At 37.1% G+C, this 123,226-nt stretch overlaps 2 protein-coding genes and 1 long non-coding RNA gene across 3 annotated transcripts; 1 reads left to right on the top strand and 2 right to left on the bottom strand.

Moving 5' to 3' along the window:
* The first annotated feature begins 5,589 nt into the window (after positions 1–5,589).
* Positions 5,590–12,479, top strand: LOC139132635 (uncharacterized). The gene is made up of 3 exons (XR_011552386.1): positions 5,590–5,951; positions 7,052–7,152; positions 12,276–12,479. It is a non-coding gene; the product is annotated as an uncharacterized lncRNA (long non-coding RNA).
* Positions 12,480–16,328: 3,849 nt separating this feature from the next.
* On the bottom strand, positions 16,329–42,554 carry LOC139134074 (tripartite motif-containing protein 3-like). Its single transcript, XM_070700975.1, has 4 exons — positions 42,363–42,554; positions 37,530–37,952; positions 36,279–36,584; positions 16,329–22,259 (listed from the first exon to the last, which is right to left on the bottom strand). The coding sequence occupies exons 1-4, from the start codon at positions 42,373–42,375 to the stop codon at positions 21,454–21,456; spliced, it is 1,548 nt and encodes a 515-aa protein (XP_070557076.1). The 5' UTR covers positions 42,376–42,554; the 3' UTR covers positions 16,329–21,453.
* On the bottom strand, positions 42,533–65,496 carry LOC139134075 (uncharacterized). The gene is made up of 6 exons (XM_070700977.1): positions 65,366–65,496; positions 51,284–52,986; positions 48,513–48,974; positions 45,896–45,975; positions 44,638–44,710; positions 42,533–42,945 (listed from the first exon to the last, which is right to left on the bottom strand). Exons 2-6 carry the CDS (start codon positions 51,369–51,371, stop codon positions 42,533–42,535), a joined length of 1,116 nt encoding a protein of 371 aa, XP_070557078.1. The 5' UTR covers positions 51,372–52,986; positions 65,366–65,496.
* Positions 65,497–123,226: the final 57,730 nt, after the last annotated feature.

Here is a 123,226-nt window from a genome sequence, read left to right as displayed (position 1 = left end):
TGACATGAACAGTCAATGTACTTCAGCACGTAGTCCGCAGATAGCGGATCGAGAAAATAAACGTGTCCCAGTAAATAACGGAATATTTATGTACATTAACTCGATATTAATCAAATTTCCAGCTCATCGCAAAAAATGTATTGCAAAGATTAATTTGTCACTGACAAATACTGCACTGTATGGAAAAAACAGTCTGTAGAATAGTTCAACTTCAAGTGGTATTACCCGAGACAAACACTTGTGTTGTCAATTTTGATTTCATTTCATAAACTTCATACTTCATCGAGTATCGTGTATTTCAGCCTTTGTGAAGCCATTTTATTGATATTTTCAATTTTTGTCTTGGCTTTGTTGTGGAACATGTTGAATCGTCTCCGTGGACATGTAGGCAAAGTGTGACGGGGTCGAAGTGACTTGGGTACCTGGGGCCGACCAAAACCAGTGTGAATTACTGGGGTCAAAGCGGACAGCGGCCGGGATGACGTGTTCCCCAAGCGAGCTACCTTCAGAAGTTTGTTCATCGCAAAAAAACGTCAACTTTTAAAACCCGTCATTTATTTACTGATGTTATTCTCAGCATCACAAACATATACGCCTCTGCTATGTATCACAGCAAATAGTTATATTTGAGCGCCCCGTAAATGGGATCCTCGTTTTTTGCGAACCCGGAAGTGTGTCTTGCTCAATGCATTTCCTACCCATAGGAAACTGCCCGCGTTCCCATGCTCCCATGCACCCTTTTTCAATGCCAGTGCAACGCCATCTGTGCAAAATTGTGGTGGTATGCTCCCGTGTGATGGAAAACCTCTCTTATTCTAACAATGACGTAGTTGACTTTGGACTTCGATTTCGTAATGTGATGTCCATGCAGTGAGTTTGGGTTGGCGCGCTTATAATGCAATCTTCGCCCGCCTGCGGTCCGATATCCCGCATTTATTAGCGATATTTATCTGTTTTGACTTGACCAAAGTTGGCAAAACTTGCTATGTACATTAAAGATACTATGATACAAGATTATTGAAAGTCATTTGACATTTTTTTCAGCCAATTCCCAATATGCATATTTAATGAACCTTCCAAATTAGGGATATATACTGGCATTTACTTGATAAAATTTGGCGAAACATGCTGTGTACATTGATCATTATACCAGGTTATAACAGTATTGAAAGTCATTTTGCATTTTCATGTCAGCTAATTCATAATTTGCATAAATAGCTAACAAGCTTTCACGGTTTGGCATATAGAGCTTGAAGGACTTGACCAAAGGTAATTACACATGCTATATTGTGATACAATGACAGTACTCAAAGAAATTAATTATTTTTATTTCAGCTAATTACATATTTGAATACTTAATGACCTTTAGAATTGATCTGTGGTGAAATTCATTGTGTTGATCATAACACTTTAAATGTAGCAAAGCATGTAGCAAAGGTTCAAACTTGCACATAAATGCAATATATAATGAAACACGTGAGCATTTTCAGTTCATATCTGGTTGGTATATAGGGATAACTTAGCAATACAATTTTTTGACAAAATGCCATGTGACCTCGGTGACCTTTGACCTCAAATATACATATTTGTCCATAACTCAGTAACCACAAGTGCTACAGCCTTCATGTATGGTATGATGGGACACCTTATGACGCCACATATTGTACCTCATTAATTATGCGCATATCTAATTTTGAGCGAGCCAATAGAGCTAGAGGTCTGATTTTTGGTATATAGGGATAACTTAGCAATACAATTTTTTTGACAAAATGTCACGTGACCTTGGTGACCTTTGACCTCAAATATACATATTTGTCCATAACTCAGTAACCACAAGTGCTACAGCCTTCATGTATGGTATGATGGGACACCTTATGACGCCACATATTGTACTTCATTTATTATGCACATATCTAATTTTGAGCGAGCCAAGAGAGCTAGAGGTCTGATTTTTTTTATATAGGGATAACTTAGCAATACAATTTTTTTGACAAAATGTCATGTGACCTCGGTGACCTTTGACCTCAAATATACATATTTGTCCATAACTCAGTAACCACAAGTGCTACAGCCTTCATGTATGGTATGATGGGACACCTTATGATGCCACATATTGTACCTCATTAATTATGCGCATATCTAATTTTGAGCGAGCCAATAGAGCTAGAGGTCTGATTTTTGGTATAAAGGGATAACTTAGCAATACAATTTTTTTTACAAAATGTCACGTGACCTTGGTGACCTTTGACCTCAATATACATATTTGTCCATAACTCAGTAACCACAAGTGCTACAGCCTTCATATTTGGTATGATTGGACACCGTATGACACCACATACTGTACCTCAACAATTATGCACATATCTCATTCTTAGCAAGCCAATAGAGCTGGATGTCTGATTTTTGGTATATAGGGATAACTATAGGAGAGAAATTTTTTGACCAAATGTCATGTGACCTCGATGACCTTTTACCTAAAATATATGTTTATGTCAATAAATAAGTAACCACAAGTGCTATGTCCTTTGTATTTAGTAGGATGGGAGACCTTATGACAACACACGCTTTACCTCATTAATTATGTACACATCTAATTCTGGGCAAGCGAATAGAGCTAGAGATCTGATTTTTGGCATATAGGGATAAATTAGCAATATAATTTTTTTTTTTCAAAATGTCATGTGACCTCGATGACCTTTGACCTTGATTATACATATATATGCATATCTCAGTAACCACAAGTTCTATACCCTCCAATTTTGATAGGATATTAGACCTTAAGATGTCACATCTTGTACGTCATTTATAATGCGCATATGTATTTCTTGGCTGGCCAATACTGCTAGAGGTCTGATCTTTTTCCCGATTTAGAACCATAACTTAGACATGCCTCATGTGTTTCAAATTGGGAACAACGACATAGACCTATGTGCCCATAGATCTCAACATATACACTCCAGTGATACTTCTTAATGACCACATTTTCCTGCCCCATCAAGACTAATACTCCTATTACAAGTGGGGACTATGTCATTGTAAATGACTTGTTGAGTTAATGGTTGTATCACAGTATTCAATATATATAATTCTGTATTTTTTCCATTTTATATTCTGAATAAATACATTAAACATATTTCACTGTCTCCAGTACATTACATTTAAGTATTTTCACTTCATGCACTTTATCCCTTTCACACATGTTCAAATATCTGACCAGAGAACAAACACTAAATAGTCCAGGATGGGAGCTACAGTGTCATTGACGCTATTTTTCACTTTAGTCTACGTACACCCATAGTCGAGCGAATGTTTCTACAGCAGCTGATGAACACATATCAAATAATTTACAGAAATTGGAATCACTTGCCCTGGATGCTCCGAAGTTTGTACTCAGTGACTTCAATCATTGTGACTTTAGTACGAGTGCAAAAAATATCCACCAATATGTTTCGTGTCCTACTGGTTTTGATAAAATACTTGATAGGTGTTTATGGTACAGTTCCTGACGCATACAAATCTTTTGCGTTGCCACCTCTTGGATCTTCAGATCACAATGTTGTAATGCTTGCCCCTATCTATAAACCAGTCATTAAGCGGATTCGTAGAGTAACAAAAACTGTGAAGAACTGGTCAGTAGACAGTATTTCTAGCTTACAGGCGTGTTTCGAATGTACAGACTGGGAGATGTTTTATCATTCTTGTATCGATTTTAATCAACTTGCCGATGTCATTTCTTCCTATATTTCATTTTGTGCGGATTCTGTTATTCCAACGAAAAATGTTAAAATTTTCCCCAATAACAAGCCATGGGCGACCTATTTCTATTCTCAACCAGAAGAAGAGAATCTTTTTTTCGGGGTACATCAGGCGAGAAGCAGTCGATAAGCAAAGAAGTCAAAAGAGCGATTAGGCAGGCAAAGTTAGATTATAAAAATAAAATTCAATCAAAGTTTCTTTCTGGTAACTTTCGATCTACTTGGCAAGGTATCAAGCATATGGCAGCAGTAAATAAGGTTACTCCTTCAGAGTCAAAAGTTACACTAAATAACTTAGACTCAGAGGCGCTGCCAAAGGTCCTGAACACATTCTTCACTCGTTTTGAAACAGAGGATTTTTCATCTCAAATCTCAAATCTAAAACAGTCATTATCTCCTGAGTTAGGGATGTCTATTGAGAGAGAGAAAATAGCTAAAACTTTAAAATCATTAAATGTGAACAAAAGTCCAGGTCCTGATTGTATTTGTGGTCGCACCCTGAAGTTCTGTGCTGATCAGCTTAGTGTAGTCTTACAACACCTTTCCAAGTTTCTCTTGATACAGTTTGTATTCCTGCCATATGGAAATATTCTATAGTAGTACCAGTCCCAAAGAAAGCTAGCGCTAAAGAACTCAATGATTTTCGACCTGTTGCTCTTACATCCCTGGTAATTAAAACATTTGAGAAAATAATTAAGTCCATTATTCTGACAAAGGTTGGCAACAAACTAGACCCCCTGCAATTTGCATATCGACCGGGAAAAGGTGTTGAAGATGCTAAGCTTTTCATTCTCAATACACTGTACAACACTTAGAAAAAACAGGTGCTCATGCAAGAATCCTTTTCGCAGATTTCTCCAGTGCATTAAACACAATCCAACCCCACATCCTTGCAGATAAACTCTTAAAATTTAATTTTAGCAATCAACTTGTTCTGTGGATCATTGACTTTCTTACAAATAGATCACAAAGGGTGTTTGTCAATGGTATTTTGTCAAGTATCATTCAAACAAATACAGGTTCTCCTAAGGGTTGCGTTCTGTCTCCTCTGTTGTACATCCTTTATACTGACGATTGTAGAAGTACACATGAAGGTAGCCATCTTGTTAAGTTTGCTGACGATAGTGCTCTGCTTACACTTCTACAGGGATCAGAATGTCATCATGGTCCCGCTCTTAGTGAGTTTGTTGAGTGGTGTGATAATTCGTATCTAAACTTAAATGTTAAGAAAACTAAGGAAATGATAATTGATTTTAGGAGGCAAGAACGCAACCCTCCTACGTCCATTGTTCACGATCAAGAAGTCGAGATTGGAGATTGTTTCGAAGTATACATACCTTGGTTCAATATTTGACAACAAATTGAAATGGGATCACGATGCTATCTTGAAGAAGGGGCAGCAAAGATTGTACTTTTTAAGGAAACTGCGTTCATTCATGGTTGATAGACAAATTTTATCTTTTTATAAATCTTACATTGAAAGCGTTATTTCATTTTCATTCATTTGTTGGCATCAAAATCTGTCTGTTAAAAACAAAACTTCATTTGATAGAATTGTTTCACTTAGCTCAAAACTAATTGGTATACCCCAGAGAAGTCTTTCTATGTTTCATAATCAGCAAGTACTCAGGAAAGCCCGCTCAATTCTTTTGTCTAGTGATCATATTTTATCAGCATAGTTCGACACACTTCCCTCTGGTCGGCGTTTTAGATAGTATACCCGGCTTGCAGGTCAAACCGGCGCAAGTTGTCATTCATTCCAACCGCTGTGTGGCTTTTAAATGATTTCTACCGGTATTAAGAAGTAAATATTTTATTATCTACTGGTATGTTCATGGTACTTAGCAATATTTCAATGTTTTGAAAGCAGTAACATATTCTCTCACCTCATCAGTCTAAACCCTCTCAAGCGTGAACACTCAGATAAAGGTGATGTTCAGGTGTATTACCGGAAAGTCAATCCTAAAAGGGTTAATTTAATACCAAAGTGTGAACTATCAAAATCAAATGTAGGTCATTATTTCTGTCAAGGCAGTCACAAAATCACATTCTGATATCACATTGTCTGATTTTCTTTCCTCTTAGTGACATCTTGAATTTTTTGCCTGGCAGTGCACACCAACATTCTGTGGATTTGAATCCTTCTTTGGTTAGTACAATGGGAAAGAAGATTACTATGATCACATGACGTTAGAGGTGAGAATTGACCAATCAGGAAGCTTTGATAAGATACCGGTATATGTAACAAATGCAAAAAAACCTGCATAACCCATCTCAAAATTGTACATCATAGTTGCATTTCATTTTCTAGCTTTTAATTTCAATAATTTTTAAATGAAGTGCAAATAATGTGCCATGGAACATGATACGGACTGATCAATGTCACCATGGAAAATGATTTGGATTTATCAATGTTACCATGGAAAATGATGTTGAATCATAAATGTTACCATGGAAAATGATTTGGATTTATCAATGTTACCATGGAAAATGATTTGGATTTATCAATATTACCATGGAAAATGATGTTGAATCATTAATGTTACCATGGAAAATGATTTGGATTTATCAATGTTACCATGGAAAATGATTTGGATTTATCAATATTACCATGGAAAATGAAGTTGAATCATTAATGGTACCATGGAAAATTACTTGGATTTATCAATGTCACCATGGAAAATGATTTGGATTTATCAATGTTACCATCGAAATGATTGATGACTTGTCATTGTTTATATTTGATTATAATCATTTTTGACAAATAAATGTGATTTATATTGGATTAAAGTCACATTACTCTTCTGATTGGAGTTACCACTTGTTTTATTTGTCATTCATGTCAGCTGTAATTGTAAATTTCTGAAATAATCACGTCATGTCACAGTCACTCTGTGAATTTCAAACACATAGAAGCATTTGAAATTATCAGTTTGATACCACGTGTATGAAAGTTCACGACATAATTGAGATCAGGTTATTCTGCTGATGAAGGTTGTAGTGCTGCAACCGAAAATCTCAGTGACTAAAAATCTAGTGTGTTGAGATCAAAAGATCAATTTACAGTTATCAGCTACCAACACAGAAAAATTTCCATGCAAAAAATTTGAAAGTATCGACCGTAATGCTTGAATTTATCCACAAAGTATTGAAATAAAGAACAATAAATTATCTTTTCCTTGCTGTCTCTCTGTCTGTCTCTCTGTCTGTCTCTCTGTCTGTGTCTTTCTGTCATACTCCATCTAACACACTGTCACCTCAATAACATCCTCGTTTTCTATATCAAACTCATTTAGCTGTCCACTGAGTACCAATCCTAGTCAACCACTGGAAGTACCTGATAAATACGTAAAAACATTTTCACACATTTAAGATAACAGCAGGAAAATGTTTGAAGGTAAACAATAGCGCTGATCGCAAATGACGTCACTGTTCTCTCTCATTAATATGCATAAATAAATATTTGTCCGCATTTTCCGCATGAACGACGAAAATAAAACCTGCGAGTGTTAGAATGGCTATTTAGCGTCACACTTATTCGTATGCATTGATGACTGAGACTACAAGCTGCAACAACAGCCGCGCATACAACGACAAAATTTGTCCGAATTTCAGCATATTTGTCCGAAAGTCGCGCGCGTGCAGCTATATTTAGTAACAAACCCGAAATCGCGATCAACGCTATTCATGATTTATCATTCTGGTAGAATGTCTTCCTCTCACTTGTTTTTAACCCTTATGTTTTACTGTACATCATCAGTCAAGTAACTGAACACACTACCAGCACTGTAATTTTACAGCAAGATCTGTAAGAATATTTTCACAAGGGATGTGTTTTCTGTGTTGTGTATTCTTTTCTTCCTGATTGATTCTATTCAGTAATGTTTAATCATCATTTTCTTTCTCTCTGTTCATTTTTATCACAACTGGAAGTTAGCTGTCCACTGAGTACCAATCCTAGTCAACCACTGGAAGTAACTGATAAATATGTAAAAACATTTTCACACATTCAAGATAACAGCAGGAAAATGTTTGCAGGTAAACAATAGCGCTGATCGTAGATGGTGTCATTTTTCTCTCTCACTAATATGCATAAATAAATATTTGTCCGCATTTCCGCATGAACGACGAAAATAAAACCTGCGAGTGTTAGAATGGCTATGTAGCGTCACACTTATTCGTATGCATTGATGACTGAGACTACAAGCTGCAACAACAGCCGCGCATACAACGACAAAATTTGTCCGAATTTCAGCAATTTGTCCGAAAGTCGCGCGCGTGCAGCTATCTTTAGTAGCAAACCCAAAATCGCGATCAACGCTATTCATGATTTATATCATTCTAGTAGAATCTCTTCCTCTCACTTGTTTTCAACCGTTATATTTTTCTGTACATCATCAGTCAAGTAACTGAATACTACCAGCACTGTAATGTTTACAGCAAGATCTGTAAGAATATTTTCACAAGGGATGTGTTTTCTGTGTTGTGTATTCTTTTCTTCCTGATTGATTCTATTCAGTAATGTTTAATCATCATTTTCTTTCTCTCTGTTCATTTTTATCACAACTAGAAGTTGTGATATAGAGGTGGTTTCAACCGGTGTTTGATGTCGTCCATTTCCGTAAATGACAAAAAGTCAAAAACTGCTGAACAGACTGCGTTGATATTTGATACCGATACATAGACTGGTTCCAAGGTTCCAATTCAGAAAAATGGAGCCAAACGGAGCGCCGGTTAGATAGTTTTGGGAAATTTCTAACCCCCTTTTTATCTAATGATTTTAGGGGTCTTTCATATATGTAGTTTTGGAATGTACACCAATCCTGAATTGTGGACTGTTTTATGAGTTGTTGAACAGAAATGAGGTTTTGATGAATGTTAGAAATATGCAGGATGGCTGATTCGAAGTATAAGAGATTTCTATGGTCTTTTGGGCATCAAAAGCATTAAAAAAAACATATTTCATAGTTTAGATTCTCACTTTTGAGATGACCCTAGGCATTTGTTAAGTAAACATCCTTGAGTCAATATACAGACTTTGACATTCCAGAGATTAAGTATCCACAACCTCACATGTTACAGTCTTTCACTACAATGGTATGGCCCAAACCCATATATTGTTATCAATGGAGAGTGTGGACCTGTCTACAGGAAATTGGGGTGAACAGGTTAGACCCTGACGTTACAAGTTGTAGGTTAGTTATCAAGGTAGCACCAGCATAGAGTCCTGAGCATCTGTCCATGTGTTCTCACAGCAAATTACAGGGAAAAAAATTATTTGAGAAGTTTCTCTCCTTTAAATAGAAGTATATTACAATTTAAACCTGTCATGGATAGATTGCTCTCAAATGATCTGAAACACAGTTATTGCCCATTAGCAACAAATCTATAGCAAGATTTATGTAAAGTTCATGAACTTACACAAGGTATTAGACAAAAGATGACCATGACTTTGCTACTTTTCAACATTTATTTCAATCAGATTTCCCCAGCTTAGTGTATAATTTTGTAATCTTAATTACTGTCAACTTAGCTTTACTAACTTACTCTAACCTCATTATTCTTACAACAGTACTAGTGTTATACCTTATAACCACAAAATTTCAAGAGATACATATATGATTGTCACTTAACAAACAATTTACAAATATGTCTTCTGCTTTTTCTCCATAAACATATACATGTCTCTTTTCTCATAAAAATGAGCTTAAAATTGCAATGTGAAAAATAGTCTTCAGCTATATGTTGCTCATTGACTTGTGGTCTGTCTAATTCACAGTGAGTGTGGTTGTTGATAAATGCCAATAATACTAGGCGGTCATTATGTCCAAGCGCCATTGGCGGTATTTTTTAACATAATGACCATAGGTCATTATCACATCTGGAAGTTGTGATATAGGGTTAGCTTCAACCGGTGGTGGACAGTGTCCATTTTCTGTAAACGACAAAAAGTCAAAAACCGCTGAACAGACTGCATTGATATTTGGTAGAGATATTCAGACTAATTCCAAGGTTCCGATTCGGAAAAATGGAGCCAAACGGAGCAGCGGTTAGATAGTTTTGGGAAATTTCTAACCCCCCTTTAACTAATTGATTTTAGGGGTCTTTCATATATGTAGTTTTGGAATGTACACCAATCCTGCATTGTGGACTATTTAATGAGTTGTGGAACAGAAATGAGGTTTTGATGAATGTTACAAATATGCAGGATGGCTGATTCAAAGTATCAGAGATTTTCATGCGCTTTTGGTAATAAATTGATAAAAAACAACATGTTTAATGTTTTAGATTTCTCACATTTGTTATGACCCTTAACATTACAGACTTGATGACATAACTAGCTGCTGGACCTGTTTACTTGCGCATTGATTTAAAGACAAAGATCGTTTTATTTTGTGATAAGGACGTGTGATTTCGTAAAACATAGTCTATTAGCCTGGAAATGTGATTTTTGCGAATATTGCTTACCCCACTAACAAACAGTGTGGTTTGAAAATGGCTGGAATTCGCTACTTCGGGACCTTGTTTTCTGTGTGCATTTACTGACAAACTCCAAACCCGCAGCACCTACCCATTCAGTATTTCATGTACAGACCTGTGCACCCAGAGATAGAGTAGTTTCACAATGTGCCAGTTGTGATCAAGTGCCATTGGTGCTATTTTTTAGCTACTATAGACTATAGTCTATAGAAGCTATTGGGATAGGTATCCGTCCGGCGTCCGTCGTCAGTCTGTATGTATGTATGTATGTATGTATGTATGTATGTATGTCCGTTTGTGAGGCGTCCGTCCACTCAAATATCTCGAGAACTGCAGTACTTACTGATTTGATATTTGTTGTGTAGATGAAAAATATGATTTTGAGAAACTATTTTTTTTAATTTTTTGATATTGTTGAAAATAGGCAAATTAATGCCAAAAAAGGTGTTTTTGGTAAAAAATCTTCTTCTTCATAACCGCTGGTCAGACAGCTTTGTTATTTGGTATACAGGTCCCTGGGGATAACCCAACTTAGATTTGTTCGAATGTGATGAAATATGCAAATGTGTATTTTTAAGGAATTTTTTTGTCATTTTGGTCAAAATTTGACTTACATTGTATGTAATTCTTGTACTGTATAAACCCTATCAATTCACCCAGAAAAAAATAATTAATATGATTTTAAATAATTGATTTAATTAGGAAATCATTTAATTAGGAAATCATCAAAGCCAAAATAATTTTAGTGTGGAATTATCAGAAAGTTCAACTTTTTTTGACAGTTCATAGTGAAATGCTTACCATCTTGGAGGATTAAAACATGTAAAGGCAACTTTCCTGAATCCCAACTTTGATATATTCTGAACCACCATTTATGTTATCTAAAAGAAATTGCTCATAATGGTTTGTCATGATAGGGTGGTCAAATAAATAGAGATAGAGAAAGTTCTAATTTCCATTTATGGTTGACTTGGTAAGGATAAAATAAGATTACTTTTTGAGGAAAAAAATAGAGTGGTCAATTAAAAGAGTGGTCAAAGTGATAGGGTTTTTATGGTAAAGCTTGGCTGTAAGATTCCTCATGTGCTATTTATAGCAATTATGCAATCTGTGTAAACAGTGCAATGAAAGTGTAACATGATTCCTTATAATGCTTTTGATGACCTTGAACTTCTTAAGTCACAAACATTTGTCTCTTCAGTGTGCTTTCTCTGAGTAGGTACAGTCTCAACTTATTCAACAGAACTTACTTACAGTGTTAATTTGAAAGTTAAAATGTGCTTGATTAATAGGATGAAAATACTGATATTGAAAGATAACCAGCTCAAGATTCTTTATAACCTGACAGATATGCTGTTTTTTTATGACGTAAATCTTGATTTAAGCAAGTCTTGTTTACTTTAATTAGAATGTAATTAACTCTCGTTTATTTGCTACTATAGACTAATGTAGTCTGATGAAATATGCAAATCTGTATTTTTACGGAATTTTTCTCCATTTTTGGTCAGGCCATCCTGAAATGAGCTATCAAAGATATCCACCTTCTTCATCAATACATGTGTCACAAAAGGTTATTCTCTACATAACACAGCAGAGCTCTGTCAACTGTTGAGTCACTTGTTTTTTCAAAACCGCTGGTCAGACAGCTTTAATATTTGGTTTACATGTCCCTAGGATGACCTTAGTGGGATAATTTCATACAGTCAGGAAATACTTAATTTTGTATCCATGTCTATAGTAGCTTCAGGGACGTTGGCCCTATGTTCATTTATTATTTGCTTTTGTTTCCTAGAACATTGGTTGATTAATTTACATATTAATGAGTAATCACCACCACCACCACCAAAATCGTCATCAGCATTGTCACTGTCAGTAACATTATCATTATCATTATCATCATCATCATCAAGATACATGCATCATTCCAGAATTGTCATCATAAAGGAACACAATGCACAACATTTGAGAGACTCAAAATTTTTTGTTCACAAAAAATATATTATAATTTCAACATGTGTGATTTTTTTTTTGCAATCACAGCAATGGCATCTGCAGTAGATGACTCCACTGGAAATATCCCTAAGACCCTCAAAGAAACCGGTCAATGCTATCATCGTATTCACCACTGACAATGGAGGACCTGCTGTTGGTTTTGACAGGAATTACACTTCAAACTGGGCTATCCGATGCATCAAAGCTAAACTCTGGGAAGGTGGTGTCAGAGCCACAGGATTTATCCATAAGTTCTCTACTGGAAAAGACTGAAATAATCAGGAAGGAATAATCCATGTTAAACTTTGTGATCGGTTTCCAATGCTGGATCACACAGCAGGTGGTAATATTTCAGAATTACCACAGAATATGGATGGTGTCAATTTATGGGACACATTGTCCATGTAATGTTTCAGAATTACCACAGAATATGGATGGTGTCAATTTATGGGACACATTGTCCATGTAATGTTTCAGAATTACCACAGAATATGAATGGTGTCAATTTATGGGACACATTGTCCATGTAAGCACAGGAACTTAAGAATTAATATTGGTTTTTGACAGACATGTACACCATATATGCCATATCTTTATGTGATATTTAGACAGGCTTGAATGTTTTCATGGATAATTTTAATCTTCAAGTAGGCAGACAGAACTTACAACTTATAAGATTTCCACCATTTGTCAATTTTGCATGGTGACCCTCTGATTTTAATTCTTTATTTTGAAAGGGAATGGTTTAATGACATCATAAATATTTTGATGATGCAATTTGTGATTTATAGCGTGAAATAATTTTTAGCAGAATGAAATACCGGTACAATACTCGAACTGTCATCAGAAAATGATCAGTGTCAAAAGTTAGTGAGACTTTTCTTCAGAAGTTTTGTTCTGAAAACAAGAATGTTTTCTTCTTCTGCCGCTTAAAGAATATCAAAATGTAGCTTTGTCATCACAATGTATCGTGAACATGATGCAACTTTGTGTTTGACAGATGAGTTCTAGTCCTACATAGAATTTAACGTTCATCATCAACATCAGACATTGTAAAATTACAACCCGTGTTGACAATTTGAAAATACAAGTCAGTTCAATATGATTTGGCACTGTCCCTCTATCCACTGCGGATTTGGAGTAGAACAAAGAAACTCTACTTTACAGATATAATGAACATAACGTACCTTTTGTCTTTATGAAGTGATGGGAGATCAGTACATTTTAAAGTGTAACTTTAAATGGAGAGCGTCATCGGAACTCTGTGTGTGACTTTCTTGTTTACATACTATGTATTTCATGCATGAAATCTAGCTGCAACATTTAAATTTTACGATATTCATTGTTAACAAACATGTTTTAACTTTCATGGATCACCAGTTTACCCTATAGATCATAGACCCTCGTCTTTTCTCAAAGGTCTGTGCCTAGATACAGTGTTTATATCGGTCATAGGGGTCCCTGGCAACCTTTGAGGAGAGTTCGATGACACCCTCCCTTTAATCAAAAAAATGATCCATGGGTAATTACCAGTTAGAATTTCTGTATCCATCAGGAAAGTTTGGTAACAAGTGCTTCTGTTCATCTTACCTTTCCTGTTTTCAGATATTTTGAAAGAATTACTATCAAGACTTGATGAGTACAATGTTACAGCTGTGTTGCCATGGTTTCCACCTGATGATCCTAGAGCAGATCCAAAATTGCATGGTGGAGTTTTGTCACATTGGTCAATCTGACAAAATTGTAACTAGACCTGTCACAGAAATCAAAGTCACTCACTGAGGCACACTGTAACTGTGCTTTAAAAGTGTCTGACATGCCATCACAGAAACTGTTTGAATTCAGACCAGATGATGAAAGCAGCACAAACCACCTATCCTGATACAATTTCAATGAGCTACCTAGTCATCTTATGCAACTTACAAACACTGACATTAGATAGATTTCTCATCCATAGGCTGACAGTACAAGACATTGTCCACTTGCATGGACATGGATTTTACATTTCTTTGCTCAAATTTAGTCTTGTGAGAAATATGTCCTCTTTAGATGACTGGCAAATATGGACAATGAAAAACACGGACTTTAGTCATACACTAAGGTGACTTAAAACTTGTTAATATGAATTCCTGTTTCATTTTAATCCATTGTATTATTTCAATGTCGTCTGTCCATCAGTTCAACATATTTTAAGATTCAATCATGGATTTATTCAAGAACTTTTATTTGAAGAAAACTATTTTTATTCTAAAATAATGTATCATTATGTTTTTCCTGTAATTTTAACATGAGAAATAAATATTACAATATTTTAATTCAGTTTCTTATCGTTGTCATTGCATAACTACAGCTCCTTTACACATTAAAATTTGAAAATTTTTGTAGTATTGTTTGTGCAATCAGGTAAATTGTTATAGAATGATCATGTAAGCATATTATTGTATGCATACACATTCTTTAGTACACCACTGAGTCATGTGATTGAACAGTCATATCTCATTGAACCAAATATAACATCAATGTTTCTTATCAATGATGTAGATGCAAACTTAAATCTGATAAGATCTTGATCTAATAGACATTCTTAATCATAAAATTATCACCTTCAAAAGTAAATTCTGCAGAAAATCAAAAAGTACTGTGGCTGCAGGTGCCTATAATCAAAGTGAACGCGTGTGAATTATGGCACTTTGGTCACGATAAATCATTATAAAATTCCTCTGAATTGCTCCGTCTACTTTAGCGAATTTGAAATATTTGTGAAATTTTGGCAAATATATTTCCGATTTGCATATTTCATGAATTTCAGTAATTAAGGAAATATGTCTCGAAATACTGCAGCAAATTTGATGAAACTTGGTACAGATGTTGATCTCAAAGTTTTGTAATTACGAACAAAGACATTCTGCAGTATCTTGTCAATTAATTGCTAATTTTCATATTTAATGAACTTTCTTAATTACCGGTAGTGTGCTGTGTCCAGAAATATTGCACCAAATTTGATGAAACTCGGTACAGATGTTGATCTCAAAGTGTTGTAGTAGCATGCAAAGACATTAATCATATCATGTCAATTAATTGCGTATTTGCATATTTAACGAATTTTCATAATTAGGCTGATACGTCAAGAAGTACTTCATCAGATTTGTTGAAACTTGGTATAGATGTTGAGCTCATATTGCTTTAACTTTGTACAAGGACGTTTATCAGTGTCATGTTAATTAATTTCTAATTTGCATATTTAATGACTTTTCCTAATTAGTGTGATACGTCCAGACATCCTGCATCAAATTTTATGAAACATGGTACAGATGTTGATCTTCCAGTAGTGTAAAAGTAATGAGTGACATCCTGTTGATAAATTATTTATTGACTTATTTTATGACCTTTTGTGATTAGGGTAGCAGATCAGATTGCCTGCACAGGGAAAGAGAGATCTATATTCTGAATGACTGCACTAAATCTGTGATGACACTTGCTGCAGATGTTGATCATACAAAGACATTTCGGTTCATATCTGGCGTTCTGACTTTTTTATATCAACAACCATTACTCAGACATGCCTGGACCTGTTTCGTCCATATTAGTCGAATTTTGACATTTAAAAAGCCAGGGCATGACAGGGCATAATTCTGTCCAACTTGGTAAAAGGACATAACCCTATGCCACTTATACTATTACTGATGTCTACTTGTTTACAATCCAATCCAATATGGACATCAGTCACAGACAGGGCTTTGGTACCCGCATTCCTTTTTTCATGCGCATCATGTCGACTTCAATTTTTAGTGACTTCCAGCGACAAAGTCCCAATTACAAGGGGGGACTATGTCATTGTCAATGACTTGTTTGTTTTTGTTTTCATGTGGAAGCATGTAGAAATGCTCAGACTTTGTTCTGTCATCACTGTCTGTGCATGTAATGCACCTATTATTGTGGACAGTTTGTAAAACGTAAACTCCAAGTCATCCATTAAAATTATCTACCAGAGATTTTGGAAGATTTTGCTGATTCATAAAATAAAAAAAATTGCTTGTCGCCAGTGTAGCTTAATTGCAAGAGAAAATCTGAGGAGCAATAATATTGGGCATTGCACAGAAGTAGCCTGTTGTTCAGGTGCACACATATGTGCACGTTTATTGCTTTTCAAGGCCTCTAGCCCATAAGCAAGGGGGTACAACAAAGTGATACAGGTGAGAAGTATACATACAGTGTTAAGTCATACAAGTACAGTAAATACACAAGTTTCTAATGAAAAAAGAAAAAGAAAATCAGTTCATATTATAGTACTAAAAATATCGTACTGAAAACTAAACTATGACATTTCAGTGTTTTTCAAAACTGATTCTCTGAGTTTGAAAGCTTTATATACAAAGTTACATAGTGATAAGATCATTGATGGATCCTTTTCACTCATAATTCTCAAAAACATTTGGAAATGAGGATGATTAATATCTTCTCGTGGAAAATATTGCTTTCTCAAATTCTCATGTAAAGGACACACAAGTAAAAAATGATACTCATCTTCTACATATTTACCAGAGCATACCTTACAATGCCTTGCTGAAACATCTATGTTCTGATTTATGGTGTAGAACAAGAAACTGATTTACAGACATCACAAAAAAAAATGCAGAAAACAAATCAAATTACAGCTAATGGAGCCTTTAAGGCTCCAGTTCCAGAGAAAATGCTTGAGTCTTGTCAGTGTATTGCATGTATGGTTTAGGATTTGTTTTATCTTATTATGTACAAAACAAACATCAGGCCACGGAGTTTATAATTTTTCAGGTCCCCTACCATTCTAGACTCTACAATCTCTGGTGTTTAATTCATCAGTGTTGTATTCTATATTAGTGGCTGCTCTATGTGGTAGACTCTTGCATAGCCTGGAGTTGCAAAGCACTCACTCAAGATGTTGCAGCACTTTTGTGTGAGGTCAAAAGGACAAAACAGCTCAAACAGATGTTAACTGTCCAGACTTTGTTGTAGAGGTTGGGTTTAGTCCTCAAAGTTGACTATTAGAACAATTTATTGCTTGCTACAAGTCTCGTCCAAAGATTTATGAAAATATACAGCATAAATACATTCATCCTTACTGTAACATTGACATCAATGACTTTTTAATCTCTGCACTGGTCAGGTCATCTCCAATTATAACAAAGCAAGATGAGAAAATATGCCAAATACATCACTTTATTAGAAAATTTAAAAATATTACATGAGTCACTATCAAGTCTGGTCAAAGAGGATGTTTTTCTATTTCTCTGTACAACCCTGATAATATATAAATGTTCTCTGTTGTACATGTACTGAAGTATTAATGAAAATGTAATGCTGGACATAAGAATTAAACAAAGAGTACACTGATAAACCCCTTTACCTGTTGGTGAGTGTTCAAAACATTTCCAATCTAGACCTGAATCACAGAAATGGCTTAAAAAATATTATGCAGATGGTCAAATTTTGAAAGCATATTGATAATAATCACAAAGTTATCGATGATAGCATTGTTAAATCATTATTATAATTTCCTATTTATGTACTTTTACATTCTTTACCTCCTTATTTGTGGTTTTTGTCGAAAAATATGTCTTCGTATCTTAGTGTCATAGCTTTAAACGGAATCAGAAACTCAAGCTCTGACGTTTCAATCGGATTTAGTGTATGAACGAAAGTAGTTGAAAGAATCCAACCATTGGGGGCGCTATATACATCTGAGCCCGAAAGCTCCATCTCCGCCCTTCAAAAGCAATTTAATACGTAAAACTGTCGCCGCTGTGTTTCTGCCACTATTGACAATTTACTGAAGTTTAATACAACGGTGTAAGACTGGAAAAAGGACAGTTGGAACCAAAGAAACGTTGGCACACCAGACTGAGGAATTAAGATCTTCATCTGTCCGTCAACCAGAAGCTTTTGCATATGCGGCTGATTTCGATGCTAATTTATTCAATCGTCGGGGGTTTTTTTGGTCAGAAGTACCCAACCGCCACTAAAACCAAACTGCAGGCAATGAATTCCCCTGCTGCGGGGCATTTCCTTCTAATCACAGTAGAGCTGAGAACGCAAAGCGTTCTCCAGTGCACGAAGCCTGTTACACAAAGACTTGAGATTAAGATAAAATTAGAATGATTTTGATAAATCGTCACGAATGAAAACTATACACCTTCGATACTGACTTCTTTGTCTCAAAAGTAATTTTACATTCTACAGGGAAAATTAAATTTAATACTAAATACAGTAAATGTGTGTACTATGAACACCGGTGCACTCTGAACTACTCTACCCTGAACATTTCGTCACGGGTTAACTTTTACAACTACTGTGTACATTTACAAAATTTTGCCATCCTCTTTTAATCACAAAAAGCAGTCGGGGAAAAATATGAAGTGCAGATCTCGACAGACCCTCTCGGCGTTATGCCGCAGAAAACATTAGTATAAAGTTTGAGTTGACTTTTTACGGTCCCTCTACTGGAGTTTATTATCATGATAAATCATAGACAGTCTTCCCCCTCTACTGTCGATGGATAAATGTAGAAAACACCAAAACGATAAATAATACTGAAAAAATGTTCTTGTTACGATACAAATGTCAACATATGAATTAAACAACCATGAAAAGCTGACATTAAAATCGTCTTCACTGCCCACTAATATCTGTTGAAGAGCTAACCGGTCATTCTCCATGTACGTCCACTCGGTTCTCGTCATATCTCATACAGCTGTGTGATAGCGCCCTCTCCAGAACCACTGTCATAGTTCATCGCGATGGCGGCGGGTCAACATCATGTCTGTAGGGGCATTGGATATAATGACTTATGTCGGCGTAATTTTGGTTCATCGATAGGAAAGCTTGAGACCATACATAACAGACATAACAGAGAATATGCAGGTAATATTTTAAAACATTGTTTCACACACACAACTGTTGATTCGTCATTCTCTACGAGTTGAGATGTGATGGGATCGGTTCTGTAAGGGGAGAACCATTTGATTTCTGGGGGGGGGGTATGGAGGATTTTGAGAAAAAAAAAATTTGTCACCAGGTGAGAGAGAAGAAAAAAAAAATTGATCCTGTCATGGCCTGAGAAAAAAAAATTGTCATAAAAGACAGAAGAGAAAAAAAAATTGTCACAATGCACCAGAAATAAGCAAAATTTGGAAACCTTATTGTCATGTATTCTTTGCCGGCGCGCCGCCATAGGCGGCGCAAATGTTTTACCACAAGCAATTCTTATGTTTCTTTTCCCAGCACTTATGATATAAGCATGCACTACATAGGTCTACTTTACACCTCAGTACACTCAATGTTTTCCTTCCATTTTCTGACCCAAGAAATCATATTTCAGGATTTCTGTTGCAATATCTCAATGGCATAGGCACTATCTAAAGGGGACTATTTGACTTCTGTAAATTGTGAAAATTTAAAACACAAGACAGGAGTCAATAAACTAGTGTTAAAACCAATATATTATTTTCTCAATATAAATTTGTTAGAAAGATGTACCTTGACAATGAAAAATTGAGGAACAACAAATATAATAAAATACAATGTGTGAGCCTTGTTTTTCTGACCACAAACACCGGATCGCAAACATACCATATTCATGCTTTTCATTAGAAGCTGGCAGCTGGAGAAATGACACAAGAAGGTCACAGATTTTCCGTTCCTGTATATTCATTTGTCTTCAGTCTCTGGCAAACAGAACTGTTTTTCACAAATTGTATTGTCATAATGTCATTGTTTGGTTGTTGAATATTGTGACTCAAAAACTGATCATGCAAAAAATGTAAAAAATATCAGTGTTCAATGTCATTTTCAAACAGTTTTACCGAGTGCAAAATAAACTGAAACTCCTCTCAGATTGCACCATTAAACACATCAATTTCTCAAAATTTCCAATACGAGAGGGGGAACCCCCTCTCGTGCTCTCCCCCTTGGGGTATTCTAACAGTTTCACTTAGTAAACAAATTAAAAAAACTCTCAGATTGCACCAGACTGCACCATTGCACACATCAATATCTTAAAAATTTCCATGCGAGATAGGGGGACGCCCCTGTGACACTTTCCCCCTAAGCCTCTCTCATGTTCTCCCCCTGTACTTTCAAATTCTGCCCGGTCAGATATCCTAGTGAAAACCCTGTCATAATATCCATCCAAATTAAACAATATACTATATGATTAGATACTGCGTGATCTTTTATATCTTTATTTTATTGTGACTTTGAATTTCATTTTGATGTGTTCACCTTTTTTGAACCATCATGAGATAACTGATGATAGTCTAGCAGGGTACATCAGGATTTGAAGGGTCTTTACTGTTGCTGTATTTTGTAAATTTTACAATTACATGTATTGGTATTTAACTTTTCTAAGTGGGGAATGGTCAAAATTTCAGAGTTAGAGAGGAAGGTTACTCAAATTCATCATGGTTGGTGAAGGGGGGAGGGTCGCTCGAAATTTCGGAGTTTCAGGCCGTCAATAATGACGGCTCCCTTAAATACAACGCAGTACAAACTTGATGACCAATAAAAAAAAAATTTGCACTGCTACTCCGCTTGGAAAAAAAAAATTGATGCAGGTCTGACAGTAGAAAAAAAAAATTGCTGTCACTCTGACAGGAAAAAAAAATTTGCTCCCATACCCTCTTCCTCCATACCCCCCCAGAAATCAAATGGTTCTCCCCTAATCAGTAAGATTGCATTGCAGAACACACCTCTTTTGACAAAATGACTCAAATATTTCATTACAAATTATCGTAAACAACTCACTTTTGGTATATTTGTATCGAAGACATGAAGTGACAGCTATGTTGAATATTTCAGTACAAAATTCTGTTTGAAAATGCAGAAAATAACCCCCATATTGATTTGTTGACATGACTCATGTGTTGTGATGTTGACAAATCACCGTCGATTGTCACACACTTCTTGTCAAAGTTCCTTGATTTTTTCACTGAAAATGCTTCTGAAATTATTAAATTCCGTCATGTTCAAACTCTAGAGAAGTAGCGACAACAACTTTGAATATTTTGCCCCCAAAATATTGGTTCTAAATGCGAGAAATAACCGATTATTAGTTTGGAGGGTGATGTAAACAGTGCAAGCCGATCGTTTCGTCACGCTTGAGTGACGATTAAAATTAGCGCGTCAAAACTTTTGAACAAATTTCAATATTTGATGAAAGTTAGACATTTACACATCATCTTGGTGTTTCTGTCTACTTAGAAAATACTGTGATTTCATTGCCTGTTGGTCCATCAACAGCAATTCTATCACCGTCGGCAGTCACTGCCATGTAGTAGGGATAGATCCCTTCACGATGGAAAAGATGACAAATCCAAGTCCCATTTTGACGCCAAATCGAAATCCTATCATTGTAATCACAAACATAAACATTGTCAGCGCCATCAACGGCAATGCTGCGTGGGTAGTACAGCTGACTATCGCCGGTACCGTGGTGACCGTATTGGTACAAGTAATTCAAGTCAGTGTCAAAACACTTGATGCAGTGATTGCCCTGGTCAGACACCATGATGACATCCTTACTGTTGACAGCAACAAAGCCAGGCCAGTCAAATTGTGTCTCACGATTACCTCGACGACCAAACTCTGAAATGTACTGTCCAGTCTGGCTGTACTTCAGGACGCGGTGACCTTTGACATCTGTGACAATAACAAATCCCTTCACAAGAGCTATGCACCGGGGATCTGAGTCTGTAGGTAGGGTAATTATTCTGATAACTTTATTATTTTGATCACAAACGACAATTTGCACATGACTGGCATCAAGGATGAAGTAGAGGTTGTCCTGAGAGACAGCAATGGACTGTGGCTGGAATGGCTTGGCCAACTGACCACTGAAACTGCCTAACTCCTTTTCACATGTGTAATCTTGGTTAAGTATGTGTACAATATTGTTGTCTCTGTCACACACCAAAAGTTTATCATTGTGGAATGCCAGACCTCTCACACGTTTGAACTTCTGTCCTTGATGACCCTTCAGAGTTCTTCTTGACCAACGTCCTGAAAGGTCAAAGGTCAAAACAGGATAAGTTGGAACTGAAATAGAAATGCAGTAACAACGAGGCTGCACTAGAGTTGATAGATATATCCTGAAGCTGAAAGCAGATATGAATTCACATTAAACTATATTACCAAGTCAATCATTCACCCTTATTTTTAGTTTATTTATTATCGCCATTTTACTAGTGTTTATATTATTTTACCATGGCAACACAACAAGTTAATGTTCTGTCAAAGATACGGTAAGTCATTTCCAATGACAATCTAATTTGCAGCTTTTAATGTGTAGTTTATTGATCATATTTGATTATTAACATATTATTGTAATGAAGGGGACTTTGTCTGGTCTACTTGATTTGATGACCATCATGCTGCCATAGAAACACTTTTTATAAATTTTGGTTCAAAAATTGTCACTAGATCTTCTGTGTTTTGTCCTGAAAGGTCAAAGGTCAAAGCAAGATAAACAGAACAAGCAACAGATCTGTGTTAACAATTGACTGTACAGTAATTCAAATACCTTAAAACTTTGGACAAATATTGACACAAATTAAATTGCAATATCATGATAATTATACAGAGAAGCTTTTTGATTAACTATTATCATAGTTTTTTAGTTTTAATGTCATTTTACCATGGCAACACAATAATTACAAATTTTTGCCGTAAGTAGAACTTTCCATTGTTTATAACATCCCAGCTTTTAGGTGTGTTGTTGAGTGCACTTGCTATTGTTGTATCACTATATACTACTTTCTGAATATGGTTAATTTAGTGAAAGCCATGTTACCATAGCAACACATTTGTAGAATTTGGTTCAAAAATTCTCATCTTTGTATATCTGCTCTATTTGTTCAGCAACATCAAAAATTCTTTCAAAATTCATTTAAAATAATGCAAGCCCATTGTTCCACAAGCTAAATTATTGATTCTACCAATGATAAATAATGGAAAAATAGTCTTTGGTGAAAAATTATGTTTCTGCTATTATGCCATTGATATTAAAAGTCAATCTCTTTCTCATAATAAATTTAAGAATAATATTACTGGCATTTACCATTATTTTTATGAAATACTTATAACGTTCTCATTTCACTGCAGTTTTTTGCCATTCTGTTATCTTTTTATTTAAGAACATGTTGCCATGGCAATACCTTTTGCAATATTAGTTCATCATACTAGTATATTCTTTTATCAATGCCCTGAAAGGTCAAAGGTCATAGATGAAGGCAGGATAAGTATAAAGAATGAAAACCTGCAGTATTTCCTATACCTTGAAACTGAGAAAAGTTATTGATACAAATTGCATCAAAAAGTAAATCTTGTGACCGAAATGTGTAATGTATTTATGATTGATGTTAGATTAATTCTAATGCCTATCACCATGGTGACTAAACAATTGCCCACTTATAATGGTTCATTCTAAAGATTTCAGTTACACCACAGTTTTTTTGTGCTCTATTAATTTTATTTGTTTATATCATGTCATGGTTTTGAACAGTTGGGGAAATGCTCTGAATTCTTTGATGGAAAAAGGTTTGTTGCCATGGCAGCACGTTTGTAGATATTAGTTCAAAAATTCTTATTTGTTCTTATATCTTCATTGGTTCACTCTGAGTGAAATCTGAGTGAAAGATACACATGTTTATCAGCAAGTACATTGTTTCATCACATCAGGGCCTGAAAAATTTAATTTTTATCCACTTGTCCCCGGACAAGTAGCCTCTATTTTTCTACTTGTCCGTAGCAGAAACTCACTTGCCCTGAAAATTTTCAAAAAAAAAAATGATTCTGCTCTTACCCAGATTGTGGGATCTCTCCTACAATGGTTTGTGACAAATTGGTGGTATTTACAGTTTATAATTGTAAAAAAAGTACATTACCATAATGAAAATTATTTAATATGCTTTCGTTGTTTATGGGAATTCTTTCCAGTTACTGCATTAAGATGTGTTTAACAAAAAATAAATACCAGTAAGATGTTTCATCACACTTATGACTACAAAAGTAGGAGTGATTGAAGACAATAGTCTAATAAAGCAGACATTTAACATGTTTTTTTCACTACTTCTGTAAAGTTCCCTTAATTTTTATAATTGCCCAAATGATTGACACTTTTTCATTGAAATTGCAAAAATAAGATAGGTTGAAAACACTAAATATCTGAGAGGAACTCCTTTCTCTTCATATTAGCAATAACAACTTGCCATACCACGGCTTTGACAAGCTAGGTGGCTTTTTTTAAGGTCCGCTACAATTAAGATAGGGGGTCTTGACCATATAAAGAATGCAGCATGGTGACCTACACAAGCTTGCTGCGTACGATCGAAGAGTGGCATGAGACTCATTCTGGAGAAATTTCTGACTGCAAAATACTACTTTGAAAGACAGGGATATAGTGCTTCATCAAAATTTGGAGTTACTGATATTTTTAGGTAAAGTTGTGAGCTTCCATCACATCACATAGTGCCGTTTGATGCTCCGTGCAGTGTGGCTAAAATTTCATTCTCTGTACACACTGTGTACTACTATAGCTAGCAGGTTAGTTGGGTAGAGACAGAGTAACGTTACCGTATTTGTCAATAAAGTTTGCTTCACTGTTTCACAGTCCAAATTATTTGGTGAAAAGTTAGTTGTTCTATTTAAAATGATCTATGCTTCCGCTTCAAACATCATTGTCTGGTTATTATCTCGTTACATTTTACATGTAAAATAAGTGGAGAAGTACGTGGCCCGGCATTTACACCAGGTCAAGTGGCTAGTGGACGCACATCAACTTGCCTATACCATGAATTGCAAACTGTAACAGAGTAACTGATTGTTCTTCAGTGTTTCCGTTGAGACGAAAAAAATAAGCTCCGATTTGAGTGCGTCCGAGTGACCCATGTCTTGTACTTTGGGGGACATTGTTTCTAATCTTTGCGTCAAAGACGAAAGAACGCACTCTTGACAAACCACTGAGTTGACTCTAAACTTTCTGCCCGCGGGCAAGTGAGGGCTAGCGTTACACTAGTCCGTATTAGAAATAAGTCTGTCCCGGGCATCGGGCAAGCGTAATTTTCAGGCCCTGCATCAGCAAATTGATTGATGGTTACATGTAATAACAAAATACAGTTATGTTTGTTATTAAAAATATATTGCTACAATTATGCAATGCTAGTCTTAAAAACAGAACCTTTAGACTGTATATTCTATCTTTCCAAAAAGTTAGTAATATTGTTTCTATATACCGATATTGTTTACTCATTTCGCACTGTCAGACTATGCGTAATGCCATCAACAAATTTATCCAAATGCTCTTGACCAGTACCATAGAAAAATGTCTTGCATTAATAATACATATTGTTGAACAATAAATAAATTCATATTTCTAGTCTGATTCAAATTCCTTACTTTTGAATGACAGTTGTATTTGCTGTTTTCAACTACAGCAGGAGTAATACCTACTGGTACCAGTGTTGCCAGTTACCTTGAAATGATTTCTTTTAGCAGATAAATGTTGCTTCAAATGTAAATATATTAACTTTTTTATCCCCAATGATTCCTTTTTTCCCTGTTACAGAACAGTTTCAAGTAATATGATGGTGTCAGACTGCGTTTTTGAAGCTGGATATTATATGGAATGGCTGAATTACTTTATGTAAGTAAAATGCAAATTTTATTTTCAACAGACTGACAATATATAGCTTGCAGGAGAAGAACTTCTCATTTTATGCAGTGATGCACTTGAAATCAGTGTCTTCTCAAACTGGAATTGGTCATGTGAACTTATTTCTTGTCAATATTATCTGCTGTTAACAAACATTGATATCCTTTTTATCATATTCTTGTATTCTTGATATAACTTGGATTTTGTCAGTGGTGTGTACCGGTATATCTATAGCTATCAGACCTTATGTTTTGAGGCGAGCGATCGCTCCGCTCACCTACCGCTCGTGCAAATCAAATTCCGCGAGAGCGATTAGCCGCTCGCGCCACGGCTGGGACCCAAGTTTTTGAGACCAAAGGCACACGTTGTATCCAAAATGTAACATACTCTAATCTCCTCCGATCGACACGCGAAGCACAGTGTAGCGAATAAAATTATGCTTTCAATATTCAGTTCACTTCACTTCAGTATGAATTACGTTCTCGGCAAGCAGATTCTAGCAATGGAATGGATCGATTTAGGTGCAACAATGTGATACAGTATTACAATAGTACTCGTCTAGTGATAGCGTATCGGCGGCGGGCCTAACACTTCAATATAGCACCACTAATGGCACTATGGTTTGGAATTTACATGTACACAAATGTACAAAGTACAGCCCTTCACATTCTCAAACCAACTCCGTTTTTTGGCTGCCATATTCTTTCGAAGAGTTCAAAACACAACAGTTATCCTGCCGCAGCAAGATTTCATAGGAAAAATATGCGTGACAAACGAGGATCATATTGCTTACGCTATCGAGATCGAATGTGGAGAAAATGTCTACGACATGATGACTGGGACTACACGTCGCAACTATCGGAAACAAATGCATGATCTCTATTTCAACAGTGTAGCCTGAGCGACTGCTAGGTCTCTTGGTCCTTTGAAAGCTCAAAATAATTAAATTGACTCTGAAAAGTTGGACAGATACCCTATACTTCTGAAAAAAAGATCATATTTTCATTCTACCGTAAAACTTTGAAATACGTAAATTTTTTGCGACATTTTTGCGTACAGCATAGGAGTTCTGTGTGACTGTCGTAAAATGGTACCTGTTGAAACAATTGGCAGCCCTCGGCCCTCTTCGCCTTCGAGTGTACACACCGCGGATCGTGTACCTCGACGTGGCTGTTATGATAAATTCGTTTTGTTTTGTGAAATGTAAACTTGTGATCACTTCTATATATCGCGGTAACAATCGGCCAAGTTAACTTTGGTTGAAGACCAACGAGCATGCAGGATGTTTCAGCGGGTCGCAAACGCAAACAAATGAAACATAACTTGACTGTGGACTGCTGGTAGCACGATTCAGTGTAAAATCTAGTTCTGTACGCGTACTCGGCGTAGTTCAAACTATGGAGGTAAAAAAATACCTCCATGTTCAAAACCAAACATGTTTGATGACAGCACTGTTGTCTTGGTAGGTTTTTGTCTTAATGCCAATATATCTAATTTTTTATAACTTCATCTATTTGTCCATGAATACAACAGAGGCCACATTTCTGCATATTTATTGTTCGAAAAATGTTGAAAGTTAGCCAATATGCTAGGACATTTGGGTGGGAGAACACTGCTTATCCTGTTCCATCTATCAAAATACATAATCCATACACAGTACTACAGATTTCCCATAATACATCATGATTAAACGTAGATTCCCCTGTGAAGTCTACCATGTCTCCCATGTGTAGATAAATTCTTGGACTAGTTGTAAAAATTCTGAGTACTTTTAAAGACATAAAGGAATAAGAAAATTGTGCTTGATTGAGAGAGGAGATAGCATTTTTGTAAATTTTCCACTGATTGTGTCCTCAGCCAAACAGAATAAAGTGATGGAAAGTAGGGAGACTAGTTGCACCTGTTTTATGAAACAAAAGGATATTGAGTTTTTTCCAAATAGAAAAGACGAAAGAAATTTACATGCTAACTTTTTCAGAGAATGACCCGTTCAGTTGGTCATAACTTGCCTTCCAAGTTTGTAGTACCTGCAGAATGTGACTTTTATCGTTATTTAACAGTTTCTTTGAAATTTATACTACAATATTTCAATGTACTTTTAATAAATATAATTAATCAATTATCTTGAGTCTGCATATTATTGCTTTTATGCAGAACTGAAAAAGTTATAAGAAAATTAACGTCGTTGGTACAATCAAACAGGATCGTGGGTAATTTATTGTACTGTGCCGTATTTTCTCCCTTCTCTATTACATAACAATAAGAAAGACAGCTAGTGCATATTGTTTTCGTAATAAATTTTATTCATGCACTCTCCATACTGTTTTCAGGGGACCTGTTCAGTCACTCTTCTAATTTAAGCAGTGCCATAATCAAATCACAAGAGATGACACAATTTTTTGTTTTACTCGCCTGACTATTTTCAGGGGAGCTGCTAAATCACTCGCCTACCACTCGCCTGGATAGTTTCAGGAGAGTGAATTTTAGCTCTCCTGCCATTTTCAAAAAATAAGCCCTGATCTATCTGGTAAAAGTGAAGATGTGTGAATATTACTTCTAATCCAAGGCATTTTGTCACATTTTTACTTGATGCCTTGATAAAGGAGTTTTACACAATTTTGGGGGAAGTACAAAAAACAGACATAAATATCATACGACAACCTCTGCATATGATTAATTCCTATAACAGCTAGATGAGTATTTAAAGGGACAAAGTCGGCCATTTTTCATGAAGTTTGTTTGATACGGGACACTATGTGTAGTGTTTGACATGTAGATGCTAAATGAATGGATGACCATGCATATATTCGATCCCGGTTTTAAACACGATAAATAAAACCATCGCAAGAAATAATAAATGGTCATGACCATCAATTCGGCTGTTCACCGCTATGAGCATCCGCGTGTGAAAAAAACACACAGTGCACATGATGCATATAATTATATGGCTCCAGATCGATAACACAGTGTTCGGGATTCCCCTACCATCGATGCTGTAAGCTGAATTAAGTTACATCAATTTGACAGTCAGCTTTGCATGTACAGAACTTGACAACCAATCCTGTTCTTCAATATACTGTTCTTTGCTGCAAAAGAGAACATTTTTCAAAAAGGCATTTCAAATGCCTGCAAGCTGCAACGACAGTACCTATTCTCAGTCTCTCTCACTGTGACCTATTGCCTAGGAATTGTTTTCATTTCATTTGTACATGTACCTCCATGCAGGTTTGCCCATGGACTGCGGGTATACAGAGTAAAATGAAAGTCTAGAATAAACTTCACCAGACTGTCCCGGTGATCGTATGATTGAATCAATATACTTTGGCGACTGATGCGTACATCTTGGAGTGAACGCCAGTATACTGCATGCTGTCTATGCCCGGTTCTCTAATCATGAGTGCTTGAATACGCAGTACGATACTGTTTCAATATGGCAAGACATACCGGTACATGCATGTACTTCTACTATTTTCCTATCACATCTAAATGAAACCGGTGAGAAAAAGAGCTTTGCCCACAAGAAATCTGATTCACTCCCGGGTATATGTTTCAACCTGGGCTTCGTCCATACAAAATTGTTTTGCAGTAGTTACTAAGCTCTGCATGGCAGGGCTGTGTATTACTAGCTGTGGGTCCATAGCTGTGGTGTTTTCAGACGGGATTCCTGCCTTTTACGGGCTGGTTTTGACTTTTACGATTTAACCCCGCCACCACAGCTATGGGATATTGAATAGACTAGCGTCCATGTTCCGCCGCAAGCACCCTTTGCGCAAGTTTGTTCGACGATATTTCGAAAAATTTCCATCCAAATTACAAATTGCCAACACTCATCGACAGCTTGGTTATTAGGGACTCACCAGACCAGAAATCCGCTCAAAATTCACTGAAATATCGCCTTTTTTCTAGGTTTGCCCGACATGACTACACGGAGACCGCCATTTTGCTAGCGTAAAACTGTTGGTCGAGGATCCCTGCAGCACGTCACTACAGTGACGTAGGCGGTGACCTCTCAACTTCTAAACACAAACTGAGAGATTCATCGTGTGATATCGATGACCATCGTTCGTCTTATGGACATTGCCAGTCTCACAAAACTGAAATCAAACTTTTACTTGGGGGGAAAAAGTTCAGTCCTAGGATCTGTGATTATTCGTGTGCTGGCCATAATCTCTCACTTTGTGTTTTGAAGTTGAGAGGTCACCGCCTACGTCACTGTAGTGACGTGCTGCAGGGATCCTCGACCAACAGTTTTACGCTAGCAAAATGGCGGTCTCCGTGTAGTCATGTCGGGCAAACCTAGAAAAAAGGCGATATTTCAGTGAATTTTGAGCGGATTTCTGGTCTGGTGAGTCCCTAATAACCAAGCTGTCGATGAGTGTTGGCAATTTGTAATTTGGATGGAAAATTTTTCGAAATATCGTCGAACAAACTTGCGCAAAGGGTGCTTGCGGCGGAACATGGACACTAGTCTATTCAATATCCCAATTAAAATCGTAAAAGTCAAAACCAGCCCGTAAAAGGCAAGAATCCCGTCTGAAAACACCACAGCTATGGACCCACAGCTAGTGTATTACCAGCTATAGGCTTCCAGTAGCTTAGTTGGGTGCATGTCTAGGAGAATCAGTCTTCTGGTTTCAGCTGTACTGGCGAACACAAAATTGTACAGATAAAGGTCCAAACAATATGTAAATTTGTGTTCATAGCATTAATTTTACAGTATTCACAGCAATTAAGGCCAATTTCCTGTAAGTGGCTGTTTGTGTTTGTTGGCGGTCTTGACTTCGGGCAAACCACTATCAGTCGGTGCAGCAAAAGCTGCAATGACTGCCATGTGACGCAAGTGACTGCCGGTGGAAGACAAGGGTGACTGCTGTCATTTGAAGTCACCGTCATTGCCATCCTTGTACTCACTTGTGATTCAAAATACCGATCAACTGTAACAATAGTAACAAGAGGCACATAGAAATCCCCCATTCAATAACATTTGCACAGATTTTGTTTGTCAAGAGGTAACAAACAATCATGAGCAGTATCAATCAATAGTACTCGGTGATGTCACGCCTCTGGGTGCGATGTTTCAAAGTTCAACAAGTAATCATCTGGATCATGTCATGTTTGAAAAAAAAACACTATGGCAGAAAAATGCCCCAAAATAAAAGTCTGCGAAGACGTAGGTTTATCACGATTTGCTCACCATAAAATGCAAAGAAAATGTATGACTCTGTAACTGTTTCACTATCAGTATCACCGTAGCAATCTTACATGGTTTTAGTTTTATCATAGAACCATTGGGTCTATGGTTTTATTTCTGTTTCACAGTCCCTGTCATTCGATAGTTAAAGTAACAAGAAAATGCCCTTTTAATTTTCACTATTTAACTGTAATTTGTTTTTGCGTGTGCTCATCGTTATGCATTGTGCTGAAGTTTGTATGAGGGTTACAGGCCGTTCACGCACTCTTCCAAATGATGATGTGAAGTAGAGTGCGCAGTAATTCTTATGTGATGGGGTTCAAAAATGGTGGTTAATTCAAATCGCATGGACACCAAGACCAGGGCTGTCAATGTTTTTCAGAATAGAAGGGTACAAGTGAAAGAACAGGAGGGTACAGCCTTGTGCGAGCGAAGCGGAGCAAGGCGTGCGCCCGCGGGGGGAGGCCAGGAGGGGGGTGTCCCCCTCCTGAAGCTTTCTAATTATTCATCTTCAATTGGTGGCCTGTGGTGGCACTTTGAGGGCAATTTACCGTCAAGTTTATTATAACTGAAGTATCAAAAGTAACATGAAATTGGATCTTGTGAAATAAATTATGAAAGACAAACAGAAATATTACAGAGTTTATATGTTTATTGATACACCAGGTAATTATTATTTGCATACAAAGTCTGTTGAATTACAACCTGCTTAATAAAGATCATAATCTGAACCATAATCAGAATCACTGGAGTACTCATCTGAGAAAGGCTTGTACGGCAGTACCAGCTGACATTAATACCTCAATATTGTGTGATTCTCAGGCTGATGAAACAGTAGCTTCAGAAACTACATCTGCAAAAACAATTTTTCAGATGTAACCTTAGAAACTACACCTTCAGAAACTATTTCTTAAGATACATTATATTACCATGCCCTGCGCGTCGCATTTTGATTGGTCGAGCTGAACCACGTGACTGACCACAAATACACAGTAATGGTTTGTTTACATGCCCGTGAATATGAATAATAAGATTAACAACTCAAAGTATCGTAACTTTACAGCTGAAACGTAAATCATAATCAATCACAAAATAAAATGGAGCACTTGTAGGTCAAGTTGAGATACTTTTTTCTGAAAACATCTCCGGATTTGCCAATTTTTTACAGCGCGCGTGACAGTGTGTTGCGATTGGTTCAGTTTCTGGGGCCCAGTTGCCGTCGCGTCCTGAAATTTTCGGAAATTTTGACGGTTTTCTTGGGTTCACTATTAATATAATGGAAATAACAGACTCCGCTCTGACCATTAACGTTTATTTGTGGGCCCGGGCTTGAGGAAAGTCAAATTAACGGGCGAGGCAAGCCTCGCCCGTTAATTTTTGCCTTTCCTCTCGCCCTTGCCCACAAATAAACGTTAATGGTCAGCGCGTCGTCTGTTATTTTCTATAACATCTGCAGAAAGTAATTCAATAATTGTAATACATTCCCATTCAAAAACAGCTAATCGTATTAGAATTAACAAAAATCTTTTCCCCACTGCAAAACTGATGTCATAATGTCATGACAAAAATTCCGATTTGCGTCTGGTTGATACTGCTGTAATTTTATTTTGTCTGTTTGAAGACCTCTCCCCAGAGTTACCGGCTATGTCAGAGCTGGCACTTTAACTTCAGAATATTTTAATTGTCCAGCTGGTGTACGACAGGGGTGTGTTCTTAGCCCTTTATTGTTCAGCCTATTCATCGAAGAATTAAACTCCATGTTTATGGAGTCAGGTCAAATGGGCATTCAGTTAACTCAAGATATTTTCGATCTTTTCTCCTTACTGTATGCAGATGATATTGTAATTTTTTCTGATTCTGTACGAAACTTACAGTTCTTAATTGACATTCTTCATAAATATTGTATCAAATGGCGCATGAAAGTTAACTTGGAAAAGACAAAAATTGTTATTTTTCGCAAAGGTGGCCATAAAGCTCGTTGGGAAAAATGGCACTTTGGGAATACAGAAATCGATATTGTATCGTATTACAAATATCTTGGTCTTCTACTCTCTACACGTAACACCTGGTCTAAAGCTGTACATACATTAGCCAACCAAGCTAACAAGGCACTGAATTTATTGTCAGTGGCCAGGTGGAAACTGGAATACATTTCATTTGAATGTCATTTTAAGTTATTTGATGCTATGATCTTACCAATTCTTTGTTATGGATCAGATATTTGGGGATTTCAATTTTACGACATCATTGAAAAAGTTCAACGAGCATGGTGCAAAAAGCTATTGGGTGTACCTAATAGTACAGCAAATGAAGCTGTAGTTGGAGAGTGTGGGCGTTTGCCAGTCTTTTTTCACACCTTAAAACGATGTATCCGTTACTGGGTAAAACTCACTGAAATGCCACAAGGGAGACTCCCTAGGCAAGCGTATTTAATGCTGTGCAATCTTGACCGTTTAGGTCGACATACATGGGCAACATCTGTCAAGCATATTCTTTTCTATTTTCGTATGAATTTGGCCGTGTATGGATATCGCAAGAGATAGGTGACAAACAGTTGTTCTTTTTAACATTTGAAACACGAATTGCAGATATTTTGAAACAGCAATGGAAAGGTTACTGTTCATCAAAAAGCAAACTACGTACTTATTCACAGTTCAAGTCTCTCCTTGAACCTGAAATGTATCTTTATTCAAATTGTACACGAAATGTTAGACAGGTCTTTGCTTGCTTTCGATGTTCTGTTCTTCCTCTCGCGATAGAGGAAGGAAGGCATCAGAACATAGATGTTTCAGCAAGGCATTGTAAGGTATGCTGTGGCAAATATGTAGAAGATGAGTATCATTTTCTACTTGTGTGTCCTGTATATGCGAATTTGAGAAAGCAATATTTTCCACGAGAAGATATTAATCATCCTCACTTCCAAATGTTTTTGAGAATTATGAGTGAAAAGGATCCATCAATGATCTTATCACTATGTAACTTTGTATATAAAGCTTTCAAACTCAGAGAATCAGTTTTGAAAAATACTGAAATGCCATAGTTTAGTTTTCAGTACGATTCTTCAGTACTATGAACTGATTTTCTTTTTCCTTTTTTCACGAGAGACTAGTGTATTTACTGTACTGTATTGTATGACTTAACACTGTATGTATACTTCTCACCTGTATTCTTTGTTTTCACCCTTGCTTATGGGCTGGAGGCCTTGAAAAGCAATAAACGTGCACATATGTGTGCACCTGAACTGAACTGAACTGACATGAATTTCCAGTGTGAAAATTTACAAAATGTAATGGGGTAAATATGAGACCATTACCAGAGACAATTTGAGTAGACGCTACGTCATACAAACAATTACATACTCAAGTTTACATCCGCTAATGAAATTGCGTGGCTTCGTTGTCTGTCTGCCTCTCAGTCGACAAGATTGAGAATATGTTGATTTATTTACGTAGTAAATCCTTGCATGTAAAAGTTAACGATCAAATCTTTTCTCCTAATGACTATCTATTCTGATATCCCTCACAGTAGTCAGAGTTTTGTCGAAACCCACACCGGCCAAGTGGGTAGGCTCCATGCATGATATATCCATATTCAAACATGGTTTACCGCCGTATACGTACGTGCAAGATACTGCGAAAGTATATAGTCAAGCCTAGCTAAATTTTGTGATTGCCCTAAACATAAAAAATGTTGGTCTTGGTAAATGATTTTGAAGGATCGGAATACCGATATTTGCTTTTGAGGAAAGATTTCGGATGTCGGAAAATATTTATCAAACTTCATTACTCGGGCCTTCGAAACAACCACAGTACACAGCATGTACTTACTGTAAGAATACATTTCATAGAACGGCGGCTTGGTGCAAACAAATTCAGTAGCAGTCAAAACTCACTAAAAATTATGTCAATCCCACAAAGTTTTTTTTGCGCTGAGTAAACGGTTCTTACTCATTGTAAAGAGTGTTCACGATCTGCAAACGGGAAAACAAATCAAAAATTCCAGTCGCTAAATACACGTAATGCTATGACACTTTGCTTAGACGCGGCGTGAAATCTACATTGCATGCCATACCATTGATGGATTGAACCCCCGATCACTGAAATTCCTCAGGAAAATAAAATGATTTACAAATATTGACATTACTTTTATCTCCAAAGCTAGTGTAAGCCTCTCGGGGTCTTATTTTGGACCCATAAATCCAACGTGGCTGTTGTTCTTTTCGTAGCCATATCGATCGTGTAGGTCCAAAAACCAATCAGAACACGTAAAGCTTTTTGACAGTACCGATTTAAACCAATCAGAAATCGGCTACCAACGAGCCTTAGGGGCTGCGCCTCTGTAGCACAGCGCAGCCAACGGTAGAATTGGGACAGGAAAGAATTCATAACGTGTGTAAAGATCATTATTGCAGGCCTTGAATAGGGAAAACAGGCAGCGGCATGACCTGTGTCAGACGGCGATTTGCCGCCGGTGACCGCTATAATGACAGCCCTGCAAGACAAACATTGAACATTGCCATAAAGAGCAAGAAGGCAGTTTTTTATATCCTTGAAGCCATCTATGGTCACTATTTGGGTTGGCTATTGATTTGAACGCGGATTTTTGCCGTCGAAAAATGTGTAGAAATTGGCCGACTTTCTCCCTTTAAAGATATGCTACATGTCATCTTGCAGCATTCTGGAAACTGCTTTGTAATTTTCACATGTACATGTACTTGAAACAACCTACTGCCTTGCAACATAAAAGATAAAGAAGTCATGGTAGGTTTTGTTAGACTAGCGGTAATGTGCCCAGCTATGAAATATTATAATTCTATGCCATTAAAGGAAATCCTGTGTACAAGATACTGTTACAGTATCTTTATCTTAGGGTCTGAAAAAATATTGTTTTAGATCTGATCAAGATATTGCTTCTTAAGCCAAAATGGTGCACGTATTTAAGCAATAAAGCACACCCAGATATGGGATACCACGAGATTTTGACCATTTCACGGGGAACGTCATAAAAGGACTTTCCTCAAGCTGAGAGCTAGTGCGCATGCCAGCCGTGGTATATCGCCAATATACCACGGTTCTTTTCGCGTCTCGACCAATCAGATTGCTGTATTTGCACCATCAATATACTGGTATGATATAATTGTAATTATACCACTCTATGCTATGGTAATAATTATACTGACCAGCTGAACTTGGAGTTGCTCTACCACCAACCATCTTCTCCATGGACTCTAAATCACTTCCCTTGCCACTGCCATCACTATATGACCCACTTTGTTCCTCTTTACTACCAGGCAGTGTCGATGTACCACCAGACATCACAGACGACACTGGACCACTACTACTAGACAACTCTTTACTACCAGCAGTAACTGAACCACTCAGTTCCTTTTTACCAATGGACATCACTTTACTACCATCAGTTTTGTCCTTGCGACCAGTAAGACGTTTGAAGAACTTGCCAAAAATACCACTGGAATCTCTCTTCCCTGTGGATTGACAAAAAAAATTGCCAGTGGTGAGTAAACTTTTTTTGTGACTACTAGAATCCCACCACAATGAGTTGAGATTCAAGTGTTTTACAAGATTTTTCAACATCTGTCTAGCTCATATCAGACAGAAGTTCCCAACACAGTACAAAGCATTCAATCTCAGCTGATTGGTGTGTACGAATAGTTTTCTTATGTTCCTCCAATACATGCAAAATTCTGTTTTTATCATTACCTGTAGAAAAATATAGTTTAAAGTCATCCACATCAAAAGTGTAAGTTTTATTCTCACAGTTGTACCTTTTATAACATAATAATAATAAATATTAAAATAACCACATTAATTAACATAAGTCTGTTGGTCTACTTCAATATAATTTCATTTGTGAGGAATTCATAAAAGCTCACTTTGAAATGACTCGTCCGATTGTGACATCCTATTCATCAATAAATATGAATGCCACAAGCATGAAGACAATTAAGTAATGACCAAAGAGCTCTCGTTCCGTGAATGTATACCCTTTATGTTCATTCATTCCATAGGAGGGAGTGTGAGAACAAAGTGATCCCACACTTTCTTTGGTGTTCTGCCACCAAATTATCATCCTATTCATCAATTAATATGTCCCTTCTACTCCCATGATATGGATGAATGATCTATTTTCCTTCCTCAATCCAACTATGATCTATTATCATAATAAATTCCTTTAAAATAAATACTCAGAAATGTTTCCTCCCATATGCTATGAAAGACAGTGTTCATGACTATATCGGTCCAAAAATACAGGTGTTTACCTTGGGCTTTGCTAAATCATGGTTAAAACTTAACTTGCACAACAATGTTTATTATCACGGGAAGTTGACTACAATGTTTTCTCTATCCTCATTGATATGACAATCTATACATTGCAAACATCATATAAAGTAGCGGTAAACTTTTGTTACCTGTCTGATGCTCTGTTGCTGTGGTGACAGCTTCTGTCGTTATTCCATGTCCCTCCATGCCAGTCATTTCAGGTTGTGTTGGTGTGGCTGTCTCCATCTCACTTCCATCCCTGCCAGTCATCTCAGGTTGTGTTGATGTGGCTGTCTCCATCTCACTTCCATCCCTGCCTATCATCTTAGGTTGTGTTAAGGTGGCTGTTTCCATCTCACTTCCCTCTTCGGCAGTCATCTTAGGTTGTGTTGATATGGCCACTTCCATCTCACTTCCATCACTGCCAGTCATCTCAGGTTGTGTTGATGTGGTTGTCAACTCCATCCCACTTCCCTCCGTACTGGTCATCTTAGGTTGCGATACTTCTTCTTTCTCAATCTCAGTGATTTTAGGTTTGGTGTACTCATTATCTGCTGAAATATCAGTCACTTCTAGAAAGGAACAATATAATTCTATCAATAGCAGAGAGTTAATTTAAAATTGTAAATGAGACAGTTCTCATCGGACATTTTGGTCTACCAAATGAAAACACAATGGCTCTCATGAAACCACTGTTGTTAACCATGTGAGAGTTGGAAACTGTCACAGAAATTGAAATATTAAGTCTTTTTATGACTGTTATTGAGCTGGATAATTTTTTTTGTGATGTCCCAGATATCAATTTTATTGCCAGTTGATTATCTGTTCAAGTCATTTTGGACTCATATTATCCTCACAGTGAAAACTTAAGTTCAGCATCGAGCAAAATTACTCTTTGTTGACAACAAAATATCAAAAGTATAATTAACTCAGTCACACTACAATGTTCACAAGCTTTAAGGGCTGGCTGTTCAGAATTTTGTGACTTGGAAATTCATTTTGAACAGACCACCTCTTAAATGTGGACCACCAAAATATATTGTGTTCATTTATATGGAGCACCATTCTAAAATTTAAATTTCAAGCCCCAAGCAGATACAATTCATCACAGGATTGTTTTTGCATCTTATTAGTCTTGATAGCTTCCATTCTGACATGTTAGCTGTCATGCTTACATTTGCATGACTTAAACATGAACGAGTCGAAGTACAAAACTGTGAGAGTGTCAAGTGAAAACTTTGATTTCATCACAGACAAAAATAAATGAAACACTCATGATAGCTTTTGTGAAAAGTGATAATTGGCCCGTTCATCTCTATGAAGACTGGAAATCCTTTCTATTCTTTGAGCTGATGTCAATGCAATTATGTCCTCATGAAAATTGATGTACTGTGTTAGCTGTTACCTTGTGCACATTGAAAGGGTATTTCTTGGCAAACAATCCATGATGAAATATATTAAACAGGGCATGAGATTTAAAAAGTGCTGGTGAGCTGAAAATCACTCTCCTAAAATTATCTGCGGGAGTGTTACGAGAGTGATAAAACTACTCCCCTGAAATGCATAGGGAGAGTGAAGCAAATAAAAAGAATTATGAAATTATTAATTGTGTCTTGTGCATTCTACTTGAGAATATCTATTTTTAGTTTTTTTTCTGATTTTTGTTTTTGTTATATTTGTTTGTTATAAGAACTTAAGGTAAGTATTATTATAGTAAGAACCAGTATCGGCAATACAGTCCTGATCACTGGACAAGTCAAAAAATACAGACAACTTACTGTGCTATGATATAACACTATCGATGTAGCACTCTGTAATTAACATTAAATATAACCACCTCTGAGCTAATTACAATCTACGATGACAATTTTCTGTTGACAAAATAATTTTTTCGTTTTATCTCTTCAGAAGTTTTACATACTCAGTTTTGCTTCACAATTTTCTCTTGTTGCACTCCTCTCAAGAACGGGCAGATCGTCCATGTAGCCGACACGAACACGAAGTGTCTGTTACCGGCTACCAAAAACTATGAAAAATAGTAAAGAATGAGCTACAAAATCACTATCAGTTTTAAGTTGCAGGTAGAATAAGTCTGTGCCTTTGTAAAAAATAATATAAAAATAGTAGAAAGTGAAGAACCAGCTGAAAGTTAGTTGAGGAGACCTTGACCGCATATCATTTGCATCTCATTGTCGGCTACATGGACTGTGTGCCCAAGAAGTCTACTTTTGAAGTTCGATATCGCGATGCTCTTTTGTTTGCAAGGCTGGTTTTCGCCCGAGTGCTCATGGGTTGAATGAAAATAACAATGGCGGCGGATATACGAACGCTTCCCTCGCATAGAGAGAGATAATAAGGCTTTGCTTAAGTTTATAAGCGCGGCTGAGCACATCGTGTACCTAGGCGAAGTGGGTGTGCTCGAAAACGAAGATTAGTGCAAGTTTTGGATTCAAAATCGGCTGTTTTCGGCAGAGAAATTGCGCGCCGTATTTCCGAGGAGGTTTTCATAGTTCGCTTATGAGGGCGGCGATCGTGCATCAACGTCTTCAAATATTTCTCCAAACTGCATAGTCAATTCTTGTCGAAATCTCTGTGCTCTTAATTCATCGAGAACACGGTTCTTCCTAATTATGCAGTCAGCCAAACACTTTTCAAGAAAATGAGTACGAACAAATGAGGGAGGATCGCAAAATTCGTGTTGAATGAATTGCCTGTATGATCTATGGGAGCGCCCGCTCCGGACAGATGCCAGGCTTACGTTCAATATAGTCGTGGTTGCGTACTCTGTACAGACATCGCATATAAAGCAACACAATTGATGAGTTTTACTAGCCACGGCCACGGCTAATCCCTTGTAGGGACTGGGTAGAGTTGACTTTTCAGATCCTCAGATTCAGATCCTCAGATCCTCAGATTCAGATCCTCAGATCTCAGACTTCAGATCCTATAACTTCAGATGCAGATTCGAATTTACAAGCCTTTTACAATACCCGTATTAACAGTATGATTGCAATATTTAAAATAATAATTTGAATATGACATGTACAAGGCAGTTATGAAAACAAAAAAAGTCTACATAAACGTTTTCGCTCAACAAGTTTCAACGAACACGGGTCTACAATTACAGATTAGCTAACTTGCTTCTTCCGACCCCTGAATTCTGATTTAGCCCGGGGTCACTGGCCTCCAACATGGATTAGTTATATTCCCTCGCCATAAATATTACGAACGATGGTAAAATACGGACTGTCGATAGCCAGCATTTACATGATCGTCGCGGTCTTGATCGTTCGATCGCGCGCGGGTGTGTTATCTCTATGAGGGAACGTTCACGTGATGACATAACAAGTGGAATCATTGCGCACCCTGTCTTCGACAGATGACGTTCTGATTCTGAGATCGAAGTTTTTAAGTTCAAGATTCAAAATAGAAATAAAATAATTTCTAAACCTTTCCAAATGTAAATTATATTTTATTTATCAGTATATTACATTAAACTTTGAAAATTGTGAAATTTTAATTATGAATCTGCGTTTGAAGTTATAGGATCTGAGGTCTGAGATCTGAGGATCTGAATCTGAGGATCTGAGGATCTGAATCTGAGGATCTGAAAAGTCAACTCTACCGTAGGGACTGTGTGTTTTCGGAACGCGAATGCATATACATGTAACATGATGTATAGCAAAGCTTAGCCCTGCGTACGATGCTGTGTGTTCCGCTACAGCTAATCGCTGTGGTGAGCGGGGCGATTAGCTGTAGCGGAACACACAGCATCGTACGCAGGGCTAAGCAAAGCTTAGAAATAGAAGACACGGTATGGGCACACGTGTACGCATGGCCTTTGTTTCTCTTGTTCATATGTTTGCTACAATTTCATTAATTTTTACAAAAAAGAAGCTGAAGTCTGCAGGCTGTAGCCTGTCATTCCGATGATGAACACGTGCTCAGACGCCAGTATTTTTGCAGTGCATTCATCCTGTGAACATGTCGCAGTCCTATCCAAGTTGCCACGCGAGCGGAAAATCGTTCGCGTGGATTTTGATTTGCGCGAGCGCTAGGCGAGCGGAGCGATCGCTCGCCTCAAATCTCATGCCCTGATTAAATAAATCAAACTGTTTTCAAAGCCACTCTGAGTTTAATGAATATTTTGAAGGGATTGACAGACATTTATGATGAATTTGAAGAAAGACAATGAGATTTAATTTTTTAGTAACATACATGTACAGATACATTAAAAAGTCCATACAGAGTTCTCCCTAGAATTTCTGAGAGCATAAGAGCTAATTTGCATAACAATTGAATTATTATGTTAAACTCATCCCACTATGTTTAATTGCACTGAGGAGAACACTGATCCAAATTGCAGCATAGACAGATGAGGAAGCCCCTCTACTGTCTATGATTGCACTGGGTAGGACCAAGGGAGAAGGGGGGCACATACATTTAATTTCTTGCCAATACTGTATGTATATGTGCTGCTCAATAGAGTGGGTTTACAGCGATTTGGTCTAAAATAGAGGTATTAATTCCACTGTAAACCAGGGTCTAAGTGGGGTTGATTAAATTTCAGTGGCAATTAGTGAATACAAGAATGAGTAACCGTCTGTTCCAATCTTGCTTAATGCCATGACTGGCTCCTAGCTGCACTCAATGAAAATAAGTATTTGAATGATAATCAGTGTGCATTTCAAGCCAATTTGACACTCCACTGAGGAAAAAATATTCTCTTTTATTCAAGAAAAGTTTAAATATTGCATTTATAGGTGAAAAGACATAATTTACTCCTGGAAATGTCAAGAAACTCCTGATTGACATGAAACTTGAGAGAAGGAAGAAATGGCAATACTGATTTTTAATTTTCAGAATTAAAATCTCCTGAATTGTCTATTCTGATTGTATTTATGATTGCACTTCTTACATAAAATAAACAAGCAAACAAACAAACAAACAAACAAATAAATATTCAGGTTAGTTTAACTCACCGATGTCATCCATTTCAGAGATGACAATTGTTTCACCAAGTTGTCTCTCTTCAGAAAGTTTCTTTGGCAGTTCAATATCAGATTGTGCACCAGATACTTGTTCTAGTTGTGTCCTCAGTCCAGTTATTGCTTTGTCTTTTCCTTTGAGCTGAGCTGTTAGTGTATTGATTTCACTGAGCTGTGTAGCAACTACTTTTTTCAGCATTTTGATATTTCTGCATATATTCATCACATTGAGCTGTTTGTGTATTGATTTCACTACGCTGTGTAGCAACTACTTTTTCAGCATTTTGATATTTCTGCATATATTCATCACATTGCATTTTGAATTGTGATTTTTCATTCAGTGCATCAGTTAACCTGCCTTGCAGTATTGACTTCTCTGTGAAAGCCCTGGCAAGCTGGCTTTGTAAAGACTGAACTTTGGACTTTCCCAGTGCCAAGTATCTGATGTCAGATTCTGTGAGTTGATATTTGCTTGGTTTTATTGGCAGTAAACTTCTAGCCTGTAAACTTAGTGATGAATAGGCTGCTGTGATGGACAGAGTTGGGTCACCATGTTGTGTAAGTTTTTCCTCTAAACCTGTAATACAAGATATACCGGTAGGTAACATAAAAACTACTTTTCCATTACATCAACTTGAAAAACTAATGAACTGTCTATTTCACCATAGACTCTGCAAAATATAGGATTTCTATATCCAGTTAATTTGAAGAGAGTTCAGAGAACACCTACAAGCTTACATACAGTTCATAACAACACATCCTGCGCAAGAAAGAAAACAATACTACCGGTATTATGTGATGATGAATTGGTGATTATAATTCATGATGATCTGCTGCTAGCTGCTGAACAGTAGTTCAAGATGACAATATTGTTATTAACATTTTCTATTTGTTTCTTGGACAATGGTATACATGTACATGTACCGGTACTTTGAATGATGATGACTATTGGACCTGTTATGATATCTATTTGCTCTAATTTATCTTTTCTCAGGCGACTCTTCTATACCGGTATATCAAGGGGTTAATTATCATTGAATGTTGTTCATGCCATATCTCATGCTGCCCTTGATGCAAATATAATATATTTCGTGTTGGTTTATATAGATGAAGTAACTCACAGAGGTATGGAGGGGCCTGTCCATTTGTCGCTTTATATGTAATAAGTAGTAACTTGTATTTAATCCGCTCAGATATTGGAAGCCAATGGAGATTTTGTAAAATTCCTGTTATATGATCGTATTTTCTGTTTTTAGGGATCAAGCGAGCAGCAGTAGTTTGTACTCGTTGACGTTTTCTGACACTATTAATGGGAATGCCATACAGTAAACTGTTCCGATGTAACAAATGCATGACCAATATCCTCAGTGAGATATTTTCTTATTTTGCTAATGTTTCTTATGTGAAAATACGTTGATTTGCAGACATAAACAATGTTACTTTGAGTTTGAGTTTCTATTAATAAAGAGATAATATAACACGAAAGAAGTGAAGACTATGTTTAACCTTTTGAGTGCCAAAGTTAATTTTTGTTGCCGTTTAAACAATATAAAGCCAACAGTTTCTTTCAGATGTAGACGATTTTTTTCTGATTTTTCCCAAAATTTTTGGTCAAAAGTGCCCGTGAAAATTTATGTAAATTACAGAAAAATTCATAAAAGTTTGGTAAAATGTTGCCCTGATATTTAGGGGAGGAAAATAGCAGTGCTCAAAGGGTGCTCATTGTCATAACCACTTGAATCATATTGCTTGCTATCACACTTTCCATTTAATGTTCACCAGTCTCAGTGGATGATTAAAATGGTTTCGAGTTTGGAATCAACCTCAAACAGCAACAACTTTGACTTTTCTGTTTATGATAATTTCTCCTGTAAAACATTCAAAGTTATTAGATATTTATAAGTTCTAGCTGAGCTAATTCAAAACAGTACTGATGTTATACATGTGTATGGACAATGTTTCTTGTGAATAATTGCAGGATTAGAGAGGTCATCATTGGTCTGTGGGTATATCAGGTATATGACCTGTGACCTCAAGTGAGTCTACCACTGTAATGCTGCATGGCTATAAGGCCAAAGTATACTAGTATGAAAGTCCTGATGTAACTGTAGGATGTTTATATAGTTTGTATGGCAGTTTGTCAGAGGAGTTGATATCTAAACTATACATTATCTGATTAAGGTGATTTGAGTTCTTAGGAGCTAGCTAGGTCAAAGGTTTGAACTCTTGTATAATGTTTAGGCTAATAAAGGCAATTTTGAATACTCACTTTGTTCAAGGTTGGTCTGGGATGGTTCAACAATTGGATCACTTTCTTGCTGTGACAAACTCGGTTTTTCATCCTGACAAACAAATGAGAGAAAGTTAATGCAAAACGCTGAATCTGGCACACTCAGTCTGATTAAGTTTACCATAATAATCTCTTAAAATTGGCATTTTCCCATGATCACTCTGGAATTTTCCATTTATGTTTTAATAGCATAACACCATGTTGAAATGTATGCTATCATGTATACTGCTGATAGGTATATACTATGACTGCTGTAGAATAATTTGTTCAATGCAAATGTAATATGAAGGCACAGCTGTGATTAAATGTTCTTGTTACCTCAAATTCCTTCATATTAGCATGTACATCTGCAAAATGTATTTTACAACTGAATGATAAAAGCTCATTGAAGATACAGTGGTTTGCTTTGAAGCATTGGCATTAGACAAACTAGACATATTGTCTAAATCGAGGTGTTACCAACACTGTCTGGTGCAATTAACAGCTAAGCTTAGAGGATGAGGCAATCATAAAGGGTTGACTAGCAGAAGGTCAGACGTAGTCTAAATAACACCACAGCTCATATTTCAAGCACTGTCCAAGTCTTATCACTTGCTTTCAGGTGTAGCTGTTTTAACAACATCTGACCTGCTGGAAGACAATGTTTCAACTTTGGCAGAGCTGATTTCTCTGTGATCGACTGGAATTACTGTTCAGCTTATAATTACACCTGACAGTGTTGGCAACACCTCAATTTAGACAATACATGTATGTCTACTTCGCGTAATGCCAATGCTTAAAAGCACACCACTGTAATCCTAATTGATTTGGGTGCCTTGAAGAAGAAATGCCATTATGCCACAGTACTGCACTGTCACCATATGAGCTAAGCAACAGTGAGAGACATTGGAGAGATTAATACACATCTTGTGTACCAATGTGCTGTACCGACCACTAGAGGGTATTTCTATTATATTTATGAATGTGTTTCTGATCTTTTGATTCAGAAATGGTTTTGGACTTAGTCTGAGCACCTTCAGCAAGAGTCATTGAATGAACATTGAAGGCTTAGGACCATGTATTGTTAAGATGAACACTCAGCCATGATAATTAAAGTGATGCTTACAACTGTCAAATCTTGTACAGTAATTTAGCTTAACACTGCAATTGTTTCAACAGGTCAGCACTATAATAGCACAAAATATTTTATTTGTGTACAGTTCATTGAAGTTCCAAGACAGGATATTCTTTCTTTTACCTCTGAATCCAAGTTACAATGACCACCATTGTCTTCTGTTTCATCATGGAATGTAACTGGCTGAACTCCTCCACCATCACCTGAAAGGAAGAAAATTTAGTCACAGGCAGTGAACAAAAGACCTGTTTGGTCCATGGCACTTTTACAAACAAGTTCCTTGTCATTACTTCTTTATCTCTGAAAACAAATAATTATGAGATTACTGAGTTGTTTTTTCTTTCATGGATATTAAGACTAATGTTATCCTTTTTAGGACATTTGTTTATATGATACACACGCGCTTTGTTAAACTGATATTTCTCAGTTTGTCTGTTACTAGTGTTAGCAAAATGTGTCATAAATGGTTCATCAGATTGGAATTCTTGTACCAGTGTACATACTGTATGGTGGTGGCAAAAACAAACGAGTAATTGATGGGCTGGTCTTGCTTAATTAATGCTCATTTGCATTAATGAATCTTCAAAGACTTTACAAACATTGCAGAAACTAACATTGACTACACAAAAATATGACACTAGCAAATGATATTAAGCGGTTCAGTTAAGCTAATAATCTCCATATTTCATACACATATTAAGTGAACTTGTTGTGTATTAATTATGGTGACCTCACAAAGCTTTTTGGAACTTGACACTAAAATATGATAAACATAGGGCCAATGTCCCTGAAGCTACTAATAGACATGGATGGTATAGAAGATGTACATACCATAATACCAGATAAACCAAGTGCAGAGGTCCTTTGGCAATATTTGTATGGCAGACGAATTGTTTCAGTATGGTTCATACTTACAGACCCCTATATACAGATAAGAACTGGCAAAAATTGCCCTCCAAATAAAAAATGACATATTTCCTAACTATATTAAATTGTTTCACTAAGGTCATACTATGTACCAAATATCAAAGCTGTCTGACCAGCGGTTTTGAAAAAACAAGCAACCTAACAGCCAATAAAGCTCTGCTGTAGAGAATAACTGAGTGACGCATGTGTGGATGAAGAAGGTGACTTTTCTTTGCTAATTCATTTCAGGATGGCCGGACCAAAAAGGGGCAAAAATAGCTGCAGAAATACCAAACGAACGATTCTATCATTACTTCAATATATGACATTAAGATTAAGCATAGGAACCTGTATACCAAATATCAAAGCAATCAGACAAGTAATTTTTGAGAAACAAATGTTTCACCAAAAATGGCAAAAATTGTCCAAAAATACAAAATTGTAGATTTCATCATGATTTGAATACATGATATTTTAATCATCCCTATAAATCTGTATACCAAATATCAAAGCGATAAGACAAGTGGTTTTGCGAAAAAAAAATTTTGACCAAAAATGACAAAAATTGTCTTAAAAATATAAATTTGCATATTTCTGCACAATTTGAAGAAATCTGATATGGGTCATCCCTAGGGACCTATACCCCAAATATCAAAGCTGTCAGACAAGCGGTTTTGATGAAATAAATTTTTGACCAAAAATGACAAAAAAATTCCTTAAAAATACAAATTTGCATATTTCATCACAATTTGAACAAATCTAAGTTGGGTCATCCCTAGGGAACTGTATACCAAATATCAAAGCTACATACATACATACATACATACATACATACATACAGACTGATGCCGGATGCTGGACAGATACCCATCCCAATAGCTTCTATAGACAATAGTCTATAGTAGCTAAAATTCTATTCACTGAAAGGCATATGACAAGTTAAAGTCAAATGATTGCCAATTTGCATATTTGACACATTTTGCAAAATTTTATTTTTCCAAGGAATGGCTACACAAATGTTTGTGAAGTTTGTTTTATTGATGCTAAAACTGATCCAGTATGGGTATTTTACCATAGATAGTGAAAGTGCCAATTAACTTAACTTCTTACTTTTCTGTTATGCAAATGTGTGTACAGTTGCAAACTATTGGTAGCGATATTTGATCATATCATTAATGTGCACATGTATGATGTACCGGTAGGTCGATGTTCTTATACCAACTTCAAATGAAATCTGTTGAGACATGTCTGAGCTATGGCCCCTGACATGAAAAAATTGTAACAAAATGGCCACCAGGCAGCCATATTGCATCACACTGTGATATCATTTGACATGCATATGTACCGGTATGACATAGGTCAATGTCCGTTTACCAACTTTGAATAAAATCAGTTTGGATGCTTCTGAGTTATGGCTCTGGGACATGAAAAATTGTAACAAATTGGCCAACAGGCAACCATATTAGATCACATTGTGATATCAATTGATATGCATATGTATGACATAGGTCAATGTCCGTTTACCAACTTTGAATAAAATCAGTTGAGATGCTTCTTAGTTATAACTGTAGGTTGAAAAAATGAATCACTCTAGGCATCTCTAAGAAAGCCGCGTGAAGGGACAGACACACAAACGCACACACACGTGCACGGACATGACCAAAATATAAGTCCCCCTGGACATGCATTGTTCGTGGGGACCAATAAAAAGACCACAAACATTTTTGTGAGATTTTAAAAGCAATAACATAAAATCAAAATGAAGGAACAGGCACATTTCAAAAACAAACAGCCAGTGTGATGATTTAAGTGAGCACAATTTAGAACAACTTACGGTTGATGAAGAAAAGTTCTATTTCTTCAAACTTTGCCATGTCATACATAGCTTTCAACTGCAGTGTTATTCCAACTTTGGCAGCTATCTCTCTCATTTCATCTGTTATCAGCAGTGGTTCTAGTGCTTTGGCAAGATTTCTGGATCTACAGGTCTGCTTTAACCTGTAGAGATAATAAAGTGTTAAAATCTTCAGCAGGATTCCCAGGGATTCTGCTGTTACTGTATTTGGATCCAGACCAATTTTCTCCTTGCAGACTTTCTTTACTTCATTGCAGCTGTCTTCATCTGCCAGCACAGCTTGCACTCTGCGTTTCAGTCCATGTTGACATTCACTCCATGCAGTCTCCACCTCATGATCATTCTGTTGCAGTTGTACAGAGACAGCTTGGGTTTGTTCTTCTGGTTCTCTGAGACGTTTTTGAAGCATCTCCTCATCCAAGGCTACTTTAACCAGGCAATCTGATGTATGATAATAAAGATGGCCGAAACAATCAGAAAACACAGTGTGGTTGATAAATTACCACCGTGACGATAAATTGAAGTTGCCCTTTGCTTATTTGTTTCTCATTTGTGTCCTGAATTAAATGTTGCGAGTATGCATAATTTGTAATGATTACCAATGCTAGGAATTCCTCAGTTTAAACCACTGTTAAATTGTCCTAAACATGTAATATATAACTTTGAATCTACAATGTTATGGTCTGATGATGGATATGTTTGATTTTTCTTACCTGAAGCATTTGGAAAGGATAAAAGAAATGATGTCATGGAAACAGTCTGCAAAACATGTCCATGATTGACAATATCATACCTGTGATCATTAAGTGTGTGTGTTCATTTGATGTACGGTACATGTAGTGTGTGCCAGAAATCAAGTTACACATTGAATTACCAACATTAACATCGATCAACTGCTGCAAATTTATTAAGACAATGGCAATGCTACCGTACTGGTATGTGTTCACTGTCCTAAAATTGTAGAATTTCTACAACATTAAAAGGTAACTGCTTGATCAAGTGTGCCTGGAACTTTTATGTATATTTATAATTATATTATGATCGATGTTAATGTTGGTAATTCAATGTGTAACAATAAATGAATAGAACTCACAAATGAAATTACCTAAAAATGTAGCTCTTTATTTCACATCTCATGTAGGTATGACAGTTAGAAGAACGTATTACCGTACTCGTCCGAGTATAAGCCCCCGGTTCGGCAACACTAAACAGCGGTAAAACTAGGGGAGGGGCTTATACTCGAGCAACCCCATGTTATCTGGCATGGACGCTTAATTTATGCTAATTTTATGCACGATTTTTTTTCAACACCACTCGATCTTTCTATCGCTTTCAAAATCGACTTACACATCCAAAGAAATTGATTGTACAATCTCTGAATACAGAAGTGACATTTTGGTGAAATTTCAGCGTCGAAAAAAACCCCAAACTTGAAACAAAGACGTCATGTATGCTGCTGATCAACAGTACTAATGTGAACAGGCATGCATTGCCCACATCGAAAGGCAACTCAATATTCCAATATCAAACTGTCTACATCTTGTGAAAACAACAACATAGCAGTGAAAATTGTAATAGTCACCAGGAAAAGTCTTCACAAATGAAAGGATAATTGCTTCAAACAAAAGAAACTGCATGTTTCAAGCTTGAAAACATCGTGGCCGTGAATGAAAATAAACAATGGCGGACGTGAGTGAGACTATTCTATTTAGGCGACGGGGGTGAGTAGGGTCAAAGAATCAAGATAGTACTGGAAAAACGTGTCATTTTCCTTACGATATTGTCAAGGGAACTCCAGTTTCCCATTGTTTTAACATCTTTTAATAGTTTCTTTATTATCTAAAATTAATTTACCACGTTAAATGACCAAATATACTCTCCTAACCTTTCTGTATATGAGTTACACTAGGGTAGGGGCTTATACACGGATGTAATGCATTTTCTAAAATCCTCTAAAATCAGTAGGGGGGCTTATACACGAGCAGGGGCTTATACTCGGACGAGTACGGTAGTTTTACTGAAGACATAGGGGATCTGGAAATCTGGTTGTTGTTGTTGTTGTTTGTATGGTTGTTTATGTTTACATCAGTCATGTTGTTGTTGTTGACCAATAAAATTCAACAAACATAACTCCTGTGTTGTTGTTGTTTCAAACATAATGTGGATGTCATAGGAAACACAACAAAGACACTATCATTATTTGATCCGACAACTGCCAACGTACACTCTTTTCATATACTTTACATGAAGAGAGTAATTACGTTGGGAGAGAGTTGTGTTTAAGTTATAGTGTTTGTAGCATATCATTTTCAACTGCTTATTTTACATGTAAAAGTTATTGTTTTCAACAAGCACAGTCACAATTTATGTCTCAGTTTGTTTTTTCCATATTTTCCTTTAAAATTTACTTGGCTTTTGACCATAACTTTGTCATTTTCATGAGCTGTGGATGTCTCTTAAAGGCAAATTAAAATATTCTGCTTACTTTCACTACTGATATCATGTGATATTGAATTTCATCATGCACTTGTTTCCAAAATCAACCAATCATGACATTATAAAGTTAAGCTGAGTTGAACCATATTGACATTTCTAGTGATAATACCGGTACTTTGTGAAGAACATGATATGGGGTTCTTCCCGGACATGGTATGCAAGAGGAGAAAATGGCGAAACAATTTCCTCTCTGCAGCTATCCTGGTATTAGATTGCAGCTTATAAGACATGTAATTTTAAACATAAATACATACCATCATCTTCACTTTCTTTCTTTATTGGTTCTGTTAATAATGATGCAAATTTGGCAAAACTTTGAGTGATAGCTTCACAGTTCATCATTGCAGTTTTCAAAGCCTTTGCCTTCTTGAAAGCCAGAGGTGTCTCTTCAAGATGTTGTGATATTTTCTTTGACAGTTTTTCCTTACCAGTTCTGACAACACAGTCTCAATGTGCATTTCTAGATATTTCATAACAAAGTGACCTAGGTGGGAATCCTCTTTGACTGAAGTTGGCAAACCAAACGCCATCGCTTCCAACCATGAAAGCTGTAATCCCAATAGCATGGTAAAGGCAGACAGAGATGAGACTGTTGTAGTGATGTTAATAGGGATTTTGCCGAGTGCCCTGGCTGGAGTTTCGGGTACACATATGGACTTTTTGATGCATCAGCTAAATCTTCTGTTCAGTCCTGCCAGCTTTTTTAGAAACTCCTTGTATCTTCCAGTCTGGGTGGCTGCTGCAATGTGCTTTTCGATGATTGGCTGCTGTACCAATGGAAGCTGCAATAGACTTGCACCCTTTGATGGCATCTTTGTATCCATCTGACCATATGTGAGTATGTGGTGTTGTGTGACTGGCCTTAACTTTGGATCTTTCACCAAGAAACACCTGTCTGGCCGTGGCAGAATCTCCTCATGGGAATGTCGGACAGGTCTCTATCCTGCCATTCTGCCCTGTATGCATTCTGAAAATACTCATAGATGACAGGACCTATGGAAAACAACAGGTCAGCCTCACTTGCCATTTGCAGCATCTTTTCTTCAAATTCAGACTGACTGTACTCTTCAGCTTGCAGGTAGTTACGTTCTGGACAAGCATGATTGATGAAAACTAGCTTTGCACCAGGAAAGAGCTTTCTCTTCCTGATATCAGCAGCAGCACGTCCTGTCTTTGGAGCATAACCAATGACATACTGGACATTTTCTAATTTCTGCAGGTCTGGATAATAGATTTCATGACTCAGCAACCATTCTAACTTAGGAGGATCATCTCTGTGATCAGCTTTCGCTTTCCTCTGTGCTGGAATCAATGTAACACCACAGTTCTCAGCATCTTTCTTCTGGTCATCACTGATTTTGACATCAAGTACAGTAGAGTAGGCTTTCAGATCTTCTCCTGCCTTGGCCTTCCTTTCACAGAAATCTTGGACAAGAGTTCTGTGAAATCCTGTCAGACCCAGCTCATCTTTATTCCAGGAATTTCCAACAAATAATGCTGCAGGTTTAGAAGGCACCAGATGAAGTTTGGCCTTAGGGAAGAGACTTTCATGTATTGCAGATGCAGCATTGTGTGTCTTTGCATACAACCCAACCACATGTGTGATATCTTCTAACTTTGCAAGTCCTGGATAGTATTTATCATGATGTAGAAGCCAATTAATTGCAGGTGGATCTTCATCTGGCGTAGACCATTTTGGCCGTGTAGATGGAATCAAAGTAACTCCATATCGTGTTGCATCTTCCCTCTGTTCTTCACTCAGTTCAACATCAAGGACAGTGCAGTAAATTGCTGACAACTCAGACTTCTTCTCCAGTGTGTTTTCACAGATATCTGTGATCAGTTTCCAATTTGCTTGGCTGTATGAATTGTTCTTCCATGATGTTACAAACAGTGCTGCATATCCTTCCATTTTGTCTCTTGGTAAAATTCTGGATTGCATTGTGAGCTTCTTATCCTGAAAATATGTTTAAAATGACAAAGTTTGTTACAACAAAATGGTATTGAGTATGATATCTCCATCAAAGTCATTCTCTGTTAGAATAACAGTTGGCCAATAAGCTTCAAAGTTCATGACAATTTTTTAGAAAATACGGTATGTTGGCATCATTGTTTGTAGAGTTGACAGTTCAGATACAATGTTTTGATTTCATTTTAAAGCCAGTTGTTTTCTACACCTCAGTTTATGGTAAACAATTATGTAAAACATCTCACATTTCAGCATAATATTATACAATCTAATATTACATGTACAGACACATAACCTACAGTTATAGTTATTACATAGGTTGGTCTACGGATTGAGACATTTTTACACACCTGACTTTGCTAAGGTTGACATTTTACAATGAAAACACTTTACAGAAAAGGTCAACATTTTACAAAAAATAACTGAAACATGTCAACACAGTGGACTACAGTGAGTGTCTGATAGGTTTGAAATTTGACTTTGCTAAAGGTGAATTACCTGACTGCTACACGTTATCCGTCGTGAGACCTATGCAAACCTTATTTCATCTTCAGACAGTCGATATTTGTAGCATTTGTTTTAGAACGCACTCCTCCATTATGGTCATCAATCTATTGTCTGAAACTACTCGTCTGATAGGTTTGAAATGTGACTTTGCTACAGATGCCTTTATTTACTTAATTTATTCAGGTTATTTTGCACATATTTTGGTGGATAAGTTCTCATTTTATTCAAAAAAAATCCTTATCTAAAATTGCTCATCAGATATAACCAAATCATTCATAAAAATGTTAGTTAAGTGCAAAAGATGATAAAATTAAGCCATTTGTTTTTCCGGTATATTTTCAGTGATAATTTCGATTTATAAATGAAATTACAAAAATTATTAATTGTCCAAATGGTCAGCATTAAGAATGTTTTATGAAATCATTGAAGACCAGATGGCATCAGCTAATTTTCATTGTCGTTTTTCCAGAAACATCTCTTACAATGTATTGGTCGCCGTGTTCCGTGTATTCATGTCACCAGCGAAGCTGAAACCTGCACTGAGGACTTTGTGTTCACTTCAAGTAGTTAGAAAATCATTTAGCCTCTGCCATGATAAGGCGTATATAAGTGTAAACAACATGACAGCTAGCATTTAAATGTAGAGAATATGTATGTGGTACACAGCACTAGCTATGACCTTTTGCGTGCCGAGGTCAAATGTCATGTAAAGAATATAGTGTTGTCATAAAATATTGTTATTCAGCTAGCATTACTTCTCACAATTTTGTTATCAGTTGACTTAAACAATCACGGCAATGATTTACTATTCAGTAGTTACCGGGACTTGCAAAGTCTTCCTCCTGCAAATAGACATTTAAAATGAGCGACTCATAAGTACCGGTACTCTTTATGTTTGTTGACTGTTCAGGTCATTTTTTCACGAGGAAGGCTCAATTCAGAAACACTAGTGGAATGCTGAGTTAATTATCAAGCCAATCATCTCCAATTTCATCACAGATCTCTTTTCAGTCAAGTTGGATTTGTGTAACCAACTTGTGACATGTAAATTGCACAATCTCATAAACAAATGTATAGAAAAAATGTTTCCATGACAATGAACTCAAGAAATTTATTCCCAACATACAACTATGACAACGTTGCATGTTGGATAATTTTTTTCATCTGACATAATTTAGAAGTATTAATGAATAAAATTCCAATCATTGTATTCAGTCACTTCAAAGTTATGCATGCTTGTTAGTCCCCATGGATGTTGTCTATGTGGACTTTTAATTGGTTTGGTCATAGACAGCAGTTTCTCTACTGTCTATGGTTTAGTCATGTCATTTGTGTGTCAATGTATGCATGCGTGTGTTCACACAGATATCTAAGACATGCCTGAGCCTATTCCTTTCAAACTTGGCACAAGGATAATACACTATGACATACCTATGCATGTGCATCATTTGGGGCTTAATAAGTGCTCATTTGCATAACTTAGGATTTTGGAAAAAAAGAGTTCTGTTTCCAGAGAGATGTACAGATATTGGTCACAAAGAAGCCTATATTTTTATGGTGCACAAAGGCATATATGCATGATATGTCAAGAAATAGAGGGAAAGACACTAAGGGTCGCCCGATTGCCCGGGGCAAGTGAAAGTTGCGTTCAGGCAAGTGAACCTCCGATGCCACTTGCCCGACGGGACAAGTGAAAAAAATAATACCTGGAAATCGAATTCACGAGAGCGATTTTCTGTTGAGGGAACACGGATTTAAACAACAAAAAATAATCATATTATGTCACTGTGAACATTTCCATAAGATTTTTCATAAAATTGCATTAAGAGTTGACGAAAAGAATCATGTAATTCGCTTTCAATAAAATGCAGTTCAAAAAATGCCACCTGTTAAATACCGTACGCTGATTTTGCATATGAAAAAGCTGTTCAGCTGGTGGAGCGTTCGTTCACCAAAGTTCGTTGCATTGACTGTGAGGTTACGGTGTCTCAATATGTCGATACCGTAAAAAAAACACAGCGGTTTTTGTGCTTTGTATGAATGTTTATAAGTAAAAATTAACTCCAGTGGTGAAAAATCACCACAAAAAAGGGACTTTTACTAAAACATACTCTTCAATGTTAACTTGTTGAGTGACAGTGGAGTGGTATTGTGGCAAGACCGCATGCAATGAAAGTCATGAGCAAGCTTTGGTGTCAACGGGTCCAGTCTTTGAATTTTCAATGAACACTGACTTAATTTTCAGGTCAATAAGCCAAAAGTTACTCGTCCGTGGTGACCAACCTCTCCGTTTGTGAATTTTCCCATTCTAAAATGACTGTCAAGAAGCAATTGGAGCGAGTTTGACATCGGGAAATTCAGCTTTCAAGACACATTGAAAACCACCGATGCCTTAGGTTGTTGGTTTAAATTCTATTTAGTCTGCGCATGAGCATTAAAAAGACCACCTAGGTTATTAGAAAAACATAGGATACTGGTATAGTGCAATGGTAATCCAAACTTCATAGGGCTTGTGTATGATATCAGCGCAGTAAAAACATGACAAAGAAGTATATTATTTTTCAGAAGCTTCAAAACATTCCTTTATAGCTACAGATTTTTTTCTTTCTGTATAGATAAGTTAAAACTTTTAACTGCAAAAATACCTTGAAGGTACAATTAAAATGGCTGTTATTATTTGTACATTAAGCCCCAAGAAAGTAAACATACAAACATATGAACTGTTAGAATTTTTTCTATGAATATGAAAGCCCCACTAGCTGTAAATCTTGAAATTTGTTGACCTAAAAAAGGCTTCCTATTTTCTCTGGTTTTCTTTAAATTCTACCCATTTACAGGATATAGTCTTTTACAGCTTTACAAAACATTCTTTAGTGAAAAATTGGACAAGTAAAGAAAACAAAGCATTTTTGTCCCAGTTGAAAATATTCAACACTAAGCATTACATTGGACTACTCTGTTGTTTCCGTGAATATTCAAATGCATATATGCACGGTGTACACTGTTTTTGCTATATTTGCATGGGGTGCCATTTTACGTTTGGGCACACATTTATTATTTTTCGTGTTTCAAATTGCACATGCAGTCTCACTGGGCAGTTAACAATACTTGTATTCCAACCCCTCAAAGAGCACATTCCCAAAAACTTGTTTTAGTTCAGAAGTAAAATCACATAAAGAATGCTAAATGATACAGCTAGTGGGGCTTTAACAATTAATTTAATATAAATGAACCATCCAGCACTGTTAGAAGTGTGAGGAAACCCCATGAGAATGTCTGACATTTTCTCATGATATACATGATAATTTTCAAAATAAAGTGCCTGAAATGAAAAACCAATGCTTTATATTTTTTCAAACAGGTAAATTATACTGGGCAAGTGGTTTTCCAATTTGGGCAAGTGAACCGAACCCCCACTTGCCCGAAGGGCAAGTGTATAAAAAAATAAGTGTCTTTCCCTGAAATACTGACTGGAAGTTGATGAAACTGGGTACAGATGTTGATAAAGCTGACCGCATAGTGCACAGAGATAAGGGACTGGTCAGTTTCTTCAGCCTGGGGGGGGGGGCCGGTGGATTCATGGGGGGGTCACCCTGTTTTTGACTTTGGTGATAGGGGGGGTCACCATGTTTTTGAAATGCCCAATAGGGGGGGTCAGTGTGTTTTTGAATTTTGACACAGGCTCATCATTGCCTAAAATGCTAGTGTCAGCCACAAAATTCATCATTCAGTTGTATTTTTCGGCGCGCCCTTCGGGCGCGTAACTTTAATAATCAGTCATATTTTTCAGCACGCCCAACTTTAACATATCAAGCATACATACATCAGAGATATCTGTATGTTCAATATTTTTCAGCGTGCTCTTCAAGCTCATTACTTTAATATATCATACATCTTTCAGCATGCCCTTCAAGTGCATGACTTAATATACCCGGTACAAGGCATATAGGCCTATATCAGAAATATCAGGATGTTTCAAATTTTTTGGCGCGCCCTTCGGGCGCCATACTTTCAGAGATATCTTGATGTTTGCTAAGTGAAAGTATACCAGTATGAAATCTGCATTTCATATGAAAAGGATGACAAATTCCTGATACTTTTCTGTTCTCTCTGTGAGAATTCAGTATGAGAAAGTAACATGCACAAATATTTCACAATATATATTTGATACAGTGACTTATTTTAGAGATAGAAAAATGACAAGATATCTTTCCTTCTCATTGATGCAACTATTTTCCTTTGTTTCATAGGTTTTCTGTAGAAAGATGCTTTTTTATGAACAAAATAACAGTTAAAAAAGGCAGTTTTTGTCATTATTAGCTGTGCTTTTATGGTTTCAACGTTACACAAGAAAAGGTCCTCTCAGACACTGTACACATCAGATTTGGCTAAAAAAGCTCTCTATGGCTCCTCAGTAGATTTAATTGGATGGTTGGCAAGTCTTAACACCCTGAGTTTTTGATTCACTGCTTTTTCCTCTTTGATATTAATGATTGACATCCATTTCTGTACAACAGTTCAGGACATCTGGTTAAGCAGAGAAAGTGTGAAATACATTCACAGCTCATTCAAAATACAGCTCATTCAAAATGTACTGTATTTAAGGTAAAGTACGACGAATTCGGACGCGCACACGCTTTAGAACGTTTCTGCGCAGATTTAACTCCAGCCTGCCGCAAATTGGTTATTTTGTAGCGCATGTATTTAACATCACCTGTCATTGTTGAAATTGCGCTTTTACCCAATTTTTTGACCCAGTCTCTTAGAAATACATGTGACCTATAACCTTGTCATATTTTGACCCCCTAGGAAGCTGTTTTTTATTCAATATGAGCGAAAAATTAACATTTCTCTCCCATTTACATGGCGCATATTACCCATTCAACTGGAGATATTGTAAAAAGTAGCGTGGTGACACCCTTTTATTAAAAGTGTAAACTAAATGGTATTATGTCAGGATTTTATTCGCCGAGTTTGGTCAAAATGACACCATTCAAATTGACAGGAAGAAAGTTCGAAAATTATGTAGTGATATAATTTCGATATCGTCATTTTGTAATCGATACTTATGTTAAAATTTCTTTACAAACATCATGAAAACTATACATTCGATAGATATGGATCTTAAGTCTTGGTATTTATTAAAATTAACTCATTTGCTAAGCGTTTTATAATTGCTTTCTTTAGTTTAAGTGAATTATATCATTTTTATTTATTTCTAACGACGCCATTTTAACGTCCGTTTCCATGGAAACGAGCGTGGTGACCCCCATTTTTTATTTCATTTTTGCACTTGCACAACTTCCAAGAATATTTGTGCAAAGTTTCAAGAAAATGACACCACAACCTAATTTTGACATAATTCGTAGTACTTCACCTTAAACTTTAAGATTGACACTTTGAAATTCCTATCTTACAACTGACATGTCAACAATTTCACTAAAACATAGAATGACTATTTAAAATATAAATATATGTAAAATGTAAAATATAATATATATATATATATATATATATATATATATATATATATATGTCCATCTTTTGTTTTACCTTTGTCGCGCCCGGGGGGGGGGGTCACCCTGTTTTAGAAATTTGGAATAGGGGGGGGTCACCCTGTTTTCAAAATTTGGAATAGGGGGGTCAGCCACTTTTTGACGTCGGCAAAAAATAATCCACCGGCCCCCCCCCCAGGCCGAAGAAACTGACCAGTCCCTAATACCAGGGATAATCAGCAATGAATTGCTCCTTCATAATTAATGTGATATTTTGAGAAATACAGAGTCAAAAGTGATGAAACTTGGTGCAGATGTTGATATACCAGATGTCTGAATATAGTACACAAATCATATGGCAATACTGTGCCAATTTATTGCTAATTTGCATATAGTTTTCGAAATTTAGCTCATATTTGGTATGTATATAAGTACCAAAAAGAGCTTATATGGTGAGTCGGTGGCGTCTGTATGTCTGTATGTACCGGTATGTGTGGATGTATGTCCGTCACATGCAAAGGCTCCCATACCGCCAAAGCTACCATCTCAGTATTTGGTGTACAGGTAGATGCAGGGGTTGAGATGTGACGTTGTTTAAATGAACATGTCAGTGTCAAAAATATGCAAATGAGGTAAGAAAAAGGGAAATCCTGCAAATGTGCAGGAGTGGTGGCGTGCCAATGACTGAAAAAGGCTATTCCACTGACCTTGAGTCATTTCCTGTCATTGTTTATGAACTGTTACATATTAAGGGGAGAACCATTTGATTCTTTGGGGAGTATGGAGGAAGTGGGTATGGGAGCAATTTTTTTTTCCTGTCTGAGTGTCACCATTTTTTTTTCTACTGTCAGACCTGCATCAATTTTTTGTTTTCAAATGGAGTAGCAGTGCAATTTTTAGCTCCCATAGCCATATGTATATATGCCAATGGAAGCTATTCTTATAGGCTAGGGAAATGTCTGTATGTCTGTATGTCTGTATATCTGTATGTCTGTCCGTCAACATCAAAAACTCCAAAACCGCTGTACATTTCATCTTGATATTGGTGTGTACATGGATGATGGGCTGTAGATGAGATTTTGTTCAAATGAAGTTGTCATTGCCAAAAATATGCAAATTAAGTGAAAAAATGTAAAAACAGTCAAAATTGAAAAAACTCAATAACCACTGAGCAGATTACATGAAAAATTAGCATGTAAGTACTTTGGGCTGACATGAAATGATTGTGCACATCTTGGGTCAGTATCTTGTCAGTGACTTGCTATTTTTCATGAATTTTTTTGTAATTTTCTCCCATTTTGGTCAAAAAATCTCCTGCTCTGAAACCACAAGTCCGATTGATTTGAAACTTGGTATGGAAGTGCATAGGAGTGACCTTTCCCAAATTTGGGCAAATCGTGGTGAAATTTGCATATTTTTAGTTTACACGTCCACAGACTCCCATGTATAAGGCAGATCTCCATAGACTCCCATGTATAAGGCCACGAAAAATAAAAATTTAGTTTCTCATCGTATTCATATTGCAAAAAGGATGCAGTGACACAATTTTTAGTCCCCACAGATGAAGTCCAGTGAGCTTATAGATTGGGTCATGTCCGTCTGTTCGTCCATCCGTAAGTCCATCCGTTCACGCATATATCTCGGATATTTTGACAAAATGTCATGTGACCTTGATGACCTTTGATCTCAAATATACATATTTGTCCATAACTCAGTAACCACAAGTGCTACAGCCTTCATTTATGGTATGATGGGACACCTTATGACGCAACATATTGTACCTCATTAATTATGTGCATATCAAATTTTGAGCGAGCCAATAGAGCTAGAGGTCTGATTTTTGGTATGTAGGGATAACTTAGCAAAACAATTTTTTTGACAAAATGTCACGTGACCTCGGTGACCTTTGACCTCAAATATACATATTTTTCCATAACTCGGTAACCACAAGTGCTACACCCTTCATGTTTGGTATGATTGGACACCTTATGACGCCACATACTGTACCTCATTAATTATGCGCATATCTCATTCTGAGCGAGCCAATAGAGCTGGATGTCTGATTTTTGGTACATAGGGATAACTATAGGAGAGAAATTTTTTGACCAAATGTCATGTGACCTCGATGACCTTTTACCTAAAATATATGTTTATGTCAATAAATAAGTGTTATGTCCTTTGTATTTAGTAGGATGGGAGACCTTATGACAACACACGCTTTACCTCATTAATTATGTACACATCTAATTCTTGGCAAGCGAATAGAGCTAGAGATCTGATTTTTTGGCATATAGGGATTAATTAGCAATATAATTTTTTTTTTCAAAATGTCATGTGACCTCGATGACCTTTGACCTTGATTATACATATATATGCATATTTCAGTAACCACAAGTTCTATACCCTCCAATTTTGATAGGATATTAGACCTTAAGATGTCACATCTTGTACCTCATTTATAATGCGCATATGTATTTCTTGGCTGGCCAATACTGCTAGAGGTCTGATCTTTTTTCCCGATTTAGAACCATAACTTAGACATGCCACATGTGTTTCAAATTGGGAACAACGACATAGACCTATGTGCCCATAGATCTCAACATATACACTCCAGTGATACTTCTTAATGACCATATTTTCCTGCCCCATCAAGACTAATACTCCTATTACAAGTGGGGACTATGTCATTGTAAATGACTTGTTGAGTTAATGGTTGTATCACAGTATTCGATATATCTCATTCTGTATTTTTTCCATTTTATATTCTGAATAATTACATTAAACATATTTCACTGTCTCCAGTACATTTCATTTACGTATTTTCACTTCATGCACTTTATCCCTTTCACACATGTTCAAATATCTGACCAGAGAACAAACACTAAATAGTCCAGGATGGGAGCTACAGTGTCATTGACGCTATTTTTTTATTTATTGGTCTTCAAGTTTGTAATATGTTGTATATAGGGAGTCGTCATTATTTACGGCCTGGAACTCCGAAATTTTGAGTGACCCCCCCCCCCCCTCGCCAACCCTGATGAATTTGAGTAACCTCCCTCTCTAACTCTAAAATTTTGACTGACCCCCCTCCCCACTTAGAAAAGTTAAAAGTTAGTTACCAGCTAGTACATGTAATTGTAAAATTTACAAAATATTAAAAGCAACAGTAAAGACCTTTCAAATCCTGATGTACCCTGCTAGACTATCATCAGTTATCTCATGATGGTTCAAAAAAGGTGAACCCATCAAAATGAAATTCAAAGTCACAATGAAATAAAGATGTAAAAGCTCACACTATAACCAGTATCTAACCATATAGTATATTGTTTTAATTTGGATGGGTATTGTGACAGGGTTTTCACTAGGATATCTGACCGGGCAGAATTTGAAAGTACGGTACAGGGGGAGAACACGCGAGAGGCTTAGTGGCAAAGTGTTAAAGGGGCTTTCCCCTATCTTGCATGGAAATTTTTAAAATATTGATGTGTGCAATGGTGCAGTCTGGTGCAATCTGAAAGGTGTTTTTAATTTTTTTCAACTAAGTGAAACTGTTAGAATACCCCAAGGGGGAGAGCACAAGAGGGGGGTTCCCCCTCTCGTATTGGAAAGTTTGAGAAATTGATGTTTTTAATGGTGCAATCTGAGAGGAGTTTCAGTTTATTTTGCACTCGGTAACACTTTTTGAAAATGACATTGAACACTGATATTTTTTACATTTTTTGCATGATCAGTGTTTGAGTCACAATATTCAACAACCAAACAATGACAATATATTTTGTTAAAACAGTTCTGTTTGCCAAAGACTGAAGACAAATGAATATACAGGAATGGAAAATCTCTGACCTTCTTGTGTCATTTCTCCAGTTGCCAGCTTCTAATGAAAAGCCTGAATATGGTATGTTTCCCCCAGAAATCAAATGGTTCTCCCCTAACAGACCTGCTCAAACTAAGAGGGACCAGCTGTGATGAAACATTCTCTGCTATGCATGTTGCTAAAGTTGACCTCCATTACCTAATGTTTCAAACCTGATTTACTTTTGTCATTCTTGTTTTTCTGGTTTAAATATGTTTTTTTTTTTTTTTCCTGGTTATACTGTGCAGAAATCATTGTCATAACATCAACATAGAATATTTCCTGCACTGAACAGATAGAAACAATTAACACTTATTGTTGATCTTATGGTACCCATACTGGTATGTACCAATTCTGATAAAATTTGAGCGACACGGTATAATTGCGGTATTTTTGTAGGTAGGGTAATGTGGTAAGAAATATTGAAGCAAAGTTGATGAAACTGTACGGATGAAGTCTGGTACAGATGTGGGTTTCACATTGCTTTAACAGTTTACAAAGACATTATTATCACATGTTATATTATTGAACATGTCCCATACCAACCACCTAAAATGCCTATCCTTCTACTGTGCCACAGTTTAACAGAACAAAAACTTTGATTTGCACCATTCCATATGCACACCATATCGGTTAAGGTGCCAAATAACAAGTGGGGACTGTGTCATCAATGATGACTTGTTCTTTTGAATTTAGGACACTACTCTTCAGTATTATATTGAAGTAAAAGTGACAAAATTTACTGAGTAATAATTCACCTGGTACAACTCATAAGTGATACCTGTAAGCTGGATAGCTCTGCATGGCAGGGCTGTGTGTTACTGGCGTTATACAGCCTCCCACCACAGAGGAGGCCGTATAACGCCGGTAACATACATCCCTGCCATGCAGAGCTATATGCTGGATATCTACCTAATATATATTTAGTAGGTATGGCAATGGGAGCTAAGTTATAGAAGTCCTGAAGTTACAACTATTTTTTTTAGCCCAGTGAAAATGGGTAACCTTGCACCTTTTAGGTTTTTCTTGACCATACATATCCCTGGAGTAGTTGATTTAATTTTCTCATGATATAACATTGGTCAATTTATGTAAACATTAGACAAAATTGAGCTCCCATCATGCCTTGTAGGCTGCTGTCATCCCCCTAATATAGCTAGATGCTTCTTTTACTTGATGGTTTACATGTAAAATTTCATGGAAAAACTAGATTTGGTGGTTAAATTCTACAGAGCATGCATTTTGATTTCATGGGGATCTTAAATTGAGTTTATAGTTCACATTGTTGAGAATGATATGATTGACTAGATTAATGTTATTTCAGCCCCAAAGTGTTGTACATTTATTAAACTTCTTCTGTAGTCTGTCTGTTTTGTTAAGAAAGTAGCAATTAATTGGAACAATCATGGATCCATCTGTCAACTATAAACTTCACAACTTCTGCATTTATAATTAACATTTAAATGATGGCGGTGTGTTCATGGGGATGCTGTTATTGATGAAATCGCAAATATATACTACTGGTAATACACCTTATCCATAGGGAATCAAATGGGCATAAAATTTGCTTTCTGTACAAGTTTTTAGAACGTTTTCTCTTTTGTTCTCTAGTTTTCTTTCAAAATCTGCTTCATTGTAAGCACTTTAACCCAGTAGCCTTCAAATTTTGCTTGTTCCTAGTGTTCCTAAGGATTACTTCTGAGATTTTTACTTTCCTTTTGGTCAAAACATTTTTTACAGAACCACTCATTCAGTAGGTTTCAACTTTAGATTAGATGATACATTCCTGGGGATTATATTATTCCAACCTCTCTATAAAAGAGTAATGAAATTTTAACATTCAATTTTGTAGGGTCCAGTCAGTTTAAGCTAATGGAAAGTACATCTTTTGGAGCATACTCAGTTTATATTTACCAGGCCAGACTACCAGTAACATATGTGGTGTATTCTGTTCAATGGAAGTGTCATTGAAATTAATCTTTGCAAGGTATGACGTATCAAAATCAAAGCAAGAAAAGTTTGTAACTTAATGTAAATGATTTATGATGATAGATATCTTTCATATTGACCATCCACATAATTTTGCAAAGCATGTCTACCAGAGTGTAGAGGACAATCACATTATTATGAATTTAATTACGATGAGTATACAATCAATTTTATCTATTACACTTTCCACTTCAACTTCCATTTCCCCTTCTGTTCTTGTTGTTTCACAAAGGTCATTTTAGGTCACACTGACCTTTGCACCTAAGCTTTGCCTTTACTCTGAGAGAAAATTGCTGATATTTGTCATCATAATTTGCTTTCCTATTTCAATTTTGATCCTGTTCTAGACTAGAGTAATCAAAATCATGATTGTTAGTACAATGTTCCAGTAAAATCAGACTACGTTTGCCCTTGAATGTTTGAATGACCAGAGGAATTCACAATTCCTGTTGGCTTTGAGCCAGCAATCATGATAGTTAATTACAGCACAAATTTTGAACAACAACAAACAAGTGTAACATACCTAAGTCTCTGGATACTTATCTATACTTTTACCACCAGGTCCTCAAATTCACAGCTGACAAATTGATCTAGAATTAGTAAAAACCACAAGGAAGTCAGACTGGTAGTGCTTGATTGTTGTACCTGTATCAACACAACACTGTATGTCATGTGATTCTAAGGAATTTATTACCTGGCAGCCCTTGACATGATGAGGACAAAGTTCAGTTTTCATACCGGTGCTCGCTAGAGTGTGTTTTAATGGGCTGTTTTGAATGGGCATAATTCAACCAAGTACCGGTATACTGACATAGTATTAATGTTCCTATAAGTTTGATTGACTACTATTTTAAATTTGTTTTGATTATTGAAGTTGTAACAAAGTTGATTGAATTCCAAGAAATAGACTCAGTCCAACTGCAACTATTGAAGTCGGAAGTAGTGGGAGTACAGTAAAGTCTTGACACAGTGTGGAGAAATGAAAGGCATATTTGACCAATTTCTTCAATCTTCACACGATCTTTATTTATAAAACCGACGTTTCGGCAATACACAGATTGCCTTCCTCATGGTAAAAACTAATAGATAAAAGCGGACAAAATAGAACGTGTCAAAGGAAGGCTGAACAACTACATAAAAGTAAAATCATGATGACAAATCCTCACAAAGACTAAAAAAGGCGATAAAAATACAATACTCAGAATAAAAACACTGGAATGATGTAAAATACAGGAATAAATATGAGAATGTGAAAATCAACATAGGTAAAATGGAGAAGGGACTCTACTGACCTAGATGGTGTGAGCTCTGGATGAAGAATGAAATGTCATTGTCAAGCGAACCCTTAGGTACATGTTCAGGGGTTTCATTAAGTTTTGAAGTAGGGGGCTAGAATGGAAAAGTAGGCGGCCTTGCAGCTGCCATGACCACAAAGCGGTCGTCGTCTGGGGAGATTCCAGGAGGGGTTGTTCCCCTTCCCGGCCAAAGGCCGGAAACCCTAAAAAAAGGGCTAAAATTACTTTTTACAGCTTACAGTCACTAGTATTTTCAGGGGAATTATCAGCAGTGTTCCAGGGCAATTTGTGTTCACATCATAAAAGCCATTTTCCTGGGAGATTAGGCCTAAATATGATAATTCATTATTAAAAGTGATAAAATGTGGTAATGTTGACGATAATTTGAACAAAGAAAACAAGTCTTAAGAGCCTCTATGCTTTTAGGAGGTAAACTATAATAATTCACTATTATTAATGATATAAATTTGATATGTATATGATATTATACAGTGTACTGTTACATCTAGACAGGGGATAGGGTATTCCCCCTCTGTTGAAATGTTGGCACCCCCAATTAATTTGTCATGAGGACCACTCCCCCTTCCATGAAATGGTACCAGTCACACCTTAGAGGTACAAGTAGAACACATGAACTGGTGAAATGCCCTCGAAATTTTCTGGTAACGGGGGAAATCCCCCTTGCAGATGCCATCCTGGATGAAACACTCATAATGTTATGCTTAAAATTAAGAACCCTGATGTTTGGTATGGAAATCTGTAGATGACCACTGGGGAGGTAAAATGGATAATTTATATAACGAATAATGATAAAAAATGACAATCATTACCATATTTCGCAAATAGAATCAAAGATCCTCAAGGTTATTTGACTATATGGGTATGCAAAGTAAGAACCTTGGTATAGGATATGAAAATTTGTACGTTCAGAAGCGCACATTTGGATTTAACCTGACGATCGCTTTTGAAGTGAATTTAGAGGTCTGATCGTATTGTAACCACTCTGGGCGACATTCTTATTGGCGTCGATATACCAAAGAGCAGTACATATTATACGTCCAGCTGGTTATACTAGCTCCTTCACAATTACGCCTGCCGCAGTGCAACCCTATACGAAAAAATATGGCTTCTGGCACATAGTTGTGCATGCTAACCCACAATAGTTGTGGATACCAAGCTGCAACTGTTTGTGGCTTATAAGCAGGTTATTCATATTTTATCATGCAAAGATCTGTTCTGGCACAGTTTTGCGGTATACAGGCCGCTGTGATTGCAGACGATATGCCGCAAAAAAATGGGGCGGGGCTTTTAGCGGCATAGAAGCCGCTGTGATTGCAGACAATATGCCACAAAAAATGGTGGGGTAAAAGGTTTCATGGTAAAATGCTGCTATGCATGCTTCCTGTGCTACCCCCCCCCCCCCCCCCTCCCCAACCATACCTGCATTTGTACCTACCAGTTTTATACTAGCCAGGAGATTACCATACACTTCACATCTTCATTTGTTTTAAGGGACAGTAGCTGTAACTTATGATGTTGTTCTTTTAACTTTTGTGTGTTGAGGTAACTTTTCACTTTACTCACTTGGCAAAATAGGCAAAAATCAAGACACATAACATATAAAAATACTGCATAAAAATTAAGTTACAGCTACTGCCTTTTAAACCACCTACTCACAGATGCAAACAAAAAAAAACACTTACCACATATCTTCACGATAATACCCCATTGTTTATTTTGATATGTAAAACAATGATGTTGGTACACTAGGCTGGACCACTGAGAAATTAAAATAAAATCAAAATTCAATAATCTAATGAGGTTCGTGTGAAAAACATAACAGAACATGTCAAAAGTCTGCATTTGATTTTTCACATTATCCAAAGTTGTTTTCGATGCCATCCTAATGTTTTCGATCTTGTTCTGAAACTTCACATTGAATGTTCCTGTTGATCCATTGGTCTGTTCAGCTTCTTGGCCTTTGCCCATACACTGAGAATAAAAATGATAAATAACAGAAAGGATATTATTACATGTGCAAAGTGAAATTGCTAGTATTTTGTCGACTACCCTTATTATATATTAATACAAAAATTCATGGAAAGAGCATTCATGTGCTTGAAAGAAATTATAATAATTAATATTAAATTATTTACCTAATGATACAAACTCATGACATATCTATACATTATGTTTATTGTGATTACCAAATCATTGCTTTTCAGCCTCATTTTCACTATTTACTTGTGACACACCACTCCAAACTACAACTATTGACCAGCGGTGATTGGGTTTCAGCACATCTCAAACAGAAGAAATGTAAATGGAAAACTGTCTCATAAATTGTTTTAAAACAAAAAGTATCCCTTTATAATAGCGTAGTGCACGGTTACAGGTTTGTTACTAAATATAGCTGTACGCGCGCGATATCGGACACGCAGCTTGAAATGCGGACAAATTTTATCAATGTTGCATACATTGCTGTTTTTGCAGCTTGTACTCTGAGTCGTGGATATGCCTATTGGTATTCATTGTTACACTAGCAGTTAGCCCACTGAGTTGTATTTTCGTCGTTCTTGCATTCGTAATTTTCAAAAGCGTAATCTAAAAATGCGGACGATGCTGTGTGTTGGCCGCTACAGCTAACACACAGCATCGTACGCAGGGCTAGCGAGAGAGTTGCCGACATCGACGGTTATTTACGAGAAGTGAATAAAAGACTGGCATTTTTGGAAGCGATCGAGTAGCTGAGGTAGGCAGGGATACGACTTTGGCCCAAGAACGCTGAATTTCGGCAGTAATTTGGCTTTTTACGTCAAGTCCCAAAATGGATTTGAAGTCACCGACCCTACCTACGGGTCTTTGCAGGGCTGTGGTGAGCGGGGCGATTAACTGTAGCGGAACACACAGCATCGTACGCAGGGCTAACTACCGGTATATTATTTTTGCCAATACTGTACGTTCATTTGGCATACTTGAACAGGGTTCGCCAAGAACAACATCAATATAGCATGACCAAAGACAGTGAAAACTGCGAAAATTATAGAGACAACTCGTGGTATTGAAAATTACTTACCGAATTTTTAAACGATCTGTAGCTCTTCGATCAAACTATGGGTGTGTCCGTGACCGTTGTTTTCGGGACGATATCGCAGTCTCAGAATCGGTCATCCAAGGGCCATCAACGCATCGCAAACGCTGTTTGTTGGTTTTAAATTCATAGCTAACCTTTACGTACCCTGAATGATAATGTCCTACGGTAATTTTACGCTAAACTGTACAAAAATCAGAGCGAAAAAACGGCGACGATATACTCCTCGCTCAAACGTCCTAACGGCCTACCAGTGCATATCAGATTTAATTTGCCGCTCAGGATTTGACCCATGACCTTTTGGCAATCTGACCAATCATAAAGAAATCTTCACATGATCTACAACAATCTGACCAATCATAAAGAAGTCTTCACATGATCTATGACATCATCAGGCGTGATTCTAGAGTTCCGGGTTCAAAGTCTGTTCTGACCCACGCATTGTCTCCCTGCTTCAGCAAGCAGCTTGATCGAGCTCAAGCTCAGCTGCATGCGAGCTTGCGTTTGAAAACCAAAATGACACAAATACATGGGAATAACCTTTCTAGATCAACACAAAACTCTACAAAAACGGCTCCGACATAGCAGTCTCGTGACTTACAAACTTTCCCGACGAGTTTCATCGCGCACGTCCGTATTTTGAAGCCCAGCGTGATCAATGTTGAAACTATGCGTACATTATTATACGCTGGGAAAGCTTTACCGTACGTACCTCCATGCCGCGCCGTACGTACACTTTCAAGACCTACTGCGCGCCGTACTTGCAGTTCATTTAAAACCCGCGTGTGGAAAGGGCGTAAGAAAACACAAAAGAACAAGATATACGTTATTTTTGAGTTGCAGTTCTTTGAAAGACTAGTCTTTTCAAGGGAGATATGCACGTGAAATAAGTTCATCATACGTCGATATATGGTTCGCCAGAGTTCATATTTTGCAAAGCCTTTTTTCTGTAGAAACAGTTACGCTGTCAGTGAGAACCAATCATTTGCAAAACGTACATAAAAAGTCAGTGATTGATTTATTGCACCGATCAAAGTCAAATGGTAGTTTTTCACACAATTTGTTGAAAATCAAAGGTTTCCTGCTGTGCCAGCTGTAGTGTCACTGTCAATGGATATCTCATCTAAGAATGCGTGACCAAGTGGAGTGCCAACTCAATGCTGTGGCTTATAGTGAGCAATATCTTGCTCAAACTGTGTTTATTTAAATATTTTAGCATATCTGCCACAAAAGATTTGACTGATTGTCGTTGTGTGCCTGTTAAGTGCCTCTAGTGGCACATATCGGCACATAATGAAAAAAAAGTTCTGGCAGCCTTTTTTGTGTGTAGCTTATAAGCCGCAAGACAGTGGGACATATGCCACAAAAAAAAATTTCGTAAGGGATAACATTCGGCTTACTAAATTTCCAACTGTATTCGGAAAGTTTTTCGTGAGAGAAAAATCAGGTCATTGCCTTCGATAACAGTTTAAATCCACGTAATTATCCTTCTCTTGTTTCTTGGTCCACTTCAAAACCGAGGATCGTACAGCAAAGCTTGACCTTGCGATGGCTTCCGTCTCCATTTGTTCATCGACCATTTTGAGTTGAGCTAACGACGGCCGACAGGTGTAGTATGCACGTTTTCATTAGCGTATATAAAGGTCACCAAATAGGAATCAGCAATTCAGGTAGCCAATAGAATCGTCAATTGCAATTCTGATTTTTATTGAGGCAGTATACGCACGACCTTGCTGCATCGTAGTACAAGGCGATCGTAGTAGTCGCTCGTCTTCTGAATTTTGTTTGACATAAAAGCCGTTGAAAAGTTTGATTACACAGCTTGTGAAACTTGTCCGTATCATTTCAGAAGGTAAAAAATATTTTAGCTATGAAAGAGTTCAAATTTCCAAAAAAGTAGCCGGCGAAATAGTGAGAATAACCAGTCAATTTCGCCGGCTGCCGGCTCTTAATGAAACCCCTGATGTTGAAGAGACGGAGCAACAAGACCCCCTTACTGGAGAAGAGAGAGCAGGAGAGGGCTAAAAGAAAAGTGGAAGAGAAATCACCCTTCGTCACGGTTAATTCCAATTGATGACAGCCTTTCAAGTGTAGTAATGTAGGAAAGTTCAGTTTTTCTTCTAAGTTGGGTGCTAATAGAATGCATTTTACAAATGCCGCTTACTTGAAAATGAGTAAGGTTGTGACTCCATGGGTTTGTTGAAGTGTTTGGAGACCGGAGTGGATTTTCTATTGCGAATAGTGTAAATATGCTCATATATACGTCTTTTAAAGATTGAAGAAATTGGTCGAGTACGCCTTTCATTTCTCCACACAAAGTTGATTGTAATTAAAATATAAATACAAATTAATAGTCTGCAAGCATGATTAAACTCATTAACTTTTCTAACATAATTTGTTGGCTATCTGAAACAGAGGAGAATGACATTTTCATTTCATTGTCGTTCAGTCTGAAATGCAGCACATCACAGTTTTCAGTTTGTTTGGGATGTTCATAAAAACACTGAACTTGACAAACAATATCATGGAGAGTTGTAGAGATTATCTAAAATGTAATCCTTTTGACAGGTTTATGCATATACACTGTACAAATGTTCATTGCTCATCAACTATGGTACATTGTTTGTGTACATGTACTGTAACTCTGATGGTGCATTTACATTGACAACAGGACCAAATATGTGACTGAAGGTTGTACAGCATTTGTATCATCATCCAAGAACCTGCAGTTGCAAATTTTAATAATTACATTTTCCAATCTCCCTAAATATATTGTAAGTCCCATTACCTCATGGCTAACAGAATAATTTTTTCACCCCAGTACTGTTAGGAAAGAGCTTGACAGAGCGGACCAATCATAGCAAACTGGTTTCATGTTATGATACTTTGTTTAGCAGCCAGCGTTTAATTTTGCATAATAAGTTAACTTAGAGGGTCACATCCTGTGATCTCCTCCAGCATTGGGATGTTAAAATGTGCTTCAAAATGTACCCTAATTTGATCAGATATGAAAGTGACCATGAAATGGTGTTCAAATGCAAGAAATCTATGAAATGGTCCTTGAAGATCAAATGAACACAAATCAATATAGCCCTGATAGATTTTAAGGGTATATTTTACAGTACAAAATGAAACTATTAGTTTTGTGATATATTTAATTTGCGAATGCTGTTAGCGTACAGGACGAAGTTTAAGCAAATGGGACACAAAACTTTCAGTTATTAAGACAAGTTTGCTTGTTTCATGTAAATAGTAATTGCTGACTGTAAATACCAGTATGCCTTCAAATCATAATAACTTCTAACTTCAGTAAGTAATAAAACACACACTTTTTAAAAATAAAACAGTGTTTTTATTGTGCCATACAGTAACTGTATCACACATAATAAGTTTTCTCACCATGACTGCCTGTAAACGAAAAAAGAAATTATTTCATGGTACAGATTCATGTAAATGATTACGACTCTGATGCCTGTGTTTTCATTGATATATATTTCACTATCACATACGTCATTTGTAATTTTCAATAGATATAAGTCATAACAACATATAAGTGGACTAAAAGACTTTCAAATTTTAAGTCAAATTACCGGCAATTTCCAGTTTAATGGCATGACTGCTGCAAACCTGACTCACCCTTTCTAATAAGAAAGGGTGAGTATTTAGAGAGTGATAGAAACACGTGGGTGCTTACTCCTCATGGCAAAGGAAGGGTATGCTTTATTTCATACGTGGGATTCTATTAGAAACTTTTTAAAGTATCATTTATTGATTATCTTTGTAAACAAAGAAACATGTATGAACAAATAAACAAACAAACAAAAAGTCAAGGAACCAGATTTCCCTCTGATTTTACCAATATTAATGCATTGATGAACAAATAAACACACAAACAAAAAGTCAAGGAACCAGATTTCCCTCCAATTTTACCAATATTAATGCATTGATGAACAAATAAACAAACAAACAAAAAGTCAAGGAACCAGATTTCCCTCTGATTTTACCAATATTAATGCATTGATTACACTGCACCACTGTCTGTTAGATTGTAGCCCTGGTATTCATGGTATTTAGGATTGAATTTTGGATCTTCTGGTAGATTTTGAGGTTCTACAACTGTTGAGTTGTATTCATTACAGTCTATTTAGCATATGACTGACAACATCTGAAAAATTCAATTTGGAAATTTCTTGGAGTAAGTTGAACAATACAAAAATTATAAGCATTCATCATTGCCAATAGTATTTTACTGCCACAGGTTGAAATACCCAGTTGACTCTGGCTACTCAACCTCTACTCAAGAAGTCTTACCCAATAAGTCTTACGTCAGAACTGTTTAGTATGAAAGTATACACTAGTACAATTCTCATGGAAGGCATTATCAGCGGGATGCAAATACAACCAGTAACAGCAATCTGCAGGCAATATGTGCCAGCACGATTTGTTTTAACCAAGGTACAGTTTTAATGATTTTAAATGGTATGCACTTTCACAAATATCCATCTCAACTGCAATAGCAGAGGGATGTCACTTGTATAAAATTGGCAAAGCAGAGAAATCCAATTTTAATCTCTATTGCAACCACAGTCACCAGGTTGCATAGTAGTATGCCTGTGATCATGTAGACCATACTTCATATCAAGTTATAATACATCATGTCTTCTATGTACACATACATTATGTAAACTTTGTAAAGTGCCAATTTTGAAGACTGCCAGCAAAAACTGGTTCAATAACACTTTGATAATTTCTAAAAAAGGGTTGCCCATGCTATCAGTACCATCAAGAGCCATAACATTCTGTATATAGTGATGATATCTAATGCAGTATGCACCTTAGATTCAATCATAACTATATTTAGATTTATTAAATTACTGTCCCTAACAATGACATTTTAAGTGGAGAGACAAAAGTGTCCCTCAGAACCAGAGTACTAGTTGTTGATAGTTTGGAATTAGTACATTGGACAAAGTATGAAAATGATAAAGAACATTTTTGATGTCTTATACATGGATAATGATCAGCAATGTTATGATATTCACACAGATTAAGTATAATATTATACAGACATGGTTTCTCTTTTGGTTGACAGTTTGTTGATGCATTGGCAGGTTTCTTCCCACAATGCACCACTGCAGCCAGGGGTCATGTGATACAGTCATGTTCTTCATGCACAAATAGCCAATACTGTTTTGAAATTTAACAATGCCTTATGCAAAAATCTAAGGCATTAATATGGAAGTAAACCAATTCGCACACAGTGCAAGAGATAGATTTATCAAACTCAAATTTCAATGACTGAAGTTTAATTTTAAAGAATAAAAGAAGCAATAGTATTCACCTGGGTTTGCAGCAAATCATAGGGTTAATCAACGACTACTGATTTATTTTACATACTAGGTACTTTGTTTCTACACAACATATTTTGAAGTTGCTTCAAGAAAAATAACAATATAGCGGAACTGCGCCAAAATGCTTCAAAACGTAAAATTATTTCATTACTTCACAGTTGTTGTACTTGCAATTGCTGCCCTGTCTAATTGAATACTAAGCTGAAATGACATGTCATATTCGGGAATTTTGTTTGTAATTTTTGTGTCTCAGATATGATTCTAACAGGCACTTTTTGTCACAACTTCAATACATTTTGAAACAAAGTATACAACCTGGAGTAGAAATTTTGTAAGGTATTTGCATTTATATTACCACCAAACCAGCCAAAACTTTCGCAGTGACACACTAAATTGTACAACACATACTTGTTGTAACTTTTTAAGGTTGATACCACCCACTCCATTTTCCATTGTAAGCATCTCCAATAATGAATTCAAAATCACCGACTCTCAATGCTGCTGTATCTTGTAGCAGATCTATGTTTTGAAGAATTTCACTGAGTCCATCCACTAGCTGTGCAAAATTTCAACAAATCATGCATATATTACCAATATAACTCCACTGTGCTTTGCTAACATGTATGCAGCTTTGATATCATTTAATATTAAAAGAAATTCAATGGGTGTTTCAAGTTGCTGTGATCAACAATTTTCATGGTAATTGTTTTTGCAGCTCCCCAGAGAAGACTGAAGCATTCAACCATTTCCAGTCAGTCATGCACTTTGGCAACAGTGTGTAGCCAGGTTGGAGGTCACAGAGAGCTGACGTTCAATGAGTATCATTTGGAAAGGAACGTGCTGAGAAGAACATGCTACATATACTTTTTGAATGGATATATTATAAATGTACAGAAATTAACTTTCTCTATGGAGAATAAATTTTAGAAACACTGAAAAGAAATTAAAAACTAATTGGACTGGCCAGCTAGTTTCGGGTAAGTGGACTGGGAACGCAAGAACTACTAGTATTTATTTCGTAAAGTATAATTATATGTGACAGAAAATACTTTGATCATATTGTATAATGTAGAGAAAGGCGGCAATCATGATATCAAATATGCCATGTTTCTCACAGAATAATCCAAGGAAATACTCATGAGTTGCTTTATAAATATGGGCCAGGCGATTGAGACAGTGCACCAAATTAATCTGTAACCAAATGAACTTGTCACCAAAGGTACCCTGATACCTAATCAAGATGTTGTTAACTAGACTAATATTCTATAAATACATATCAATTATGATCGTCATATAATAACAGTTGTAGCTAGTGAATCGCTGTTTATTATTTTTCTTTTATATAACACATACATCTGCATCATTCAAGTTGAATGTCAAGTGATAATCTCACAGACAGAGTGTATTGTTTGCAACATTATTGTCAGAGACGAATTCTAGATTGGACTAAAAGTATTTTTTCACTATGTTTATTGGATTGGAAGCACTGTATTTTATGGAAAGAATAAAATTGTGGAAAACACATCAACATGCAATGGTGTTTTAAGAATCTCTTTGCAGCCACTCTATCATAGTTTCATTCTCGTCTTTGTATTGTAATTGATCAAGAGAAGACGCTGTATTTACTTTGATCACTGTGGTGTCCCTCATTCTCTTATTCTTGCTTCACATTGTCGACAATGTATCTTGCACAAAAATGTCATGACACTGTAAAATTGGTTGACCACATGAACAGTTCTCCTCCATTTTTTCCAAAGTATAATTATCAGGGAGCTGAAACATAAGTTTGATATTCAAGGGATAGTAGCTGTATCAGTTGACAATTTTTCATGATTTTTCCCCCTGAACATTATTGACAGAAATGCCCAGACTACAGTTTGTCAGTATAGCACTGACAAAGTGTTGAGTAATATTGACAATACATGTACATTGTATTTTTGTATGGACTCAAAAGTTCACGTTTGCCTATACATACATGTATGCAGGCTATTTAAACTAAACAACCTTAACACTAGGCATTGCGACATACCTCTAACCCTTTCACCATCATAGTGGACCTCTACAGAGGAAAATGGGGTAGAAATTGATAATACAGAACACAAATAGCAAAGAAGTATTATTAAGTGATATATTAAACCTATTCTCCTCTTAAGGAGAATTTTCAGATAAGGCTAGTATAACTCTCTCTCTCCATGATAATTAAGATCCAAAGTTCTTACCAAAACACCAAATATGGCAATGAATGTTGCAAATTGTTAGTGGTAAGCTTATATGATGCTTTGCAAAACAATCTTCCAATATCAAACATCCACATATCTCGGATATATATCTCTGATATATAAAAGTTCAGCACCTGAAGCACCAAACACAGTATCTGAATGATTCAATTTGTAGCTGATAGAATGCATTTTCTGCAATTATAAGCCTGCTTCTTGGTTAAAAACACACTGACATCCCCCCCACCAAATTTGAGCATTTCAAAAACATGGTGACCTCCATCACCAAAGAAAAAAAGGATGGCCTCCATGGGTCCCCCAGTGACTTGAGAAACTTGCCTTTCCATTAGCATAGATTTTTGCTGGGCCCCTTAGTCTGAATATTTATCATAGCAGATATTTATCAAAATATGTTTCATAATAAGTTAAAACCAAAAGAGGGGTGCTTGAGGTCTAGAACTTGCAGCACCATTGTCACAGACTATCAGAGCAGTAAAACTGCACCAGAGATACTAGTAGTAAGTAAAGATATCACACAACTGCTGTGGTCACAAGAAGAAGCTAGAGATACCTTGTGAAGATTTTAATTTTCTTAACCTAATTTATTTAATTTAGACTTTAATTTTCAGATTAGAATCTGCAGCTCTCGTGACTTTTGTTTAGATAACAAGTGCATTTCTTTCTTCTTTTCACAGTTGAAATACCAGGTATTAATCCTACACAACTCATTGCCTACAACATGGAATTTGCTATCACCATAGTAGAATCTTTTTCATTCTGAAGCAGAAAGCCATTCAATGATTATTGTATTTCATATTTATATTTAGTGGTACTTTCCATGAACATATCACGTCCTAAATAAAAAAATGGGGTGGGTTTGGGCAAAGGTTGGTACTGAAAATATTTTCATACAGGGGTGCTCTGCACATTTAAGCTGAAATTTTCCTGAAGCCAGAAATTTGTGCTGTGTATTTGTTTCATTTGATGTACAACAGAAACTGGCATCCTATGTTTACTGTGCAATCTCAATGAGATGAGAAGCTTCTTATAATTAAATTTCATTTGTTTCGAGCTATTCATATCTATATATGGTGTGGCAACCAAGATGTATAAGTCCGCACATGACACTTTAATAAATAAATATAACATAACACATCCGTGTATCGTGATAAGGACATGTACGTGATGAGGAAAGTAGTAACTGACTTAGAGTTTTTCGACCTGCAGCCATTATGTTTGTTTATCTCGTGCTCTAGGTGTGAAATATACGTGATAAAACAGTTTTATGCTGCCATGAGAGTAGGGTGAAGTCACGAGTGAATGTCAGAAAATGTTACAGTTTTCCTAGGAGAACTTCAAACAGGCGGGCAAATGAGGGCGCTCTTTGGCCCAAAATCAAAACTGGGTTTAACTGCCATCTGAGCTGCCACTGAATGGCTGACTCTTTTCGTTTTCAAGCTGAAATAAATAAACCTCTAGTGTAGACTCAGGTGACATTTTACCTCATTTAACTTTTCCGACCAAACAGCCGCCTAATCGGTCACTTTTGAATGAATAATCTCCGCATATTTGCAGACTTTAATACAATATAAAACAAACAGTGGTTGAGTGAATAATCTCCCCATATTTGCAGACTTTACTGCAATATAAAAGAAACATTTGTGTTGAAGAAGACATTAAGCCAGTAAAACAATTGGTCATCACCTCAAGATTTTCCCCACATTTGTGGGGAACATAGACAGCAAACCATGGCACGCGTGATATACATGTATTTCTATTTGATATACATGTATTTAAATTTTTAAGTTGGTCACTCTGTTTAACCCAATGTCAACGCAAAGCGGAGACAGTTGTTTTTCCATTGTACTTTTCATTTTGGTCTTTCTAAACCTTTTCCAATGTCGGTGGAACCATTCTTGATATATGCTCACTGTTATCCTGAGTGTTTTTGGATGCTAACGTAGATAGTCTGTCAGAAAAGTAGTACCTCAGTTAGAGTTTTCCAGTCTGCAACCATACTTGTTTATCTTGAGCTTAAGATGTGAAACATACGTGAAAGAAGTTTTAAATTCCCGATGATTTCAAATGTCGGTCAAATCTCTCTTGAGATTTATTCACTATCATGCAGAGTGCTCTGATTGCCCACAAAGATAGCCCGTGTATCAAGTAAAACTGAGTTAGAGGTATCAAGTAAAAACTGAGTTAGAGGTTTCGACCTGCAGCCGTGTTTATTATATTTATATAACATTACGTTTCAAATGTTGTCCAATGTATTGTGCTGCTATGGAAGTATTAGAGATAGGTGACCTGTCAACGTCAGAAAATGTTACCTTTTTCCTGCGAGTATTGTCATGGAGCCGGCCGAATGCGGCACTTCTTTGTCCAAAATCAAAACTTCAAACGGAGCGCAAAATTTAGCTTTAATGGTTAAATCTTGCCGATTTTTTAATCCAATCAAAAAAAAGAAACTGCACTAAATTCTTGTGAGAAGACATTAAGCCGAGTCACGAATTGCATATCATGTACGCCTATGTTTGTACATTTCCCACCTCTCTACGATTGTAGCCTTGAGCTGAAACGTTGGCACCTTGACACGTGTAATGTCCATGTCATCTTGAGCCCTGATTTGAGCGGCGAAAAGAATGGTTATTGTAACGTGAAGAAATAAGACAAGAACATCCCCTCTAGTTGTCCGAATCATCTGTCTCTAAAATTTTGGAGGGCCTTGTAAATCCCTACAAGACTTACTTTTTCGGTTAACTTTTCTGCGATGCCGTCTCTCTCCTGAGACAAAATATCTCCTAAAGATGGCCATGATTACCTGTCAGTGAACTAATCTCCACAAACTTTCAAATGACGTTAAACAAGTTTAGAGATCGCCAAAAAAACCCAGAAAAACAAAACAAGCAGCAAACAAACGAATGTCTGCACTGGGATTGATATAGGGTCACGTAGCGTCATTCACGTAGCGTCATTCACCTTACAATAGGAGCACGTCGTGCAGCCGTCGTACAGTGTGCATCGTTGTGTAGCTGCTCCTCCTATTTTCGTTTTTTTTTCAACGTTATTTCTTTGCTGCTGGTTTCCACGTTATTTATTTCTTCCGGTTTGGTGTTGTTGGTACCAGTACGTTGTTGTGTTCTGTCTTGTGGACCGTTTGGTGGATTTTAAAACGTTTTTAGGCTGTTTCTGACCAAGAGCTGCTGACTTCAATACCCGTGGGCCAACGACGGTGGACACAGACGGCAGCAAAAGCACCTGTTCCCGCACCCACGTCAAGTCACGCCACGCCACGCCGCGACTCTATCAGAGTACACTGTAACTACACTGTATTACTCCTTCTGGTCCTTAGGAACTCGAATGCTGTGAAAGTCCTTGAATTTCAAGCTGCTTCCCTATGAAAATATCTTTTAAAGTTCTGCTGGTACTGGTAGGTTAAAGACTATCACGTCACTTCGAATAGAAATCGACCAACGTGTGTGTGAACATTCCTGGTACCTGTCTAGACTTCACGTCCAAGTATAGTCCGATATTATGACAAATATTGTGTGCGATGCCTGCCTTACCGACATAACTATTCATTCAAGAATTTATCAGTGCTTATACTGTATTGACTTTTTTCTCTGCGAGTCTTGTTTTTATAACACTTCAACGTCGGAAGACGACCCAGAATACGGTTATGGAGGCCAGGTAGTGACGACTACAAAGAGCGGACATTGTGGTTTAGATCATCAGTTTCGCATCATTGAAGTACTCATCTTCTCTTCCTCATCAAAGAAACCGCTCAAATTCTGATACATTGTCTGCAGGAACTTTATTACATTTATCCAAACTCTTGTGATTAGTGATTTAGCTAACCAACTCATCGTACCGAAACTACTATCCAACTTGTCCTTAATTTATGCAAGTCTTTGCTGTATTCAGTGAACACTCGATGAATGCAAAACATCCCTGACTGCCAGCATCTGTTATTTGAGCCACCTGTTGTGAGTAAGGCTGCCCTCCAACAAATCAAATTTGTTTGATCTCACCTCATCGTAGACAATGCATATTCTACTTGTACTGTTACTCTTTGCTCCATCCATCTGTCATTCAATCATCGATCAAGGTGTACCAATAGCACCAATCAAAAAGCGAACTGGTCATTCCAACAACTTCCCTATAATCAAGTCCATTTACAGCCATAAGCGGATTCTCTACTACTCGAATTCACTCTCTTCATTTAACTACAAGTTTCTTGTCATCGCTGGGGACATTGAACTAAACCCTGGTCCGGATTGTCAACCACAACATGGAAATCACCTTTCTTCAGGACTTCTCAATCAACATCCTGGACTATGTTCAACTTGCAATGTTGAATTGCTAGATCTTTTGTCTACAATTGAATGTTTTGGATGTGGCGATCAACATCATTATTCTTGTGTAAACCTTGACATCCATATGCCTATTTACTTTTCTAGAGATGACTCTATTTGGTGCTGTGATAATTGTGCTCCTAGTCATCCACCTCATCGTCTGCCTGTCTTCGAACGGATTTGTAACCAAGACGTACCAACTGATAATTTTCTACCTGATTGCTTACAAGCATCTGACACAAATCCATTCAACGAATTCCACAACAAAGGGCTGAAGATAGTTCATCTAAACATGTGTTCTATGAAAAATAAACTAGACGAATTAAGAAGTACTCTCTCTACGTCCCACCATCAAATTTCCATACTCGGCATAACTGAATCATGGCTTGACACTAAAATAACAGACAATATCTTAAAAATAAATGGCTTTAATCATATTAGACGTGATAGATCGGAGACGACCAGTGCAAAAATGAAAGGTGGTGGTATCCTCGCCTACATATCAGTTAATATAGCCCACCACCGTCGAACCGATCTGGAACGACCTGACATCGAGATGATTGCCATCGAAATTAACCAACCAAAATCGAAATCTGTCATTGTTTTGTTCATCTATCGTCCTCCTGATGTCGATATCAGCACCTGGCTTGTCTCTCTTTCTCATACACTGGATACAGTTCTCGTGGAAGACAAGGAAACCATTGTCCTCGGTGACTTTAACATTGACTTGTCTATAAATGACAACAAGTCATTAATGTGGTCTCGTTTTATGTCAAACGATTATGGTTTTACCCAACTGGTAAATGAACCAACTAGAATTACTCCTACCATCAAGTCTATGATAGATCACATTTTTGTGTCTCACACTGAGAATATTACTCAGACCTTTGTACCAAAGTACAGTATCAGTGATCATTTTCCAATTTGTGTCACACGTAAATTAACGTTACAGCACAAAAAGAACGCACATGACACTATCACTTATCGCTGTATGAAACAATTTATCTTAGACGACTTTCTCTCAGACTTACAACAAGTCCCCTGGAACATCATTGAATGCTTTGATGACCTGATGACGTCATTGAAATATGGACTCACGTATTCATGTCTGTTCTGGATAAACATGCTCCTATAAAACAGAAACGTGTACGTCACCTGCGTCGTCCTGATTGGTGGAACGAAGAGATATCAAGATTAATCAAACAACGTGATACAGCCAGAAGGACATCTCGCTTCTCAGACTATAGACATTTAAGAAATAGAGTCAAAAACCTCATCTTTAAATCTAAATCACAGTACTACAACAACCTCCTATCATCTCGTGACATAAATATATCTAAGTACTGGAAATCATTTCGCGAACTTGCTCCACCAAATTGTCAAGTACGCCAACCAAACTTAGTTCAGGTACAAATACTTTTATTGATCATAAACAAATTTCAAATACATTCAATGAATACTTTATTAACATCATCAATAAGCTGTCTTCCAAATGTAACAGTAGCCCAGTCAATCTTGACAAACTGTCAGATTTCGTCAGTAACAAAAAGATTCTTCCTTCAATTTTCGATATTCCACCCATATCTATTAATTTCATTCTCTCCCATCTCAATTGTCTAAATTGTAAGAAATCTCCAGGTTCAGACGTACTACCACCCAAATTCTTAAAGTTGGCAGCCAACACTATAGCACCTTCTCTCACGTATGCATTTAACTGCTGCATGTTAAAGGTCAGTTTCCATCTTTATGGAAATTGGCTCGTGTTAGTCCAATCCATAAAAAAGGTCCAGTAGACGAACCTGGTAACTACAGGCCAATAAGTGTACTTCCTGTACTTTCCAAACTCCTCGAGCGCCATGTTCACAATCACCTTGTAAATTTCATGGAAACACACAATCTCTTCTTTTCTAATCAATCTGGATTTCGTGCCAAACATTCTTGTGAAAGTACTCTTGTTGGTCTGGTCAACTCATGGACTAAAGAAATCGATTGCGGTAACATCGTTGGCTCAGCATTTTTAGACCTGAGCAAAGCGTTTGATCTCGTTGACCACACAATCTTGTTGTCCAAACTAAAAACCTACGGGTGTTCTGATCATACCCTGTCTTTTTTTAAATCATACTTATTTACACGTAAACAATTTGTGCAATTTAATCGTACAAACTCAGATGTTATTGATGTCAGGGTCGGTGTGCCTCAAGGTTCCATACTGGGGCCATTACTCTTTATTATTTATGTTAACGATTTGCCCCTTCACCTTGAAAATTCATCCTGTACTTCCTTTGCAGACGACACAACACTTCATGTTTCACACAAGTCCTTAAACACCATTTCTACTTACCTGAATGCTGATCTAAAAATAGTTGAAAATTGGTGTCTTACTAACAAACTTTGTATCAATCCCAGTAAGACAAAATCAATGATTATCACATCTTCTCAGAAGAGACGGCACATTAACAATGAAACTTCAACCTCACTTTGGCTGGTAAAACTATTGACCGCGTCTCATCAGAGAGGTTGCTGGGGGTCACTATTTCTAATAATCTGGACTGGTGCGAACACATTTCAACCATTGAAAGCAAAATCAATTCCAATTTGTTTCTTTTGGCACGCATAAAAAAATTTCTCCCTCTCCACTCACGCAAGCTATTTTATTACTGTTTCATCTCACCACACATCAATTACTGTTCTAATGTTTGGAGCTTTACTTCCAGTAGCAATATCTATGCATTGGAGCGTCTACAGAGACGTGCAATGAGACTAATTCTTGACATTGTTCCGCCTCTTTCCACTTTTCAAATGTATACTCAGCTTCATTGGCTGCCTATTAACTTGAAACTCCGTTGTAACCGTATGGCCCAAATTTACAGAGCAACTCACAATTTAACCCCCGACTACATAACCAGTTTGTTCAATAATTACATCCCTTCTAGATCACTTCGTTCTTCCAATCAGAATCTCCTTAAAGTTCCCAAGGCACGTACACTTCTCTATCAGAACACATTGTCAGTTGCGGGTGTGGATGAATATAACAATCTCCCAAAATCAATAAGGGACTCTGAGTCACTGACTAGTTTTAAGAAATCTTGTAACAACTTTTTGTATAATACTTACTTGTCTGATGCCTTTTCGTAGTTTTTTATATCTATTTGTTCTTGTGTGATTTTGTGTTTTTATGTCTGTGCTGTAAAGTGTTTTATGACTTTCTTTTGTCTATTCGACCTCCACGAAAAGAGGTGTTTCACCTATGGAGTTATCGAGTTTAAATAAAGATTAATAATAATAATAATAATAACTTCATTGTTGAAATAAAAAATCCAACGCATGCCATGCTTTTCTGTTTTGGGAAATACGGTGTAAAGTCAAAGGCTCTACTTCATCGGATTTCCGCACCGTATATTGAGGTTCTTTCTAACTCGATTAGGATTTTATTAAATCAAACCTAAAGTCGACATGGACATTACATCCATCGAATAATTACGATGGTAGCGGGGAAATATACCGTCAGTTTTCGTAGGCATTCACCATATGCAAACTTTGAGTGTCAATGGTCTTTGTCTCAAAAATGCAGACTTCTGATTTGTATGAAAATTTTGACTAATGACAAAATAATTTACTTGTTTTACCACCTGTAAAGTCAAGGATTTCTAAGGGGGTATGAACCAATTAAAATGACTGTAATGATTGACTCCATGATTGATCTATAGAAACTGAGGTGTCTGTTGAAATTGATGCGGGATATAAAAATTATCAAAGGTTTCATTGATCTGTACTGCGAGACGTGACGGACACTTTGTGGCAACGAGGAAAATCGACAGAATATGCGATCGACCTTGAGCCAAACAACGGGCGAAAATAAGGTAAAGTTCGGGGATTTCTGTTGTTGATTTTGTTCAGATGTGACGTGTGTTTGGGCGGTTTTTTCGACACGTATGGTAACGTTAAAAGTAAGTGAATTGAAAGCCCATGGTCACGTGATCAACGCTACACATATCCGCTGTTCATAACTTGTCTTGGGTTTCGCCGCAGCCTTATAAATCAGTTTATAAGCAGCTTTAGTGATAAATGAAACACGAACAGCAGTGGTATATTTAGAAATGAGTTGTCACAGAATCGGTCGCCAAAATTTTCAAATTCGGGAAATTCAGTCCGCCAAAAAGTTATGTTTTGGACTTTTGCTAATTACATATTCGCTCGCATTTTACTATAACGGTACTATTTTCATGGAGGATAGATAGTCTGTGATAAAGTTTTCCGTTACACCCGCGTGGATATAATCGTGAATTTTGATTGCACATTTCTCAAGTAGACCATGACTATATTTTAGGTCGTCATAGTAACATATTGTAACCTCGTTGAATTTTATGATGTAAAACGGTCTACGGACTTCAAAAAGCCCTCCCGTGCCAGCCCTGTGTACACCGTGAAATCATCGCTTACTAATATGGCGATCAGAAAATCAATGTTTCGGTGCGTAATACGGATCGTTTGAATAAAGTCATTGAAAGAACGTCGGGCTCTCGCTGTCTAAAAAAGTAAAGTTCGGCCAAGTTGTGAGCTTGATGACCCGGGTTGAACTGAGGTCATCAACCTTTTTGGACTATTTTTGCTCGTGAGATATCTATTATGATTTTGACCAAAAATTCCCAATGGTTGGTAAAAGAAGTTGGAAAATATATTTATTTCGTGTCCTTCCTAACCGTCTGATAAAAACTCTTAAGTTTAAATACCATCCCCCCCCCCCGCGCCCGCGCCGCCCGACGACGACGGCCTAATGATATTAATCCGACATTTGCAATTTTACAGCGGACTCGCATTTCAGTAAGAAAAAGAAACCTTTCTGAGCTGGAAATCGCATGAATATACGACGATGTGAAAAAAGAAAGGAGTTTGATATTCGGGTTTTGAGTTCTACACACGCCATACATGCTTTAGTTTGAGCTGAGATTTCATCCGTTTCCAGTTGGAAAAATTAAAATCCACTTTAATCGATGTTAGTCTGAGGAGATAGACGGCAATGCGGTGGTTTTCAGAAATAAATAGTAGTTGGGGATTTACAAGCGTCCCCGCATCGAATTCCCGACAGTTTACTGAAACCATGTTACACTCTTAGATTTTTTGATCGTTTTAAGATAGAATGAGCCTCGGGAATTCTGATGTACCACTTGTGTTGGGGTTGAGGGTTAATTTTAAAGCTCTTGCTGTATAAAAACTTTTCAGCGTCTTTGTTTTTTGAAAATCGAAATATTTATTTTTTCTCCTTTGAGTTGGCACAGAGTTGGCTGCCAGTTTGAAGTTAAAGTATCGGGAAATTTTTCGATAATTTGTTTCTATAGAACCAAAATTTGTATGGTGACCACCAATATAACAATAAAACAAAACAAGACAAAACAAGCAACAATTAAACAATTGTCTGCACTTTCGATTGGTATAGGGTCACTTAGCGTCATTGACCTTACAAGTTCACTGGAGTTAAAAGTTCAACGCAAGGATTTCTAAGTGGGTACGATCTGATCGTAAATTATTGTAATGATTGGCTCCGTGATTGATCCATAGACACTGGCGTGCATGTTGAACTCGAGGCGGGATATGAAAATTATCAAAGGTTGCATTGTTTGTACTGCAAGGTGTGACGGACACTGTGAAGTGAAACTGTGTGGCAAGGAAAATTGACGGAATATGCATTGAACCTTGAGCCAAACAACAAGAGAAAGAGAGATAAAGGTAATGGGTTTCTGCTATTGATTTTGTTTAGAGATTACGTGTGTTTAGGTAGTTTTGCGATACGTAGGTACGGCTTTGAAAGTGGGTGAATGGCAAGCCCGAGGTCACGTGACCAACTCTACGCACATGCGCTGCTTATAACTTTGTCTAGGGTTCGCCGCATCCTTCAACGAATCGGTTTGTAAGGCTCAACTAGCATCTTTATCGATAAATGAAACACGAACAGTAGTTGGTATATTTAGGAAAGAATTGTGACAGAATCGGTTGCAAAAACTTTCAAATTCGGGAAATTCAGTCCGCCAAAAAGTTGTGTTTGGACTTTGTTCATTACATATCATGTCAAATATGCATTTCACCAAATGACCCCTAGGACACCCTTAGGAACCTGCACACCAGTCAAAGGTTATAGGATGACAGATTTCAGAGAAGAATTTTTTTGACCAAATATGGAAAAATTGCCAAAATATTAATGATATGAAAATCTCATCATAATTTCACCTTGTCTTCCTAAGGTCGCACCATGTCAAGAACTCAGGAACTACTCTTATCATTTCATACTTAGGTTTTTAGCTGTATTGGTTTTATGCCAATATTGGCTGTTTTCCATATTTTTGCCATTTTTGTCAAAAAATCTTCTTCTTTGAAACCAATGGTCCAATTGCTTCAAAATTTGGTTTACAGGTTGCTGTAGGAATGACCATATACATATTTGTATTTTGGGGGCAACATTTGCCGTTTTCGGCCGAAAAATCTTCTTCTTAGAAACTATTTATCCAATTACTTTCAAATACGGCCCCAGGTCATTATGAGGCGAAGCGTTTCGTATCTTCTGGGGTATAAGATTGATTTGCTGTGGATTTTTCATAGTCACGTAGGCCCTGACCATTCTTTAGGAATGCAAAGTTACGTGTATACTGGTACTGAGTACTAGTCTTTCTGTAAAATGGAGCACAGTGTCATTGACACTGTTTTTTAAAGTTCTTGCCGTAGTGAAACTCTTCACTGTCTTAGGCGAAAATTTTATTTGTCTCAGTAGAGTTAACACATGAATGGCAGCATCGTGAATTTCAGATATCGGTAAATACATGGTAATTTGTTTGTGTAGTACCAAAATTTGCACAGTGACCCCAATTTTTATTCTTGATTTTGAAAGACAATGGTTGAAATATTTCTTGAGGAAAGTTTGAACATAATTGTTAAGTCTTTCACTTTCGAGGCACACACTATCTTAAATATACTGTCATATTATCAAAATCATCACAATTCGAACTCATCGTCTTTTCCATGGCATGACGATTACACATTAAAATGACTCGGTTTGGAAATGAGGAAAATCGGTGTGATATATATTCAACAGGAGTCAAATAATACTCGAAAGTCTTGTAAAATTGGGCATTTCTGCTGTTAACGTAGAATGTGCCTCGGGGACAGATATTCGGACTCCCAAACTTTTACAATTCTTTTCTGATCCACCACTTATGAAGGTTCATTCATTAAAGCTGTTAGCGTAAGAAAACGTTTCGAAAATCGAAACTCTGGTACCAACACTCTGGTGACATGCGATTTTTATTCTTGATTTTAAAAGAGGTTTGGTTGAAATATTCTTTGAAGAAAGTTTAAGCAAAAGTTTAAGTGTGTTTCACTTTCGAGGAGCCTACTACCTAAAGTTCGTTTAGATATATCGTGTATTTATCATGGATTATTTAGTGATGACTGAACGGTACGGAAAGCCAGTGTTAGGTTACCGCCGCCATAAATCCCCGCTGTACATAACTTAGTCTAGGGTTTCGCTGGAGGTAAATGGATACCTACGGTTTGGTTTATAACGCTCATCTTCGAACGGTCCCACCGATGAAAATAAATAAGAAGTTGGTGTCTTTAGAGGACTCTGGCAGTATTAGTTGCCATTTTCATTGTTTATTTTTAAATTTTAGTCATTAAATTCGTCGAATAGTTGTTTCAAACCACAGGCGGCCCAGGCCGCCGTACTGAGTTTTTCTCGCTGTTTTCTCTATTAATTCCTTTCCTTTTCTTCATGATCTGATTGATCGGAGTAAATAAAATAAATAACCTTGACCAGCCTCATGACTCTTTATTCATTTTACAATATTACAAGGACGTTTATCTCGCATATAATTTTATTATTTATTTATTTATTATTTAATTCGAAAACGTACTCATAAAACAAAAAAAAACTTACTCTTACTACAAGAAAATAAAATAAAACTAGACATACTCTTCACTTGGAACACAAGTATATAAGGTTTAAAAACATTTTGAGAGAATCGTGCGCCAAAAGATGCTGTGTCGAATTAAATCAAAAGATAAAGCTGCTGCGATGAGATGATTTTCGCTTTCCATCAAACGAACGTAAAAATTAGAACGAGCCATCCGTTGTTTACTTTGAAATGTCATGATGCAATGACTGACAAAAGTTTCTGAAATCTGAAATACTCAATCGGTGTCTAATACCCAACAATATTCTAAAAGCATTATTATATGAAACTCTGACATCATTGATACATTTCTCAGTGTAAGTACTCCAAGATGGGAACAATACAGAGCTGAACAATATGCCTTAAAAGACATATTTTAACTGAAGAAAAACATTTATAGAAAGTCCTAATCAAAGAGTTGGCACTTGCATAGAAACTCCTCATTTGTCGCTTAATATCATCAACATCATTTCCTAAATCATTTAACATTACCCCAAAGGTACAAATGTTTCTTTACAAAAGTAAGGACTGAGCCATTTAAATACACATGAGGAATGCGAGTGATTCTGCATTGCTTTGGCATTACAAATATGCACTTGGACTTATCTGCATTAAAGAAAATATCGTGAGAAGATGCATAATTACTACAAGTTTTTAAAAGTCTATTCAGACCTTTAACAGAGGGACATATAAGGACTATATCGTCAGCATACATCAAATGGTTGAGACAATGTCCCGCAATGTGACAACCTATTTTAGTTTTACATAGCAAGTTGCTTAAGTTATGCATGTATATATTAAATAAATGAGGGGATAATACACCTCCTTGTTTAACACCATTGTAAACATGAAAGGCTTCAGAGATGACAGAGCCCCATCTGACATGAAATTCTTGGTTTCGGTACCAACATATTAAGATTCTAACATATACACAGGAACATTCCTGTCAAGTAACTTACGAAACAGAGTCCAATGATTGACTCTGTCAAACGCCTTTGTGGCATCTAAAAAGCACAAGAAAACTGGACTGTTATGACGTTTGTAAAAGTCTATGGTCTCTTTCAGAAGAAAAACACACATGTCTGTAGAATGATGGGTCTTAAAACCAAATTGATGATCATTGGTATCAAGATATGTTTCACATCTGTGAAGTACAAAAATCATAAAGCTTAGAAATTGCAGTAGCAATAGCAATTGGGCGATAATTGCCAGTAAATGTAACATCACCAGTTTTATCCTTGACAATGGGAATTAAGATTGTATCTAACATGCGAGATGGCAAATAACATGAATATGAACACTTGTAAATAAAATTGACAGCAACAGGTGAAGACGTCTATCTGCATTTTTCAAATGCTCAGCAGAAATACCATCATCGGGCCATACTGCTTTTCCACAAGCTAGATTACTGACACACGTAACAATCTCGTCAGTCCTGACAATCATGTCATTGTTAACATCAACTCCTGAGATACCATTCACAACATAGGATTCACTACCTTTGTCAGTGAGAGATGACATTAGGCCCGCAAAATGGTCGCGCCACATTTTAGCGATATTATTGTGGCCATAACATCCACCAACAGATGAAGACAGAGGAGCAGATTTCTTATATACTTACTCCTCTCCAAAACTGCTTCGTATTTCTATTTGAAAGGTGCTCAGCAAGGGCATCAGCCCGCATTTGCTCATCATTCCTTTACAAAACTTCAAAAAGTACTTAAATTTAGAACGTGTTTTTTTCATAAATAACATGATTGGAACTAATTTGGGATAATTGGATGGTGAAGTAATGTCGATTTAATCTACAAATGTTATCTCATCTGCTTTTCTTTTTCTATTACACACTTGTTTTATGAGTAATTGCGATATTGCAACATTCAGCTATATGGCACCAACACTTTTGAGAAATTTGCAAAATATGAAAATCCAATTATCCCAAATTAGTTCCAATCGTGTTAGATCAAAAAGTGGCCCTTGACGAGGGCTACCATTTTCTCTCCACAGAATAAAAGCATCTCGAGCGAGAGAATGATGTTCTTTTACACAATAATTCCAACCAGGAACAGACTTATGAGAATTACGCTTCACAGATGGAGAAATGCTTTGTGAAGCTGCTAACGCTAATGCATTTACAATGTCATTGTACAATTCATCAATACTGTTCAAGTGTGAAGGAATTCTACAAGAAGGATCACGACAAACAAAAGCCTCTGCATCAAGACTGATGCCGCTTAAAGTATGCTCGGTACAACTATGATAATTACATACAGTGGCGTCATCTAAACATGACCAATCAATTTTATCAAATGTTGGGTCATTTTGCGTAAACTCATATTTTTGAAGTTCCTCAAGATTACGTACTATATTTAGAGGGAAGTGATCAGACCCAATGTAATCATAAAAAATATGCACATCCTTAATACATCTATGCGCAGCAGATGTAGATACACAGTGATCAAGCAATAATGTTGAATGACGAGCTTCACTCTACTATATATGTGAAGTTCCAAGGATTTTGTCTACCAATAAAACTAACATCAGAACACACATAATTATTCTCCTAACAGAAAGTGGACATTGCCTGAAAAAGTTTGTATCACTGTTGAAATCAGCGTTCCAGTCTCCAGTTATCATAACACTATTGGTTATTGCGTCATCGATGCAAGCACGAATTTTCTGTAAATAAGAGACATACTCATGATAATTGTCGTTATTTTGAGTAGGCATATAGACATGGATCAAGGTGAGAACACCGCTAGAATGGCTAATTTCAAGACCAATCAAGCGGCTGTCATTATAACGTCTAACATCTAGAGAGCCAATGGACTTTCTCCATAGAACAGCAACACCACCAAAAGGGCGACCATGTCGGATTCCGCTCTCATCATCCATGGACGTTTCCCCAACCGCATAATAGTCTTCGCTAATACGTGACAACAAGCTAAGTTCTGACTTAGATAGCCAATGTTCCTGCAGAAAGCAAATGTCACATCGTTCTTAAATATCCCTCACAGATTAAATAGAGGATATGATTCCTCGACAGCTATATGAAGCGATGTTTAATGTCATGAGCTTTGTTCTGTATTCCTGGCATGATAGAATTTCTCACGAGAATACCAGATGGCAAGACGTTAGGATTTGAGATTCCTTTGCTATTATCAGATGTTGTTATTAATTTGAAGGAGAGTAATTGTCATATTTAGTTTGTAAAGGTACACATTTTACGTCCTAAAAACCGATGATATGAAGATGAGATGTTATTTCATCCGCTGTAGTCTGTGGTGAGAGTCAACTAACGAACAGTTCAACACGAGGTGTAGTGTTCACTGCTTTCAGTGTGCAGGTTTCCTGTTACTTCCTGTGATAAAGGTTTCGATCTCTTGTTTGATCTTCTTGCCGAACGATGACGATGGTTGATTAAACATCTTGTTGTAATTATTTAGTCAACACAACTAATTATGCTGATCCATGGACTTATCAGGGATTTTATGGGTCGGTTGGTCAACATTGCGAAAGATAGGAAAAGTTACTAAAGGGGGTTCTCTATCATCAACTCCATATAAGACGGAACGAAAAACAATTAGTGACTGTTTTTTTTTCATTTTCTACTGCTCTGCCCATTTTGACAACACCTATATCCACCAATTATAGGGGTTCAATTTTGACAAAATCAGAGCCGTAGCTTGTGGTTAAGCCGAATAAAAACAATCCTTACAGAAGGTTTAATGCCCAAGGTCACCAACCTTAACAAGCTTGCCACAGTTGATTTGAGCCATGGCCGACAAGGAATTTTGACACATTCGGGTTGTTTCTCTAGAGGGCCATTATTTTATTGCTAACTAATGTGTCCCTTAAGCATAGTTACTGTAATATATATTTAATATTGGCTTTTGTTTTCAGGTAGATATATGTTGGATAGAACTAATATTTAAAGTTTTTCATAATTTACGTTGATGTTTGCAGGGGCTAACTCTTTCAGTAACACGATTGGAACTAATTTGGGATAATTGGATTTTCATATTTTGCAAATTTCTCAAAAGTGTTAGGTGCCATATAGCTGAATGTTGCAATATCGCAAATTACTCATAAAAACAAGTGTGTAATAGAAAAGAAAAGCAGATGAGATAACATTTGTAGATTAAATCGACATTACTTCACCATCCAATTATCCCAAATTAGTTCCAATCGTGTTCAGTATATCACTATGGTAGTTTTGATTCCGACTTAAACTTCACCACGAATTTCATGACTGAATAATCAAGTTCAATTGATGCGTCGATTGGAAGATTAAACACATCATCTGATAAATGACGATGTAGGCTGTTGAATCAGAACGAAATACGTATATCGGGTCAAGAGTCGTTGTTTGCTTCTTATTAAGTCGTAACATTCTAGCATCACCGATGTAGCTTTCGATTTGAACTCCTTTCTTTGACGAACACGTTTGTCTTTTCCTATACTAGGTATAGTGCGAAAGAAGGTAGGGTATGATACTACAATTACTTTTTTCTCTGTCATTTGAAAAAAAAAAATCTTGAACACGATCAATGTATGCCTTGGAGTAATTCATGTAGCTTATCAAAACCTTTTCGTAATTTTTCTTTTACAAAACAGTTTCGTATATTCTTTCTGTGATGATCTTGCTTACAACAGTATGTCATTTGGAAAGAACACGATCTCACGATGAGTGAGCGCATATGTGCATAGATTCCAGTGAACATTTATGATAAACACGGCAGAAGTAATACAACAATTTCTCGTTTGAACGAAAATTATGAACGTTTTCTATATACCCACACGTTCTTCGTTCATCGTTAATTCTATGGGTTGACAGAAGTAACATCGCGAGATAAAATTTATATTGTGACATTTCATAACAATTGGTTCAATAAGAAACAAACTTTCCAAAGAGTTTTGTGTTCAGAAAATCATTTAAATACAGAGAAGCAATTTGCTCGGACTGTGAGATGTCAGACGTAACCAGGCACATTCTGACTGTGAGATGTCAGACGTAACCAGGCACATTCTGAATATCACGGGGGTGGGGGGGGGGGGTTCCAGGTTCTTTCACCTGTTGAAGAGTTTTTGATGCGTGTAGTAATCGTTCCATCAGGATAATGTTGACGATACTTTTTATTCTTTATTTTCCGGGCGAATATTTGACGTCATCCATTTTGGCAGTATTTTGTTGGAGCTAATTCAAATTAAAAATGGATGCTGCAATTAAAATGTTCTGTTTTGGTTTTACTTTCCAAGGCTAGTTTTATTATAAGGACAATGAGATTGACAGATTTTAATAAATCTCCAGATATCTAATCTAATTTCTAGCGTCGAATTTGATATCTTAGCCTTGATAAGCTTATATTCTATGAAAACGTTGAATCAGATTTTCATTTTTGTATGGAACTCTTCCGCCTAATAATTTGACAACAATTTGACAATGACCCATTATAGGGGTTCAATTTGATATTTGATAAAATCAGATCCATAGCCAGTGACTTCAAGCAGCAGTACATAAAAACAATCCTCATGGAAGGTTGATTACCCAAGGTCACCTGAGGTCATCAACCTCTACAAGCTTACCACACTTGATTTGTGTCATAGATATCATGGGATAGCAAGGGGTATCGATAAATTCGGGATATCTCTATCAAGTTCTTCACCGTTTTCCGAAAGTATGAAAACGCTTTCTTAATACAGGCCTACACTGTATGTTATGAGATAGAAACTCTACCAATATTTAAGTTTTTATCGTTACTTAATAATATCTGTGTATGCAAGGGCGAACATTCTTAGTACGCAGAATTAAAATTTGAACCGGACGTAATTTACATCACGAGTTTTGTGTCCGAAGAAAGTTTAATCGAGTAGTTGAGGGACAGTGTGGTCACGTTTATCAAAAACAAATACGCATATATCGGATGAAGATGTTTTCTTCTTCAGTCTTCAAATCCAGTTGTTACATATGAATTATCATCGTCTCATATTGAAAATGGCGCTTTCGAACATCTTTTCACGATTCAGACTATGGAAATAACGGGCGACGCGCTGACCATTAACGTTTATTTGTGGGCAAGGGCGAGAGGAAAGCCAAAAATTAACGGGCGAGGCTTGCCGAGCCCGTTAATTTGGCTTTCCTCGAGCCCGCGACCACAAATAAACGTTAATGGTCAGAGCGGAGTCTGTTATTTCCATTATATTATCAGCGAACCCAAGAAAACCGTAAAAATTTCCAAAAATTTCAGGAGCGAACGACAACTGGGCCCCAGAACTGAGCAATACGCGACGCACTGTTACGCGCCCTGTAAACTGTTGGCAAATCTGGAAATATTTTCAGAAAAAGGTATCTCAACTAGGCCCACAAGTGCTCCATTTTATTTTTTGATTGATTATGATTTACGTTTGAGCTATAAGGTTACGATACTTTGAGTTGTTAATCTTATTATTCATATTCACGGGCATATAAACAGACCATTACTGTGTATTTGTAGTCAGTCACGTGGTTCAGCTCGACCAATCAAAATGCGACAGACAGGGCATGGTAATATAATGCGTATTAACGGCTCCTCCGAGAGTTCTCCGAAATACACAGTCATCGAGGACTTTTTCAAGAAACCTCTTCATGTCACGTGAATTTGTAAAACCTGAGGGCGCTATCTCATCTTATTTTTTCTCCGTATATCGGCCATACTTGTCGCTCAGATTTGTCAAAAACAGTCGAGCAGACGTGGGCATCAAGCGTGTCGGGTATCGAGTTATTAGCTCAAAGTTACGATCTTCCTGAGCGGGCCTCTATGGGCATTATTACGCTATATGCAAAAAATTAGTGTATACGACCCCTGCTACCATTTATGCAGGCGTCTGATTTGTATCAAATTTATCGTAAATAAAAAGATAACTGACTGTTCTACAACGTTTTTAAAATGCTACTTACTTGTGCTTTTCCGTCAGCCAAGGAATATGATTTGAGCGAAGTTACAAGCTTTATGACTTGGGATGACTCGGGCTCATCAACCTTTTGGAACTGTTTGTTTTCATATGAATTGTTTTATTCTTTTGAATGGAAATTCCCAACAATTGGTCAAATAAATCGTTTAATGCTTTTAATGTGTGCGTTACTGATAGTATGAAAACCTCCGGGGTATCCATTCACCTCCTCTCCTTCCGCCGATGCTAGGCCCTGTGAACTTGTCATTTGAAATCTGAGGCAAAGGCTTTTTCCCATGTAGATCACGAAAATTATTTTTTCTCAACTAAAAATCACACAAAATCGATTAATATATAGTTCTTGTGAACAGTAGTTCTGATACTCGAGTTTTGAGATCAACAACCACCCTCATTATTTTTTCTCAACTAAAAATCGCACAAAATCGATTAATATATAGTTCTTGTGAACAGTAGTTCTGATACTCGAGTTTTGAGATCAACAACCACCCTCATTGCTTAGTTGAGGCATCCCTCCCTTCACTGTCTATGTTTGAGGTCAAATGCCAAAGATATACAAACTGGAAAATCATAGCATCCTTTAATCCATTTTCAGTCTAAGAAGAGTGACCACATCGCCAAAGATCCCCGAAATATATAGGAGGCCAGGGCTTTCGAAAATTAACCTGCAATCAAAGTAGACTTTGACAACTTGAGGCGCTTTCAATCTTTTCTGATTTTCTTACCATATGTATTACCCTCTCTTTGTCGCTGAAATTTTCCTAAAATCAAAGTTATAGCCGATATGGCATAACGCGTATCGAACTTTCGAGTAAAAAGCTCGCCTTTACTTTAAAGTGCGGGGAAACAGATCTCTATAGGCATGTGCGATATGCAAAAATTAGTGATGACCCTTACTATCATTTATGCAGGTACGAGATATGTATTACGTTTTCGTGAATTGAATTGAAATGAATTGAATGGTAATTTATTCATTTACAAATTTTTTTTTAACTGAAACGACGTCGGGCCCTCTTCTCCGTCTGCGACGCGACATTCGTCGAAGTTGTAACCTTGATGACCCTGAGTGATCCGGGGTCATCGACCTTTGTCAATTTTTGTTCAGGGTAAATGTTTTAACTTGTGTGGTACCCCATTGTGGTCTCCATTTCCCTCCCCTTCCCGCCGACGCAATGCCTTATGTACTCGACTTTCGAAAATGCATTTACATCGCAAATAATAACCTTTCTTGGCTAAATCGCCGGAAATTGACGAATGTAGTGAAAAAGAAATGTAGTTCATACATTCAAGTTTAAAACCCATAACCGCCGTACCCTGCTTGCTTACTTTAAACTCAAATGTAAAACAGTCAAGTTTAACAATCATGGCCTTCTTTAAACGATTTTCTGTCTGAGGAGAGAGATCACCATGTTAAAGTTCTCCGAAATCGACTATCTTTCTGGGGATGTTTGGGGACCGGCCGAAGCCTAGAAGTACTGGCTCTGTAACATCGGCTTTATTGCAGATTTTCTGACACTTGCATTTTTCATAGGACATATTATGAATTAGAGTGTATCCGCCAACAACAACAAAATGCATAATGATTTGACGACTCCACATAAGTCATTCTCCACTTCAATAATCTCCAACTATGCATCCTTGATATCTTCAAAAAGTCTGATTTGCTGTCCGTCATATGTCAACTGACACATTACATAGTAAAGACACCAATGACAGCCGAAAACCTCATTTTTAACATTACCAAGGTCTGGGGTTTGGCCCGGCAAGTATAGGTGCAGTCTAACGGTTTGCTTAAAGCTCAACTTGGAGCAGCCATGACGATAAGTAACATTCAATAGCGTGCATTTAGAAAAGAAGTTGCAAGACAAACTCCTGGCAACACAACCATGAAGTACAACTATTCTGAACCCTACATCATGCAAACTAGAACCGACAAAACTACTGAGAGTGTGGATGGATCAGGAGCGGAATATAGAGGCACTGTTTAGCCTCCGTTCAGTACCAGCCTAACCGAACCTAACCTATGAATATTGGTTGCCTTTTTCGATTTTACGTTATTCAATCTATGGAAAAGTTATATTACAGTGAGGGGGGTCGTCGTAACTGCGCCTGTGTATGTGTGACATTCTTGTTTACAAACAATGTATTTTATGCATGATATCTAGATGCATCACGTAAACATGGCTGCAACATTTAAATTTTATGATATTAATTGTTGACGTCGACAAACATGTTTTAACATGTTTTAACTTTCATTAATTTCATTAACTTTCATTGTGTGTAATGTTTGATTTTGATTTGCTCTACCGCACTTCCCGAAGTGTGTTGTTATGCAATAAAGTATTATTATTATTATTATTATTAATCGCCAACGTAACCTAGATACAGTCACAGACAACATAGACAGCCTATACTATTTGTCTGTGATACAGTGTATACATCGGTCGTAAGGGCACCTGGCATTCTTTGAGCAGAGTTCCGACGACCCCCTTCCTTTAAATCCTTTGGAAAACTACTGCTAATTGTTTATTTCCTCGTATTTTACCATATTCCTTACCACTCAAGTTGTTTTTGGATACATTACATACTCAGAGAGAAAGGACCCGAATGATGGCCGTAAATTGTGTTACTTCACACAGTTCAAATCATTAGTTTGCCGTCTTCAAAGTTGTTGTGTACGGCAGGCAAAGTGCCATCAACGATCCGCATTAATTATCTACCAAAAATATTAATTTATTACCGTTACATCTGAAAATGAATTCATGGTATACTCAGAGCCCCGGGTTGCGTTTTATGGCCGTAGACGTATTACATCATAGGGTTCACCAAGAATACCATTGCTATGACGACTCCCATGAGAATTATGCTAACATTCATTGGCTATATCCACGCGCGTGTTGAGGAATTCAGCTGTGACTGTCGCCCATGAAAATCTAACCATTATCGAAATCACCGTTTTGGGGGACATTAGGAATGAATAACATGTAGATTTTGCAGTGGGCGATGACTAATTGGCAGACATCCAATCACAATGAAGCTTGATGTCGTTGGAGGATAGTGTGTCTGTCGAAAAATACAATGGTCAAAAATTCAGCATTTCTGGCTGATGGACTTTTACAGCTAGAGCGATGACTTAGTTTGAAGAGTTGAAAGCATTTTAAATCTTGTTTAACTCCACGGAGAAACACGATCCCTACAGCCAACTAAGGTGGCACTCCAAGCACCGCTATAACTCGAATCCAAATTAAATGTGAAGGCGCTGTTTTTGAAAAGCGGCCACCCGCTTAAAATCTGTGAGTGGTTAGATTTTCTCTTTCCATGGTAACTGTGGCAAAACTTAAACAGGTGACAGTATACTTTTAAAGGTAGTATACACCTCGAAAATGAGACATATAAACTGTGTCTCAAATTTTCCGCTAGGAATCTTTTAACCATTCACTTTCTAAATCAAGAACAAAATCGGGGTTCACCTGGTAAATTTTTTACTGATATTTGAAATTCAAAATGGCCGCTATTCCTCTGTTAACTCTACGGAGAAAAGTAAGATTTTTAAATGTTCATAAAACTAAGACAGTGAAAGTTTTCCTTCCTCAAAGGACTTCAAAATTAGTCTCTACAACCGGTAGATTAGAACAAATATGGAAAACTTTGAGAGTCCACTATCTGAGCATTTACCTTAATATAAAAAATCTATTTCAGTGCACAAAAATATTCTGTGAAATAGAGGTGATGTTTCCGTTCTGACAATAGTTTATGTACATGTACTCAATCTTATAAACACCGTGCCTTCGAATCCATACAAGATTGTCTTGTCATTAGCTGTATCAGCAAACTGGAAATGGCGCTTACCTAGCTTAGGTAGAGATAAAGAAGGTACTTGTGGAAGGTAGATGTTGAATAATGGCCCGGCATTTATTTTGAAGTTAGCTCTGTAGTGCAAGATAGCTGAACAATGTCTTTTTCTTAATGAGCAGCGGACGAATAAGCTTATAAGCTTAATATCATGCTATTAAAATGTAAACGTGGGAATAAAATGAAATAATTTTTATTAGGTTCCTATTGTAAATGAATATTAAACTGAAACGCAGCAAAGAAGGAAAATGAAAGTAAACGCCAATTACTCTTGTTTTTTGTTCCATCTTTGCCACACATTGGTAGTGGTCTCATGCTAACGGTCACGAATTGGTTTTAACACACGCCGCCAAATTAGATGTGAATTCTCGTGGACAAACGCCGAACTGATGATGTTCATTCATACTCTGTAGTTGGTTGGTCGTATAGTATAAGCTGTGGTCAAATGCATGAAGTGCAGACATACTGCAAGTCATGCACTGTGTGGTCGTGCGCTGATCGCAAATGACGTCACTGTTCTCTCTCATTAATATGCATAATAAACATTTGTCCGCATTTTCCGCATAAACGACGAAAATAAAACCTGCGAGTGTTAGAATGCTATTTAGCGTCACACTTATTCGTATGAATTGATGACTGAGACTACAAGCTGCAACGACAGCCGCGCATACAACGACAAAATTTGTCCGAATTTCGACAGCATATTTGTCCGAAAGTCGCGCTCGCAGATATATGAAGTAACAACCCAAATTCGCGATCAACGCTATACCGATACATGTACTCGTCACAGCCGTTGTCGTAGTTTGAGACATTCTGAGAAGTGGATTTAACGTCCCTTTTAAATACTTTTGCAGCACAATCTTTTTTTAAAGATGAAAACGGCGAAAATAATGGACATGTATCTTTCGGATGTGGAGCCCAGGGAGACAACCTGCTATGGCGAAAGTTGCTGCGAAAACGAGCCCTGCCACTCCTTGACGTGTTCTTTTGGGAGTGGGGCCACTCCAATGACCAAGCTACCCCTGTGGCAAAGGCTACGGATTCGCAGCAATGGCGAAGCAGTGCATTCAACAACAGTTGCGTTGTTGTATTCAGTCTGTAAGGTATGAGTATATACATTGTACAATGCTTTTGTTCCCAGTGATCCGCGATCTACACTTCCTCTTATAAATATTCATATAATTATACAAAAATATACAGATTTAGGGAACCTGTAAAATGTAACCCTCCTCCCTTTCCTCCTGTCTAAAATGTGACCCTCCCCCCTTGTCCGACTTTCTAAAACTTGACCCTCCCCCCAACCACTGCGGTATTCTCCCCAGGAATAACTGAAACAGTATCAGCTAATTTACATAACAATTGGTTCAATTGTTATGTTAGGGACAAATACTGAGGGGAGGGCTGGTATTTTTGGAGGGACAGTCGCAATTTATCACGCAAGAATTTTTGAAGAGATATGGTATTTCATACATTTGAGGGAGGGTCACCATATTTTGTGCAACTATGAGAAGGCAAGATGTGGCTGATTTAGTGCTTCATCCAAAAATATCAAATCATAATACATAGAGTCTATCAGGCAAATTATTGACAATTTTCCCCCACAAAACATGCTATATTAGTACATATGTTTGATAATGTATTTAATGTACTTTGCTGGAATAGGGAAGTAAAATGAACATTTGTGTACAAGAAATTGATTTCTGAATTTCATCTAAAAAGTTGGTTCACTATCCATGGTGTCTATCATGATGAAACTATGAATCGTTTTCTCCGATACAAAAATAGGTAAATCTTTGCATTTGCCTGCATTGAACACTTTGACTCCAGTGAACTTGTCAGGTCAATGACCCTGAGTGACCCAATGGCAATTCCAAGTGCAGACAATTGTGTTGTTTCTTGTTTGAATTTGTTCTGAGTTTTCGGGGTTTTTTCGATGTGTAAACTTATTTTTAATGTCAGTTTATGTTGATGCTGATGATAATGATGAAATTAATAACAACACCAACAACAACAATTTTCATTTTTATATTTTCCATATTTGTTTATAACAACAAAAACAACAACAGCAGCTCCTTATTTGCATTTATTTGAACTGTGAACTGGGAACTGGGAGCTAAATTCACGCCCGCGCTTCTTATTCGTATTTACTCGAACTGGGAACTGGGAGCCAGCTCCTTATTCGCATTTCCTAGTTCCTAGTTCCTGTTCAAGTAAATGCGATTTCGATGACCCTGAGTGACCCCATGGCAATTCCAAGCAAATCCCTGTTCAAATATATGCGAATAAGGAGCTGGGTTGTGAAGTTAACTCACAGTTCCTAGTTCCCTGTTCAAGTAAATGCGATTTCAATGACCTGAGTGACCCCATGGCAATTCAAGCAAATCCCTGTTCAAATATATGCGATAAGGAGCTGGGTTGTGAAGTTAACTCCAAGTTCCCAGTTCAAATAAATGCGAGCAAATGCGAATAAGGAACTGGCTCCCAGTTCCAAGTTCGAGTAAATACGAATAAGAAGCGCGGGCGTGAACTTAGTTTCCAGTTCCCAGTTCAAAGTTCGAGTAAATGCAAATAAGGAGCTGTTGGTGTTTTTTGTTGTTGTTATAAACAAATATGGAAAATATGAAAATTATTTAAAAAATGAAATATGGAAAATATGAAATTATTGTTGTTTGTGTTGTTATTATTTTCATCATTATCATCAGCATCAGCATCAACTGATGTTAAAAATAAGATTACGCATCTCAAAAACCTAAAAACACTGATCCCAAACAAAAAACAATTACACAATTGTCTGCACTTGGAATTGCCATGGGGTCACTCAGGTCATTGACCTGACAAGTTCACTGGAGTGAAAGTGTTCAACGCAGGCCATGCTTTGCTGTTTTTGTTCCCTATTAAACGGATGGGGGTAATATTAAGTCGATGCCCGACAGTTTCGCAACTAAATGTCTTCTACAAAGCATGTAATATCTCAGTTTTTTATTTGATTGAGGTAGAATGCGCTTCGGCGTGAAGGTAGCTCCCAGTTCCCAGTTCACAGTTCAAATAAATGCTGCGGTGAGACGTTAGGGACTGGTCAGTTTCTTCGGCCTGGGGGGGGGGGGGGCGGCCGGTGGATTATTTTTTGCTGACGTCAAAAAGTGGCTGACTCCCCCTATTCCAAATTTTGAAAACAGGGTGACCCCCCCATTCCAAATTTCGAAAACAGGGTGACCCCCCGGCGTGCGACATAGGTAAAACAAAAGGTGGACATATATATCTATATATATATATATATATATATATATATATATATATATATATATATATATATATATATATATATATATATATATATATATATATATACACATATATATATATATATATACGAGCAGGACGTAGATTGATGTCTTCATCGGACTGGCAGAGTGCTCAATAGTTGAACTAGAGCTATAGGTCCAGCTCCGGACTTTCATCTACACACATATATATATATATATATATATATATATATATATATATATATATATATATATATATATATATATATATATATATATATATATATATATATATATATATATTTTACATTTTACATATATTATATTTTATATAGTCATTCTATGTTTTAATGACATTGTTGACATGTCAGTTGTAAGATAGGAATTTCAAAGTGTCAATCTTAAAGTCTGAATACAGTACATTTTGAATGAGCTGTATTTTGAATGAGCTGTGAATATATCACACTTTCTATGCTTAACCAGATGTCCTGAACTGTTGTACAGAATGGATGTCAATCATTAATATCAAAGAGGAAAAAGCAGTGAATCAAAAACTTTGATGGGTGTTAAAACTTGCCAACCATCCAATTAAATCTCCTTAGGAGCCATAGAGAGCTTTTTTAGCCAAATTTGATGTGTACAGTGTCTGAGAGGACCTTTTCTTGTAACATTGAAACCATAAAAGCACAGCTAATAATGACAAAAACTGCTTTTTTTGACTGTTATTTTGTTCATAAAAAGCATCTTTCTACAGAAAACCTGTGAAACAAAGGAAAATAATTGCATCAATGAGAAGGAAAGATATCTTGTCATTTTTCTATCTCTAAAATAAGTCACTGTATCAAATATATATTATGAAATATTTGTGCATGTTGCTTTCTCATACTGAATTCTCATAGAGAGAACAGAAAAGTATCAGGAATTTGTCATCCTTTTCATATGAAATGCAGATTTCATAATGGTACACTTTCACTTAGCAAACATAAAGATATCTCTGATTTATTAAAGTGTGGCGCCCGAAGGGCGCGCCGAAAAATATGAAACATCCTGATATCTCTGATATATATGCCTTGTATATTAAAGTCATGCACCTGAAGGGCATGCTGAAAAATGTCTGATATATTAAAGTATTGAGCTTGAAGAGCACGCTGAAAAATATTGAACATACAGATATCTCTGATGTATGTATGCTTGATATGTTAAAGTTAGGCGTGCTGAAAAATATGACTGATTAATAAAGTTACGCGCCCGAAGGGCGCGACGAAAAATACAACTGAATGATGAAATTTGTGGCTGACACTAGCATTTTAGGCAATGATGAGCCGGTGTCAAAATTCAAAAACACACTGACCCCCCCTATTGGGCATTTCAAAAACATGGTGACCCCCCTATCACCAAAGTCAAAAACAGGGTGACCCCCCCCCCCTGAATCCACCGCCCCCCCCCCAGGCTGAAGAAACTGACCAGTCCCTTAGCTGCTAGCTACCAGTTCCGAGTTCCAATAAATGCGAATAAGAAGCTTGGGTATGAACTTAGCTCTCAATTCCAAGTTCCAAATTCGAGCAAATGTGAATAAGGAGCTGGCTCCAAGTTCCCAGTTCCCAGTTTGAGTAATTACGAATAAGAAGCGTGAGTTTGAATTCAGCTCCCAGTTCCCACGTCAAAGTTCGAGTAAATGCGAACAAGGAGCTGTTGTTGTTGTTTTTGTTGTTATAAAAAATATGAAAAATATGAAAATTGTTGTTGTTTGTGTTGTTATTATTTTCATCATCATTATCATCAGCATCAACGTCAAGTGACATTAAAAATAAGATTACCTTAAAGTTTAACTGGCTCTGAAGCTGTGCTTTGAATTGAAAATATCGGCAAATGTTGGGCAATTTTTAATTTCTCTAACACTAAAATTCACACGAGACCTCCAATTTTTATTATTGCTTTTCAAAGAGTATGGTTCAAATATTTCTTGAGAAAGGCCTGAGCAAAAGTTGAAGTCTTTCTTTGAGACGCATGCTACCTTAAAGTTTACCTGCCGCTAGAGGCTCTTTACCCAATAATTGAGCTGCTGCGCGGTTCAATGTTGAGGAAAGGTCAATTACATACTTGAGTTACAGCTTGAACTGCAAAACAAGTTCATTTATGTGAATGTGAAGAGAAAAATCGGCAAAATTCGGCCGATTTTGGAAACTTTTGACCGCTTACGCGGACCGTTTGTATGAGAAGGGGGGGCGAGTCGGCTGTCTCAAAGCGCCCCCACATGGCCGAGTATACGACTCTGCTTCCTTGAGGGGAGAGCATATTCTGAAGATATCTTCTCATCTTAATTTACATATTCCTAGGAGTAAAATCATCCGTTTAAATCACGTATCTTTCACATCTTAATCTAAAGATCAACGACTGCATGCACGTGAAATCAAATTCGGGTACTGCTTTCCTTACGGGCTATCTTCATGATTAACCAAAGTTATTACGCCTTACAGCGAACAAATCTTCTAATATCTTCTAATTTTAAAGCTCTCAGTGTATGAAAACTTTGTACGTTTTTGTACGGTCTTTCATGCTCGAAAATCAAAACTTAACACATTTTCTTGATAGACTTAACACAGAGTTGGCGGCTAGTTTGAATTGAAACTATCGGTCAACTTACAGTGGTCAGAAATTCAGTCTTATCGGAGACTTTGAAATCGGATGGTGTCCTAAATTGAAGAGTTGAACGTTTGGCAAACTATGTTTATCTGAACCAAGTAATACGGATCGATTGTACTGCAGCAACTGCGACCACACAGTACAGCCTGCGCCACAGCATAAATTTTACGCTTGTATTATCGGACTCCAAATTCTTGTAGGGGATTGTTCCTCAATTAATCTATACACCCTGTGGCATCTGCTCAAATCTATCCGTCATATGTACATCACCAGGAGTTGAACTGCTGGTACAATATTGTGGTGTGACTCCAGTTTGTTGAAGTTAAAGTGACCCGGTATGACAGTGAGGTAAATCCGCAAGATATGAGTTAGAATGACGCTAAATGACAGGAGATAGTCTTGAAAAACTATATATTTTCTGCCGTTAAGATTGATTTTTATATGATTTGCATCTCAGCAATTTTGCAATACATGTAGATTGAGGAGCGGTAAGTGAATGAAAGCCCGACGTCACGTGACCAATGCAATTTATCCCGGCTCTTCATAACTTAATTTAGGGTTTTGCCGCACGTAGATGCTGTCTTTCGCTTTGGCTTATAATGCTCAAATTGGATCATTCACGATCGTTAAAATACACACATGAATTGCTCTATTTAGAAAAGACGTTCGATATGATCACTTGTCATTTTGTGTCAATTTTAGGGTATTAAATCCTTCTAAAGCTATGCTGCTAATTACTTATTCACTCGCATTTTACTATAACGGTGCTACTATCGTGGTCGACAGTCGCAGCTGAAGTTCTCCATTTACACGCGCCTGGATGTAAGGAATGGATGTTGGAACTTTTTGCAGGAGTTCGATTACTAAAATTGGGGTCGATATAGCAAGGGTTACCTTGTTGAACTCCATGACGTGACACGGTCTGCTACCGTCAAATACAAAGCTCTGAGTAAACCATGAATTCAATACAAATGTAACGATAACGGTAATAAAACTCATTATTTTTGTAGGACAATGCGGATGCTAAATAGTAGTTTTTGTCTGCAAAACACAATAGGTTTGATTTCGACAAGGTAATAATGTGTGAAGTCTTTTATTGAGGCGTATACTACCTTAAAATTTACTTTCCTTTGGAGCTGCACTTTGAATCGCAAATATTGGCAAATCTTCCGCAATTTTTAAATTCAATAGCACAAAACTTTGCACGGCGACCCCCAATTTTTATTCTTGATTTTGTAAGAGTATGGTTGAAATATTGCTGAAGAAAGGTTGAGTGAGCAAAGTCTAAGCCTTTCATTGAGGCGCATACTACCTTAAAGTTTACCTGCCTCTGGAGCTGCACTCTCAATTGAAAATAACGGCAAAACGTGGGCAATTTGTAATTTCTCTAGCACAAAAATTTGCACGGTGACCCCAATTTTTAATCTTGATTTGCAAAGATTACGTTTGAAAATATTGCATGAGAAAAGCTTGAGCAATAGTTGAAGTCTTTGTTTGAGACGCGTGCTACCTTAAAAGTTTGATTGCGGCGCATACTACCTTAAAGTTTGCCTGCCTCTGGAGCTGCACTTTGAATTGAAAATAACGGTAAAACGTGGGCAAATTGTAATTTCTCTAGCACAAAAATTTGCACGGTGACCCCCAAATTGTATTCTTGATATTGAAAGAGCATGGTTCAAATATTGTTGACGGAAAGTTTCAGCACAAAGCTTAGTCTCAAATTGACGCGCATACTACCTTAAAATCTACCTGACTCTAAAGCCGCACTTTGAATAGCAAATATCGGCAATTCTTGGGCAAATTGTAATTTCTCTAGCACAAACATTTGCACGGTGATCTCCAAATTGTATTCTTGATCTTGAAAGAGCATGGTTGAAATATTGTTGTTGAAAAGTTTAATAAAAATTTAAGCCTTTAATTGAGGCGCACACTACCTTAAAGTGTACCTGCCTCTTCAGCTGTAGTTTGAATAGCAAATATCGTCAATTCTTGGGCAATTTGTGATATCTCTAGCGCAAACGTTTGCACGGTGACTCCCAAGTTTTATTCTTGATCTTGAAAGAGTAAGGTTTATATATTCCTTGAGAAAAGCCTGAATACAAATTTTAAGTCTATCTTTGAGACTCATACTATCTCAAAGTTTATCTGCCTGCGGAGGGGTTTTATCCAATAATTGACAAGCAGGGCGGTTGTATGTTGAGAAAAGGTCAATTGCATGCTTGTGTTACAACTAGAACTGCAAAAGGAGTTTATTTATTGGAATGTCAAATGAAAAAACGGCAAAATTCGGCCGATTTCAAAACTTTAAACTGCTCCGGCGGAGGTTTTTTTTAGGGGGGGGAGGGGTCGTGGTGCCTCAAACGCCCTCACACGGCCAAGTACTCCAATCTGCTTCCTTGAGGTGACATCAGTTTTTGGAGCTGTCTCCTCACATGAATTTACTCATCCCTCGCAGTGAAAATCTGTGTTTATGACGTATCTTTCACATCTAATCTAAAGTTCAACGGCTGCATCTAGCAATCATCAAGATCGGGTACTACTTTGCTTACGGACTATCTTCGTGGGCAACCCAAGTTATTCAGCCTCACAGTGAACTAATCTTCAAAAGGTTTCATCTGACTTTAAAAAGAAGGTTAGTCGTCACAAAAACAGCTAAACAACAAAAGAAATCAAAACAACCGATTAATAAACAATTGTATGTACTTGGTATTGACATGGGGTCACTTAAGGTCATTGACTTGACAAGTTCACTGGAGTGAACTAAAGAGATATGCTTTGCTGATTTTGGTCCCCATTCATCGGGGGAAAATATCGAAAAGATGCCCGACTGTTTGGCAACTAAATGCATTGTCTTCCTGAAAACTAGTAACACTCTTAGATGTTTGATTGGATTAAGGTAGAACTCGCCTCGGGGACTCTTATACGGACTCTCAAACCTTTTTATTCTTTTCTTATCTACAACTTGCGGGGCTTAATTTTAAAGTTCTTGGTGTACGAAAACTTTCTACCATCTCTGTGTTTCGAAAATCAAAACAATTATTTTCTCCATAGTGTTAACACTGAGTTGGCCGCCAGTTTGAATTAAAAGTATCTGCAAACTTACAGTGGTCAGAAATTCGGTCTTTCTGAGTTTTTAACTTAGGGAGAAATTATCGGAGACTTTGAAATCGGATGATGGCCAAGTTTGAAGAGTTGAGGGTATGGGAAACTTGTTAATATGAACCAAGTAATACGGATTCTACTACAGCAAACTACGGCCACACAGTCATACAGCCTGCACCACAGCATAAATTTCTTCACTTGTATTGAGGGACTCCAAATTCTTGTAGGGGTTTGATTCTTAATTATCTTTACACCCTTGGGCATCTGCTCAAATCTATCTGTCATATGTACGTCACCACGACTTCAACTGATTGTACAATTTTGAAGTGTGACTCCTGTACGTTGAAGTTAAAAGTGACCCGGTGTGACAATAAGGTAAATCGGCAAGATATGAGTTACAAGGCATTAAATGACCGGAGATGGTCTTGAAAAAAACTATATAATTTCTGCCGTTAAGATTGATTTTTATATGATTTGCATCTTAGCAATTTTGCAATACATTGAGCAGCGAAAAGTGAATGGAAAGCCCGAGGTCACGTGACCACTGCAATTTATGCCGGCTCTTCATAACTTAGTTGAGGGTTTTGCTGCACGTAGATGCGGTCTTACGCTTTGGCTTATAATGCTCAAATTGGAGCATTCACGATCGCTAAAATACACACATGAATTGCTCTATTTAGAAAAGACGTTCGATATGATCACTTGTCATTTTGTGTCAATTTTAGGGTATTAAATCCTTCTAAAGCTATGCTGCTAATTACTTATTCACTCGCATTTTACTATAACGGTGCTACTATCGTGGTCGACAGTCGCAGCTGAAGTTCTCCATTTACACGCGCCTGGATGTAAGGAATGGATGTTGGAACTTTTTGCAGGGTTTCGATTACTAAAATTGGGGTCGATATAGCAAGGGTTGTTGAACTCTATGACGCAACACGCTCTGCTGCCGTCAAATACAAAGATCTGAGGCAACCACGAATTCTATACAAATATGACGGTAATAAAAATCATTATTTTGTAGGACAATGCGTATGGTAGATAGTAGCGATTTCTGCGAAACACAACAGGTTTGATTTCGGCAAGCTAATAATGTGTAAAGTCTTTTATTGAGGCGCATTCAACCTTAAAACTTACTTGCCTGTGGAGCTGTACTTTGAATTGATGATATCGGCAAATCTTCGGCAATTTGTAATTTCTCTAGCATAAAGATTTGCACCGTGACCCCCGATTTTTATTCTTGATTTTCAAAGAGTATTTCTTGAAATATTGCTGGACAAAGGTTTGAGTGGGGAAAGTCTAAGCCTTTCATTGAGGCGCATACAACCTTAAAGTTTACCTGCCTCTGGAGCTGCACTTTGAATTGAAAATATCTTCAAATCTTCGGCAATTTGTAATTTCTCTAGCACAAAAATTTGCACGGTGACCCCAATTTTTAATCTTGATTTTCAAAGAGTATGGTTGAAATATTGCTTGAGAAAAGCTTGAGCAATAGTTGAATTCTTTGTTTGAGACGCGTGCTACCTTAAAGTTTGATTGAGGCGCATACTACCTTAAAGTTTGCCTGCCTCTGGAGCTGCACTTTGAATTGAAAATAACGGTAAAACGTGGGCAAATTGTAATTTCTCTAGCACAAAAATTTGCACGGTGACCCCCAAATTGTATTCTTGATATTTAAAGAGCATGGTTCAAATATTGTTGACGGAAAGTTTCAGCAAAAAGCTTAGTCTCAAATTGACGCGCATACTACCTTAAAGTGTACCTGCCTCTTCAGCTGTAGTTTGAATAGCAAATATCGTCAATTCTTGGGCAATTTGTGATATCTCTAGCGCAAACTTTTGCACGGTGAATCCCAAGTTTTATTCTTGATCTTGAAAGAGTAAGGTTTAAATATTTCTTGAGAAAAGCTTAAATAAAATTTTAAGTCTTTCTTTGAGACTCATACTATCTCAAAGTTTATCTGCCTCCGGAGGGGTTTTATCCAATAATTGACAAGCTGGGCGGTTGTATGTTGAGAAAAGGTCAATTGCATGCTTGTGTTACAACTAGAACTGCAAAAGGAGTTTATTTATTGGAATGTCAAATGAAAAAACGGCAAAATTCGGCCGATTTTCAAAACTTTAAACTGCTCCGGCGGAGGTTTTTTTATGGGGGGAGGGGTCGTGGTGCCTCAAACGCCCTCACACGGCCAAGTACTCCAATCTGCTTCCTTGAGGTGACATCAGTTTTTGGAGCTGTCTCCTCACATGATTTACTCATCCCTCGCAGTGAAAATCTGTGTTTATGACGTATCTTTCACATCTTAATCTAAAGTTCAACGGCTGCATCTAGCAATCATCAAGATCGGGGACTACTTTGCTTACGGACTATCTTCGTGGGCAACCCAAGTTATTCAGCCTCACAGTGAACTAATCTTCAAAAGGTTTCATCTGACTTTAAAAAGAAGGTTAGTCGTCACAAAAACAGCTAAACAACAAAAGAAATCAAAACAACCGATTAATAAACAATTGTATGTACTTGGAATTGACATGGGTCACTTAAGGTCATTGACTTGACAAGTTCACTGGAGTGAACTAAAGAGGATATGCTTTGCTGATTTTGGTCCCCATTCATCGGGGGAAAATATCGAAAAGATGCCCGACTGTTGGCAACTAAATGCATTGTCTTCCTGAAAACTAGTAACACTCTTAGATGTTTGATTGGATTAAGGTAAAACTCGCCTCGGAGACTCTTATACGGACTCTCAAACCTTTTATTCTTTTCTTATCTACAACTTGCGGGGCTTAATTTTAAAGCTCTTGGTGTACGAAAACTTTCTACCATCTCTGTGTTTCGAAAATCAAAAAAAATTATTTTTCTCCATAGTGTTAACACTGAGTTGGCCGCCAGTTTGAATTAAAAGTATCGGCAAACTTACAGTGGTCAGAAATTCGGTCTTTCTGAGTTTTTAACTTAGGGAGAAATTATCGGAGACTTTGAAATCGGATGATGGCCAAGTTTGAAGAGTTGAGGGTATGGGAAACTTGTTTATCTGAACCAAGTAATACGGATTCTACTACAGCAAACTACGGCCACACAGTCAGTACAGCCTGCACCACAGTATAAAGTTCTTCACTTGTATTGAGGGACTGCAAAGTCTTGTAGGGGTTTGATTCTAAATTAATCTTTACACCCTTGGGCATCTGCTTAAATCTATGTGTCAAATGTACGTCACCACGACTGCAACTGATTGTACAATTTTGTAGTGTGACTCCAGTAGGTTCAAGTTAAAAGTGACGCGGTGTGACAATAAGGTAAATCGGCAAGATATGAGTTACAAAGGCACTAAATGACAGGAGATGGTCTTGAAAAAACTATATATTTTCTGCCGTTAAGATTGATTTTGATATGATTTGCATCTCAGCAATTTTGCAATACATGTAGATTGAGGAGCGGTAAGTGAATGGAAAGCCCGAGGTCACGTGACCAATGCAATTTATCCCGGCTTTCATAACTTAATTTAGGGTTTTGCCGCACATAGATGCTTTCTTTCGCTTTGCCTTATAATGCTCAAATTGGAACATTCACGATCGTTAAAACACACACATGAATTGTTCTATTTAGAAAAGACGGTCGATATCATCACTTCTCATTTTGTGTCAATTTCAGGGTATTAAATCCTTCCAAAGCTATGCTGCTAATTACTTATTCACTCGCATTTTACTATAACGGTGCTACTATCACGGTCGACACTCGTAGCTGAAGTTCTCCATTTACACGCGCCTGGATGTAACGGATGATGTTGGCACTTTTTGCAGGTCTTCGATTATTAAAATTGGGGTCGATATAGCAAGGGTTGTTGAACTCTATGACGCAACACGCTCTGCTGCCGTCAAATACAAAGATCTGAGGCAACCACGAATTCTATACAAATATAACGGTAATAAAAATCATTATAGGACAATGCGGATGGTAGATAGTAGCGATTTCTGCGAAACACAACAGGTTTGATTTCGGCAAGCTAATAATGTGTGAAGTCTTTTATTGAGGCGCACTTACTTGCCTGTGGAGCTGCACTTTGAATTGATAATATCGGCAAATCTTCGGCAATTTGTAATTTCTCTAGCACAAAATTTGCAGGGTGACCCCCAATTTTTATTCTTGATTTTAAAAGAGTATTTCTTGAAATATTGTTGGAGAAAGGTTTGGTTGGGGAAAGTCTAAGCCTTTCATTGAGGCGCATACAACCTTGAAGTTTACGTGCCTCTGGAGCTGCACTTTGAATTGAAAATATCTTCAAATCTTCGGCAATTTGTCATTTCTGTAGCACAAAAATTTGCAGGGTGACCCCAATTTTTAATCTTGATTTGCAAAGATTATGGTTGAAATATTGCTTGAGAAAAAGCTTGAGCAATAGTTGAAGTCTTTGTTTGAGACGCGTGCCACCTTAAAAGTTTGATTGCGGCGCATACTACCTTAAAGTTGCCTGCCTCTGGAGCTGAACTTTGAATTGAAAATAAGGGTAAAACGTGGGTAATTTGTAATTACTATAGTAAAACAAATTGCACGGTGACCCCCAATTTTTATTGTTGATCTTGAAAGAGTATGGTTTCAGTAAAAAGCTTAGTCTCAAATTGACGCGCATACTACCTTAAAATCTACCTGACTGTAAAGCCGCACTTTGAATAGCAAATATCGGCAATTCTTGGGCAAATTGTAATTTCTCTGGCACAAAAGTTTGCACGGTGACCACCAAATTGTATTCTTGATCTTGAAAGAGCATGGTTGAAATATTGTTGTTGAAAAGTTTTATTAAAAATTTAAGCCTTTAATTGAGGCGCACACTACCTTAAAGTGTACCTGCCTCTTCAGCTGTAGTTTGAATAGCAAATATCGTCAATTCTTGGGCAATTTGTGATATCTCTAGCGCAAACATTTGGACGGTGACGCCCAAGTTTTAATCTTGATCTTGAAAGAGTAGGTTTAAATATTTCTTGAGAAAAGCTTGAATACAAATTTTAAGTCTTTCTTTGAGACTCATACTATCTGAAAGTTTATCTGTCTCCGGAGGGGTTTTATCCAATAATTGACAAGCTGGGCGGTTGTATGTTGAGAAAAGGTCAATTGCATGCTTGTGTTACAACTAGAACTGCAAAAGGAGTTTATTTATTGGAATGTCAAGTGAAAAAACGGCAAAATTCGGCCGATTTTGAAAACTTTAAACTGCTCCGGCGGAGGTTTTTTTTGTGGGGGGAGGGGTCGTGGTGCCTCAAACGCCCTCACACGGCCAAGTACTCCAATCTGCTTCCTTGAGGTGACATCAGTTTTTGGAGCTGTCTCCTCACATGAATTTACTCATCCCTCGGAGTAAAATCTGTGTTTATGACGTATCTTTCACATCTTAATCTAAAGTTCAACGGCTGCATGTAGCAATCATCAAGATCGGGTACTACTTTGCTTACGGACTATCTTCGTGGGCAACCCAAGTTATTCAGCCTCACAGTGAACTAATCTTCAAAAGGTTTCATCTGACTTTAAAAAGAAGGTTAGTCGTCACAAAAACAGCTAAACAACAAAAAAATCAAAACAACCGATTAATAAACAATTGTATGTACTTGGAATTGACATGGGGTCACTTAAGGTCATTGACTTGACAAGTTCACTGGAGTGAACTAAAGAGGATATGCTTTGCTGATTTTGGTCCCCATTCATCGGGGGAAAATATCGAAAAGATGCCCGACTGTTTGGCAAGTAAATGCATTGTCTTCCTGAAAACTAGTAACACTCTTAGATGTTTGATTGGATTAAGGTAGAATTCGCCTCGGGGACTCTTATACGGACTCTCAAACCTTTTTATTCTTTATCTACAACTTGCGGGGCTTAATTTTAAAGCTCTTGGTGTACGAAAACTTTCTACCATCTCTGTGTTTCGAAAATCAAAAAAATTATTTTTCTCCATAGTGTTAACACTGAGTTGGCCGCCAGTTTGAATTAAAAGTATCGGCAAACTTACAGTGGTCAGAAATTCGGTATTTCTGAGTTTTGAACTTAGGGAGAAATTATGGGAGACTTTGAAATCGGATGATGGCCAAGTTTGAAGAGTTGAAGGTATGGGAAACTTGTTTATCTGAAGCAAGTAATACGGATTCTACTACAGCAAACTACGGCCACACAGTCAGTACAGCCTGCACCACAGCATAAATTTCTTCACTTGTATTGAGGGACTCCAAATTCTTGTAGGGGTTTGATTCCTAATAATCTTTACACCCTTGGGCATCTGCTCAAATCTATCTGTCATATGTACGTCACCACGACTGCAACTGATTGTACAATTTTGTGGTGTGACTCCAGTAGCTTCAAGTTAAAAGTGACGCGGTGTGACAATAAGGTAAATCGGCAAGATATGAGTTACAAAGGCACTAAATGACCGGAGATGGTCTTGAAAAAACTATATATTTTCTGCCGTTAAGATTGATTTTGATATGATTTGCTTCTCAGCAATTTTGCAATACATGTAGATTGAGGAGCGGTAAGTGAATGGAAAGCTCGAGGTCACGTGACCAATGCAATTTATCCCGGCTCTTCATAACTTAATTTAGGGTTTTGCCGCACGTAGATGCTGTCTTTCGCTTTGGCTTATAATGCTCAAATTGGAACATTCACGATCGTTAAAACACACACATGAATTGTTCTATTTAGAAAAGACGGTCGATATTATCACTTCTCATTTTGTGTCAATTTAGGGTATTAAATCCTTCGAAAGCTATGCTGCTAATTACTTATTCAATCGCATTTTACTATAACGGTGCTACTATCACGGTCGACACTCGTAGCTGAAGATCTCCATTTACACGCGCCTGGTTGTAACGGATCGATGTTGGCACTTTTTGCAGGTGTTCCATTATTAAAGTTGGGGTCGATATAGCAAGGGTTGTTGAACTCTATGACGCAACACGCTCTGCTGCCGTCAAATACCAAGATCTGAGGCAACCACGAATTCAATATAAATATAACGGTAATAAAAATCATTATTTTTGTAGGACAATGCGGATGGTAGATAGTAGCGATTTCTGCGAAACACAAAAGGTTTGATTACGGCAAGCAAATAATGTGTGAAGTCTTTTATTGAGGCGCATTCTACCTTAAAAACTTACTTGCCTGCGGAGCTGCACTTTGAATTGATAATATCGGCAAATCTTCGGCATTTTGTAATTTCTCTAGCAGAAAAATTTGCACCGTGACCCCCAATTTTTATTCTTGATTTTAAAAGAGTATTTCTTGAAATATTGTTGGAGAAAGGTTTGGTTGGGGAAAGTCTAAGCCTTTCATTGAGGCGCATACAACCTTAAAGTTTACCTGCCTCTGGAGCTGCACTTTGAATTGAAAATATCGGCAAATCTTGGGCAATTTGTAATTTCTCTAGCACAAACATTTGAACGGTGACCCCAAATTTTATTCTTGATTTGCAAAGATTATGGTTGAAATATTGCTTGAGAAAAGCTTGAGCAATAGTTGAAGTCTTTGTTTGAGACGCGTGCTACCTTAAAAATTTGATTGCAGCGCATACTACCTTAAAGTTTGCCTGCCTCTGGAGCTGCACTTTGAATTGGAAATAACGGTAAAACGTGGGTAATTTGTAATTACTATAGTAAAACAAATTGCACGGTGACCCTATTTATATTGTTGATCTTGAAAGAGCATGGTTCAAATATTGTTGACGGAAAGTTTCAGCAAAAAGTTGAGTCTCAAACTGACGCGCATACTACCTTAAAATCTACTTGACTCTAAAAGCCGCACTTTGAATAGTAAATATCGGCAATTCTTGGGCAAATTGTAATTTCTCTAGCACAAACATTTGCACGGTGACCCCCAATTTGTATTCTTGATCTTGAAAGAGCATGGTTGAAATTTGTTGTCGAAAAGTTTTAGCAAAATTTTAAGGCTTTAATTGAGGCGCACACTACCTTAAAGTGTACCTGCCTCTTCAGCTGTAGTTTGAATAGCAAATATCGTCAATTCTGGGCAATTTGTGATATCTCTAGCGCAAACATTTGCACGGTGACTCCCAAGTTTTATTCTTGATATTGAAAGAGTAAGGTTTAAATATGTCTAGAGAAAAGCTTGAATACAAATTTTAGTCTTTCTTTGAGACTCATACTATCTCAAAGTTTATCTGCCTCCTGAGGGGTTTTATCCAATAATTGACAAGCTGGGCGGTTGTATGTTGAGAAAAGGTCAATTGCATGCTTGTGTTACAACTAGAACTGCAAAAGGAGTTTATTTATTGGAATGTCAAATGACAAAACGGCCAAATTCGGCCGATTTTGAAAACTTTAAACTGCTCCGGTGGAGGCTTTTGGGGGGGGGGGGAAGGGTCGTGGTGCCTCAAACGCCCTCACACGGCCAAGTACTCGAATCTGCTTCCTTGAGGTGACATCAGTTTTTGGAGCTGTTTCCTCACATGAATTTACTCATCCCTCGGAGTGAAAATCTGTGTTTATGACGTATCTTTCACATCTTAATCTAAAGTTCAACGGCTGCATGTAGCAATCATCAAGATCGGGTACTACTTTGCTTACGGACTATCTTCGTGGGCAACCCAAGTTATTCAGCCTCACAGTGAACTAATCTTCAAAAGGTTTCATCTGACTTTAAAAAGAAGGTTAGTCGTCACAAAAACAGCTGTACAACAAAAAAATCAAAACAACCGATTAATAAACAATTGTATGTACTTGGAATTGACATGGGGTCACCTAAGGTCATTGACTTGACAAGTTCACTGGAGTGAACTAAAGAGGATATGCTTTGCTGATTTTGGTCCCCATTCATCGGGGGAAAATATCGAAAAGATGCCCGACTGTTTGGCAACTAAATGCATTGTCTTCCTGAAAACTAGTAACACTCTTAGATGTTTGATTGGATTAAGGTAGAATTCGCCTTGGGGACACTGATACGGACTCTCAAACCTTTTTATTCTTTTCTTATCTACAACTTGCGGGGCTTAATTTTAAAGCTCTTGGTGTACGAAAACTTTCTACCATCTCTGTGTTTCGAAAATCAAAAAAATTATTTTTCTCCATAGTGTTAACACTGAGTTGGCCGCCAGTTTAAAAGTATCGGTAAACTTACAGTGGTCAGAAATTCAGTCTTTCTGAGTTTTGAACTTAGGGAGAAATTATGGGAGACTTTGAAATCGGATGATGGCCAAGTTTGAAGAGTTGAAGGTATGGGAAACTTGTTTATCTGAAGCAAGTAATACGGATTCTACTTCAGCAAACTACGGCCACACAGTCAGTACAGCCTGCACCACAGAATAAAGTTCTTCACTTGTATTGAGGGACTGCAAAGTCTTGTAGGGGTTTGATTCTTAATTAATCTTTACACCCTTGGGCATCTGCTCAAATCTATGTGTCAAATGTACGTCACCACGACTGCAACTGATTGTACAATTTGTGGTGTGACTCCAGTGGCTTCAAGTTAAAAGTGACGCGGTGTGACAATAAGGTAAATCGGCAAGATATGAGTTACAAAGGCACTAAATGACCGGAGATGGTCTTGAAAAAACTATATTTTCTGCCGTTAAGATTGATTTTGATATGATTTGCATCTCAGCAATTTTGCAATACATGTAGATTGAGGAGCGGTAAGTGAATGGAAAGCCCGACGTCACTTGACCAATGCAATTTATCCCGGCTCTTCATAACTTAATTTAGGGCTTTGCCGCACGTAGATGCTGTCTTTCGCTTTGGCTTATATTGCTCAAATTGGAACATTCACGATCGTTAAAACACACACATGAATTGTTCTATTTAGAAAAGACCGGTCGATATTATCACTTCTCATTTTGTGTCAATTTTAGGGTATTAAATCCTTCCAAAGCTATACTGCTAATTACTTATTCACTCGCATTTTACTATAACGGCCGGTGCTACTATCACGGTCGACACTCGTAGCTGAAGTTCTCCATTTACACACGCCTGGATGTAACGGATGGATGTTGGCACTTTTTGCAGGTCTTCGATTATTAAAATTGGGGTCGATATAGCAAGGGTTGTTGAACTCTATGACGCAACACGCTCTACTGCCGTCAAATACAAAGATCTGAGGCAACTATGAATTGAATACAAATATAACGGTAATAAAATCATTATTTTGTAGGACAATGCGGAGGGTAGATAGTAGCGATTTCTGCGAAACACAACAGGTTTCATTTCGGCAAGGTAATATTGTGTGAAGTCTTTTATTGAGGCGCATTCTACCTTAAAACGTACTTGCCTGTGGAGCTGCACTTTGAATTGAGAATATCTGCAAATCTTCGGCAATTTGTAATTCTCTAGCATAAAAATTTGCACGGTGACCCATAATTTTTATTCTTGATTCTTAAAGAGTATTTCTTGAAATATTGCTGGAGAAAGGTTTGAGTGGGGAAAGTCTAAACCTTTCATTTAGGCGCATACAACCTTGAAGTTTACCTGCCTCTGGAGCTGCACTTTGAATTGAAAATATCTTCAAATCTTCGGCAATTCGTCATTTCTGTAGCACAAACATTTGCACGGTGACCCCCAAATTGTATTCTGGATCTTGAAAGAGCTTGGTTGAAATATTGTTGTTGAAAAGTTTTATTAAAAATTTAAGCCTTTAATTGAGGCGCACACTACCTTAAAGTGTACCTGCCTCTTCAGCTGTAGTTTGAATAGCAAATATCGTCAATTCTTGGGCAATTTGTGATATCTTAGCGCAAACATTTGCACGGTGACTCCCAAGTTTTATTCTTGATATTGAAAGAGTAAGGTTTAAATATGTCTAGAGAAAAGCTTGAATACAAAGTTTAAGTCTTTCTTTGAGACTCATACTATCTCAAAGTTTATCTGCCTCCTGAGGGGTTTTATCCAATAATTGACAAGCTGGGCGGTTGTATGTTGAGAAAAGGTCAATTGCATGCTTGTGTTACAACTAGAACTGCAAAAGGAGTTTATTTATTGGAATGTCAAATGACAAAACGGCCAAATTCGGCCGATTTTGAAAACTTTAAACTGCTCCGGTGGAGGCTTTTGGGGGGGGGGGGAGGGGTCGTGGTGCCTCAAACGCCCTCACACGGCCAAGTACTCGAACCTGCTTCCTTGAGGTGACATCAGTTTTTGGAGCTGTTTCCTCACATGAATTTACTCATCCCTCGCAGTGAAAATCTGTGTTTATGACGTATCTTTCACATCTTAATCTAAAGTTCAACGGCTGCATCTAGCAATCATCAAGATCGGGTACTACTTTGCTTACGGACTATCTTCGTGGGCAACCCAAGTTATTCAGCCTCACAGTGAACTAATCTTCAAAAGGTTTCATCTGACTTTAAAAAGAAGGTTAGTCGTCACAAAAACAGCTAAACAACAAAAAAATCAAAACAACCGATTAATAAACAATTGTATGTACTTGGAATTGACATGGGGTCACTTAAGGTCATTGACTTGACAAGTTCGCTGGAGTGAACTAAAGAGGATATGCTTTGCTGATTTTGGTCCCCATTCATCGGGGGAAAATATCGAAAAGATGCCCGACTGTTTGGCAACTAAATGCATTGTCTTCCTGAAAACTAGTAACACTCTTAGATGTTTGATTGGATTAAGGTAGAATTCGCCTCGGGGACTCTTATACGGACTCTCAAACCTTTTTATTCTTTATCTACAACTTGCGGGGCTTAATTTTAAGCTCTTGGTGTACGAAAACTTTCTACCATCTCTGTGTTTCGAAAATCAAAAAAATTATTTTTCTCCATAGTGTTAACACTGAGTTGGCCGCCAGTTGAATTAAAAGTATCGGCAAACTTACAGTGGTCAGAAATTCGGTATTTCTGAGTTTTGAACTTAGGGAGAAATTATGGGAGACTTTGAAATCGGATGATGGCCAAGTTTGAAGAGTTGAAGGTATGGGAAACTTGTTTATCTGAAGCAAGTAATACGGATTCTACTACAGCAAACTACGGCCACACAGTCAGTACAGCCTGCACCACAGCATAAATTTCTTCACTTGTATTGAGGGACTCCAAATTCTTGTAGGGGTTTGATTCCTAATAATCTTTACACCCTTGGGCATCTGCTCAAATCTATCTGTCATATGTACGTCACAACGACTGCAACTGATTGTACAATTTTGTGGTGTGACTCCAGTAGCTTCAAGTTAAAAGTGACGCGGTGTGACAATAAGGTAAATCTGCAAGATATGAGTTACAAAGGCACTAAATGCACGGAGATGGTCTTGAAAAAACTATATATTTTCTGCCGTTAAGATTGATTTTGATATGATTTGCTTCTCAGCAATTTTGCAATACATGTAGATTGAGGAGCGGTAAGTGAATGGAAAGCTCGAGGTCACGTGACCAATGCGATTTATCCCGGCTCTTCATAACTTAATTTAGGGTTTTGCCGCACGTAGATGCTGTCTTTGGCTTTGGCTTATAATGCTCAAATTGGAACATTCACGATCGTTAAAACACACACATGAATTGTTCTATTTAGAAAAGACGGTCGATATTATCACTTCTCATTTTGTGTCAATTTTAGGGTATTAAATCCTTCCGAAAGCTATGCTGCTAATTACTTATTCACTCGCATTTTACTATAGCGGTGCTACTATCACGGTCGACACTCGTAGCTGAAGTTCTCCATTTACACGCGCCTGGATGTAACGGATGGATGTTGGCACTTTTTGCAGGTCTTTGATTATTAAAATTGGGGTCGATATAGCAAGGGTTGTTGAACTCTATGACGCAACACGCTCTGCTGCCGTCAAATACAAAGATCTGAGGCAACCACGAATTCTATACAATATAACGGTAATAAAAATCATTATAGGACAATGCGGATGGTAGATAGTAGCGATTTCTGCGAAACACAACAGGTTTGATTTCGGCAAGCTAATAATGTGTGAAGTCTTTTATTGAGGCGCATTCTACCTTAAAAACTTACTTGCCTGCGGAGCTGCACTTTGAATTGATAATATCGGCAAATCTTCGGCATTTTGTAATTTCTCTAGCAGAAAAATTTGCACGGTGACCCCCAATTTTTATTCTTGATTTTGAAAGAGTATTTCTTGTAATATTGTTGGAGAAAGGTTTGGTTGGGGAAAGTCTAAGCCTTCATTGAGGCGCATACTACCTTAAAGTTTACCTGCCTCTGGAGCTGCACTTTGAATTGAAAATATCGGCAAATCTTGGGCAATTTGTAATTTCTCTAGCACAAAAATTTGAACGGTGACCCCAAATTTTTATTCTTGATTTGGAAAGAGTATGGTTGAAATATTGCTTGAGAAAAGCTTGAGCAATAGTTGAAGTCTTTGTTTGAGACGCGTGCTACCTTAAAAATTTGATTGCAGCGCATACTACCTTAAAGTTTGCCTGCCTCTGGAGCTGCACTTTGAATTGGAAATAACGGTAAAACGTGGGTAATTTGTAATTACTATAGTAAAACAAATTGCACGGTGACCCCCTATTTATCTTGTTGATCTTGAAAGAGCATGGTTCAAATATTGTTGACGGAAAGTTTCAGCAAAAAGTTGAGTCTCAAACTGACGCGCATACTACCTTAAAATCTACTTGACTTTAAAAGCCGCACTTTGAATAGTAAATATCGGCAATTCTTGGGCAAATTGTAATTTCTCTAGCACGAAAATTTGCACGGTGAACCCCAATTTGTATTCTTGATCTTGAAAGAGCATGGTTGAAATATTGTTGTTGAAAAGTTTTATTAAAAATTTAAGGCTTTATTGAGGCGCACACTACCTTAAAGTGTACCTGCCTCTTCAGCTGTAGTTTGAATAGCAAATATCGTCAATTCTTGGGCAATTTGTGATATCTCTAGCGCAAACATTTGCACGGTGACGCCCAAGTTTTATTCTTGATCTTGAAAGAGTAAGGTTTAAATATGTCTAGAGAAAAGCTTGAATACAAAGTTTAAGTCTTTCTTTGAGACTCATACTATCTCAAAGTTTATCTGTCTCCGGAGGGGTTTTATCCAATAATTGACAAGCTGGGCGGTTGTATGTTGAGAAAAGGTCAATTGCATGCTTGTGTTACAACTAGAACTGCAAAAGGAGTTTATTTATTGGAATGTCAAATGAAAAAAACGGCAAATTCGGCCGATTTTGAAAACTTTAAACTGCTCCGGCGGACGCTTTTGGGGGACGGCGGAGGGGTCGTGGTGCCTCAAACGCCCTCACACGGCCAAGTACTCCAATCTGCTTCCTTGAGGTGACATCAGTTTTGGAGCTGTCTCCTCACATGAATTTACTCATCCCTCGGGTGAAAATCTGTGTTTATGACGTATCTTTCACATCTTAATCTAAAGTTCAACGGCTGCATCT

Source organism: Ptychodera flava, chromosome 5, assembly GCF_041260155.1.
Source record: "Ptychodera flava strain L36383 chromosome 5, AS_Pfla_20210202, whole genome shotgun sequence".
NCBI classification, from domain to species: Eukaryota; Metazoa; Hemichordata; class Enteropneusta; family Ptychoderidae; genus Ptychodera; species Ptychodera flava.
Note: the sequence above shows the minus strand (reverse complement) of the source record. Positions and strands in the feature narration are given on the sequence as shown.

Excerpts from the sequence above, each read along its gene's own strand:
- LOC139134074 (XM_070700975.1), bottom strand. Across the intron at positions 36,585-37,529 it reads AGCAACAGAGCATCAGACAG|GGAAGAGAGATTCCAGTGGT; the intron begins GTAACAAAAGTT and ends GTCAATCCACAG. Across the intron at positions 22,260-36,278 it reads AGCAACTCCAAGTTCAGCTG|GACGTTGGTCAAGAAGAACT; the intron begins GTCAGTATAATT and ends TTGACCTTTCAG.
- LOC139134075 (XM_070700977.1), bottom strand. The coding sequence starts at position 51,371 with ATGATGAACTGTGAAGCTATCACTCAAAGTTTTGCCAAATTTGCATCA. Across the intron at positions 48,975-51,283 it reads GAAAGAAAGTGAAGATGATG|ATTGCCTGGTTAAAGTAGCC; the intron begins GTATGTATTTAT and ends ATCATACATCAG. Across the intron at positions 44,711-45,895 it reads ATTGTAACTTGGATTCAGAG|GATGAAAAACCGAGTTTGTC; the intron begins GTAAAAGAAAGA and ends TTTGTTTGTCAG.